At 45.4% G+C, this 120611-nt stretch overlaps 15 protein-coding genes across 41 annotated transcripts; 10 read left to right on the top strand and 5 right to left on the bottom strand.

Moving 5' to 3' along the window:
- The first annotated feature begins 10526 nt into the window (after positions 1 to 10526).
- Positions 10527 to 22111, top strand: rftn2 (raftlin family member 2). Of its 3 annotated transcripts, none has more exons than XM_047047720.1 (9): positions 10527 to 11163; positions 17092 to 17272; positions 18117 to 18225; positions 18376 to 18556; positions 18988 to 19206; positions 19985 to 20091; positions 20205 to 20308; positions 20395 to 20473; positions 20630 to 22111. In XM_047047720.1, the coding sequence occupies exons 1-9, from the start codon at positions 11025 to 11027 to the stop codon at positions 20834 to 20836; spliced, it is 1326 nt and encodes a 441-aa protein (XP_046903676.1). In that variant the 5' UTR covers positions 10527 to 11024; the 3' UTR covers positions 20837 to 22111. The 3 variants fall into 3 exon arrangements, with proteins under 3 accessions (XP_046903676.1, XP_046903677.1, XP_046903678.1); XM_047047721.1 differs by lacking the exon at positions 10527 to 11163 and adding an exon at positions 14241 to 14307; XM_047047722.1 differs by lacking the exon at positions 10527 to 11163 and adding an exon at positions 15209 to 16776.
- A 65-nt stretch (positions 22112 to 22176) lies between these two features.
- LOC124485806 (MOB-like protein phocein) lies at positions 22177 to 28827 on the bottom strand. Of its 3 annotated transcripts, XM_047047634.1 has the most exons (9): positions 28547 to 28827; positions 26701 to 26856; positions 24797 to 24859; positions 24380 to 24480; positions 24233 to 24275; positions 23914 to 24000; positions 23702 to 23781; positions 23395 to 23506; positions 22177 to 23072 (listed from the first exon to the last, which is right to left on the bottom strand). In XM_047047634.1, the coding sequence occupies exons 1-9, from the start codon at positions 28547 to 28549 to the stop codon at positions 22941 to 22943; spliced, it is 777 nt and encodes a 258-aa protein (XP_046903590.1). In that variant the 5' UTR covers positions 28550 to 28827; the 3' UTR covers positions 22177 to 22940. The 3 variants fall into 3 exon arrangements, with proteins under 3 accessions (XP_046903590.1, XP_046903588.1, XP_046903589.1); XM_047047632.1 differs by lacking the exons at positions 26701 to 26856; positions 28547 to 28827 and adding an exon at positions 25574 to 25743; XM_047047633.1 differs by lacking the exons at positions 22177 to 23072; positions 23395 to 23506; positions 23702 to 23781; ... (2 more) ...; positions 24380 to 24480; positions 24797 to 24859 and adding exons at positions 25888 to 26085; positions 26453 to 26542 and having other exon boundaries at positions 28547 to 28801.
- Positions 28828 to 29164: 337 nt separating this feature from the next.
- Positions 29165 to 34659, top strand: hspd1 (heat shock 60 protein 1). The gene is made up of 11 exons (XM_047047500.1): positions 29165 to 29287; positions 30699 to 30874; positions 31081 to 31416; positions 31564 to 31659; positions 31788 to 31881; positions 32001 to 32169; positions 32334 to 32433; positions 32543 to 32788; positions 32960 to 33134; positions 33472 to 33650; positions 33803 to 34659. Exons 2-11 carry the CDS (start codon positions 30701 to 30703, stop codon positions 33971 to 33973), a joined length of 1740 nt encoding a protein of 579 aa, XP_046903456.1. The 5' UTR covers positions 29165 to 29287; positions 30699 to 30700; the 3' UTR covers positions 33974 to 34659.
- Positions 34660 to 36789: 2130 nt separating this feature from the next.
- On the bottom strand, positions 36790 to 40894 carry coq10b (coenzyme Q10B). The gene is made up of 5 exons (XM_047047501.1): positions 40742 to 40894; positions 38668 to 38820; positions 37808 to 38000; positions 37603 to 37704; positions 36790 to 37375 (listed from the first exon to the last, which is right to left on the bottom strand). Exons 1-5 carry the CDS (start codon positions 40840 to 40842, stop codon positions 37208 to 37210), a joined length of 717 nt encoding a protein of 238 aa, XP_046903457.1. The 5' UTR covers positions 40843 to 40894; the 3' UTR covers positions 36790 to 37207.
- A 1100-nt stretch (positions 40895 to 41994) lies between these two features.
- On the top strand, positions 41995 to 52478 carry sf3b1 (splicing factor 3b, subunit 1). Of its 7 annotated transcripts, XM_047047492.1 has the most exons (23): positions 41995 to 42094; positions 42766 to 42938; positions 43158 to 43259; positions 43397 to 43511; positions 45917 to 45996; positions 46174 to 46371; positions 46469 to 46940; positions 47040 to 47161; positions 47273 to 47470; positions 47555 to 47656; positions 47745 to 47924; positions 48011 to 48097; positions 48403 to 48673; positions 48800 to 48945; positions 49076 to 49222; positions 49514 to 49639; positions 49739 to 49960; positions 50104 to 50286; positions 50401 to 50633; positions 50765 to 50896; positions 51012 to 51284; positions 51466 to 51682; positions 51889 to 52478. In XM_047047492.1, the coding sequence occupies exons 1-23, from the start codon at positions 42067 to 42069 to the stop codon at positions 52045 to 52047; spliced, it is 3966 nt and encodes a 1321-aa protein (XP_046903448.1). In that variant the 5' UTR covers positions 41995 to 42066; the 3' UTR covers positions 52048 to 52478. The 7 variants fall into 7 exon arrangements, with proteins under 7 accessions (XP_046903448.1, XP_046903451.1, XP_046903454.1 ...); XM_047047493.1 differs by lacking the exons at positions 41995 to 42094; positions 42766 to 42938; positions 43158 to 43259; positions 43397 to 43511 and adding an exon at positions 45303 to 45570; XM_047047495.1 differs by lacking the exons at positions 46174 to 46371; positions 46469 to 46940; positions 47040 to 47161; ... (13 more) ...; positions 51466 to 51682; positions 51889 to 52478 and adding exons at positions 44844 to 44902; positions 45516 to 45570.
- Positions 52479 to 53749: 1271 nt separating this feature from the next.
- ankrd44 (ankyrin repeat domain 44) lies at positions 53750 to 69294 on the top strand. Of its 3 annotated transcripts, none has more exons than XM_047047751.1 (28): positions 53750 to 54262; positions 56927 to 57010; positions 57470 to 57548; positions 57676 to 57746; positions 58337 to 58537; positions 58839 to 58926; positions 59194 to 59336; positions 59413 to 59625; positions 60277 to 60355; positions 60475 to 60589; positions 60688 to 60770; positions 61855 to 61918; positions 62158 to 62226; positions 62550 to 62690; positions 62929 to 62994; positions 63495 to 63606; positions 63793 to 63864; positions 63938 to 64139; positions 64279 to 64366; positions 64665 to 64782; positions 64914 to 65133; positions 65316 to 65403; positions 65525 to 65608; positions 65820 to 65965; positions 66098 to 66180; positions 66276 to 66358; positions 66473 to 66564; positions 67048 to 69294. In XM_047047751.1, the coding sequence occupies exons 1-28, from the start codon at positions 54236 to 54238 to the stop codon at positions 67287 to 67289; spliced, it is 3153 nt and encodes a 1050-aa protein (XP_046903707.1). In that variant the 5' UTR covers positions 53750 to 54235; the 3' UTR covers positions 67290 to 69294. The 3 variants fall into 3 exon arrangements, with proteins under 3 accessions (XP_046903707.1, XP_046903706.1, XP_046903708.1); XM_047047750.1 differs by having other exon boundaries at positions 61798 to 61918; XM_047047752.1 differs by having other exon boundaries at positions 61798 to 61918; positions 67145 to 67267.
- Positions 69295 to 69445: 151 nt separating this feature from the next.
- On the bottom strand, positions 69446 to 90665 carry pikfyve (phosphoinositide kinase, FYVE finger containing). 13 transcript variants are annotated; one of them, XM_047047737.1, is made up of 45 exons: positions 90535 to 90665; positions 89833 to 89930; positions 88739 to 88923; positions 87890 to 88051; positions 86906 to 86917; positions 86279 to 86388; positions 85886 to 86057; positions 84907 to 85111; positions 84399 to 84425; positions 83308 to 83397; positions 83064 to 83208; positions 82803 to 82960; positions 82556 to 82667; positions 82318 to 82465; positions 81805 to 81972; positions 81565 to 81630; positions 81235 to 81364; positions 80781 to 80961; positions 80623 to 80697; positions 80430 to 80537; positions 80155 to 80295; positions 79920 to 80046; positions 77722 to 78674; positions 77165 to 77551; positions 76800 to 76886; positions 76607 to 76707; positions 76421 to 76492; positions 74470 to 74641; positions 74172 to 74350; positions 73936 to 74049; positions 73704 to 73812; positions 73425 to 73579; positions 73192 to 73282; positions 73007 to 73067; positions 72788 to 72922; positions 72573 to 72693; positions 72352 to 72447; positions 72131 to 72214; positions 71721 to 71812; positions 71469 to 71528; positions 71101 to 71277; positions 70840 to 70943; positions 70292 to 70682; positions 70101 to 70175; positions 69446 to 69993 (listed from the first exon to the last, which is right to left on the bottom strand). In XM_047047737.1, the coding sequence occupies exons 3-45, from the start codon at positions 88911 to 88913 to the stop codon at positions 69878 to 69880; spliced, it is 6444 nt and encodes a 2147-aa protein (XP_046903693.1). In that variant the 5' UTR covers positions 88914 to 88923; positions 89833 to 89930; positions 90535 to 90665; the 3' UTR covers positions 69446 to 69877. The 13 variants fall into 13 exon arrangements, with proteins under 13 accessions (XP_046903693.1, XP_046903691.1, XP_046903697.1 ...); XM_047047735.1 differs by lacking the exon at positions 89833 to 89930; XM_047047741.1 differs by lacking the exon at positions 89833 to 89930 and having other exon boundaries at positions 77722 to 78641.
- A 910-nt stretch (positions 90666 to 91575) lies between these two features.
- On the top strand, positions 91576 to 96131 carry sgo2 (shugoshin 2). Of its 3 annotated transcripts, none has more exons than XM_047046811.1 (9): positions 91576 to 91758; positions 92088 to 92194; positions 92294 to 92469; positions 92555 to 92632; positions 92751 to 92818; positions 93100 to 93248; positions 93381 to 95567; positions 95663 to 95771; positions 95865 to 96131. In XM_047046811.1, the coding sequence occupies exons 2-9, from the start codon at positions 92098 to 92100 to the stop codon at positions 95974 to 95976; spliced, it is 2976 nt and encodes a 991-aa protein (XP_046902767.1). In that variant the 5' UTR covers positions 91576 to 91758; positions 92088 to 92097; the 3' UTR covers positions 95977 to 96131. The 3 variants fall into 3 exon arrangements, with proteins under 3 accessions (XP_046902767.1, XP_046902765.1, XP_046902766.1); XM_047046809.1 differs by having other exon boundaries at positions 95660 to 95771; positions 95865 to 96130; XM_047046810.1 differs by lacking the exon at positions 91576 to 91758 and adding an exon at positions 91765 to 91910 and having other exon boundaries at positions 95660 to 95771.
- A 630-nt stretch (positions 96132 to 96761) lies between these two features.
- Positions 96762 to 98468, top strand: LOC124485708 (uncharacterized protein C2orf80-like). The gene is made up of 8 exons (XM_047047463.1): positions 96762 to 96890; positions 96978 to 97059; positions 97154 to 97236; positions 97341 to 97428; positions 97770 to 97847; positions 97969 to 98056; positions 98155 to 98267; positions 98394 to 98468. Exons 1-8 carry the CDS (start codon positions 96772 to 96774, stop codon positions 98466 to 98468), a joined length of 726 nt encoding a protein of 241 aa, XP_046903419.1. The 5' UTR covers positions 96762 to 96771.
- Positions 98469 to 98916: 448 nt separating this feature from the next.
- Positions 98917 to 99965, top strand: LOC124485575 (gamma-crystallin M2-like). The gene is made up of 3 exons (XM_047047266.1): positions 98917 to 99064; positions 99273 to 99509; positions 99623 to 99965. Exons 1-3 carry the CDS (start codon positions 99056 to 99058, stop codon positions 99893 to 99895), a joined length of 519 nt encoding a protein of 172 aa, XP_046903222.1. The 5' UTR covers positions 98917 to 99055; the 3' UTR covers positions 99896 to 99965.
- A 1263-nt stretch (positions 99966 to 101228) lies between these two features.
- On the top strand, positions 101229 to 102459 carry LOC124485707 (gamma-crystallin S-1-like). The gene is made up of 2 exons (XM_047047461.1): positions 101229 to 101525; positions 101749 to 102459. Exons 1-2 carry the CDS (start codon positions 101229 to 101231, stop codon positions 102019 to 102021), a joined length of 570 nt encoding a protein of 189 aa, XP_046903417.1. The 3' UTR covers positions 102022 to 102459.
- Positions 102460 to 107803: 5344 nt separating this feature from the next.
- On the top strand, positions 107804 to 108826 carry LOC124485568 (gamma-crystallin M2-like). The gene is made up of 3 exons (XM_047047258.1): positions 107804 to 107821; positions 107987 to 108229; positions 108490 to 108826. Exons 1-3 carry the CDS (start codon positions 107813 to 107815, stop codon positions 108760 to 108762), a joined length of 525 nt encoding a protein of 174 aa, XP_046903214.1. The 5' UTR covers positions 107804 to 107812; the 3' UTR covers positions 108763 to 108826.
- A 1397-nt stretch (positions 108827 to 110223) lies between these two features.
- LOC124485437 (gamma-crystallin M1-like) lies at positions 110224 to 111452 on the top strand. The gene is made up of 3 exons (XM_047047053.1): positions 110224 to 110264; positions 110521 to 110772; positions 111107 to 111452. Exons 1-3 carry the CDS (start codon positions 110256 to 110258, stop codon positions 111392 to 111394), a joined length of 549 nt encoding a protein of 182 aa, XP_046903009.1. The 5' UTR covers positions 110224 to 110255; the 3' UTR covers positions 111395 to 111452.
- Positions 111453 to 115902: 4450 nt separating this feature from the next.
- On the bottom strand, positions 115903 to 116831 carry LOC124485383 (gamma-crystallin M3-like). Its single transcript, XM_047046971.1, has 3 exons — positions 116792 to 116831; positions 116410 to 116649; positions 115903 to 116232 (listed from the first exon to the last, which is right to left on the bottom strand). Exons 1-3 carry the CDS (start codon positions 116804 to 116806, stop codon positions 115954 to 115956), a joined length of 534 nt encoding a protein of 177 aa, XP_046902927.1. The 5' UTR covers positions 116807 to 116831; the 3' UTR covers positions 115903 to 115953.
- Positions 116832 to 118869: 2038 nt separating this feature from the next.
- LOC124485500 (gamma-crystallin M3-like) lies at positions 118870 to 119834 on the bottom strand. The gene is made up of 3 exons (XM_047047144.1): positions 119787 to 119834; positions 119298 to 119540; positions 118870 to 119204 (listed from the first exon to the last, which is right to left on the bottom strand). Exons 1-3 carry the CDS (start codon positions 119796 to 119798, stop codon positions 118929 to 118931), a joined length of 531 nt encoding a protein of 176 aa, XP_046903100.1. The 5' UTR covers positions 119799 to 119834; the 3' UTR covers positions 118870 to 118928.
- Positions 119835 to 120611: the final 777 nt, after the last annotated feature.

Here is a 120611-nt window from a genome sequence, read left to right as displayed (position 1 = left end):
TTCTCTGAGCACTGTGGTACCAGTTGCAGCTCGATACTGGTGGACAGAGGCTCAATAGTAATGCCCAGCACACACAGTGAGATCAACACAATGACAGCAGATACTTTGTCATTATTCTTGACCCACAGCCAAAATAACTTTGTAAACAAATCATTGTCTGGTGCTGGGCACTGCAGGGGGAATGAGAACAACGAAAGAGAGAGAGAGAGAGAGAGAGAGAGAGAGAGAGAGAGAGAGAGAGAGAGAGAGAGAGAGAGAGAGAGAGAGAGAGAGAGAGGAGAGAGAGGGAGGGGAGGGGGGGGGGGGGGGGGGGGGGGGGGAGAGGAGCAAAACAGAGGGATGTGGTATAAGGATATAGGACACATGCTACTGTGTCTAAGTCCGGGGCAGAGGAAGTTCAGCAGTCAAAGTCAAATAAAAACAAAAAACAAGTGTGTTTAGCGGGTTGTTAAGACAGGGAAAGACAGCAGCAGGTAAAAGTTGAGGCCTTCACCACCGAGGTAGCAAGCAGCCAGGCGACACACCAGCCTGTCAGCAAGATGTCCAATTCTGGGCTCCCATGGGCCCCATCCCGGAGTCTGTCTGTGTGTGTGTGTGTGTGTGTGTGTGTGTGTGTGTGTGTGTGTGTGTGTGTGTGTGTGTGTGTGTGTGTGTGTGTGGGTCCGTCTGTGCACCATGTGTGTATGTATGGTGTGTGGACCATGTGCCACTCGCTGAAGCCTGACTGGCACATCAACAAAGGAGCAGTCTGCATCTTGGAGCTCTGGGAAACAATTTTGGATTATTACGCGGAATTGTACAACTAATTTCTCTTCATTAGTAAGAATAATTAACATGTTTGGTGTAGTCAAATCAACTGCATTGAGACTAACTTCCTTTGAAATTCCATCTAATAAACTGAGCAACAAAAACATTCTTCATAACCCACCAGAAAAATATTTGTAAGAAAAAAAACACATAGACCTACAGTATTACTACAAATATTTGAATTCTTGGAAAAATGCTAATCCATGATTTGCAGTCAAAATATTTAGATACTTATGTTTTACTTTTTAGAAGAGATTAATGGAATCTAGTGTTGGTATGGGTCAACAGGACAACAGACAGACTGTGCTGCAGCTTCTGGGCCCCCGGCTTTATAAACACAAGACTCTCTGTGCAGGGCTCACTTCAGAGAGCCAGGGACAGGAACATGGGGCATTATCATAATCCCCAGGACCTTGATCCATCAGTCCCAGGACTAACGGATCGATGAGTTCTTATTATCCTCTCCTTGCTTTTGTCCTAAGCTCTCAATTGTATCAAGCCAAACATCTGGTTGTTAGCTGGGGCATCTGACTAAGAGGGCCTGCTTGGTTTCTCCCAGTGAGTCATATTATTCCACCTGTAGCCAATGAATGTATTCAGTAGAATCAACGTAACTTGTTCCATGTTTATGTTGAGCTGCTAACTTGTTTTCTATGTCCAGATGCTTGTGGGAACAGAGTGATCAAGTGGCAGATTGAGACAGGCCAACATGTGTAGTGTGTTTTGACTGAATCTCTGCTGTACTTTAAGTGAAGAGCTTTGACGGCTCTTTCCTTGTTCTCCTATTACATGGTTGATTGTTGTTGTGTCCATTTTAAAGGAATTTGTCAAATAGCATCCTGTCAATACAGGCTGGATATGCGGAGCAATAAGGAAGCATCTATAGGGAAAAGACAGCCTTCCCTTCATTACCAGCGGCTGTGTGCAGGGATTGGCATCCCTAAACAAGCGGTTCTGATAAGTGGGGACAGTTAAAGATTTAAGATCAATGACCAGTGCATATCTGTATCAGGGAAGACCAAGTCACAAGCTCTGTAACTCTGTTTCTTACCCGCACCCTTTCCCTACCCCTCTTTCTCCCTCTTTCTTCTCTTCCTTCCTTCTGTCCTTCTCACTCTCTTCTTCCCCCTCTCTCCACAGTGTAACAGCTGACGGTTCCCATCGCTGACGTCAGTATCTTCCTCCACGTCTCTTTTATCCACATCTCCTCATTTTACGATCACTCCAACTACTCACTGCCCTGAAGACAGACATGGCCTCTGTTCAAACTGGTCTCTTCATACGGCGGTATAGAGTTGCTCTGGATGTTGACACTCCCCTTTGAGTTAGGGTTAGCTCCGCCTTCTCACCTAACCTACGAATCCCTGGGACACCTTCAAATCCTCTCTCACGTCCCCATGACAAAGGGATGAGAAATGCTTTTGGAGAGTGGCCATCCACTTGTCGCTGATCTCATACGGCATGATCCTCCTTAGAGTCAAATTACTTTAATTACCTGCAAAGTAACCTATGTGTGTGTGTGGGGGGGGGGGGGGTGTCTTTCATTCATTAATATACATTGCATTTTAACAACGTATTTGGGGTCCAATTTTAGTGTTGGTCTCATAAAATAAGTCTATAAAATTTGCTATGGTTCCTATCAATTGGGTTGATATGGGTTTTAATAGCGTAAAAATCAGGCATGGCTTTGGCATTTTTTTAAGCTAAAAGTGACAGGCTATTTAGGATTGAATAGACATCACCCGTGCAGTGCGTGCCGTGGAATCCGCTGTATTGTTCAAAGGTGGGTGCGGGCGCGCGTCACGAGTTGTTGACTCCGCTCCAGGGGTGCCACCTTTCATTCTGAGCTGTCCTACGTCAATTGCACATAAACTGTATACATTTCCCCAACATTGTCTAAAACCTACAATCAATTTCCACAACCAAGCAAACAAGTCACTTTAAACTGGCACTTGATTTCACAACTAGATGTTCCCATGCCCTGCATCCCGTGTATGTAAAAAATGAAATCTGAAGCTAAAAGTCTCTAATGTAACCAATATCATGAGGAACTGGATTTAAATAGGCTCCACGATGTCTGCTGAGTTGACAGGTAAAGCCGAGCCACCGTGTTAGTGCCAGGTGTATTGAGTGACTGATTAGGCTATCATTAAGGCTGTTCCAAACCTACCTGCGTAGCACTAGGCTACTGTTGTTTCCGGGAAATGTATGAAATACGAATTCAATGTTTCTACCTTAATGATGCTGCTCCTACGCGGGGCTGCCTTCAACGATTCTAGCAGGATGGTGTCGGTATCCTGGCCAGGGCTGGAGCGCTCCGCCATGGGAAGGATGACACCGCTCCTCCTGCCAGCCCTGGACGCTCTCGGCGGCACGAACTCCTGGGTTCCATCGATGTCTCCGTGACAGTCTCGCTCAGACATTGCAAGGGCTGAGGCTAAAGCTAATAGTTTAAGTTAATCAATTCAACGTTTTGTCTCGTAATAAGTTTCAATTGCTCGTTCTTCTGTATATTCCATTTAGCTACATGAGCATGAGTGGAGTCTGAGCCTTTCCTGAAATATACCGAAACATTAATCGAAAACGCATCTGACCTCTGGCGGTTCCGTTAGAACCGCCCATAGGGTAAATACTAAAAATGTCCTAATTGCACATAAAGTCTATAAAATTAAGTTTCCATCCATTCTACCCAAAGTCGCTTAGGCGCAAGACTACAGTGAAATTAACTGAGCGACCCCAAGATTGGTTATGTTCCTTCTCTCTGACTCTGACATCAAAACATTACCGACACGCACGAACTTGAATCACTATTTGACTTAATAGTAGGTTTTCCCCTCAAATAAAAGGCTCAGTGCAGTCCCGGTGGACGTGTACTCCGCGCAACAAGTCCTCCGTCTCTCCAGGAAAGTAGAAGACTAGCTGCAGTTCTGAATCCTGTCACTTTCAGAGATGCTTACTCAAACTAAATCTGAATTTAGTTAATCGGAATCCTTGAGATAGCTGAATAATAATACATCTATTTTGGTGTGGGTTACCAAATTGGATCCTACTGTAAGAAGTCTATCAACCTTACCAAACGACTTTCACCGACAAGATTAGGTTACCAACGAGCAAAGGTGGAACTTCACGCAATTGCTTTGCTGGATAGTGCCAATGAAATCAGTGTTCCGGACATAAGGCCGCCAGCCGCGTTTACTCGACATAGCAGACGACTCTTGAAACAGACGATTTTTTAAGAGAATGCAGAACGTAACTGACAGTAGCACCGCCTCCAAACCTCCATCCCTCCTGCCTCTACAACCCTGCTCCTCCCTCTTTCTCCTACAAATAATGATTGAAGGGCCAAGCAACCAATGCACTTGGCCAGTAATGCACTTTGACAAAACAAGTTCGTTTGTGGGTGGAGTAAGAGATCTTGGGCTCTGGAATGCCTCGCACAATTGGAAAAATTCCAAGTGTTCGCGCGGTCCATGTTGAGGATGGACGCGCAGTAGTGGTGGATGGATAGGCAGGCTACATCAGACTTGATCATCTACGGTACTTTCATGACAGATGCCTCGAGGCAATAGAAAAGGGAGTTTGGCGAAAGGGAAGCCGCTTTGATATGAAGTTCACTTCATGTTCCCAGGACCTACACGTTCCACGATTTCTAGAAACAAACCCCATCCCCCCAAACCAAAATAAACGAAAGGCAATTATATTGTTGAGGCCTTGCCAGTACCACACGTGTTTTACCTGCAATGGTAAACGCGAGTAATAATAAGAATGATATACATTACACTTTTATAGCGCTTCTTTACATTCTCAAAAGCTTTTCAGAGAGTGAACACATGGTACAATAATATCATAATTACATGAAAGACAAGTTGGTAGTTAAAAGCTAAAGGACTTATGCAAAGGGGAAAAGCAGCCAGCAGAGAGAAGGCAGGTTAGACTACTACATAAAAAATACATAGAGGAGACTACTTTCTCTACAGCCGATAATTGATAGCCTGTCAACGAAATCAAAAGATTGGAACAGGTAGTATTTAGGCTACTTATGTGTGTCATGCATTCACATGACTATCAGATTACAATCTGCTGTATGGTAGGGATCATGTACATAAAAAAATCTAAATATTCAGGTCGACAATGAATACATGTTTACAGTTGCTTGACAGACAATTGTTCACCGGCGATTATTTCCATGAATGTCATGTTCTTGGCTTCTTGCTTCCCTCTGCAGTTTATACAACGCACTACAAACGGTACATTCAGACACTCCATCCAGTATTATTCATCAATCGTTATAACCCACAGTCAACAGTACCACACTTCATAACAATGTTGAGGAGGCTACAAAGCAGGGTAGGCTTGTAAAGCTCAATGTGTCGTGTGGGCCTATGCAGCATATTAATTTTGAGCGATATTTCATGTGTGCCTTTCGTTTAGGTGAAATAGTTTACAGGTAGATGTGAATTCATTGTAAAAAACATTCAGTTTTAGAAAGTATTCGCAACGACACTGCAAAACCTGAGCGGCGCGCCAGGTGAGCTGCATCTCGTGGTTGCACTGTGGAATGTGGATAGGCAGTGTCGAGGGTCATTAGCGCACGAGTCCGACCACTCACACCTCCCCGCTGGTATCCACGCCTTTCAGAGAGGGAACACGCGCAGATTCATGAAAACGTACAGGGTGTTATAACAATTTGCTTTGCTTTCTTGTCATTTAATTTCAGGACAATGTGAATAAGGTTAGGGATTACCCAAGCATGTTTCTGTTACCATGTATGCGACATGATATTGTCAGACATCGGAATAATAGACCTACACAACCATTTACAGACCAAAATTATTTAATGGCAGACATTTGATCTCAAACCATTGTGGAAATGGAAATTAAGTTTGTCAAGAAATTATCCAAGCACCACATCACAAGACAGGTCCCTGGGATGGATGAAATCCAAGACAGGGCCAGAGATTTAACGGCTTCTGAGACATCCTGCTGAAACTGGTGCTGTCCTGTTTACCTGCCATGCTGGTGTTACAGCATAGAGAGAGAGATGAGCAGGGCAGGGTAAATTCCTAAGACAAGGGACATTTCATCCAGAACAAATTCATTTTTTTACCCAATGAATTTAGATGCACATAAACACAGACAAACACACATGCCTGTGACTGGCTTTAATCTATGCACAGTCAACATTTTCCAATTTATTTTTTACAGTTTGTCCTTTTAAACTGTTTACTTTAAAATGTTCTTATTAACAAGTAGTAACATAAGATATTGGCTTCACATCTGCTTAAAAAACAACACAAAACCAACGTAAAAACCTCAAAGAACACAAAAAACGAACTCAGAGAGAGAAATATTGAAGAAACCTTGAAAATAAGCCTTGTCCACCCTTGGAAACCTTTAGTATTTTCATATGTGCCATTTGTCATTTTAGAAGGCTTAAAAGCAAGCATCCAAACATAGCTTTAGCCAAGGACAGTGCTTCAAAAATGTCTTCTTCTGGGTGGCCCTTCATTGTTTGGAGAAAGTGTTGTTGCTGCACGACAACACTATCTCCAAACAATGAAGAAATATTTTCTTCGACAGACACATCAAAGTTTAACACAATAACTCTTGCAGTGCATTCAAAGATGTAGTTTATTATGTTTATACGAATTATGGATGCAGTATTGCTTCTAAAGTTTTAGTTTTGTGGTAAACTATCTAAGCATAATATTCTCTGACAGCCAACAGATATCACAGGCCTAGAACCATTCCAGTCACAGTCCTAGGACCATTCCCTTCTATTGATGCATCTAGAGTCTCTGCAAGGAAGTGCTAGTATGGTGTTACTTTCTAAGTACTGGATCTGTGCAAGACCGAATTTGGATGTGTCATGATATCCCCCCTGCAAAAAAATATACTTTCTTTTCAAACTAACATAACTTTTTAAATGGCCTCCAGAACTGTCTACCCCCACTGCACTCCTCCTTGTGAGTAGATCATAGATTGTGTGTCTGTGTGCATGTGTGTGTGTGTGTGTGTGTGTGTGTGTGTGTGTGTGTGTGTGTGTGTGTGTGTGTGTGTGTGTGTGTGTGTGTGTGTGTGTGTGTGTGTGTGTGAAACACCCTGGGCAGGTGTTTCGAAGGAGAGCAGTTTGTCCAGATGGTTACTGTGGGTGATATGGTTCTGTAGCAACATAACATTTCTGACTCCCTTTGTCCTTATTTAACATGTTTCTTCTTTCTCCCCCTCCTGTGCTAGCTCCTGAGGCCAACACTATCTATGTAGACTGCTGCCTGCTCCACTCAGGACTTTCTACAGACTAATAACGTTACATTTTAGAATGTGACACAAGATTTGAGACACAAACATCTTTATGAACATGATGGGTACCCTGCCTTCTTTAGGTCACAGTAGGGACCTCTGATGATACAAACGTATCACCTTATCTCTACTGTAGCCTATACATTTATTTTTGTATACATACAGCATGCACATGCCAGTCAGCCTTTGACGTCTTCCTCAAACTCTTGACACTAGATGGCGCTATACCCCAATTAATTGAACTACAAAACATGCAGTCTATGTAAAAGACTCAAACCAAGTTATGGTAAGATTTGTCGATGACAATTTCATTTGAAACGTTTAGTGCCTTTATTCCATAATCTCAGTCCTAATGTTTTTTCTGCTCTGTTTGAATTTCCAATATTCTTTCAAAGCAGAAACTGTCCACAGCTCATATAACAGAAGAGAGCTTGTGAATGACTAGTCTGCCACAATGCAACTTTCTGTTCACATGCTGATATGTGCTATGATGCTGACTAGAGATGAGTTGAAAAATGGTATTATGAAAAAAATGCACACATTGAAGATGGTGTACAGAAGCTATGCTCCTATGCTCTGCTGCAGGTGTTTTCCAACAGCTGGTCTAGAGATGACCAGTCCCTCCAACTTCCTCTCTCCACACACAAAGGGATATATATACATCCTATAATTACAGACGTGTTCAAAGACCATTGCAGTTCTTAGCTTTCAACAGTTTTTATAATATTTGCTGCATTTAGCTGCTTCCTTCCTTTACTTCCTTCCATGTTTCCTTCCTTCCTTGTATTTACTTCTACTAAATGAGTGTATGAGAATATAAAAAGTTAAATATTGACTTTAAATACGTGGAAAATTACAGATAGCAAAAATTGCAATTAGGCTATCCCAAATCTTTTGAAACACTCCTTTTTAATTTGGCAGATGGTGCGACTACAGTGCCCTCCAAAAGTATTGGAACAGTGAGGCCAATTCCTTTATTTTTGCTGTAGACTGAAAACATTTGGGCTTGACATCAAACGATGAATGTGAAACCAGAGATCAACGTTTCAGCTTTTATTTCCAGGTATTTACATCAGGATCTGATGCACAAATTAGAAAATATCACCTTTTTGTTCGAACCCACCCATTTGTCACGTGAGCAAAAGTATTGGAACATATGACTGACAGGTGTGTTTTGTTGCCCAGGTGTGTCCTATTACATACATTATTCAATCAATAAATACCACTGAATGTCTACACTCAGGTTCAGATTGGGTAAGATAGGTTTTGTCTATGCAGACTGTATTCAGAGGTGAAAACAACATGAAAACCGGAGCGCTGTCTTTGGGTGAAAAACAAGCAATTGTGAGTCTTAGAGAAGATGGAAAATCAATCAGAGCCATTGCAGAAACATTGGCCATAGCCAGTACAACCATTTGGAATGTCCTGAAGAAGAAGAAAACTACTGGTGTACTAAGTAACAGACGTCGAACAGGTAGACCAAGGAAAACATCAGCAGTTGATGACAGAAACATTGTGAGAGCTGTAAAGAAAGACCCTAAAACAACTGTTAGTGAGATCAGCAACAACCTCCAGATGGCAGGAGTGAAGGTATCACTATCTACTGTTCGCAGAAGACTTCATGAACAAAAGTACAAGGGCTACACCAGAAGATGCAAACCACTCATTAGCAAGAAGAATAGGAAGGCCAGGCTGGAATTTGCCAAAAAGTACAGAGATGAACCTCAAAAATTCTGGGACAAAGTTTTATGGACTGATGAGACAAAGATTAACTTTTACCAAAGTGATGGAAAGGCTAAAGTTTGGAGAAAGAAAGGAACTGCTCATGATCCCAAACACACAAGCTCATCTGTGAAACACGGTGGAGGTAATGTCATGGCTTGGGCTTGCATGGCTTCTTCTAGGACGGGCTCATTAATCTTCATTGAGGATGTAACACATGATGGCAGCAGCAAAATGAACTCGGAAGTCTACAGAAACATTTTGTCTGCCAATTTAAGGAAAGATGCAACCAAACTGATTGGCAGAGCCTTCATCATGCAGCAAGATAACGACCCAAAACACACTGCCAAAACAACAAAGGAGTTCATCAGGGGCAAGAAATGGAAGGTATTAGACTGGCCAAGTCAATCTCCAGACTTAAACCCTATAGAGCATGCATTTTACCTGCTTAAGAGGAGACTGAAGGGAGGAACCCCACAAAACAAACAACAACTGAAAGAGGCTGCAGTGAAAGCCTGGGAAAGCATCAAAAAGGAAGAATGCAAAAGTTTGGTGACGTCAATGGGTCACAGACTTGCTGCAGTTATTGAAAGCAAAGGATTTGCAACTAAATATTAAGTCTTATTCACTTAAATATGTTTTAAGTATATCTGTTCCAATACTTTTGCTCACATGACAAATGGGTGGATTCAAACAAAATGTGATATTTTCTTAGTTGTGCATCAGATCCTGATGTAAATACCTGGAAATAAAAGCTGAAACGTTGATCTCTGGTCTCACGTTCATTATTTGATGTCAAGCCCAAATGTTTTCAGTCTACAGCAAAAATAAAGGAATTCGCCTCACTGTTCCAATACTTTTGGAGGGCACTGTATATAGTGAGAATGATCCCAAAGTATTGAGTGTGGGAGGGCAGAGCACTGTGCAACACAGTTGGCACCTGTCAAGTGTTTGTCCTCTAAGGGCCTGCAGCTGGATTCATAGATGTGCTTCAGCTGCTATGAGAATATTCCAGATTCCAATCCTGTGAATGTGAACATCTCGTTCCCATGTATAAAGAACGAGAGACAGAGAGTTGCGAAATGTGAGAGTGAAATCTAAAGGCTGGATTATGTATTGCCCGAGGTCAGAGTTGGGGGGATCTGGTATACTTCAGATGGTGAACAGACAAGTGAGGGGCTTGTCAGTTGACTGGCCAAGATGCCCTAAGGAGCCCTATATCCACATGGGATCCATTACCTCTCAACACTGGTCTGGGATTGGTGGAGAGGAGTTATGGGCTTGGTGACATATGGCATATTGCCTAAATAATGCCTCCTTCTGTTACAACTCATTGAGACATATAGGTGTTGGGTTTCTAAGATTGCAAATCAGAAAGAGATTTAGTCAACACATCTTTCAATTACCGGTCTCTGCAGGAGTAAATAGAGTTAAAGGTGTCTGGTCATCATTACCATGAAGAAGGACGTTGGAATTTCGTCATTTCACAGATGACGTGAAACATGCTGGAGGTCAGCTGTCGTCTTTATTCATGCATATTCGTAACGGTAACAATACAAAGACTTGTACATGAGCCAATCAAATTCTAAATTATTCTGAATGGTGACAGACTGCATGTGATTTTTTTTATTCACACCTCCTCTCTCCATGCAGCCACCGCTTCCTCTGTCAGATGTTGCTCCCTAAATCAGCTCGCCCACGTTCCTCCCATTTTTTCTGTTTCTAGCGAGAAGCCACGCTCTGCGTGTTTCGGGTCTCACAGAATTGTTCCTTAACATTTTCCGTGGATGATTTCATCGAACAACATAGTGACACGTAGTAATATTTCATTTAAACTATTATTTGCAACAAAGTAACAGCACGCGCCACGGTGGAAAGTGATCATAACTTTCCGCGAGTTTTTTTTCCTTTTCCCTTAGCAGTCAGCTCCACGCTCCACGCTCCACACACTCGGCGGTGGGATCAAGGATCCAATGAAGATAATCTACGCCCTCAGTAGCATAAACTCTCAGACCATCGGATAATTGAGGAATAACGTTTGTAACCTATTGCAGTTTGCAGAGGTTATGTTGGGTCATTCCAAGGGATTAACTATTGAGTTCAGGATGGAGCAATCCCGTTAACTTCATATCAGGAGCGAGGCTGTTCATAGCTCTTCCCGTGATCGAGCTGTGTGAGCTGGACATCCCGCCACAATGGGCTGCGGGCTGCGGAAGCTCGAGGACCCCGAGGACAGCAGCCCAGGGAAAATATATTCCACTTTGAAGAGACCACAAGTTGAAACCAAAACAGATACGGTGTACGAATATGTGTTACTCGACTTCAGTATGGAAGGTAGGCTCTGTCATTATCTTGCATGATTTCAAGATAATGCAAAAACATAACAAAATCACATGGAGGGACCATTGACTGACCCAAATTTAGTCCTAAAACCAATCAGATTTCCATATGTTCCATTGTAGACTACTTTGAGACTCTGTACTTGAACGTTTACTTAAAAACACCAAACTTATTGAAGTTGTGTAGTTGGTTACATAGACTAAACCGTGAATTCAAGACAGTCATTAAATTTAAACTTTTTACAGGTGTACCCTTGGCACAAAGAGGCTGGGGTCTTCTGAATTGTCCCTAGCAAATGTGCTGTCATTTTATTCTATCCAGAAATGGGTCAGGAGAGTTTTCCTATGTCCCCTTCCCATTTGACCCTGCAGTCTGAGTGTGTGTGTGTGAGCGTTTCAGAATGCTTATGCGTGACTACAAAAAATCCCCACTTCCCCACAGAGACACCTGCTGTTTCATAGATATATTTGATAATTTCAATCAGCTATGGCTGTCAAGCGGCAGTGCATTTTCAGGGTAATCCAGCTAACTGGAGGAGTCGGGCTGTTTTGACGAGGAGGACAGTGTGACCCATTTGGAAGGATATGGTGATTAAGTTGTTGAATGGAAGCCCACCATGTAAACAGGCCATGTGGCATAGTTAGGTATTTAACCAACTACCAGTGTTAGACTGGAAGAACTGAACTAATCATGATAGACTCCTGTTTCCAGTGGGCTTGTGTCTTGGACATAGACTAATATAACTTGTTGGGGACAGTAATTGATCTGATTACTGATCACTGATCAGTGATGAGCAGTGCTGTTCATCGATGATCCTGTTTTTCAAGATATGAGCCACAATTGGGGTTTGAAAGGCTGGCCTGGCCTATTTGCCTCCCCAGCCTAGCTCCCCCCTGGTCAGCCACCTCTCTGTGCTGAGTTGGCACCCTGGATGGGCACTGTGATGTGATTGGACATGTCTATCCATTACGTGAGCTGGTTTTAAGCACAGCAGAGCACTGGGTTCTTTTGTTCGTCAACAAACTATGGGCCTGGTTGCTGCTCACTTAGACAAACACCTTGCATAGGTTTCATAATGAATGTGCTTGAGACAATAGAACTCTGCGTTCATTTTGAAGGAGTGATTTTAAGCATAAATAACTGTCAGTGTGTTCCATTCGTGAAGAGCACCTGGACTGCAGATGCCTGAGAGGTAGATAGGAATACTTTAGTTTCTTTCACACAAAGCAAGCCACACACACACACACTCGCTTGCTCTCTCTTTCTCTCTCCCACACACACACTCACACAAACACAAGACTGATATGGTTTCCGTTCCATTAGATCTTTCAGATAACCCCCCACCCCACCCTCCAGAGCCAGATGTTGGACTGTGACGAAGAGGCAAATAGACAGATTATGAAGATTGTCCCTAAACTACAGATTAGTTTCCCTGTTCCCTGCTTTACTTCGACTAACCAGGGGGGTCAGCCATGTCATGTTCCCTTTCACCTTTCCCCAAATAAGGGAACCTTTCTGGGACACACATCTATACCCATCCGTCTCCCCTCCCCCTCCACCCTCTCTGCACAATGCCCCCCTGCCCTGCCCTCTCCTCCATCCTCCCCATCTCCCCTCAGCCTTCGGTAGCAGTGGCCCTGCTTAGTGGCTTGGCCTCCTTTTAAAGCACCATTACTCCTGGCTGCCTGCTGTGGGACGGAAGCCGAGGCCAGAGGCAGCACATCAAAGACTAATGGCTAATGCCTCCCCACACTGATTAGTCCGAGTTGGGCTCTGTGCTGCTGTGTCAGTGAAGGGGGAACCCGGCCAGAGCTGGGCCCTCTGAAGGGGGCTGAGGCCAGACCGGGGCTCTCTGGAGAGTCACAGGGGAGAGTGCAGGTTGGAGGGGAAAAAGAGTTGGGGGGAGGAGGAGGAAGAGGGGCATGGCTGGATGGAGCGCCTATGTTAATGGGCACAGGAATGGATGGATGCGCAGAGAATGATAGATATTTAGAGATGACTGGAGATATGTTTTGTGAATATAAACGGATGAACGGGAGGGATAAAGGGATTGGGGGATGAATGTAAACTCCCTCCTCCCCGCTTCGCTTGGTTAATGTAATTCTCTCCAAGGTTGTTTACCTCTGATGGATGCAACTCCTGATTACTTCTCTGCTGAGTCTTCGACTGATCTACATTCTACTACTGAAAAACAGAGGGCCTCAATCTAGTGTATTCTTTCACCCCGGTAATCTGCAAACACGGGATTGTGTCAGATTATCGTGAGTTTCTATGATTTTTTTTATGGGACAGTACAAGGGCAGACCTGGCCGTGTGGCTTAATACGGTGTGGAGAATCAATCTGGTTGGCCTTAATAACATTTCTGGGGAGTTCAAAGCAGCTTGATTGGCGTGACTGCCTAATGTTGTGCTAATGTAATCTAATGATGTGCTAACAGACAGGGCAACAACCGAACAGACTAAGTGCCTCTATAATCATATTAAAATGATCTGATACAGTGACAGGCTCTAGTACCTCCATCTCAACCTTCTCATGCCCTCCCATTTGTCTAACACTGTATGCCATGTCTTGAACATAGCTCCACCTTCTCTCTTTCTCTGTCAGTCCTTGAATTTTTCTTCCCCTCCCTCCTTCTATTCGACGGTTGCCAGTGGCTCTTACAAGCTCTCCCTTTCACACATGAGCTATCTGGCTCATAAACTCTCTTGTAACCACATTCTCCCCTCCTTCCTTCTTGGTATCTCAATCCTTCTCCCCCTCTTCGTTCTTTAACTTGCTCTGTCTCCACAGCATCCCCGCCCCCCCCTCTCTCTCTTCCTTTGCCTTCCTTTTTTTACACAGCTTCTCCTTTGCACCTCCCCCGCCCCCCCCACCCCCCGATTTGCACCCCTCCTCCTGTCCTCGCCTTTTCTCCCACATAACAACGAACAGAGGGCTCAGTGTGTGCATTAACAGGGCGGGCACTGGGATGGTGAGGGGGGGGGGGGGGGGTTTGGGGGAGCAGGAGAAGGACAAAAGCCTGGACCAGAGACGTGTGTGTGTGTGTGACACTTAAGGCCTGTTTCTGAATTGCCTGGCGTTGTGATCCTCTGGAGAGCTATGGCCTGGAATGTGTCATTATTTTCACACACACTCAGGTGAGAACTCCTTCCAAGGTTGATCTGAAGGATCTTTTGGAGAGGATTGGTTTGAGGCGGCTGTGTTCCTGTGGGACCGTTATCTCAGCTTCTCTCAGTAGCACACAGGATGTGCCGCTTGGGCCCTCTGGTTGGCCTTGCCAGTCTGCCCACAGTCCTCCCTAACCACCCACTGGTCTAGACATCCCAGAGTGACGGATGTGGACCTCGGATTAGAATCCATGTCCGCCAGCCAGCATTCCAGACCTTGAAGCCAAATCAGGCCTTCAAATTCACATGAAGTCCAGGGAAACAATCTGTTTCGGATTTTCCCGGTTGTGAGAATGCGGTGCAGCGGAGTATGATTGTATTTGTAAACATGCAATGTGTACATTCGGTTGTGCTGCAATGGGCTTAGTGTGTGTTGCTGTCCAAGAACAGTGTGCCAGTGTGATGGGGTGTTTGTCCCTTTGAGTTCACACGGCTCCTATTTTGTTGATGTAAACCCATGTGCAGTATGCATGCGTGTTAAGACTACAAATGTTTGTGTTTGACTGTAAAGCGGCTATGTGTGGCCCAGAGCCAGCCCTACAGTGAACAGCCTCTCTGTTAGACTGAAGAAGTAAGGTAATGATGGCATGAGTGGGTTGCCAGATCCGTGTGAAGGAAAAACAACACAACATCAGCCTGTCCACTTCACCGCTAGACACCGAGTCCTGTTTTGTAGATCTGCAGAATAAAAGGATCAATTGTTTCTAAACCAGAGAAGAAAGTGCTGGGGGATTAGATAAGGGGGTGTAGTCTGGACTGTGTTTGTGACTGTTGGAGCAGCCTGCTGGTATAAATAGCCTTGTGGGGATGGTGGTGTATCCCTCTCATTAGGAGCAGCCCTGGGCGGGGTTGAGTGGTTACCCATGAGAAGGAGGCCTCAGCAGCCTGCTGTGCTTGTAGTCCCTGTCTGGCTGGTGTAACGCTGCTGTGCTTGTGGTCTGTGTCTGGCTGGTGTAACGCTGCTGTGCTTGTAGTCCCTGTCTGGCTGGTGTAACGCTGCTGTGCTTGTGGTCCCTGTCTGGCTGGTGTAACGCTGCTGTGCTTGTAGCCCCTGTCTGGCTGGTGTAACGCTGCTGTGCTTGTAGCCCCTGTCTGGCTGGTGTAACGCTGCTGTGCTTGTAGTTCCTGTCTGGTTGGTGTAACGCTGCTGTGCTTGTAGTCCCTGTCTGGCTGGTGTAACGCTGCTGTGCTTGTAGCCCCTGTCTGGCTGGTGTAACGCTGCTGTGCTTGTAGTCACTGTCTGGCTGGTGTAACGCTGCTGTGCTTGTAGTCCCTGTCTGGCTGGTGTAACGCTGCTGTGCTTGTAGTCACTGTCTGGCTGGTGTAACGCTGCTGTGCTTGTAGTCACTGTCTGGCTGGTGTAACGCTGCTGTGCTTGTAGTCACTGTCTGGCTGGTGTAACGCTGCTGTGCTTGTAGTCACTGTCTGGCTGGTGTAACGCTGCTGTGCTTGTAGTCACTGTCTGGCTGGTGTAACGCTGCTGTGCTTGTGGTCCCTGTCTGGCTGGTGTAACGCTGCTGTGCTTGTAGCCCCTGTCTGGCTGGTGTAACGCTGCTGTGCTTGTAGCCCCTGTCTGGCTGGTGTAACGCTGCTGTGCTTGTAGTTCCTGTCTGGTTGGTGTAACGCTGCTGTGCTTGTAGTCCCTGTCTGGCTGGTGTAACGCTGCTGTGCTTGTAGCCCCTGTCTGGCTGGTGTAACGCTGCTGTGCTTGTAGTCACTGTCTGGCTGGTGTAACGCTGCTGTGCTTGTAGTCCCTGTCTGGCTGGTGTAACGCTGCTGTGCTTGTAGTCACTGTCTGGCTGGTGTAACGCTGCTGTGCTTGTAGTCACTGTCTGGCTGGTGTAACGCTGCTGTGCTTGTAGTCACTGTCTGGCTGGTGTAACGCTGCTGTGCTTGTAGTCACTGTCTGGCTGGTGTAACGCTGCTGTGCTTGTAGTCCCTGTCTGGCTGGTGTAACGCCGCTGTGCTTGTGGTCTGTGTCTGGCTGGTGTAACGCTGCTGTGCTTGTAGTCCCTGTCTGGCTGGTGTAACGCTGCTGTGCTTGTGGTCTGTGTCTGGCTGGTGTAACGCTGCTGTGCTTGTAGTCCCTGTCTGGCTGGTGTAACGCTGCTGTGCTTGTAGTCCCTGTCTGGCTGGTGTAACGCTGCTGTGCTTGTGGTCTGTGTCTGGCTGGTGTAACGCTGCTGTGCTTGTAGTCCCTGTCTGGCTGGTGTAACGCTGCTGTGCTTGTAGTCCCTGTCTGGCTGGTGTAACGCTGCTGTGCCGTGTCGCTGTGAGAAGGCCGCTACTCTATCATTCACATTCCTCTGTGACAACCAAAACGTTGTTCTCGTTGTTGTTTGTGTTGTGTGTCTGTGGGATTTCCCCTTTCCCCAGGGGAATAGGGATGGTGAAGTCATTAGAGGACCGACTGAGGAGGAAGGGTGCAAATGGCCCTGTGTAAATATGAGCCTTTTGACATTTTATTCATTTAGCCGATGCTTTTATCCAGGGCGACTAAAAAGCAGGTCATAGATTTTTCCACTGTACTCTAATCCACAATGCAGTGTGCACAAGGCACATTACAGGGATAACACCTTATCTCAGTGAGTCACCCATAACCTAGACCTAATGCATCTCTCTCCCTCCTCCTCTCATCCTCTTCCCCTCCCTCCTTCCTCCTCCTTCTCCCCTTCCTCCCTCCTTCCTCTCTCTTCCCCTCCTTCTTTCCTCCCTCCTCCTCCTCCCTCCCCTCCTCCTCCCTCCCTCCTCCAGGCAGTCGTCCTACCGTGCAGTACGTGTCCTCCCTGTGTGAGCTGCCCCAGGCCCTGCAGCCCTACTACACCCAGGGCTACGTCCTGACAGCCCTGCATCCCATCATCCTCTCCGTCGGACGCACGCGCTCGCTGCCCTTCAGCCTGCTGTATCGGGCCATCCTGGCACGACCTCGGCCCAGGTGATGCCCCCCCCTCCCGTGTCTAACAGACATGAGAGGAAGCCCCAGAAACACACACACACACAGACCTGACACGCTTGCACATGGCTTGGCAACACAACAATCCCCTACAGCGCCATGACCCAGGTGCTGCAGTCAGACACAACAAGAACTCCCACCGCCCTCCTCCACTCCTCTCTGATTGGAGCTCTGCATGTCAGCGGCCCTCCCACTCTAGTAAATAGCTGAATGATTAATAAGAGGAGATGCATATTTAATGCAGGATCAGTAGGAGGTCAGACTGTCAGACGGCTGTGTAAGGAAACGGGGATGGGGGGATTTGGGGAGTCCTAGAGAGGATGTTTTGGTGGGGTCTGCCAATGGGGTGAGACGACGCCTGCCATTGGGTAGAAATGTACCCTGACAACAGGAGTTTTGTTACCTGGGCCAATGGGGCGTCTCTGCCTCCTCTCTCCTGGGTGCCCGCTGTGTGCCCGCTGTGACCTTCAGTATTGTACATTCCACTGGTGAAATGGAAAACATACTCTCTCATAACTATCTTCTCGCTAAACATAATAGAAGAGTCCGCTAATAATCTCTCTTCTTATTGGTGTGGGCCAACATGTTCTAACTGCTAACTGGCTCCCAGCAGAAGAACAGTTCTGTATGTCTACACTCTTACGTATCCTTCTTTATCCTTATGTATGTCATCCTTAGACAGCAGTTGTCCTCTCATGCTGGGCCCATTCAAGTTTCATCATGTTTTCTGTCTGCATACAGCCCAGCTGGATGGACAGGCCTCTGTAGCGTGAGACCAGTCAGTCAGCTAACCCGTGTGTCTGTGTGTCTGTGTGTCTGTGTCCAGTAAGCATGCAGTGTCCATGTGCCACAGTGTCCCAGTGCTGAGAGTGGAGGAGTGGCCTCTCCCAGGAGAGTCTCTGACGGGAGACATTGTGAGGGCGCTTATCGACAGGGTCAGTCCTGCACACCACACTGCAGAACCCCGGAACACGTCATACACTGACTTACCCCTACTGGCACAGACGCCGTCATATAGTTACCGCACTCGTCCAACACAAGCCCCTCCCCCAGCCGCCTCCTGATCTGTGCGTGCGTGTTTGCAGGTCAACAGCAGCGCACGTGGCGGGGTGAGGTTTGTGGGCTCGGTTCTCCAGCAGGCTGGAGGAGGAGGGGGCAGCAACGGCCGGGTGCCCAGTCCCAGGAGGGGCTGCCGTTCCCCCCCGCGCTCCCCTCCGCGCACCCCCCCTGGAGACGGAGACCTGGAGGAGAACACCTACAGCCCTGGTGAGACCTCTTCACTGGTCTAACCCCTTCCCTCTGTTCGTCTCTCCTCCCGGGGATCCCTCTCTCCGTCTCTTCCCTCGGCCTTGTCGGCGTGTTTGGGTTGAAGCCCGTGTGGTGGGGATGAGAGTGAGTGACAAGCTGCCCCGGGGCTCTGCAGCACTACTATCACTCTGCCTGCCTGCTCCTCAACCCAGGCTGACCTAGCCTACATAGAACACTGCACGTCACACACTCAGACACTGTTTACTACCAAACAATATTACTCTTTGAACATTATGAGTTCCTCTTGGATGCTGTTGTTCAGGCCAGTATGGTAGTAACCTTCTTCTCTTTGTTCTATGGCCATCTTTCTTTCCTCTCTCTCCCCTCATGTCCTTCACTCCTTCTCCTTCCCTCCTCTCTTCCCCCTCTCTATCCTTCTCTCCGTCCAGACCTAAGGTTGCTGGTGTTCTTCCATTCCTGGGCACCAGGCTGCGCCCCGCTGGACTCCCTGGCCTGTCAGTACCACCAGGGGGCACTTTCCATGCGCGTCTCCAGGAAGGGCCAGGTGGTCAGCGCGCTGGAGGCTGATTGGCTGGAGCTAACCGCCGCTTACTACCGCAAGGGCTGGTCATTGGTGGACTCTTTTGTTTACTGGGACACACCCAGAGGTACAGCCAGTCAGGTTGATGGACCATATGTTGTCAGAGCTAAGATCCCAGATGTTTTAAGTCTGTGGAAAGTCCTGTACTAATATGAATAGTAGTAATCTCCTTTCAGAACAGTCTGTATAGTCCCACTGCAGCCTACTATGAGAGGTCACAACTATCCTACGGTCACTAGGGTCTACTAGGGTCATAGTTAGAAACACCCTATTACTGATGACAGGATGGGATTAAAGAAGAGAGGAAGGGAGGGAGAAAGAACGAGAGATTAAGAACATTGTTTGTCCTTATCATCGTTCAAATCCACATCTGTTTTTCTCCCACTCTCTTTCTCTAACTCTCCCAGTATATCAATTTTTGTGTTCCCAGAAAATTCTGTTTTACAGTCACTTCCTGTTTGCCTGAGCCCCTCCCCCTCTCTTTCACTGTGGCTATATTTGGAGCTCTCCTTCCAACCTCGTGAACTCACTTCCTCAAGACTGGCAGCTGTAAAAAATCACATCATTTGTAGAGATCTGGAAATGTAGAACACACACATGCACTCGGGCAGGCACACGCATCCTACTACCAAAGGACTGTAACTAGTTCATTGTCATCTCAATGACACACTTTCCATGACACGACCCCCCCCCCCGTGTAGAATCGTTCTCCTCCTCCCATTGTGAAGAAATCTGGTGCTTGGTGTATTTCCATGTTACCTACTACAGATATGCAGAAATGTAGAGGGATATTTTAAAATGTGTGAAATAGACACTTGTTGATTATGCAGTGATGTGTGTGTCAGGTGACCCAGTGCCCAGGTCTCTAGAGGGTCTGTTTGTCTATGAGGAGAGGAGCACTTCACCTCCAGCCAATGACACCATCGTCGTGGAGCAGTGGACTGTGATAGAGGTCAGCAATGTCTGTGTGTGTTTGAATGAGACTGATCTTAAACTGACCTCTTTCCCATTGTGTACCTGGGATGTACCACTAAAGAGACAGATGTCTTACTGCCCAATGTGTAGGGTTCCAATGTGAAGACTGACTATGGACCCCTCCTTCACACTCTCGCTGAGTTTGGCTGGCTTCTTACCTGTGTGCTTCCCACTCCTATCATCCACCATGACAGGTAACACACACACACACATATACACAGAAATGCTAGTACCATACACACTCTGTGACTAACTATGTTTGTTCTTTATGGTTCTTCAGTGATGGTAACCTGGCCACCAAGCAGGTGGTGTTCCTGCAGAGACCCGTCAAGATGCAGGCAGCTTCCCAGAAGGACCAGGTGAGCTGTGGCTGTAAAAGTACTGGAGGACATTACAGTGCTAGAGATCGTAATACTTTTAATTGGGCCACACTGCCACCTGTTGGACATTGGATGAACGACATGGGTGTGTGAAGGGTGACTCTGTTTGAAACGTTTCTTGGGTGTTCCTCACAGGATGCCACAGCCTCCATGCAGCGTGATGTTTCCACGAGATCTGTGAGTCGTGGGGTGGGCAGCCCCGCTCCAGAGGAGCTCTCCCCTACATCAGGGGGTATTGGGGGCTTCCCTGTGTTCGGAGGAGGCTATCCCAGCGCCCTCTCCCACCTGGAAGAGGGGGGCTTTGAACAAGACGATGGCGCAGCAGAGGTTACCTGTATGTGATCAGAGCAGAGAGAGACACCGACAGAAACTGTAAACACACACACACTTACTGTACACCCACATCCTTCTAACCCTTTCCCCATAACCAGGAATATAGAGTAGAGGAAAATAATTGGCACTTTTGTAATGTTTATTCTTTTTATATATTTTTTTTCAAGCCATACAGTATTTATCACATGATTTTAAGACCACATTTTATACAAGTTCTTGGGGAAAAACAAGCAATATGCATTCACTACCATATAGATATTTGACTTCACCTTGTTCGCATTCATGTATGACACTTTAGTAAGGGGATGGTTCTAAAAGAGAATGTCACGCTCATCATGCGTCTTTCACATGACGACAAACACACACACATATGACTGTCACCTCCGCAAAACACGCCGCATGTGACGGGGATCAGAGGAACCAGGAAGAGCTACGCACACTGACGGCCCTCGCTACTTCCTGTCACCCATCAGTCCTCCTCTGAGATGTTTTCATCCGCTTTTCCTGTTGTGTGACCCACCCGCTGCCACTTGCACCTCGGTTCATCCCCTCATCCTTTGTTGGCCTAATACTTCCTGTTAGCTGTATCTCTCCTGTAAACACATGCAGGATATAAACATTTATCAGGGGTAAATATAAACATTTATCATTATTTGTACAATAGGATGAGTTTTGATGTTTTTCTATAGGGTGTGTGAGTTCTCCAAGGCCCCAGGGTGGCTTTGAATTTTATAAACATCCACTTGAACCATGAGATTGAGTTAGTTCAACTTCAGTTCAGGTTGTGTAAAATTGATCATGGGATAAAACATTTGACAAAAAAGCCACATTTTAGACAATTTGTACACTACTGGTGCTGGAGGCCGTTCTCCATACTCACCTGTTAATGATGTAATTATGTTTATTTCATCAGTTGGGTTCAAACTGTGCACATTCTTATGTTATGGAATTATTTGTTCACTTGTTTCACTGTTCAGTGGTATAAGTCTCAAATTATTGACATTTTTTAAGATCTGACTCCAGGACACGAGACAGTTTTTAGTGTAATGGTAATAGAGGGAATGAAGGCTTGACAAGAGATTGTCATGCTGCTGTAAATATCTTTATAGGTTAACAAAAGTATTATTGTTCGTGGGAACCTTTGTAGTTCTACATGTTTTTATTGATCTCCCTCGCCTTGGGATGAGTAAATCAGTGTTATCTACCTTTTGCAGTGTTTTCAGTTTTGGGAAATGTTTTCTTCCTGTACTATTGATATATTAAATAGTTTTACCCTTTTAGCCATTCTGTGTTTGTTTTTACACCTTTCAGCTGACAACCACGCCCCCAGCAAAACACATATAGATGGGTAAAGTATTTTTACATTTTTATTAAGACATCGTGAAATGCATGTCAACAGTAACAAAACATTTGTTCATTAAAAATTAAAAATACAGTGGGGTGGAAAGACATGAATCCTCCCACACAATAACTTAGGATAAAGGAGGATAAAGGTTTACTGAGAGCAACATGGAAAGAACAGAAGCCAGAAAAAAGATAAAGGAAAAGCAAAGCCGAAGCACCAGACAAACATCATAGTCGGTAGATGAAGAGGAAAGCGGGAGGGTGGCAGGGGTTATGTACAGGGAAACCAACCATGTGTTTGCCTCAACGACACATGCTATGGTTACATGGGTTTGCAAATCCAGCTGCTTGAAACATGAAAGCAAGGTCCCCCTACAGAGTAGTGAGAGCCTGTTCCAGTCCAGAAACAACCCACTTGCAGATCTGAAAGGATAGGGAAGGTCTAAACTGGCTTTAAGTCCCAGTACATTGAGCTATATAGGCCTAGCTTGTCAAGCAGCTGCAGCTGAACCACATGGACCTCGGCCTGACGTCCAGTTAGCTTGCCTTAAATCTCTGATTGTCCAATTATCTCAGATCTCCACTGTACTGTAGCTTTGGATCACAGAACAACTTCTATGAGGCATATACCATAATGTGGGTTGATATGACGATAAATGATGCTCAACACCAGTGCAGGGGCAGCACTATCTAGGAGGTTGGTTCTGTTCTGGGCTCATGTCTGTAGTGTGTGTGTGTGTGTGTGTGAGTGCCTCCACCATGGCCACGCTCAGGCTTCGCTCTCTCCCGTGGGGGTGTTCTGGACTTCCTCCTCCAGGATGGGAACGATGAGGTTGTCCTTTGACATCAGGTTATACTTCATCACAAAGCGCGTGAACCGATGGCATAGGAACGTCTCGTTCTGCACAGGGGGAAAGAAGAAGGAGAGATTTTAGAAACACTTTTCATTAAGGATATATTAACTACCACGCAATGATATATAGCAAGAGGGAGAGAAAAAGAGGAGGACACTACAGCAAAAGTCCAATTCAGAAAAAGACTTGGAGAAGTGTGACATGCTCTTCTGTTGCTAACAGTTACTAAAGAACATTTCCAGACTCTAATACATTGCCACAGTTGTGGAAATGGTAACTAAACCTCAGGAAACAATTTTTCCCAATTGCCTTTGTAACAGTGCTCTGGTATCTAAAGTTGGAACTGTTTGTGACAGTGAGACTTCGTACCTCATACTTGTCAAATATCTGGCGGTGGTGGAAGTAGGCATGGGAGAATATCCTGTATATGCGGCGACACACTGAACCCAGCTTGGCCACAGATGACTCTTTGATGCTCACCCTGAAGAGACCAGATTTTCAACCAATGAGAAGGGAGAAGTGGAGCTAAAATGACAATGTGGATCAGCATTGTAAAGCCAGGTTATGATATGCTTCTTCATAATACTCACCGTGGTTGGCTCAAAGGCAGGGTGTGATGCCAGTCCTACAATAGGTTGATAGTTTGTGTGATAGTGTGTTTCATGACAAAACTTACCGGCTAGGAAAATACTTGTTGCTGTTGAGAAGGCAGGCAGCTCCGTCCAGCGTGTGCCTGGTGTAGTCAATCGCAGGACACTGCACAAAAACAGAAAAAAAACAACAACTGTCACTAACTGTCATCCTATAAGACAAGCTTTGAATCCTGTTACAATATGGTTTTACAGCAAATAGCATTGTAGGTAATAGTCTTGATGATTTAATGCCCACCTCTTTGGGGGTCTTGTGGGCAGCACAAAGGAAGATCCACTGTTCTGTGGCTGTCATCTGGGTGCAGGTGTCTGGGTGGCACTCACTCTGTGGACAACACAAACAAATTCCACAGTGTAAGAGTCAGACCTGATCTCAACATTTTCTTTATTTAATCCAGGTGACTTGTATTAATCTCAAATAATAAGATGAACGTGAAATTGATGCCTACTATATTGAACAGCCAGTCGTATCAATTAATATCTCTGCATTTGAATATGGTCATTGGAAAGTGACGACTTAAAATGCTGTTTGGTTGGCTGTGTGGGCAGGTACCCACCTGGAGCTTGACAGCAAGTCCATTGAGCTCTAGGCAGAACTGCCTGTTTTGCAGAGCCAGAAAGGAAGCGGAGAAAGCAAATTGTTAAAAAAATGATTCTATACAACTTTCTCAGAATAGAATGCATACTGCTCCCAGATGGCCTACCTGAGGTGCTCGTACTTCCACACTCCTTCATCCTGTCCCTCTGGTGGCTCCAGGATCTTATCAATGTTGGAACAGTCGGACCGGATGTTCTGCTGAATATACTAAAAGGGAGAGGAGCCTTGAGCCACTGGCAATGAACTAGAATATAACTCGTCAAAACTCGTCAAACCTCCCTTAAGGCCACAGCTTGTTTACATTTTTATATAAAAGCTAGTCAAAATGTCATGCAATATATGAAAGTTTAGGGTTAGGCATTATGTTAAACTTTAGTTTTCTTCAATGTTGTTTGGGATCATTTGCAAGCCAATGTTCGTTTTCTGTGAAGTTTAGACAGGGAGTCCCTGAGGACCAGAGTTGGGAACCACTGGTCTAGATACTCGATCTCATTTTTTCAACAGCCCTGCTAGTACACCCCACCTGTTGTACAGCCAGCGTGCTGTCCATTTCCTCAAACGATTCATCTGGCCAGTTGTAGAAATCCTAAGTATGACAGGACAGTCAAGACGTTACATAGACGTCCAAGTTAAACACATTTTAAACCTTGTCAGTTAGAGGGTTGACTCGATGACAATGACCAATGTAAACAAATAGTTAAATTTAGCTAGCCCCAGCTAGATAATGCCACACTTTAAGTATTCAACATTTGCAAGAAGTTCAGCGACAGAATGTTAATGTAATTGCAAGTTATCAAATAAGCAAGACTAGCTAAGTCAACAGCATACCCCGCTATGAAGCATCATCCTATTATCATTGATATCAAACTAATAATGTTACAGTAGCTCTAGACCTAGCTATATAACGCTAGTAGAAGCTGCTTTCCATTCAGCTAGCTTTCATTAGCATTTAGCAGCCAGTTGCTAGCTAACTAGCTACCTTCCAAGCTAGCATTGAGAACGCACGACTATACGCCGGAACGTAATCATTAGAAATAGTATTGGTTTAAACCAAGTGCTTAGAAAGTACAACTGCATATCTGTGCCAAACTAAAATTTATTTTCACAATTTGACAAGTACAGTATCTAACAGACATTTCAGTCACTGGGCCGATCTTTCCTATGCTGGTTAACTGTCGTATCCAGAAGATAACCACTCTTAATTGAGTTTCCCCTATTAAATCACCACATGGACACAGCTTCTGACCAAACATTGAGCATTTTTTTAATCTATAATTCGTCCCGATTGGTGGAATCCCACCTTTGCTTTGGTTCCAGGCCGATTCCTCCTGAGAACTGCAGTACCCTCCGCCATGACCATCTCGACAGAATACCCGGATGCTTCTCTTGCAGACTCGCTATTATAGCTAAGGCTACTGCTGCAGCAGTGAGTCAGACAGGAGATGTTAAATAAGACCCAATGTGTTACTTGTCCACAGTTGCAAATAGTGTGTCAAATTTATACATCCGAGTACATCAAATTACGTGTAAAAATATGCCATATGGACCACTACACCAGACACTTCTGCAATACTGATGTCTATGTTAAGAACAAAACCAAAAATGAGACACATACAGATTCAGTAGGTAACTTTATTAATGTAACAAAACATGATTAGAATTATTTACAATTGAACAACATAGAAAAGGAAAAAAAAAGGACGTGAGGCCACTTTTAACTTTCATGGGATTGCTATGATTTTACATGTTGAAGATAGGACTTTAGTCTACATATTTTCCCAAGATATCGGCATCACGGAAGAGAAAGTAGTCCTGAAACACAATACATTAATAAATTAGAAGAAGGCAACAATCGTGGATACTTGACTCATCACTCAAAATAAGACAATTCCATGCTTTAGAGTTAAGGGATTTTGTGTCTTTCAACATGTGACCCAACCAAAAATGTATCAGAAGTCAACTTGTGTTTGACCCTGTCACCATAAATACTACACCCTGGCCACTTTATCTAATCTCTTCCGGTCATGTACCTAAACCTATACTGACATTACTATAAAAACGTTAGAATTCCTCTCATCTTTACTACGTTTTACTGTACAGAAATACTGTACATTTCCCATTTTAAAAATCCACTGTATCCCCCATAAAACAAATACCTAAAATGTTGTTCCTGACATACCTTGTCTTCCAGGGATACTTTAGTTCCACCATACTCTGGAAGGAGGACCTTTTCTCCAACTTTGACACATACAGGTTGAAGATCCCCATTCTGGATGAGATAACCAAAACAAAAGCAATAGAAATATATAGTTAGACACAGGTCAGACGTAGCATATATATAGACTTCAAACGATAGTATTGACCTTCTTCCAGAAAACAATTATGGAGTGGTCCCAAGGCCTAGATGAACCAATTTAATTTGGTTACCTTGTTGACAGAGCCGGGTCCCACTGCCAGTACAGTAGCCTGTAGAACCTTGCCCTGGGCCTTCTCTGGAAGCATGATGCCCCCCTTGGTCACAGTCTCAGCGGCCACACGCTCCACAAGCACCCGGTCAAACATGGGGAGGAACCTTCTGAAAGCCTATGGAGACAGAGGAAAAGACAGAATTATAACCATCTTATTAGGATTATTGTCACCGGGGTTGTCAAAGTATAAACAATATTAAATGGCCACAAGGGGGAGTCTTAGAAGAATTATGGAAAAAGTGGAAGGTTTGAGTATCATGAAAAATGACCATTAGATTTTTTCTTTTTCCACAGTACATCTAAACTCAATTTAAACTTAATGAAAAAATGTAAAGGTTCAAAACCTTATTGTGAGGAAAAACTTTGTAACATTTAGTTAAAAATGTGGTACACTTCCTGTAACTCTTTTACCTTAGTTACAGGTATCAGTCGGGAGATTATGAGATGTGTTAACCAACGTTAAGGCAGAACCCCCCCCACACACACACAAGGGTCAACAGACAGGCAGTTTGGAACAGCTGCCTGAACTGCCTGTCTGTTAGCAACAGATGCTTGTGTAACCTTGAGTGAAGGTCATGTGGAGGAAGGGGGTGAATGAGGATTGAAGAGGGGGTGGAGCAGAAGAAAATAAATTGGCTGAAAGACAAAGTATTTCGGTTCCAATCTGTTGACTCTCCGGGGGGTACGGGGGGGGGGGGTTGGGCATGGGGGAGGTTGAGTGCAGACCTTCACTCCCTACGTATCAATGTTTACCATCACTGTGAAGGCCAACAAATAATAACTGATTCAAACAGGGATTTCTTAGTACATTTAAGAATAAATCAACTGGTGCGCCGTCACAGTGCTTTCCATTACCTCCTCCTGTGGCAAGCCTTGTGCTGGGTCTGACAGCCTCAAAGACATTAAGAGATATCATTCAAGGTCTTCTTCAATGACTTGACTAGGCTTTTATAATTGTACTCACATTTTTGAAATTTTTCAGATGCGTTTCAAAAATGGTTTTATTGGGATAAACTAGATATGGTTGGGGTTATTGTAATTTTACGTTTTCAACATAATTGTTAAATCGCTGTGCCAAATATGCATCACAAAAATGATTTTATAACACTTTAGTCTTAGTCTGACGTAAACTGGACGTGACGACAACGGAACCCGGAAGAGGTGCATGAATCGCCGGTAATTCATTTCACGTTGTGCAAGGACACAGTGCAATGAATTTGTTAACACTCAATGGGTCAAAACATTTGTAAATGTATATTTTATTAATAAAAAGTTACACGGCTACTAACACGGGAATAAAATTCAAACATGCACCAACTTCAACGTGACTATGACCAGTATATTCAATGGTTCATTAATAAGGGTATTTAGGACATCGGGGATATTGAGACAAAAAAGACTAACTACTTCAGTGATCTTGATACACACAATTAGCGTTATGGGTGTGAAATGCAAAATAATGTAGCAATATCTGCGTAATTTCTTCTGTTGACCGTTCGGTCTGTTTGGAACGTCTGTCCATCTCATGCAAAACCGGATTACTCGTTGGCTAGTTTAGACTTTGTTGAGGCGTAGCCTATTTTGTTGACAGCAACATAATACACCTGACCTTGTATAGTTCGATACAGAAATTAGCAATAGCTAGCAACCTTGGTTGGTTAGCCATTTACTAGCAAACAGTTCTATGAACAGGCTAGCTATCAAGTAGCTAATAATATGGATTAAGAGATTGCATATGTATTTTTCATTCCATGCACATCGACACCGTCCATTTGTGTGTCACATGTAGAAGTACAAATGCTTACCATTGTTGTATGTGCAAAGTCTCTGAGTCCTTGTGATGTTAAGCCCCGTTTTCTTAGCCTAGAAAGAAAGAGCGTGGATCTGAGATCTGACACTGAAGGGGAATGGTACCACGTGAAGAAATCAGTGTAGGAGTTTGCGCATGCGTGTCTTCAGGTGCCCCCTTAATTTTGCGATTCTAGAATGTTCTATAAACTATTATGCAATGTAAATCTCTCAGTTTGCTACATGGACGAATAAAACAACTAATATACGGTATTATTATGTCAACTGCAATGTAAACGCTGCTAATTTGAAGTGCGTACATGTGATATTAAGTAGCACCGAAGTTGCACAATGTCAACTTTGACCTCTCTTTTTTTCTCCAATGGCACACACGAAAATTCTGGAACTCCGCACCCGGGAACGAGCATGCATTTGTTAAAGCACTGACAGTATAACATTATAAAGCATCCTATAAATAAGTTGACTAACATATTAGGTATATGTAAGTATTCCACAATCCATTTCACAAGAAATACTATTCTAGTATTCGCAAAATTCTAGAATAGCAACATTTATTCTTTTATACATGGTCAGGGGTTTACCGGTAAATTACCCGGATGCGATGTACCATGTGCAGTTCTGTCTCTGAACTGAAGCACGGTTGCACCATCACTGCCCTCTCTTCACCACATTATATCATTCCGTGTCCAACCGACGAGTAATTCGTGCAGTCTTCAAACAATTCAACAAGGAAGGAAGTAAGTGCCTTTTGTACGATATTTGTTTGTCTTTATGGAGGTAAGGATAATGTATACGGACATATGCAATGAACTGAACTGTCATTCTTTTGTAGCCAGTATTTTTGGGGTGAAATGGTTTAGCCACAAACGGTAAAGCTAGCTAGCAGTAGCTATGGTAATCTTTCCTCACCCAAGGACAGTAACAACTATAAGTTACTGTTTCATTATGCACTAATGCTTAATATTAAGCAATGAAGAGGGTCTATTGAAATCAGCTCCCGTAACGTCTAATGGCAAACCTCAACACTATTTTTACGCTAATCGTCCTTACATTTTTTATTTCGTAACAATATCTGAATGGTGCGTCGTCATGTGCTTGCATAAATCCTCAATCAACGATTGTAGGAGTTACTTAAATTGTACATCCTTAATCCAACCACGGGTTATTGTTCAAACTAGCGGCAGTCAATGGCAAAAACTAGCTAACTAGTTTAATCTGGCAGACTGCTCATCTGTCACTAATTTGTCATGGTAATGTAGACTTCAGTTTAGAGCACAGAATAGTCAAGGTACCGTTAAATTCCTAAATGGAGGTTCAATTAGTTACTTGGAAACCACAGGGGGCATCCTTCTCATTCATTTGGCAATTCAGGGGGAGTCATTTCCGCGCATGCTGTGTGCGATTTTGACCTTGTGACGCGTGACCTGAACACTGTCCATGGAACACACGTGGGTGCTGTAGTGAAGTGGAGATTCCGTGTCATTGTATTACTCTTCATTGATTAACAATTAGTGAATAATTCAGAGGCGTATTATTTTATTTCTGTACAACCTTGTGTGGATAACCCATCGTCAGTACTACTACCAGGACCTTGAAACAAGAAAATAATGCCTGTAGGCTTCTCCTGAGAATTTGTACTGCTGAGTTCAAACCTAAAATTCCTAAAATCATGAACAGGTGATAGACAGATTGGCTATCCAGCTCCGTTGTAGTTGCACATAATATAATACCAGGCTAGTATGTATTCTAAATGTTAAAGCTATTTATTGTGTGTTATGATGACTTATCATTACATCGTATTTAATCTGCTCGGAAATTGAAGTCACCCCTTCCCCAATACTCTTGCGTTACATTAAATGGCCACTAGGGTTGTAGTGTCCCAAAATGACTGTCCTTGCATGACTTCTGGGGGAGGGGATGTCTTGGGAACATGATGGTCATGTGCAACAGGTTAACTTCAGTCGTTTCGTGTTTTCACTTCAACATTTCCCAAGTGCCAGTGTATGTACAATAGGAACAATTAAAGCCAGGACTATTACGAAATTGTACTTATTAACTCACATATTTGAGTTGGCAGAGTAATTGTTATCTGTAATCTGTTTCTCACGTTTCCTTCTATCTCTCTCTCTCGTTTCTTCTCCTCCACAGCAATGCTGCGTCTATCAACAGTGCTGAAACAGATGAGGCCGGTGTCCAGGGCACTGGCCCCCCACCTCACACGCTCCTACGCCAAGGACGTGAAGTTTGGAGCTGATGCCCGGGCTCTCATGCTGCAAGGAGTGGACCTGCTGACAGATGCTGTCGCCGTCACTATGGGACCCAAGGTATCCAAGACATTTATTAGCCATCTAAAGCTAAGTAGTGGAGAACAGATTTATGTCTGGGGTAACAGGTTTCAAGGTGATCATAAAATAACGACCCCCTTCTGATCTTTCTTTTAAAATGTACTTTCTGATTTGCACAAAGTTATTTTTGTGCTTCCTTCCTACCAATCTAACCCCCCCTCCCCCCCACCACTCGTCACTTACAGGGTCGAACTGTCATCATTGAGCAGAGTTGGGGCAGCCCCAAGGTTACTAAGGATGGTGTGACTGTTGCCAAGAGCATTGAGCTGAAGAACAAGTTCCAGAACATTGGTGCAAGGCTGGTGCAGGATGTAGCCAACAACACTAATGAGGAGGCTGGAGACGGCACCACCACTGCCACTGTTCTGGCCCGTGCCATCGCCAAGGAGGGCTTTGATACCATCAGCAAGGGGGCCAACCCCGTGGAGATCCGCCGTGGCGTCATGCTTGCCGTTGAAACGGTCATCAATGAGTTGAAGAGGCTGTCGAAGCCCGTCACAACTCCAGAGGAGATTGCACAGGTACGTACTGGGTTTGGGACTCAACAAGTTTAAAAGAAAAAGCTAAGTTAGCCAAGCTTTCCAAATATTTATCAAGAATTTATTTATATATACATCAAGAAGGCGCTCATAGGACTTAATGACTGAAATATTTACTGGATTCCCCAGGTTGCTACAATCTCTGCCAATGGAGATGTAGAGATTGGTACCATAATCTCCAACGCCATGAAGAAAGTGGGCCGCAAGGGTGTTATTACTGTCAAGGTACGCCATTACCAATCAGTCCAAATCATCCAATTGTACAACCACAATATCCCTTTTCTGTACTCTTCTCTTCAGCATTAAATGGTGTGTATTTCCCCTCCCCCCCCCCCCCCCCCCCCCCCCCCCAGGATGGCAAAACTCTTCATGATGAGCTGGAGATCATTGAGGGGATGAAGTTTGATCGTGGGTACATCTCCCCCTACTTCATCAACACAGCTAAAGGTAACACCTCTCCCTCTTTAGTTCACCTCTAAACACCTCTTCCACCCAATTCCCACAGAGGTCATTTTCCATTCTTGACCCCCCCACAGCCTGACTTCATTCCCTCTGCCTCTCCTCAGGTCAGAAGTGTGAGTTCCAGGATGCTTACCTGCTGCTGAGTGAGAAGAAGATCTCCAGTGTCCAGAGCATTGTGCCAGCCCTGGAGATTGCCAACCAGCACCGCAAACCTCTGGTCATTGTGGCTGAGGATGTGGACGGAGAGGCGCTCAGCACCCTAGTCCTCAACAGGTATGTCTGTCCACTAACCACTCCTCCAGCCTGATCCACTCTTAACATGTCACAATGACTGGTTGTACTTTCATTTATTAATGCCCAGAGTGGAATAATCAACCCTTAGACCAGACTCTGAGATGTTATGATTATTAAGCTGTACTCTTTGTGTCTTTGCTCAGACTGAAGGTAGGGCTCCAGGTGGTAGCAGTGAAGGCCCCAGGTTTTGGAGACAACAGGAAGAACCAACTGCATGACATGGCTATTGCCACCGGTGGCACTGTAAGTACATTTGGAACTAAGCACTGACTTGGTCAGAGTAGAAAGGTGTGTTCATATTATGGTGAGTAGAGAGACCCATGATCCAACATCCACTCTTGCTGTTCCTCAGGTGTTCGGGGATGAGGCGGTGGGCGTGGCCCTGGAGGACATCCAGGCTCACGACTTTGGACAGGTTGGCGAGGTCTTGGTTACCAAGGACGACACCATGCTTCTGAAGGGCAAGGGGGATGTGGCACTCATCGAGAAGCGCTCTCAAGAGATCGCCGAGCTGCTGGAGAGCAGCACCAGCGACTACGAGAAGGAGAAGCTCAACGAGCGTCTGGCCAAGCTGTCCGACGGGGTGGCGGTTCTTAAGGTGAGTCGTGCACAGGCAGGGAAGGAGGACGGTGTTACGTAAGAGCAGCAAAGGGCACGTGTTCCTTGTGGAAACAAGTCATAGCATAAGAGTCTACCTGCTCTACGGACAACAGAAACACCCCTGTCTCCTTGACAAATTCGAGTTTCTGACTGGGCTGTTTCATTTCAGATCGGAGGAACAAGTGATGTGGAGGTGAACGAGAAGAAGGACCGTGTGACGGACGCCCTCAACGCCACGAGGGCAGCAGTCGAGGAGGGCATCGTGCCCGGGGGCGGCTGCGCACTGCTGCGCTGCATCCCTGCCCTGGACAGCATCAAGCCTGCCAACGAAGACCAGAAGATTGGTAAGTCTGGAGACGGACATGAGCGCACAAGTTCAGTTCCTATATTGTCCCACTGCAGGAAATTCGGTTTGCAGCAGAGCACAGAAACGGTACACAGCAGTACAGCACTTTGCCACTAGTCACTACTTGTGCAGCATTCTCTATATGGACAAACTGAGATATACACAGTAACACTACTAAGAATTTTTCCTCCACTCCTTTTCATTATTGGGAGATGTGAATCAATTTATTCTATTATCTCCTTTATTTAGAAAATCAAAACGGATTTGATCTTCGCCAGACAAAAGTTGATGATGACAAATAATAAATTCTAACAAACCATTCTGTCTTTTCCCAGGTTTGGAGATCATCAGGAGAGCACTGCGTATCCCAGCCATGACTATTGCCAAGAACGCTGGTGTAGAAGGTTCGCTTGTGGTGGAAAAGATCCTGCAGGGAGGACCTGAGCTGGGCTACGATGCTCTCATTGGAGAATATGTCAACATGGTGGAAAAGGGCATCATTGACCCCACTAAGGTATGCTTTCCCCACAAACAGTTGTTACTTGACTACGTTCATGCTTTTGACCGACTGAAATGGACTCCCTCGCACTCCCTCTGCTGGTACAAGTTATTATCGCCTCAAAGGTAACTGGTCTCTCTGCCCCCCCCCCCCCCCCCCCCCTGCAGGTGGTTAGGACCGCACTAATGGATGCTGCCGGTGTTGCCTCTCTTCTCTCCACTGCTGAGGCTGTGGTCACAGAGCTGCCCAAGGAGGAGAAGGAGATGCCAGGCGGCGGCGGCATGGGCGGCATGGGCGGCATGGGAGGCATGGGAGGCATGGGTGGCGGCATGTTCTAAGTGCCCTGGCCACAGACGTGCTATACAGACTAATGAGCAGATTGAAGAGGCCGGGAGGTTGACCGCTGTCCCTCCGACCTCATCAAACCTGCTCAAACTGACTGGCCATGAGTTTGTTGGAGCTGCAAATGGATGAAGAACCCCCACTACTACAATTCAGTCTACCCCCCCTCTCCTCTGGAGGGCAGCCTGGGCTTTCCCAGCCCCTCTCCGTCCCTCCATCTCTGACCGTGGCCTGGACTTCAACAAGCCCTGATGAGGCCACCGCCCCCCTCCCCTCGTTTACATCTCAACCTCATAGCTGTCCAATACATCATTAACATTCGCACATAGCTGCCACCTGCTCTGGTGTAGTTAATGGTTGAAATGCTTATCTGTGAGAATAATGTAATGCTGGTACAAATAACATTTAGGCATTTCTGTGTAATATTAAATCATGAAGCCTGTCTTGCACTACTGACACTTCATTGAGGACCTGCAGAGAAACACTTAACTTGGCAAATATTCTATATCGTTAATAGAGGGGTGGGTTCCACTGATTTTGGCCAGGAATGTCACTCGATAATTTCTTTTCTTGTAATGTTTTGTTAATTTCAGTCGTGTCCTTTTTTATATCTGTACTGGTTCTCCCATACTTCAGACTTCTGGGAAACCTTTTCTGTCAATTAAACAGATTTTCTTGCCGAGCATTTGTCATTTTGTCAATTTTAGTATGACTCACGCTGTATAGTATGATTCACGCTGTATAGTATGACTCATGCTGTATAGTATGACTCATGCTGTAAATGGTAACTGAAAGACCTACTCCCTCAATTATATCATTTGACATATTGGAAAAGAGTGCCTCATTTACAAGTCTGTGTCATCAGTCCAATTTGACTAAATAATTAGTATATATATAATAACAAATATCTAAATCAGAGTATTGCTCAATGCACCCTGCTCTACCGGGGAGACGGGAGAGAAACAGTTTGGGTGGTTGAGTTGGGCTCCGTTAACAAAGCAGATTCAAGTCTCGGCCACAGTTGTAGTTTTTTGGGGTTACTGTATGTGAAGGCTGTAGGTGTCCTCATGAGGTCGAGTTTTGTTGGCATTGTTTTTGTGTTTAAGAAGCTTCATCAGTTTCTGGGACATGTCAGTGTGGTCTCAGCACATAGACACCCTGCAGGCATGCTACAGTGATCATTCAAATTCTGTATTGTACCATGTGTTTATTGATAATTATTGATTTTTTTTTTTAAAGTAAAATCCATTATTCTTAAATACATTTGCTTCTTGCATTATTGCATAGACTCATACCCAGGGGCCATTTGACTCCTCCAGACTGTCAGCCACAGTGGGTGTCCTGCTGCTGTGTGCACATGAGGATTTGTCCAGCAGGAGTCATGGTTAACTGGCATAACTTAGTGGCAGCTCTATTCTGGTCTTCACATGATTCCTCTATTTCTGGCCAACCACGAGACTGGGAATCAGTCCAAACCAGATGTTGACAAACACAACCTACACTTAACACAGAAAACAAACACTTGTTTTATAAAAATAGTTTATAAACCATGCAGTTGATTAATTGACCCATTAAACACCATTTACATTATAAAACCACAACCCCTAAAACAAGGAAATTAAATTTGTGTCTAGCTTGTCAGCAGTGCCAACCATGTCCTCCCATTCATATTTACATGTGTCCTTAATATCCAGCTTAATAAATATAATACATGACAACATTATTTTAGAATGGAGATATGCTGCCATGTTGTTTAAAAGGCACAGCGTAGTTACAGAGTTGGAATTGAAAGAACATCTGAATGTAGGCCCCTAAGTCTGAAACCTATGTTCTAATGGAGAGGTAGACCTGAGATGATTTGACAAGGGTAAGCCGTGTGAAATCACCTCAACTCTTACCTAATAAATGCACAGGGTGTTGGACCAGGGTGCTGGTCTGGGACTAGGTACCACAGGGGGTTGGAGCGAGGGGCTGGTCTGGGACTAGGTACCACAGGGGGTTGGAGCGAGGGGCAGGTCTGGGAGTAGGTACCACAGTGTTGGAGCTAGGGGCTGGTCTGGGAGTAGGTACCACAGAGTGTTGGAGCTAGGGGCTGGTCTGGGAGTAGGTACCACAGAGTGTTGAAGCTAGGGGCTGGTCTGGGAGTAGGTACCACAGGGGATTGGAGCGAGGGGCTGGTCTGGGACTAGGTACCACAAGGGGTTGGAGCGAGGGGCTGGTCTGGGACTAGGTACCACAGGGGGTTGGAGCTAGGGGCTGGTCTGGGAGTAGGTACCACAGTGTTGGAGCTAGGGGCTGGTCTGGGAGTAGGTACCACAGGGGGTTGGACCTGGGGGCTGTTCTGGGACGAGGTACCACAGGGTGCAGGGTGGTGAATGGTACTTCAGTGTAACAGCAATCTGACTGAGCCTCTGCCAAGCCAGTTTGGGCCCTTGTAGAAAGTCCTTGTCTAACAAAAAGTAGCTGCATTTAAAACACGTTCCGATATTGCACACTATTAGACTTAAGTCTGAAACACAACACTGATGTTCCAAGACTTGCCCTTGAAGCAAAGCACACAGTAGATACTTCCCTAGAGAATATGTACGCGAAAAGCAGCACCTCTCAAACAATTTTGTTTATGTTGGAAAGACATGGCCGTACGTGCACTATTCTTATAATAGATACCCCCACACAGCTTCTCTGGCTCAATGAAAAGCCTGTCCGTCCATTTTTGAATCCAAATGAGCTGATCCTCGTACAGTTCTGTTTGTTATCTGCCTACCTCACAGTTATCTTATATGGTATCAAGTGGTTGAGAACAATAATATGGCATCGATCCGTCCAGCACACCTCTTTGTCGGACGAGCCTTTTAGAACCCTCAACCTTCCTGTGCTCACATAGGAGGAGGGGGGAATGGAATTAGTTGTAGGGTGGTTGTCTGGTGAATTGTTTTATAGACTTAACCACAGTGTCTAGGCCCTGTTCTGTACCTAGCAAGCATCCATTGTACTGCGCTCTGAGTGTCTGGGTGTGTGTGTGCATAGATTATCAGGATGGAGGGGATTATCAAGAACGAGGTTCAGCGACAAGCTGAATGAAATGGTGCTTTTCTAACCAGGCACTGCAGTGTTCAGTTCATAGTCTTTCCTCCCTCGCTCCCATGTGCTAAATGTGTCTCCTTCCCTTGTATTTGGCTCTCCCTAGCATGGCTTAGTCCATGTATTTGTGTCTGGGTTGAGGTGGCACACTACGTGTGGTGGACTTCGTGGAACATGAGCTCGCGGGGGATCCTCGTCTCAGCGCCGTACTGCTTGCAGGCCTCGCGCTCAAACGCAGACACCATCTGCTTCACAACCTCGTCAAAGAAGACGGTGGCCAGCTGAGAGTGGAGGAGGGAGCGGAACTCAAAGGAGATCTGCAGACGAGAAGGAAGAGGGAGGGGGGATTTAAAACACGAGGGAAATGTGAGATGGGGGAGGGGGGGGGGTGTGCGAGGCGAGTATGTGCACGTCACAAGACGAAAATGTTACCAAGAGGAGAGACACACTATACCCACAAATCCACTGATACGTGTTTTGGCAGAACATGACTCTCTCGCTCGCACAAGTACCCAAACAACCGCATGTGCTGCCCTGTACTTACAGCAAAGTCGAGGGTGCAGGTGCGAGGGTAGCCAGGGAGGCCTGGGCTGAAGCGCCAGACTGTCTCTAGATGGTTAAACAGGCTACCGTCTGAACAGGCTGCCTGTGGGGGAAAGACAATAATAATGACCACAGTAGTCAGAGAACAATGCACCTTTCTATGCGTCTACAGAGATACTGCAAGTAGAGCTTGTGCCTGGCTTCACCTTGACCAGATGAGGGCGTACGGTGGTGACCAGGGAGGTGTAGTTCTCTACCACCGGGGGAAAGCCTACACTCAGCTTGGCCTTGCAGAAGCCAGAGCGACGGAAGACCACGTCAGACTTCTTACACCAAGGGACAAAGTGGAGGTAGTTCTCGACGCCAGCCACCACGTCATACATCTCTTGCATTGAGAACCTGAGATACAGAGAGACAGGAGGATGGAGGAATGGGAAAGAAAGAAACCATCATTCATTTGAAGGAAATTAGTCGTAAACTACTAAGGGACTTCATGTACTTTTCCACCCTCCCTACTTTATATTAGGTGGCGAGGTGAGGTAATATACCGCCAAAGTAGTTTGTCCATTGTGACTGCAGTCACGTGAGTAAATGAGATAGGACAAGTTATATATGGTATAGTGACCATGGAGGCCTGGTAGACCACAGCTGATTCCCACCCATGTGTTGCGTAACTGCTAGCTTGCACCGGGACATACTTGCTTCTATTTATAGTAAATGTACTGATAGTGACCTTTCCTTAGAGTACGGGAAAGTACGTCACAGACTGAAATGGGTTTCCATCTACCTATGATATATGACCTATATTCACTCAGGAATATAGGTCAAATATTTCATTGAGATCTACGCATGTAGGGGTAAGTATCTGTTCCATTGTAAATTTATAAATCTCCAACCAGCACCAGTGCATGATTAGTAGTCATGCACAAGGGTCTAAGATAATGACCAAACCCAGAGCCCAAAGGGACCCAAAAACCCTGCCCAGACAAACGCTATGCTACAGTTTGTACGCGGAGAATCTAGCTATCAGCTACAAATGGTGGCACAGCGCTTTTTTTAGACTGACCCTATGATGCGTCTCTCAGAGTACTCCTTCCTCTTGTTGAAGGTGCCTGCCAGGCTGAAGAAGCTACGGGCAGGCACCTGCATGGAGCGGCTGGGCATCGCCACCAGGAGAGGGGGCAGCCGTGTCATCAGGATCCCACATGAAGACAGGTACCTGGAGCCCAAAAGAAAGCAACATGTTATTCTGAGAAATATTGGCCGAGAAAACAGGGTGACCTAAGAAAATGGGAACAGGACATTTACTGCTACATGTAAATGTGATCCATATTTCACACCATAAAGGATATGTGGGTTGTTGAACACATTTTGGATCTCTGACTTCATTCTTCTAAAGAATGTGGCCTTTTTCAAAGCAACTTCTCGCACCTGTGATGAGCAATAGCTCAGGACTTTCCACCTGACAACAATCTGTCACTCAAATTGAGCAGCTTATTATAAGCAGAGTGGAGAGAGAGCGATGCAAGTGGAATAAGGTCAAGGGCTCTAACTTTATTACAACCCTTTGTATATGTGGTACACACAGGGGTGAAATACTAAAAGGGCTGGCTACATTTCAACCATTTTCCATCCACACAGAATAGTAGCAGGAAATGATTACACAATTATACACTCAACAACATATCCAAGGTCTTGAAAAGCTCCATAAGGACTTTTTGAATAGCTTAGGCCAAAGCATATTGCTTCCCAGAGACATAAAGGTTTTGTAACTGGTGAAATTATGAAAATGGTCTCACTGTGTCCCCAGGCATATACAACAATAGCCTACTGTTTGTAAGTTTTCAAAACCTTTATTTGCCCTTGGCCTGTAAGCTACTGCAGATTCAATGCCAGAGCAGGTACTTTAAACCTCACACTAGACTAATTGTAACCAACCCATGGCTGCAGAGTTAATGGTAAAACCCCTCTAATCATAATACATGAAAGAAAGCATTCCAGACAGCAAATGTATTTATATGTATTTATCCATTGAGGAGAGGGTGTTTAGAGACATTATGGCTACCAGTCAGCATCCTTGTCCAATGTATGTTGCTGCCTACCATCCAACAGCTGCTATGTCCCTGGCATTGGAAACAGACCATCAGTCATAATGTAGGTAATGCCAACTGGTTTTGATTTCAATACCATTGTTAGGATATCATTACAATCCGTACAGGATTATTTTCTCCCACAAGTCTATTATCTGAATTCTAACATTTACACCTTATTACACTTGCTCCACAGGTGGTTGAAGTCTGGGGAAGTATGAAGTCTCTCAACTATCACAGGGGTGGATTATTGGGGGCTGTAGTCTCAGAAAGTGAAATTCCAGCACACAAGACCAATCTCTGCCGGTGGTCTGGTATGCACGATCCGGTATACACAATAAGAGATTACGTTAAACAGGTATCTGGAAGCGGTGACTCATCCAGATTTACTTCGAGTTACGCGTGGCTAACCGGTTTAGCCCTAACTAATGCATGTGCCTGGCTGCAATTCTCAGTCCCCCCGATGTTAGCCAACCACTTCAGTATCAGTGAAACCAGGGCGTATCAGGTTGCCAGTATCCACACAACGCAATACTACAATGTCACATAGCTAGTTACCTATAGCCTATATGATATAGTATATCATGAAGATAATTGTATTTATTAGAGCAGGAGTAAGTTTATTTCAGTATTGTTCGATTTTGTGCTAGGAATCTCCTTCCGATCCCTGTGACCGACCACTGACAGTACAGTACGATACGGTACGGTATACAGTACAGTGGTTAGAGCTAGCTTAGTTAGCTTCACCTCAATAATGCGGGTTACTGTATTGGCTAGGTCCTTAGTTAGCAAAAGTTGTAACTAGATCTGTCTAGTTGTGAAACTAACCATATGCTTGGTCATGACATGCTTCTTGATAGTTAGATAGCTAGGGCTAGTTACGGTAGTGTTAGTTATAGTCGTTACAGTTTGAAGCTAGCTACTGTAGTAGCTAAAGTAGCAATCAAACACATTAGCTAGTCGGTCGTAACGACCTAGGCTACCTAGTAGGAGTACAGCAGTCTATCTTAACTGTTGTATAACTAAACTTATAGCTATATCAGAAGTTACCTCACGCCATTCCTTGATGGTGTCTTCCGGCTGGACGTGGACGGTAACTGTTTAATACACTCTGCTACCACCCTCCTCAGGCTCCCGCTACCTCTTGCCATCTTCGCACAAAGTTGATTTTTTTCGGTTGTCTCCTCGCTTGACAGAAAACTGCACTCGTCTACAGTGCCCGCCTCTCCTGGGGCTGCACCCTGAATCTTGGTCTATGATTGGTCTATAAGGATTTTTAAATCGTTTTCATTTGTCGCTCTTTATAGCTATCAAAAAGTCAACTATTGACGTATGTTTTTGCATAGCGTGCGCACAAATGTCACAAGATGTGATATTGAGTTACTTTGACTTAATTGACTTACAATGTTCATGACACCATACGTGCTAAACAAAACGAAACAAATCCCTAATAACAATGTGACAAGCAATGTAACAACAATGTAACATCAATGCGTTCGCATTTGCTAAAAACTAATTAAGGAAGTGTTTTCCAAATCCTTCCCAATTGCTGATTACGTAGCGTAGATGGCTCTAACCTTATCGTGACCATTGACATACCAACAGTCTATGATTAATGAAAGAGTTCCCTCGCTCTAGCCTTTGTCTCTTACACTCTCTCAAGATGCATGAAAGGTACCTTGACACCTTTTTAAATATATAAAAAATAGATGGATCACTATTTAGCTTTTAGATTATTTTGCTTTTAATACAAATGATTATTTAAATCAGTATTATTGAAGTACTGGTAAACTATACTCTCGGCTAATCCTTTGATGTGACAGCAGTCCAAGTTATTTTTGTCTTTGAAAAAAACATCTGCGATGTCAATCAGAGAACAGACGGATCCTATCACCTACCCATCAAACTAAACATCAGGGGTCATGTCATGGGTCATTTCAGGGTGCATGTAACAAATGCAAAGAGGCATGAGTTTGATACAGATGAACAAGCCCTATCAGTGGTGCAAGGTAAATTGTAAAAAAAGTTGACGCTTCATGTTTCAGGTGTAGCCTGTCTCTCTCTCTCGCGAGACCTAATCACGATAAATTAAAACAATCAACAATGTAAATTACGTGCAAAATTACAAATGTTAAATAGGTTTTATATGATTTTATATTATTACTATTATTGACGTGGGGGGTTTAAATGTAGCCTCTATTAATAGCAAAGAGTATATAAGTTATTTGTTAATAGTCAGTGTACCTTCACCTGTAGTAGAAAGGAGAGTGTTCACTGGGATGAAAAAATTGTGCCTGGCTGGATATTCACTCCCTCTTGCAGAGCGGAAACGCTCAATTGCAGCTTTCCGGTTCCAGTTTCTCCAAACCACCAAAATGGCGAAGATCGCCAAAACACACGAAGGTAACAGAATTTTACTAAAAATGCTCATTTATTTAGAATGCAACACTATGTTTTATTTTCCCATGTATACTATAGCATTATATTGACATGGTATTTAATAATTGGTCCGTGCATACACGTTTTATGCCGTTTTTCCTCGTGTCAACGAAGTCAGTGACAACGAGGATGGATAATAGATAATGGCGCCCGGCTAACAGCTAGCTAGCTAATATACCTTTACAAACAAATGTACAATAACAAATAAACAAGTTAATATATTGCTTAGCGTATTAGTTTTTTTTGTGCTCCCGACATGGTATTCTACGATGTTACTTGACATGCATACTTAAATACAAATGTGAAGGTTTGGTGTCTTTTGTGAACGGCGTCACAGCTTCGTTGTGTATGCCTTTCTAGCCAAGCCAAGTTGGCTAGCTAGCACGGTAGCATCAAAATGGCGTTGTTGGATGAAATCAAATTGTCTTTCCGTCTTGTTTAGCTTAACTATCACTGTCGGACATAACGACACGGTGCAGGATATTTATTATATAGTGTATAACATGTTGGTTTATTTATGTTTTAAGTTGGCTACAGATTTATTTATTTTTTACACCTCCCCCCGCTTTAGCTTTAATACAAGTTGTATTGTGTGATCATTTAATTAACTCTGATGTTGGTTTCTTTTCTTGCAGACATTGAGGCCCAGATCCTTGAGATCCAGGGCATGAAGGCGGCCCTGTTAGAGGAGGGGGACCAGGGTGTGGGCCTGGACTCAACAGGGTACTACGATCAGGAGATCTATGGCGGCAGCGACAGCCGCTTTGCTGGATATGTCACTTCTATTGCGGCAAACGAACAGGAGGATGTAAGTGTTGCACACTCTGTTATGAAGCAGACATCACCAGCATCCTACTAATCTGCCCAGTAGTCAGACTTTATGCTGACCTTCCTGGTTCCACAGCTATTTTATATGGAGTTTGACTGCTCCACTATGTTGTGCTTGTCTGTTTTGGAGTGTGAGCTAGAAAAGCTTGCCATCATGCAAGGCTTGACTAGACTCTTGTCTGTCTCTGTTTTCTTCTAGGACGAGGAGGAGGATTCATCTACAAGCTTACTGGGACAGAAGAAACCAGGGTATCATGCTCCAGTAGCGATACTCAATGCAATACCACAGTCAGATGAACAGGTTGGTGCACATGCCTTTGACGCAACCCTTTGACAGAAATTAACTTCAGTCAAGCATAGAAATGAATCAGTTAGGCTACACATGGAAAGTGATGTTTTATCATTTTTATTTAACATAACTGTTGTTACCCCCTCCAGTATGACCCCTTTGCTGAGCATCGGCCCCAGAAGATTGCTGAGCGAGAGGATGAATACAAGGCCAGGCGGAGACAGATGATCATCTCCCCGGAGCGGCTCGACCCCTTTGCAGATGGTAAATTTCACCCCTCCGTTTTCCCTCCATAGTGCTCCTCCCTCCCTCTCATTGTGCACCATTGCTCCCTGACACCATGGCTGTCTTTCAAGGGTTCTAACCCTCCTTTTATTGTTAACCCTTCAAGCACAGGCAGCTTCCTTCTCCCCAGACTTGGCCTTCCTTGTGGTAACTCTTCCGTGTTGAAGGGTGGTTTGTGTTATGGTACCTGATCGTTCCAGAACAACATTTCTCATTCCAAGTTTTTTTATTGAATTAAAGGGAACCCATATGCAAGGTCTGCATTCTTCAAGTTGATTTCTAGAAAAGCACAATGTTTTGTGTTTGTTTCTTTGGCAAAACAAGCAAAATTTGACTTTTCTGGTGTTTGAAAGGATAGGTTGTTGGGCATGGTCTTGTTTAAGGGCTAATGCACGCAACAATACATGGGTTGCAGTAAGGTTGTCTGTGTCTCGAAGGGTTAAGAGAACAATGTGACTTTCCTATAAACGTATTGTGTAAATCCGAGCATCATAAGGGTTGGTCATTTGTAAGTACCACAATAAGAACTGATCTCTAAGATACGCTGTGCTCTGTAAATGAGAACAGGGGGACCGTGAGTGTCACATTTATGGAAGTTGTTCCCTACTAGCTGGTTTTATTCACCCCCCTTCACAGATCTTGAGGCAACTTGATACTTTATACCTGGTGGTTTACACTTATTCTATCTTCCCGGAGCTGTGGAGGGAAGTGAATTAAGGCAGGAGGGAAATAATGCAGCAGGATCTTCTGTCCACATTCAGACACACTCAGAGAATCACCAACAGGAGTCAGGACACAGAAATGCTTTGGCTCTCTGGAGTTCAGCTCAGTTCAGGCTCCTAGTTAATTGCTCACCTGGGTCACAGTGTTCAGACTTCAAAGTATTTCAGTATAGTACATTCATAAAGTGCTCAGCTCAGGGTCGTCCTAAATAGCACGACACTAGAAAGTGCGCAGTTGCATACTCTCGTGATCTCAACTGTGGTACATTTGTTGTTGGATAAAGTAATTTGATTAACTAGGTTACCATAGTTGGTTTTAAAACCCAACAAATATATATTTTTAACCAGTATATAGGCATACTATGACTGGATCCTTAGATGTGTTCACCAAAAATGATATAAGGCCTTAGGTTTAGACTGGGTTAGGGCTGTACCAAGCCTGCATGTAGACAGATTTGTGTACAAGGATGTTGTGTAAATATATTTCCATTTTACACATTTCATGTGTAAAATACAAATATAAATCAAGAAATCTGTGTGCCTCAATACCACAGGCCCATACTAACTGTCCTTAATTTCTCTCCTACAGCAGTACTGCTTTGCCAGTCCTGTCTGCACTCTCTTAAGGGTTGCAGCAACTCATCCTGTGTAGGTTATGGTGAACACAAACAGAAGTGTGCGCTTGTCAGTTTGGTCAGGGTCCACTGGCTGGTTTTCTGGGGCCCAGTTGCAACAAACCTCTTGAGGCTTAGGACAATATTTGATTTTTTTAAAGATTCAAGCCCTAACCTTATTTTTTTTAATTTAACATTTGCTTTGTACTCATTTTTGGAGTATATCAGTATTTTTAGAGAGTCAAGATCTACATTTATAACAAATGAATAGTGACACACCACTCTGAAAACATAGGTGCTTGGTAGATGGCAGATGGCTTAAACCAATCCCATCTGAATTGTGATGCAATTGATTTATGGCCAGAATCCTTTATCAGTTTAAGACTCGTCCCTATGATGGTTCATTATGAATTTCAAAGAGGATTCCTAAATTGACATACACCTAGATTTTTTTGTTTATGTATTAGAGATCACACATGTCAAAACTGGAGAAGATTCTATTCTTTTTTTTTAATATATATTTGAGGTTGAGGTCCCTGGAGGATTTTTTTGAATGACATGAGACATGCAACACAGGTGGTATGCTTATATATGTGAGTTCCAACCCTTTTCCAAAGTGTTACTAATGGTAAAGAGACATTTTCTAGGCTTCTTTTCTGCCGGTTGAAGTCTGACTGCAGAAGGACCCTTGGCACTGAAAGTGTACGTATTCTGGAAAGCACAGCCCAGGACCCCTGCATCAGTGATGGCTTTATCCTCTCCTTATCTCCTTAAAAGAAAGACATGAACCACTGCTCTTTTCTCAATGTATCTGCTTGTTGTTTTTTTGTTTTGTTTTTTAGACAGTAATGTCTATGTAAGAGAGGACTGTATGTGTAAGTAGGGTTTGTCTTGTGAATCAACTGTAACAAAGGAACTAAAGCAGTGAACAGTTTGTAAAGTCAGGGTTAGCTGGCTGTGTCGTTGTGCTTACTGAGTGTCATGAACGCCGGCCCCTGGGATGTGTCCTAATGTGTGTCCTGTGTCTTGTTGGTGCTCTTTCGCGCAGGGGGCAAAACGCCGGATCCCAAGATGCAGGTCAGGTCATACATGGACGTCATGAGAGAACAGCACCTGACCAAAGAGGAGGTAAGATCTACTTCCTGGTTTTGGGAGTACTTTCATTGACACGTTTATATGGAGAGAGAGTACATTTTCTCCCATCCAGTGATACTGGATGCAGTCTAGGGTACATGGATTTAGTCATAAAAGTGCATATTGTTTGGCTTCCGCTCAGTGAATTGTTCTTGATCTTTGTCCTGGCAGAAAGAGATCCGGCAGCAGATGGCAGAGAAGGCAAAAACGGGGGACCTGAAGCCCGTGAACGGTTCTGCTGCGTCCCAGGCTGCCGCCGCAGCCAAGCGCAAGCGCCGATGGGACCAGACGGCCGACCAAAACCAGACTCCGACCAACACCACGCCCAAGAAGATGTCCAGCTGGGACCAGGCAGACGCTTCCGTGGAGGTGAGCAGTTAACCCACAATGTGTCGCCTTCTCCCATAGTGTCCAATAGCCTCGGCTTCAGTGTGATAACTTTGTTTATAAACTGTGTTTTTAAAAGGGCCAGACTCCAGGACACACCCCTGCACACACACCCTCCAACAGCAGGTGGGATGAGACCCCAGGCAGGAACAAGGGCAGCGAGACCCCCGGGGCGACACCCAGCACTCGCATGTGGGACCCCACCCCCAGCCACACCCCGGCTGGAGCTGCCACCCCAGGGAGAGGGGACACCCCGGGACACGCCACCCCCGGCCACGGGGGTGCCACAGGGAGTGTCCGCAAGAACCGCTGGGACGAAACCCCAAAGACGGAGAGAGAAACCCCCGGCCACGGCAGCGGGTGGGCGGAGACGCCACGAACAGACAGAGGCGAAGAGTCTGTGGGAGAGACCCCCACTCCTGGGGCGAGCAAGCGGAAGTCTCGTTGGGACGAGACCCCTGCCAGTCAGATGGGCTCCTCCACCCCCCTGCTCACACCTGGCAAGACCCCCATAGGAACGCCAGCCATGAACATGGCCACCCCCACACCAGGTACCTAGAGACCTCTCCTCCTAGGACTAGAATCAGATTATGTACATTGTTTCTATTTATCCTACAGTGCTTAACAGCCGTGTTTGTTTGTTTCTCCAGGTCATCTGATGAGCATGACCCCGGAGCAGCTGCAGGCCTGGCGTTGGGAGAGGGAGATAGACGAGAGGAACCGCCCCCTCACAGATGATGAGCTGGACGCCATGTTTCCCGAGGGCTACAAGGTACTTTCATGCCGCCCTCCAGAACCACTGGGAACCGACTGTCTATTCTTCATGTTTTAGGCTGATTACCATTAGTGGCTCTAACGATGCCACCCTTTCCCCCCGCTGTAGGTCCTGCCTCCCCCCGCAGGCTATGTGCCCATCCGCACCCCTGCTCGTAAGCTGTCGGCCACTCCAACTCCCATCGGAGGCATGACGGGCTTCCACATGCAGCAGGAGGACCGCTCCATGAAGCAGATTAATGACCAGCCTTCTGGAAACCTCCCCTTCCTCAAGCCTGATGACATCCAGTACTTTGACAAACTGCTGGTAAGAACTTGACATTCACTCACTCTGATTGTGCACATGTTGCCAGTGACTTGATTGATGATGTGTGGATGACTTTCTCTCCAGGTGGAAGTGGACGAGTCCACTCTGAGTCCTGAGGAGCAGAAGGAACGCAAGATCATGAAGCTTCTGCTGAAAATCAAGAATGGAACACCTCCCATGAGAAAGGTGAGGCTTTTGATCCACTATTCCAACCACCTTTACATCACGAATGCCCCCCCCAACCCAAGTCTGACCCCATGATGTCTCTCCTCAGGCCGCTCTCCGCCAGATCACAGACAAGGCACGGGAGTTTGGGGCAGGGCCCTTGTTCAACCAGATCCTGCCCCTGCTCATGTCCCCTACACTGGAGGACCAGGAGCGCCACCTGCTGGTCAAAGTCATCGACCGGATCCTCTACAAGCTCGACGACCTGGTCCGCCCCTACGTCCACAAGGTTGGTCAACAGCACAGTTTTAGTGTGTTGTCTTTTTTTAAGTGGGATGTGGACTGGTTAATGAGAACTGTTTCCTTCACCTACAGATCCTGGTGGTTATTGAGCCCTTGCTTATTGATGAAGACTACTATGCCAGAGTGGAGGGCAGAGAGATCATCTCTAATCTGGCCAAGGTAAAAGTCTAACCTTGTATTCTGATGTATCCAGCCATACCTCATGCACACAAACACACACACTGCCTGCGAATCATTCTCGCCTGTTCGACCTGTCCATGGTCAGATCAGGGCTAGTACTTCGCTAGATGGACGTCACCAACACGAGAACTAGCAGGTCTGACATCCATGTTGACTCTGTTCTCACCCTGCACCCGTTGGTTACATTTACGACACGTTGGATTGATGCACCAAATGCGTTTCTTGTGTGGTTGTCTTGTCGCTGTAACCCTAACCCATGTCTGTATCTCTCTCTCTTTCTGTAGGCTGCCGGCCTGGCCACCATGATCTCCACCATGAGGCCCGACATCGACAACATGGACGAGTACGTGAGGAACACGACGGCGCGAGCGTTTGCCGTGGTGGCGTCTGCGCTGGGCATCCCGTCCCTGCTGCCCTTCCTCAAAGCTGTGTGCAAGAGCAAGAAGTCCTGGCAGGCTCGCCACACGGGCATCAAGATCGTCCAGCAGATCGCCATCCTCATGGGCTGTGCCATCCTGCCCCACCTGCGCAGTCTGGTGGAGATCATCGAGCACGGTCAGTAGGGGCGCCACGCACACCACATGAAGGGAGGGAAAGAAATGGTAGATGCCTTAGTTTAAAGGACTGTTCTTTTGGCATGTCCTTGCTGCGGTCGTGAGCTTTGTGTGTGTTTCTCCTCAGGTCTGGTTGATGAGCAGCAGAAGGTAAGGACCATCAGTGCCCTGGCCATTGCTGCCCTGGCTGAGGCGGCCACGCCCTACGGCATTGAGTCCTTCGACTCAGTCCTGAAGCCCCTCTGGAAGGGTATCAGACAGCACAGAGGAAAGGTGAGGACACACAATCTCTTCTTCACCCACTTGCTCAGTGACAGTTATTACTGTGGGGTTAATCTGTATAGATTCTGCGGTGGGTTGAATATACCCAATAGCAAAGTTGTAACGCTCTCTCTGTGTCCAGGGTCTGGCTGCGTTCCTCAAAGCCATTGGCTACCTTATTCCCCTGATGGACGCCGAGTACGCCAACTACTACACCAGAGAGGTGATGCTCATCCTTATCAGAGAGTTCCAGTCCCCCGACGAGGAGATGAAGAAGATTGTGCTCAAGGTTTGTTTGGGTGCTTGTGTGTGTGTGTGTGTGTACGCAAGCCTGCGAATCATTCTCGCCTGTTCGACCTGTCCATGGTCAGATCAGGGCTAGTACTTCGCTAGATGGACGTCACCAACACGAGAACTAGCAGGTCTGACATCCATGTTGACTCTGTTCTCACCCTGCACCCGTTGGTTACAGTTCCTCAAAACAAAAACAAAAGTCATGTAACTTAAGTGTTGATTGTATTGGAATAAAGTAGATTTTGATCATTCCTTCACTGATCCAACTTCCCCTGTCCTCTCCTAGGTGGTGAAGCAGTGCTGTGGAACTGACGGTGTGGAGGCCAACTACATCAAGACCGAGATCCTCCCTCCTTTCTTCAAGCACTTCTGGCAGCACAGGATGGCCCTCGACAGACGCAACTACAGACAGGTACACACACACACACAGATCGGTGTTGCTGCTTTCAAGCCTTGCCAGCGAGTGTCCAGAACGTTGCTTCACGATAAACACCTGCTTGTTTCCCTGTAGCTGGTAGACACCACGGTGGAGCTGGCTAACAAGGTGGGAGCCGCTGAGATCATCTCTCGCATCGTGGACGACCTGAAGGACGAGGCGGAGCAGTACAGGAAGATGGTGATGGAGACCATTGAGAAGATCATGGGCAACCTGGGGGCCGCAGACATCGACCACAAGCTGGAGGAGCAGCTCATTGATGGCATCCTGTACGCCTTCCAGGAGCAGACCACTGAGGTGAGCCCACCTGACCTGACACCCCTGCTACAAGTCTGCTCAGTCTCTCATGGACTGTTTGGTTTTGCATGGTGCAGAGAAGAATCTGAAACCCAGATGTGGACACTGAACCTTTCTTCCTGTTGTTTTTTTCCCCACCCCAGGACTCGGTGATGTTGAACGGTTTTGGCACGGTGGTGAACGCTCTGGGCAAGAGGGTGAAGCCCTACCTGCCTCAGATCTGCGGTACTGTTCTCTGGCGTCTCAACAACAAGTCTGCCAAGGTCCGCCAGCAGGCTGCCGACCTCATCTCTCGTACTGCCGTGGTCATGAAGACCTGCCAGGAGGTGGGATTCTGTCACACACACACACACACACTTTGTCTTACCATACCATTTCAGGTACAGTAATGCTGCCCTGGTCCTGCCTAACATCCTCCCTGTCTCTGTCCCTCATCACAGGAGAAGCTGATGGGTCATCTTGGGGTGGTGCTCTACGAGTACCTGGGAGAGGAGTACCCCGAGGTGCTGGGCAGCATCCTGGGAGCCCTCAAGGCCATCGTCAACGTCATCGGCATGCACAAGATGACTCCCCCAATCAAAGACTTGCTTCCCCGCCTCACGCCAATCCTGAAGAACAGACACGAGAAGGTGCAGGAGAACTGCATTGACCTGGTGGGCAGGATCGCTGACAGGTCAGTCGAGAACAGATTTGGATGTGTGGGATTTGATAAACACAGAAGACTTAAATCCACCCGCGACTACTTTGTGGAGTCGCTCATGCTGTAGTTTGAGCCGCTGTGTAACGTTGTCTTGTCTGCCGCAGGGGTGCCGAGTACGTGTCTGCGAGGGAGTGGATGAGGATCTGCTTTGAGCTGCTGGAGCTGCTCAAGGCCCACAAGAAGGCCATCCGGCGAGCTACCGTCAACACCTTTGGATACATTGCTAAGGCCATTGGGTAAGTGCCACCCACCATCATCCACAGAGCAGATGCCACCCGAACAAGGTACATGAACGATATCACACCCGGGAGTTTCTGCTGATCTGTCCCACGTTGTGTGGTCCTCCCTCAGCCCCCATGACGTGCTGGCTACCCTGCTGAACAACCTGAAGGTGCAGGAGCGCCAGAACCGTGTGTGCACCACCGTGGCCATCGCCATCGTGGCCGAGACCTGCTCCCCCTTCACCGTGCTGCCGGCCCTCATGAACGAGTACCGCGTGCCCGAGCTCAACGTGCAGAACGGCGTGCTCAAGTCCCTGTCCTTCCTGTTTGAGTACATCGGGGAGATGGGGAAGGACTACATCTACGCTGTGACGCCTCTTCTGGAGGACGCGCTCATGGACAGGTGAGGACGCGGGTGGAAGAGAAGGGCTGCTGTTGGAAGGGAAAGGAGGGAGGGGGGTTCATTTAAATATAATTGACACTGATTTCCATTATGCTACTTGGTATGCCATTGGATGAACGGTTGCATTGAATAAAAATAAAAAGATGATTGACTGTTTTGTGTCCCACTCTCTTCCCTGCAGAGACCTGGTCCACAGGCAGACAGCTAGTGCCGTGGTTCAGCACATGTCCCTGGGGGTCTATGGCTTTGGCTGTGAGGACTCCCTTAACCACCTTCTCAACTACGTGTGGCCCAATGTGTTTGAGACTTCGCCCCACGTCATCCAGGCAGTCATGGGGGCCCTGGAGGGGCTCCGTGTTGCCATCGGCCCCTGCCGCATGCTGCAGTACTGCCTGCAGGTAAACCACTCACTGGCTACATCAGTTGGATATCAGACTAGATCTTGATAACACGATAAGGTTGATACTGGTTGAAAGAGATTTTGTCTTTGATGTTTTTCTCACCAACATAAAAAAAACCCACTACAATTCAGACTTATGTAGTGCATGTTCTACAAATCTACAGTAATGTGATTAGCTAACACTGTTTTCTCTCCTGTTGCTAGGGTCTGTTCCACCCTGCCAGGAAGGTGAGGGATGTCTACTGGAAGATCTACAATTCCATCTACATTGGCTCGCAGGATGCTCTTATTGCTCACTATCCGCACGTCCACAATGATGAGAAAAATGGCTACATCCGCTCCGAGTTGGAGTACGTCTTGTGAAACGGCTAACCTGCTCTCTTCTTTCTCACTTTTACCACCCCTTTATCCATTCTCTCTCAATCCCATCTCTACAGATAAAATAACTCTGTCCATTTTTTTATTATTACAGTCTTGTAGTGTGTGTCAAACTGTCTAGGAACACAGCTGCCACACATTCAGTTTTATCAAAGTTTAAGTGATTAGGGGAAATTGGAAAAATTTAGAACTTGTATGTATTGTTTTATTCTCCTGTTATTAAAAAAAAAAAGCAAGTGTAAGTCAGTCGTGCTATAGAATGAGAAGCAGTCAGTGAAATTAAAAAATGATATTGTTTCTGTGTATGGCCTCTGTACCGGCCACTCCTTCACAATGCTCTGCCATCCATCTGTGAACATCCCTCTGGTCTTATCAGAATGTTGCTTTATTTGACTAAATAAACGTTTGTGTATAAATGTGTGTACGTTTGTATCACAAGCACCAAGGTCATGTCTTTGGCAGCCAGTGTCCAAGTGAACTGTCAATGAGTTCCTTTGTCACCTGATCTGCCTTGCCATCCTGCTGAGACACCATGGGAATGAGAGGGGCTGCAGGCTGGACAGGGCGTGTGGTGTGTTATGCCTTAAGTGTTCTCTGATGTGGGTTGCTTTGGTATTTGGTCCAATCTGAGGTGGGGGGTTTGGTCGCTAAACACTGGTATACTGCTGATGCAATATTCCTGAGGTTCAAAGAGACATGCAGACAGTGATGCAAATCTTTGCAAGATTTTCAAAGCAATCTAGAAATACATACCTTGGGTCTTCTTTTAGCTCTGTTATCACTGATAAGTAGAGGTCACAGCCATATTGTCAAAGGCAGACATTCAGTCTCTTCTAATTGCACCACAGCTAAAGAAGTCTGTTGCCTCAGGCCCTTTCTTCCCCTTCCTCCGTGATCCTAACCCTCCCCCACCTCACTTCAATTCGCCCAGCCCCCCAACAGCTCTGTATGTAGCCCCTTGCTCTCTGACCCAGATCTCCCAGGCAGCCTCCATCCATGCTCGACTGACTCCCTGCTAGGCAGACATGAACTGGATGTGTGACCTCGGCTCCTAGTGAGTCAGGCTCAGATACGTGTCTACCTTCTCTCTATAAGGACCACCACCTCTATACCAGAAAAAGTATCTAAACTATGTAAGCCTTTTGAAATGTGTGCACTACATATTTGGCATTAATGGATCCTATGAGATGACATACCACCACTGATTGGATCATTACTTAATGAAATGCTGCCTGAAGGCTTCGGGCTGAACTGATGGTTGTTTGGGGTGAAGTTTCCCGTCATCTGATTTGGCTTATATAATGAAATTAGTTAATTGCTCTCATGGTCAAAATGAAAGTCTTTAAGAGGGTGATGCAATCCACATGGATGGCTAACTAATCCTTGTGCTCACATCACAGGGCTGAGGAGAAGAGAAACCCAAGGAGCAGACAGACATTTTTATATGTAGTCATTTATTCTCCGAGGGGACACAGGAATTAAGCAATGTTGCCTATTCTGTGCACCAAGAATATAATAAACTTTGGAATGCATCTTCATGTGCTTAGAATACGTATAAACACGGATGTGTGGGTGTGTGTGGGGCGGGGGTGTGTGCAAAAAGCCATAAAATAAAAGCTTGCATTTTGCCATTTTAAAGCGCTGTTAAATGTTGCAACCACTGGAGGGAGGCAGCGAGGGAATCTGCAGCGAGTTGGTGCTGCTGTGGATGATTCTGCATCTGAGTGGAGGAGAGGGAGAGTGACTTGAACTTCCTGTGCAATCTCTTCTCTTCACCCGTTTACAGATACAAAGCGGGGAGAATTTTCTGAGCGGCGAGAGTGGAGTGTTCAGCTTTCAGAAAAGTGCCCCGTGCAGTAGCTGTAAATACGTATTGTTAACATCGAGAGAAGAAGCCTATATCCTCCCACCTCCCTCGGCGATCAGCTCACTGGAACAGCGGCTGACTCGACTCTCCATCGCCTCAGGAAGCGTCTGTGGAACTGGTCATGGTCTGTGGTATAGCACGGGCCTTGAAGATCTGCGTTACATCAGAAAAACAACTATCATTGTGGGATTTAGGTGCTTGAGTTCTAGAAAACCGACAAACGGTTTTTGTGGCGCACTATTTCACGAAATTTGCTTGATCTGATCTCCAGAGGAGAGTGGATGTGCCATCCAAGCTGACCGAGATATGGCTGTTCTAAAACTCGTCGATCAGGTACGGTGGTGCTAGTGAACTGTAACATAACAGTCACAGAAATATTCTGCTTTTATACTATCCATCTTGTTCTAGATAGGAGGGGCTCTTTGTTTACTGATATCATTGAGAGGTCATGGACCAGTGGGATGTTTTGTGTCAGTTATACATGTGTATAAGTCTCATGCAAATGCAAGGAAGATTAAACAGTTTTTCTGATGCCCAAGGCCAGAACAGCAACATACCGCTATTTGCGTTAGGTGCATAGAACTGGGCATCGCTCTCTGCACACCGGTGATCTGGGAACGCTCTCATTTTCATAATAAGAGTTAAGATACATGCTGTCGCAATTGTTATGTGCTGTTTAACTAACAGATGGGCTTCCTGGTATCTAGTTAGCAAGAGATTTGGTGGAGCTGAAGACTTTAGTCTCTAAGATAGCTAGCTAACGTTAGCTAGCTAATTGACAGCTCCCCTGCTGTGCCTGTTCTCTTATCCAGCGAGATAGTTTAGCTAGCTTCAAAGTTGGTATGCTATTTTGTCACTTCATAATTATTCTCTCTTGCAGGAGGTATGTTTGCTTCCCCTGTTTCTCATATTTCTTCTAGCTAAATGTTGGTGTGCCAAGAAAAAAGTTGCTTAACACCGGTACTTCCTGTGTTGTGTTGGTTCAAGCCTCACCAGCCCTGAAAACGCATTAGTCATCAATTACCCTGTACGAAGTTGTTGTCAAAACAGTTATTTGACAGGCATAGGGCTCTTTTTGTTGTTGCTGGGGTAAAGACAAGGCCAAGGGTACAGTGACATAATGACCCAGAGGTAGAAAAAATACTTGTTTATTGTAGAAAAGGAAATGCTTGCATATTTTTGCTGCTGTGTTTTTGTCTGGACACTAAGTGAAGTAGTGTCTTTCCTGTTTTTTCATTTGATTGTGCAGGGCTTCCTGTACTGAGATAAGAGCAAGCTAATAGACAGGTGTATAATTGCACACTCCCTATTTTATATTTTTTAATCACTGACATTGTGTGGTTAAATTATTTTCTGTCTGTCACACCAAGAGTAAGGTATGAAAACATGGTCATGCGCAGATTTACATCTGCAATTCCTTTTTGCTGAAACATCAAGCAGCTTCTCATTTTGGGCCTGTGGGCGTAGAGATATGCAGATGTCTTCCTCCGGGCATTAACTGCAAGGCGTCTCAGATTCTTCGACATCCTATTGAGAGAGAAACATTGTAAACTTCTATTTGTGTCATTGAGGTATACATCAGGAGTATGTGTGTTTGCAGTTTGTGGAATGATAACAGCATTTATCTGTGAAGGATGTTTGTGTAGAATGAAATGGACGGGGGGAGAGAAAGGGACTTATTGGGGTGGACCAGGTTTTTTTTTTGTCAAAGTGAAGGACCCTGTTCCTCTGGGACACTCTGGTACAGGAGTGGATGATTTAATAGGCTGATCTTAATGGTGTTACTGCGTTTTCCATTGGATGCAGTAGGAGTTCTGGGACCATTCATTGGGCTATGGGGGTGGGACTGTGAGCATACTGCTGTGAGGCAACAATGGGCTCAGTGTTTAGGGTTTTTTGGTGAGCCTGGAGGGGTGGTGTGGTGTGGGTTCGAGTAATGTCCTAAATCTGGACAAGTTTCTTCACCCCACCCTTTCTTCTCTCCTACACCCCACAGGGCCACATGCTTGGATATGTCATAGATCAGCTTCCTGTGTAATCAGTATACACCTTTTCTCTTTAGCTCAGCATCTTGGAATGTCCTTAGAGCATACAGAGACTGATAGGCCTAAAGGTAGGTGAATTCCATTACGGGCGAGGGAGTGCGAGAGAAGGTGGAGAAGAGTCTGCAACTGAAAACACTCTGAGATTGCTTTCAATATAAAGTGCGATACAAATCAAATGTACTATTATTATGATTATTATTATTAAAACGTTGTGGATCAGTCCTTATGGAGCTTCCCATGGCACCCTCCCTGTCTTAACAGGATGGCTGCCAGCTGGTGTTGTGTGGGCCTAGATCTCCCTGGGAGAGCCTGGGTGTGGGTGGGGGGGGGGGGGGGGGGCTCTAGCCTCCACCTGCTCCAAGTCAAGCCAATGCTGAAAGAGTCAGCTGCTCTGGAACTTCACATGTGTGAGGTAGTTTCCTGCGCAGGGTGATGTGACAACATTCAGGGTGTGTGGGTATGTGTGTACTCTGTCTATGGTTGTGTCGCTTCAAAGCAGAACCGAAACGGCAGAGGTTCCTGCCTGTCAATTCCGAGAAGGCGACGAGAGGAACAGGAAGTGAGGCGAGGAGGTACAGGAAGTTGGGATTCTGAAGTAGTTCTGCTCAGGGCTCTGACTCGTCACTGGCTACCATAGGGGGGGGGGGGGGGGGGGGGGGGGGGGGGCACCATATCAGCTTTTGCATTTTCAAACCTAGCTCAACACGGACGCTATTCTGTTCTCATGTCCCAAACAAGCAGCCTTATCTGTCAGGGATTCCAGAAAGCTGACGTTTGCTGCTGATCTGTTGAAAGAGACAATGATAGGGCCTGCTTGCATACTGGTGGTGTGTCACTGGTCTTCAGTGTAGCTAGACTTGTCGGACAGGACCAGATAGTATACCTGGTCTACGTTTCCCAGAAAATAAGCAATATAGACTTTTTTCCCATGCTTTTCTTCTCCATTCCCTAGCCTCCACTCATCCAGGCAATCTTCAATGGAGACCCTGAAGAGATTCGTATGCTCATCTACAAATCGGAGGATATCAACGCTCTGGTAAGACATGCCCCTCCCTCATCCACACAAGGGGGTTAGAAGATTCATTTCAGCAACCTTTGGCTTCCACCCACTGCACTTCCTGTTCTGGCCTTGGGGTCAGAGGTCAATCTGCCAAAGGCCAACAAGGATTTTGTTTACCTTAGAGCAGAGATATATTTAGTCACTAATATCCCCATATGCTGGGGCTGGGGTTGCGGTTCGGCCTGTGGTCCCATTGTCTTTCCTGGGTGTTTAGTCTCCTGTCCGGCCCTTGGCTGTGCTCTCAGAGCTACGACCAGAGCTCTGTCATTGTTATGTTCAGATGCAATTCTGTCCTCAGTGGTCTGGACAATGGACGTGTTGACACTTTAGCAACCGTAGGAGTGCTCTATTGAGCTCATGGCGATACTTGGTCATGCCTGTCTGTCCACTGCTCTCTGACCGTTCCTGCCTCTCCCTCTCGGGCCTCGCTTTCAGGATGCCGAGAAACGCACCCCACTTCACGCCGCAGCCTTTCTAGGAGACGCCGAGATCACCGAGCTCCTCATCCTCTCAGGTGAGGGACGACCCGTCTCCCTCCAGGCTGTGTCCCCTCTCTCCTCTCTGTTCCCCTCCCCTGTCCGCACCCCCCACGCTAATATCTCTTGCTACCTCTCCCCCTTTCTCCCTCTCACCCCCTGTAGGGGCGCGGGTCAACGCCAAAGACAACATGTGGCTCACGCCTCTCCACCGCGCCGTGGCTTCCCGTAGCGAGGTGGGTAGCAGGCACGCTCCAGTCACACCGCCGTCCTTGATCTCTGTTGCACGGCGAGCAGCACGGCGGCCCATTCTTAAGGACACACGCTGTGACACAGGTGGTTGGGAACTAAGCAGCTCAGTGTGACATAGATTAGGATCACTCACACTCACACTCACACTCACACGCACGCAGTGAACGAGGCCCGTCAGGAATGGTGTGCAGTAGCATGTGTGTTTAGTGGAGGAACCAGTGCAATCCATCGTCAACACAGGATGCCTAATAGACAGACGCAAACTGGTAATTCAACATGGCTGGGCCAACTGGACTGACTGACTCGGTAGCTGTGTGTATCTCTGTGTGTGGCTGTTGTTCAGTTGATTATAGATGAATGAGAGGATATGGCTGTTTGTAAGTGTGAGTCTGTGTTTAGGACTTTATGACTGTAAATGGATAAAGATGACTGTCTTTACAAGTCCTTTGGCTTTTCTTTGCTTGTTTTAAAATACGCAAACACACACGCACACACTCAAACCGAAACACCCATTCACACGCCCACCGAAACACACCAACACACGCCCACTCACACGCTCCCCTCCGGCCCACAGGAGGCGGTCCGCGTGTTGATCCGTCACTCTGCGGACGTGAACGCCCGGGATAAGAACTGGCAGACGCCGCTGCACGTGGCGGCCGCCAACAACGGCCTGCGCTGCGCCGAGGTCATCATCCCGCTGCTGAGCAGCGTGAACGTGTCGGACCGCGGCGGGCGCACCGCCCTGCACCACGCCGCCCTCAACGGACACACGGAGGTAGCGGAGGGGAGCGCCGTCCTCTCCCCCCCAAACCCCCCCCCCCCCCCCGGCCTTCCCCAGGCGTTTGTATCTGTTCGCTGCTGATAAACCCCCCCCCCTGCTCCCATCTGCTCTGCTGTATTTTAGGCTGTTATATAAAGAAGCTCGCCCACACCCTGCTTCACAGAGCGAGAGACAGACACACACACACCTGACTCACCACCAGCTTCCTGTTGCGACTGACACTGTCGTCACGCTTTCTAATCCCCCCTGTTTTCCTGTGTTTCTTTCTCTCTTCCTCCCCTCTGCGTCGTCTCAGATGGTCAGTCTCCTCCTGGATAAGGGAGCCAACATCAACGCCTTCGATAAGAAAGATGGCAGAGCTCTCCACTGGGCTGCGTTCATGGGTGGGTCTAAATGAAATAGGATCTAGAGCAAATGGACGTGGATAGGGCCCTATTTCATCCATCTCCGTTACACGGTTGACTTTACTGTGTAGTGTCCTGCGTGTGTTCTGCACTCATCTACTCGAGCTCTATGTGGTGTTTAACACAGTTTTATCCTATACTTTGCCAGACAGTCAAATAGATCGAGGTTGTCAGTTAGTTCACATCGTCTGTGTATATAACCTCCGGGGTTATTAAAGAGGGGTTTCTGCACTCTGCCCCTGCCAGGCCACCTGGATGTAGTGTCGCTGCTGGTCAACCAAGGGGCAGAGATCAGCTGTAAGGACAAGCGGGGCTACACCCCTCTCCATACGGCCGCTTCCAGCGGGCAGATCGCCGTGGTCAAACACCTGCTCAATCTGGCTGTTGAGGTAGGGAATCACACGCGCACGCAAACTCGCGGTTCGTCTTGATATCGGCTTGACTTTGCGTCTCGCTGCCGCCCAGATCGACGAGGCCAACGCGTTTGGGAACACGGCGCTCCACGTGGCGTGTTTCAACGGCCAGGACGCGGTCGTGAGCGAGCTGATCGACTACGGCGCCAACGTGAGCCAGCCCAACAACAAAGGGTTCACCCCGCTGCACTTTGCGGCAGCCTCCACACATGGAGCCCTCTGTCTGGAGTTCCTGGTTAACAACGGAGCGGACGTCAACGTGCAGGTCAGTCGGTCTGAGGACCCGGACACCTGACCCTTAGTCCAGAGAGCTCAGTCTGAGGTACCTGGACACCTGACCCTTAGTGCAGAGAGCTCAGTCTGAGGTACCTGGACACCTGACCCCTTAGTGCAGAGAGCTCAGTCTGAGGTACCTGGACACCTGACCCTTAGTGCAGAGAGCTCAGTCTGAGGTACCTGGACACCTGACCCTTAGTGCAGAGAGCTCAGTCTGAGGTACCTGGACACCTGACCCTTAGTGCAGAGAGCTCAGTCTGAGGTACCTGGACACCTGACCCCTTAGTGCAGAGAGCTCAGTCTGAGGTACCTGGACACCTGACCCCTTAGTGCAGAGAGCTCAGTCTGAGGTACCTGGACACCTGACCCCTTAGTGCAGAGAGCTCAGTCTGAGGTACCTGGACACCTGACCCTTAGTGCAGAGAGCTCAGTCTGAGGTACCTGGACACCTGACCCTTAGTGCAGAGAGCTCAGTCTGAGGTACCTGGACACCTGACCCTTAGTGCAGAGAGCTCAGTCTGAGGTACCTGGACACCTGACCCTAGAAAGCGTCCCCGCGCCACTCCTCCTTTTGGTTTTTCACACATTTGTATCTTTCTTTATATCTCTTTTTTCTTTCCGTTCTCTCTTTCTTCATTAGAGTCGGGACGGGAAGAGCCCGCTCCACATGACGGCGGTCCATGGACGCTTCACCCGTTCCCAAACGCTCATTCAGAACGGTGAGAAGCTCCCTGTGTTCTGCATGGCCAGCAGTAGACTTGTGTTTCTTGGCCTTGACTGTGTCTATTCCTTTGCCATGTGTTTTCCGCACGCCGGTGACTGTGCTTTGGTGCTGCAGGCGGAGAGATTGACTGTGTGGACAAGGATGGGAACACACCCCTCCACATCGCTGCCCGCTACGGTCATGAACTCCTCATCAACACACTCATCACCAGCGGCGCAGACTGTACAAGGTGTGTGTGTGTCATCAAATTGTATTTGTTCTGTAGAATTTCAGTTGTGAGTTTATGACTGAGTGTATTCTCCTCATTCTACGTTTCGGTCTCTGCAGGCGAGGAGTCCATGGCATGTTCCCTCTGCACCTGGCTGCCCTGAATGCACACGCCGACTGCTGCCGCAAACTGCTCTCCTCAGGTAAACTGCATTACCCATGAGCACTCCAGAAATATGTCAGGGGCGGGCCGGAATGAGATCCTGGGCCAGGGAATGTCTGAGAAGTGCTTCTTTCTTCCCTGTCCTAAATTCCTCTACAGGGGTCTGCTGTTCAGTCTTGCTCTGATAGGAGTCACATGGCTTCTCAAGCAGTCCCACAAGGTTAAGGCCCTGTATGTGGAGACAAAGCCCCAGCCTTAATCTAGCCGTGGAACTCAATGCTAACTATCTCCCTGCGCACAAGAATCTACTGCAGCCAGCGTCTAAAATGTGAGAGCAGATCGTTTAGTTAGTAGATACTGGCAAACATGCAGGCCCCATCCTGGCTCTGTCTGCCTCGCAGTTTCTCCGGATGTGTGGTCAGAACCATGAGCCAGGGAGAAAGTGAGCTCAGTGCGTGGCTCTGAGGCCCCACTGTAAGAAGACGACAAAGGGAGATCTTTGATTCAGGGGGATAGACATGAACTGGGGCTCTGTATGGCTCTGCGCTGAGCGCTGCAGTTTTCTTAAGAGCTGAGAAGAAAGCACCAACTACTCGGGGTAAGATGCGTAGTGATCACATCTCTGAAGTCCTTAGCACCCCTATTAGGACTGGAATGGTTTCGCCCAGTGGACTGGAATTCTAGGCAGAGTACCAGAGCGTGCTAACTTGATGAGGTTCCTAATGGCGTCCGTGCCAAGCTCCACAGCATGTGCTCCCTGATCCTCAGCCTCTTCCTTGGGGTCTGTCTGCATAACCACAGTAATGAGAACCTAACATCACTGTGTTGAGGTGCATGCAGAGGATATGCCTGTCTCTCCCCTTACCTGTGCTTGCACTCCTGTCTGTTTTCCCCCGTGCACGAACACCAGTCTCTCTATCCACTTCCATTCCCTCCCATGTTTCTCCCTCCTTCCCTCCCTCCCTTTCTCCCTGCTCCTGGGGTTCATCTGTGGCCACTGTTTGTTGTCGCTTCCGTCCCTCCACCCCCCCCCCCCCCCCCACTCCCCCCACTCCCCCTCCCCCCAGGTCGGAGGTATAGCGTAATGTGCCCCCACCTCAGTAACGACTCGGTCCTGTGTGCAGGCTTCCAGATCGACACCCCTGACACCCTGGGCAGGACCTGCCTGCACGCTGCCGCCGCTGGAGGGTGGGTGTGTGTGTGTGTGTGTGTGTGTGTGTGTGTGTGTGTGTGTCATATATCCTCATGGCAAATACACCACCTGACATTACAACCCCATTCTTGCAACCCACTTCCCCACCTCTCTCTCTCTCTCTCTCTCTCTATGTCTCTCTCTCTCTCTCTCTCTGTCTCTCTCTATGTCTCTCTCTCTCTGTCTCTCTCTGTCTCTCTCTATGTCTATGTCTCTCTCTCTCTCTCTCTCTCAGGAATGTGGAGTGTGTGAAGTTGCTCCTGAGTAGCGGTGGAGATCACAACAGGAGGGATAAGTGGGGCAGGTGAGTGGCCCTCGGTGACACGGCTCAGATTAGCCTTCCGACTGATTCTAAATGACAGTCCGAATGGGGATTTGGAGGATACGAAATGCATGTTTGTGAGGTCTAGTGGGGCCTCGTGGGGAACGGCTTTGGACTGTTCATCAGTTCCTCCCCCCAGTTCCTGTGTAGGTGTGTTCCTGTGTTTTGTGGTCAGAGCATTTTACCCGTAGCGACGTGACTCAGCAATTCAGTCCACCAGCTTTAGCTCTGTCAAGAGTCTTATTTAATGCGTCGGCATATAACAGAGTGAGTGTGGATCCAATACGTGTTCTCTGCCTGGACAGGACCCCTCTTCACTATGCTGCAGCCAGTCGTCACTATCAGTGCCTGGAGACTCTGGTGTCGTGTGGAACCTGCATTAATGCCACCGACCAGTGGGGGCGCTCTGCTCTGCACTACGCTGCTGCGTCTGACCTCGACAGGAGGTGAGCTTGGCCCTGCGGAAGTGAACGAAGGCCTCTCAGCACAACAACTGCGTGTAAAACCCCAAACCTGCCAGGGTGGTGCCACAGGGGATTTGAATGTTTTCGAATCAAATTGGCCGTGTGCTAACACTGGGGCCGTGCCAACAGGATAGGAAGAATCTCATCACTCTTTTTTCTCACTCTCTCTCTCTCTGTCTCTCTGTCTCTGTCTCTGTCTCTCTCTCTGTCCCTTTGTAAGGCGTCGTGTTGCTCTGGAGCCAGAGAGTGATGGAGTCCAGGCAGAGAAGGAGAAGGAGGCAGCCTTGTGAGTTCTGCCTCTATCCACCTCTCTGCATCCCACTGCTGCCTAGCTTAGCTTCCCTTATACACGTAGCCAATGTTTTAGACCGGGATCTGTTGTGCTCCGTGTATCGGTACGTTTAACGGCACGATCGGATCCTGAACGAGCGGCGTGAGCAGCGTAGTGGATGCTTCGCAGGAGCACGCGGAGTCGAACCGTGTTCCGGTTCTCTCGACGCGGTCTCTCACCACTTGGCTTCGTGTAAATACAAGCCGTCTAAAGCTTTTCCCCCTGGCTGTTTACGTACGGGCACATCCCCAAAAAAACGGAACAATGTGGTCTCTTTAACTTTCAGTCTCTTTGTGTCCTGTTTGAATACACTTTGCATACATCTGGTACATGACATGGCTCTCTCCACCTCTCTTCCTCACACGACCTGATTTGTTTGTATGTCAAACCTGCTTGGCCGCGCATGCAGAGTGAATGTTCATTCGTTGCCGATGCAATATCCTCCGTCACCACAGGTGTTTGGAGTTCCTGTTACTAAGTGGCGCGACTGCTTCCTTAAAAGACAAGCAGGGATACAGCCCTGTTCACTATGCTGCAGCCTATGGCCATAGGCACTGCCTGGAACTGGTGAGTGTACACACACACACACACACACACAGGCTATGCATTATTCTCTATTAAGTTCTCTTTGCAGAGGAAACGACATATTCCGGAAATAGCTCTGTGTTGCCCTCGAGCACTGTGTGAATTTCCCGCTCTTGCCCCCTCTGCTGGTCAACATGTGTGGCTCAACGGAACACTTGTCTGTTGTAGCTGTTGGATCGAGACGAGAGTCACCAGGAAGACGCTGACTCCAGCAGTGCCAGGAGTCCTCTCCACTTAGCTGTGAGTCACCCACACACACACACACACTCCATATGAATCCCTGCTGATTCAGCCTTTTCTCCCTGCCCTCCAGGCTTACCACGGCCACGCCCAGGCGCTGGAGGTGCTGCTGCAGGGGGAGAGGGAGGTGGACCAGGGGGACGAGGCCGGCAGGACCCCCCTGGCCCTGGCAGCTCTCAGGGGCCACACGGACTGCGTCCACACTCTGCTCAGCCAGGGGGCGTCGCCAAGGAGCACGGACAGTAACCACGGGCGCACCGCCGTGCATCTGGCAGGTAACCCGTCACGGCCTAGCTATCTGGGGATGTTTGTGGGAATCCACCGTCCCTGTGTACAGGGGTTTGTAGGTGTACGTTTGAAAATGCCCTCCGGTTCTCTTCTTCTTCTTCTTCTTGGTCCTCTTCCCTCTGTAAGTGATGAATGGACACACGTCGTGTGTACGCCTCCTGCTGGACGACTCGGACAGCGCAGACCTGGTGGAGGCAGCTGACTCTCAGGGACAGTGAGTGTCCGCCTTCCTTCCGTCTCTCTCTCTCTCTGTCTCTGTCTCTCTCTCTCTCTCTCTCTCTCTCTCTCTCTCTCTCTCTCTCTCTCTCTCTCTCTCTCTCTGTCTCTCTTTCTCTGTCTCTCTTTTTCTCTCTCTCTCTCTCCTTCTCTCTCTCTAGCTCTGTCTCTCTGTCCCCATCTTTGTCCCTTTCTCAGGCTGCTGTTCTGCTGTTGCGCCCCTCTGTGTGTCTTTGCTGCTCCTATGACTCAGATGTTCTGTGTGCTGTGTGTCTCCATCCTCCTGTGGCTGGCAGGACTCCCCTGATGCTGGCTGTCGCCGGGGGTCATGTGGATGCTGTGTCCCTGCTGCTGGAGAGAGAGGCCAGCGTGGACACGGCCAACAGCCACGGCCTGACTGCCCTGCACCTAGGGGTAAAAGATGCGTGTTTGGGAGGGGGGGGGCTGAGTGTAAACATGCAAAACGTCTCGTCACACCTGTGGGATTGGGGCTTGGTCGTTGTCTTGATTCCGTGGCTAACCCCCCCCCCCCCCCCCCTCACCAGTTGCTCTGCGGCCAGGAAGAATGCGTCCAGTGTCTGTTGGAGCAGGAAGCTTCCGTGTTGCTCGGCGACGCCCGGGGCCGCACGTCGATCCACCTGGCGGCGGCTCGGGGCTACGCCTCGTGGCTGAGCGAGCTGCTGAGCATCGCCTGCTCCGAGCCCCCCCTGCCCCCCCTCCGGGACCTCCAGGGCTACACGCCTCTGCACTGGGCCTGCTACTACGGTGAGTCGACCCCAGACACAGCCACAGCCGCGGCTGGAATATCAGCCAGCCTTTAACGGCTTGTTTGGTCAAGCCCCACACGGCAGGCTTATTGGGATTCTTCCAAACGGATTTTGAGATCCTACAGTGTGTGTGTGTGTGTGTGTGTATGCGCGTTAACGTTAGCCGGTTTGTGTTCCCAGGTCACGAGGGCTGCGTCGAGGTACTGCTGGAACAGAAAGGCTGTCGCTGTATAGATGGAAACCCCTTCACCCCCCTGCACTGTGCTGTGTGAGTTGAGAGTTTGTTAAACGGGCTCAGAGGGGGGTTTGCCGTGAATCGTGCCCCTTGAATGCATGAAGCCGAGGTCCTCAGTGCTGACGTTCTGTGTGTTTGCGGGTCGACTCTCCAGAATGAACGACCACGAGCCGTGCGCCTCTCTGCTCCTGGAGGCCATGGGCTCGGACATCGTCAGCTGTAAGGATGCCAAAGACAGGTAGGACCTGTGTGTGTGTGTGTGTGTGTGTGTGTGTGTGTGTGTGTGTGTGTGTGTGTGTGTGTGTGTGTGTGTGTGTGTGTGTGCTACATGCTAACGAAGCCCTCTGTGTCTTATTTCACCAAGCTTGTCCTGACGTGCTGCTCTCTCCCTCCTCCCGTGTCTCTGCCCCCCCCTCCCCCCCCCCCCCCCCCCCCCTCTCCTCTGACAGGACACCTCTCCACGCTGCAGCCTTCTCTGGCCATGTGGACTGTGTCCAGCTCCTCCTGTCCCACGATGCACCTGTAGATACCGTTGACCGGTCAGGGCGCACTGCCTTGATGATGGCTGCCGAGAAGGGCGGAGTTGGGGCAGTCGGTATGAGTCCCATTTATTGACTGTCTGTCTGTGTGTCTGTCCGCGTGTTTGTGTGTGTGTGACACACTCGAAGGATGTCATGTCTAGTGGTCATTCCTACAGCCAAGTCTGTCGTGTGTGTGTGTCCTCCAGAGCTGCTGTGGACCAGTGCCAAGGCCAATCTGAGTCTGACAGACCACGATGGTAACACGGCCCTCCACCTGGCCTGCAGTGCAGTAAGTTCACCTGTCAGCCACTCTCCAGCTGTTTTAAAGGACATCCCCCTAGATGGGAGAAGTGGAACCGTAACCACCTCTCTCCTCTCCCCCAGGGGAAGGAGGACTGTGCGTTGTTCATCCTGGAGAAACTGACCGACTCCGCCCTCATAAGTGCCACAAACGCAGCGTTGCAGACGTGAGTTCCCCCCCCGCGACGCCAGAGCGCGTTGTCCGTAACGATACGTTTTCTCGCGGGTTTCGAAGAGACTCATTGGAAAGCCTTCCCTTCTTGTGCTTGCCTCCCTCTCAGTCCCCTCCACCTGGCGGCCCGGAGCGGACTGAAGCAGGCCGTTCAGGAGCTGCTGTCCCGGGGCGCCAGCGTCCAGATGCTGGATGAGAACGGTAGGTGTGCCCCCCCGGAGCCCGCCGTGCAAGGCGCCTTGCCGCATGCCTGCCTGCCTGCCTACCTGTGTGTCTGTCTCTGACAGCACGGCATGACAGCCTCCTGCTGCTGTGCTCTATGTACCGCGCTCAGAGGGGAAACGGAAGAGACTGCGTGTGTGTGTCCCGCGGTGTGATGGGTTTGTATCGCAGCTCCCTGTCCCCGTGTTCCCTACCTGGCGAGTCCTGTTCTCAGGTTCTGGAAGAGAGCGCGGTGGTTGTTTGCCTGTATTCAGTGTGTCTTGTGGTCTATGTCATGTCTGTGCTGGCTGTCTACTAATGGAATGCTGCTTTCTCTGGTGTCTTCCTCATTCCCCCGTCCCTCCCTCTGCCTCGCCCCTGCTTCCTGTCCATTTGGTCTGTTCTTCCTCCCTCCATCTCCCCCGTTTCTCCTCCCCCTTTCCGTCCTCCACCTCCCTGTCTGTCTCTCTTTCTCTCTCTTAGGTCTGACTCCTGCTCTGGCTTGCGCCCCTAGCAGGGAGGTGGCTGACTGTCTGGCTCTCATTCTGGCTACCATGATGCCTTTCTGCTCCCCTTGCAGCTCTGGAGCCCCCTCCCCAGGCTCCCTGCTGAGACAGCTCCCCCGTGCGGGGAAGTCGTCCCGGGGGCCACGCAGCCCCAAGAACCCCTCGGGACCCTCCAGCGAGGGCACCACCGAGAACGACTCGGACTCTGAAACATTTTGACCGCCAGCTGACGGACTTCCTTGTCGGCACCCTCACTCTCTACCCCCCCACCCCCCTGCCCTAAGTAGACACTTGTTCACCTCATGGATTGTATGCCAGGTTTCAAAGATTACAGTGTGAACCCAACTCCTCATTGGTCATACATAACCCAGTGTTTTTATTGTGTGTTGTGTGAGTGCAGACTTCAGGGAGCGGGGTAGAGAATGAAGGATGCAGTCTGAGGGCCTTAGCTCTGCACATTCCCTCCCCCCTCCCAACGTCCCCCTGTTCGGCCTTTCTCCTCAGTGCTCACTCCTCCACAGGGGGAGCCTGCATAAAGGACCTGTCTCTACAGAAGGATGACTCTACTTGTGGGGTATTGTCCAGACCCACCTCGGTACTATGTCTCAGCATGACTAAGATGGCATCTGAGACTTTTCTTAAAGCCATTTTTTACTGTTTGTACAAAAAGAGGACCAGGAGGAAGAACAATAGAGTTTAACCTTGTTTTATTTTGAAAGATTTTGGTTGACGTAACCAAAAATATTACTTAACATATGTTATGTCCATTCCTGTTGCTGGGTGTTCTTTCAAAGGTACATAGGCCAAAGCTAAAAGCTGCCTGGTGACAAACTGAAGCATAGATCAGGAAGTATCTATACTATCTCCAGAAACTGAGTTACAAAACAAAAAACACTTTTCCATGAGTAAGAATGGTTGTATGGGTATCTCTCTGTCTCTACGGGACAGATACATCTGATGTATTTCAAATGTGAAGTTCTTGAGGTGAGCTTGATTTCATTTCCTTGCATGCTTAGTTTGCACACGTAAGACTTTCAATGTGGCTCCACTGCCTAACAAAATCAAGCTCACCCTAACCGTATCATGTTTGAATTGGTTAGCTGTTTTTACCCCAGTCTGCTGCCTGTTTTCACCTGTCCTGATACAACAAAAAAAACAACTATTATGATGTCTAATATTACCTGAGTTTCCACATGATTATACAAGGTCATAAGAATGCCTAAGTAAGGGGCTTAGGAACTCTGTCAGTTGTATGGTATTTACTGAGATGGTACAAATACTGCCAGCACCTATAATGTAAAGTTAACACAGGGCCTTGACCACTCCCTTTCTCCTGATCTCCCCTGCCCACGTCCCCCTACCGTTTGTCTACCTACCAACGATGTGCCAGTCTCTCAAACTTGTCCAGTGCCTTGTTACATGTCTTTGTATTCACGAGTCATCTGTTTTGTACATTTACTTGGAAAAAAGTTGGAAATATTTCCTCTGTGCAAGGAAACAAACTTCCCTGTTTGTGTATGTGTGTGAAGTGAGTGTTATGGGGTTGATTGGAGATCAGAGTTGGTTCTTGTACACTGGGAGACTGTTCTGCTGTCTTATCAAATGTCGTACCGTATATCCCTGAGGAGAAAAACCTCACACCAATCTGATCTCTCTAGCGACAGTCATAAAGCTGTGTGTGTGTTAAGGGGTGTTTGTGAGAGAATGGGTCTAATATGTCTAATGAAGTGAAGTTTTAAAATCAGCTTTTGTACATATGGTTTTAGCAAAGCACAACGTTGTCTAATAATCTATTACACAGAAAACCCAGAGCACCTCGCTTGGAGTCAACTCAATCCTTTCAGGAAGCAAACGGAGGAAAGGCCTTTCTTTTTCTAGGATTTGCAGTTATTTAATGGCAAATAAAAGATATATTATTAAAAAAAAATATTCAAGCCTTTCTTAGACTGAAATTGAGCTGGCCCCAACCATGCTACGCACACACACCTATGAAAAAAGCAGTGTTAGCTTGCCTGTAATATTTTCTGAATTAAAGTTCATGAGATGCGTGAGACCAGATCTGTCAGTATTACTAAACCACCAGAGCACCACCAGTTGTGACAATCTGTATCGATGTGTCAAATGCTCAGACCAGTTCTTGATGCAGTATGTACAGCTGAGGGCTGTCAGCAACCCTTTGTTTTATATGAATTGTACAATTCTAGAATAAAACAGTTTAATTTAACAGTGTTGGTTTGCATACACACATTAAACTATTGCTATGATCAAGTCTTGGGGATCGTTCTCATGTAAATCTGGTGTATTGTACCACCCTTGTCATCTGATTGCAAAATTAGGAGTCAAAGAATCTGTCACCGTTCCAAACCGTGACCAAGCAGTGTTATTTCTCTTTAATTACATAATCTCTGTACATTTACAAACTTTTACATTACATTGATTATTTGTTCACCAAACTAGGTCCAGTTAAGATTCTCCTTTTTTCCCCCAGTATTTGCTTTCTTTCACTGTCCTTTGAAAAGATGTTCCAGAATACTGAAGAGAGCCTGGGTAATAGGTTAACCAGCGCTGTCAGAAGGGTACAGTTACTGACGAGTGAGTCTGAGACAAAGGATACTTTCCTTGCTTTCATTACTCAATAATCAAACAACTCATTGTTCAGTGAGCTTCTGAGGATCCCCCCCGCTGGGCCAAGGATTCTCCAGCAGGGGACTGGGAAGTGAATCTGAGGGAGTGTCTGTGATTAAGTGTCAGGGTGTGGGAAAGGAAAAGACACATATTTATAGTGTATGAGAGCAGATCCAGGGTTCTCAGCAGTTGACCCCAAGGCCAGTCCAGTGGTCAGGCACCATGAGGAAATACTTGTCCATAGCCTCACAGAAGCGAGCTCGGTACAGTTCAGGTGACACCACCGTGGGCATCTTCCCTGTGGACACAGACAGGCACGCGCATCAGCCGACACGTCACACGTTTAATACGTGCACACGTGAAAATAGGCAATAGCTAGCGACAACACTGGGTATTCTCAGTTACCTTGTCCCCCAAGGATCCCAGTGGATTTGACCACCATCTCCAGTTTCTTGTCCCACGTGAAAGTGCGGATGTAATCTGAATTAATATAGGGAAGAGATTTAGCGCAGTATCCAACGCTATCAGAAAGACAAGGAAAGGGGAGCACTTAAAGCAGAAATCCATTTGCCTGTGGCCGTATTATCATCCCTCACCTATGATGCCCACCACCAGCTGGTCGGTAGCGTCGTCGCGCCCCACTAGCAAGGAGTAGTCGATAATCAGGTGGCTGGACAGGAAGTAGGCGTCGCTGTGGATGGCGGCCCTCAGGATAGCCTTGCAGTGGGCCCGGATGTACAGAGGGTTGTCGTGGACCAGCTTCAGAAGGTTCTCATCCAGCAGGACCACCTCACAGCTTTCCTTCCCCGAGTCGGTCTTCACGTTGCGGTTCCTCAGGGAACCTTTCAAGTCAAACACCTGGGCCATCTTGCGGCCATAGAACAGGTTCTCCATGACCAGGAGATCCAGCTTCTTCTCAGTGTTGTTCTGGGAGTTCTTGTAGCCGATTCGGTACACACCCAGGATCTTGGCTAAGGCCGTCGGACGCTTGGGGGGGGAAATAGGGTGAAACGTGGTTTAACAAACCATTTCCGGGTCAAGTTCACATTGTCTAAGCAACCACCACATTAGTTCATTAGTTCCTCTACTAAGCCACACAAGCGAATTAGAGAGCGTCAACACCAGATGCTAATAAGGAGTTAACCTTCTGCTGCACAGCTCCAGTGATGTAAGTGAAGTAATGAGGAGCAAAGTCCAGGAAGGACTGGACCTCCAGCCTGGGCATCTGCTTCAGGATGAAGCGGTCGTCTGAGGACAGAGAGGCAAAGCAGGCTAGCAACGCAGGCTGGAGACCACAGGGCTGGACCTTTGTAGATCTCGATCACAGAGGATGGAATGAACATATGATAGAAAAGAAAGGAGTCAAATGGCTTGTATACAGTCGGGTGTGTGCGTGTGCAGTTACCTTCCGTTGCGTAGAAGACTGCCCCGGACTTGCCCCCCCGGGCCTGCCAGTTGATGCAGTGGGACAGCGAGCGGACAAAGTCGTCCTCCGAGCTCTCCATGATCTCCTCGCGCATCTTGTGGAACTCCTCAGCGTAGTAAATCCGACAGTAGAACTTGGCGTTGGCGTCAGAGAACTCTGTGAAACGAGCGGGGTGATCGATGCAGGTCGTCACACAGCCCAAGTAGTATCGGTAAGGCTGAATTATGGAGAGCTAAGGGTCGATCTTTGAGGTCATGTTTCATTGCCAACAGATCGGTCAAACACTGAAGACAGGGGCACGGAAGTGCGGGAGTGATCGACAGGGGGACAGAAGGAGTGAGACTCACGTAGCTCAATGTGTGGGTTCCCAGCCTGTTTCTTGTGCTTGTCTCCTCCATCAGAATCCTCTGCAATACAGAGATATACGCTTGTTAGCTCCAGAACATCATCTAGCATTTTTTTTTTTTTCTTACAGGCATCTTAGATGAAGTCTAGAAGGTGGGGGTATTCATTTGTATGACTGATTAGTTCAGGTCAGGTCTCCCCATCTACTGCCCAGGTTAGGACTTTGACCTTCGACCCTGGAGAGGGGCACTCACTGAGTGGGTCAGGATCCAAGCTGCTGCGGCCAGTCTGGGAGGAGGTGGTCTCGTTGGGCTTGGCAGGGCTGTTCTTCACCCGGCCGTCAGAGCTGCAGCGGCCGCACACGGACAGAACCGGAAACAGGCCAGTCAGCATCATCACATGCAACTCTTTCTAAACCGAGGAATGCAGTCAACTGTGTGTGATTTAATCTATGTAACAATGTAACCAACCTAGATTTTGTTGGAGTTAAACTACATATTGTCATGGATTCATGTAACAGTCATTTAGCAGACGCTTTTATCCAAAGCGACGTACAGAACAGAGGGGAATTTGACCCTGCAATCTCTTGATCTGCAGCCAAATGCTCTAACCACTGAGCTATCCCCTCTATGTGTGTGCAGTTCAAGAGGAGGAGGTTCATTACGTGATGTTCTGGGTGCTCTCCTCTCCTCCCGCTTTCCCGGGCGTCTTCGACAGCTCATCCAAAGACGTCTTGTACTCCTTACAGCTGGAGGATTAGCAGATTAGGATTAACACAACGTTAGGCCAATGTCCTTCCACTGTTCCCAAGAGACGGTTAGCAGAGGACAGACCAGGACCTGTCTTGGTTGAGGCTGTAACCGAGAGGGGAGGAGAGGTCCTTACCTGAGAGCGAAGGCGATGATGGAGCTGGGTTCTCTCTCGCACACGGCAATGGGGACCCTCTCGTGTTCGTACATCAGATAATGCTTGTCTGGATCGCTGATCAACACACGTCACCACACAATCAGAAAAAAACGCCCAATGCTTTCACAGTCTACAAAGAGTGAGCGCGGTCCCGGACTGAAATGTTGTTCAATGGAAACGCTTGACAAGCTTAGACTCACAAGGGGAAGGGAATGCCGTTGTAGCTGTTGCCCGGCAACAGGTTGGCAAGGATGGCCTTCATGGTAGACTTCTCCTTCACTTGACTGTCAGCGGAGCCCAACAGGTGTCCATCAAACACGTCTGAGACAGGCATGGAGAAAGTCAGAGCTACGTATATGTAGTGTGTGTTATGTGTGCCGAGTCAGTTTGTGCATGTGTGTGTGTGTGAGGATACCCTCTGGGATGCTGACAGAGTCCAGTTCAGGGAAGGAGGGTCCAGAGGTGAGTGGCTCCGAGCCTGGTTCCCCTGGTGACGGCAGCAAGGAGGAGGAGCTAGACAGTGACGGGAGTGTGTTCAGGTGACGGTCCTCTGTCAATCAAACACATAGACACGCCCATCAGCCTCGCACGCCTCAGCAAATGACGGAACCTAAAGCAGGGCCAAGCCACTCACCTTTATCACCATTCTGAACCACAGGAGAGGGGTTCCGGGGAGAAGACTCCAGGGCACTTGTCTGTCAATCAAAACGCAGACCGGAGTCAACACAACATACAGCACACTCTAAGAGAAGACAAAACGTTGGTTGGATCTGGGGGGGAGCTGATCCGGAAACGTCAGTGTATCCACAGAGCACCGACCTTGCTTTCCTCTGTCTGTCTGTGTCTCCCGGGGCTGGGCGGGACAGACAGACGCTTCCTGCCCTTCTCCTGCTGGAACAGATCCTGCAGCCTACAGCAGGGGGAGGGGGGAGGACGGTCAGTAGGAGTCAAGGGGTGTGGAGGAGCCCCGCCACGCACTGCCGTAACCCCGACGAAGCAGCCGTTAGAAAGAGACAGGCTGCCGGTGAGGGGGGTGGGGGGGAGTGGATCACCTGGTGTTCCAGGACTGCAGGGTCTCACACAGGCTCTGCTTCTTCAGCACCACCGACTCCAGGACGGTCTGCAGGTGCTGGGGGGAGTCCACGCTGCAGGCCTGCAGGCGGGCCTGCAGCTTCTCTATCCAGGCCCGGAGCTCCGCATCCTCCATCTGCGCACGCACACACACACACAGCTCACCAACGCTGAACTGGAGTTGTGGGCCAACGTGCAAAAGAGACTTAAGTGTTCCGCGTGGCGTTCAGAAAGGTTCACTGTCTCGACGGGGAGCGTACATCTTTCTGGGCAAACAGGTCCTCCATCTTCTCCTCTCTTGACTTGCTGAAGGTGTCGGTCTTGAGGGAGGTAAGGCGGTCGTCTATGGCGAGGTACACCTGGGTCACTCTGCCAATGTAGCAAGGTAGAAACAGAAAAAGGACAGGGTTTGTAGTAACATGGAAGCCCCAACTTGATACGATGGGGTCAATAAATCGTATTTCTGTATGCGGACGTGAAAGGTCGCCTTACTTTTGCGTGAAGTCCTTGAGGTCCAGTTGCATGTTGGCTTTGGAGGGCCCCTGGTTCCTGATGAAGATCTTGGGAGGAGGAAGGCAGATTTCCAGCAGCCTCACTGAGATGTAGCTGAGGTGAACACAAAAACACATATTCGTTGTAAACATACGGCTCCCACATCATCTTCCACCTCGGTCTCCTCCACGGGTTGGCTTAGAGCCCGACGAGCAGAGTGCCGTGGCTGCACTGACCTGAAGGAGGCCACCATCTGATTGTAGGAGAAGTACTGGTGGTAGTCTTTGTGGATGAAGTGGCCACAGGGCTCGGCGTTGGCCCGCCGCATGTACTGGTGGCCATAGAAACGCAGCTCCAAGTACTTGGCGAAGGACATGCACCACGAGTCATTGGACAGAGGCACCACGGGAGTCACCTACAGTGCCGGCGAGGGGTGACAGGGAGAGAGGACGTGAGCAGAGACGTAGGACAGACCAGAGACATGTGTTGGTACCATGCAGGCTGCGCGCGGGAGGGCCTCGTCCTCAGTTTGACCTGTTTGCAGATGCGGCACCAGGAGTAGTTGAGGATGGTGTGCTGGTAGCCAGGGACCGGAGAGTCCAGCTCCTTCAGGACAATCTGGACACAGCCGCTGCCGTGGACAAAGCGTCGGACGTGGTGCACCATGGGAGTTTCACAGAACATGCTGGGGCACTGGTAGGATGGCCTGCACCACACAGACCCGACAGAAATCGTTTGATTGAAAAAGGTACAGTGCCCTCCAAAAGTATTGGAACAGTGAGGCGAATTCCTTTATTTTTGCTGTAGACTGAAAACATTTGGGCTTGACATCAAATAATGAACGTGAGACCAGAGATCAACGTTTCAGCTTTTATTTCCAGGTATTTACATCAGGATCTGATGCACAACTAAGAAAATATCACATTTTGTTTGAATCCACCCATTTGTCATGTGAGCAAAAGTATTGGAACAGATATACTTAAAACATATTTAAGTGAATAAGACTTAATATTTAGTTGCAAATCCTTTGCTTTCAATAACTGCAGCAAGTCTGTGACCCATTGACGTCACCAAACTTTTGCATTCTTCCTTTTTGATGCTTTCCCAGGCTTTCACTGCAGCCTCTTTCAGTTGTTGTTTGTTTTGTGGGGTTCCTCCCTTCAGTCTCCTCTTAAGCAGGTAAAATGCATGCTCTATAGGGTTTAAGTCTGGAGATTGACTTGGCCAGTCTAATACCTTCCATTTCTTGCCCCTGATGAACTCCTTTGTTGTTTTGGCAGTGTGTTTTGGGTCGTTATCTTGCTGCATGATGAAGGCTCTGCCAATCAGTTTGGTTGCATCTTTCCTTAAATTGGCAGACAAAATGTTTCTGTAGACTTCCGAGTTCATTTTGCTGCTGCCATCATGTGTTACATCCTCAATGAAGATTAATGAGCCCGTCCTAGAAGAAGCCATGCAAGCCCAAGCCATGACATTACCTCCACCGTGTTTCACAGATGAGCTTGTGTGTTTGGGATCATGAGCAGTTCCTTTCTTTCTCCAAACTTTAGCCTTTCCATCACTTTGGTAAAAGTTAATCTTTGTCTCATCAGTCCATAAAACTTTGTCCCAGAATTTTTGAGGTTCATCTCTGTACTTTTTGGCAAATTCCAGCCTGGCCTTCCTATTCTTCTTGCTAATGAGTGGTTTGCATCTTCTGGTATAGCCCTTGTACTTTTGTTCATGAAGTCTTCTGCGAACAGTAGATAGTGATACCTTCACTCCTGCCATCTGGAGGTTGTTGCTGATCTCACTAACAGTTGTTTTAGGGTCTTTCTTTACAGCTCTCACAATGTTTCTGTCATCAACTGCTGATGTTTTCCTTGGTCTACCTGTTCGACGTCTGTTACTTAGTACACCAGTAGTTTTCTTCTTCTTCAGGACATTCCAAATGGTTGTACTGGCTATGGCCAATGTTTCTGCAATGGCTCTGATTGATTTTCCATCTTCTCTAAGACTCACAATTGCTTGTTTTTCACCCAAAGACAGCGCTCCGGTTTTCATGTTGTTTTCACCTCTGAATACAGTCTGCATAGACAAAACCTATCTTACCCAATCTGAACCTGAGTGTAGACATTCAGTGGTATTTATTGATTGAATAATGTATGTAATAGGACACACCTGGGCAACAAAACACACCTGTCAGTCATATGTTCCAATACTTTTGCTCACGTGACAAATGGGTGGGTTCGAACAAAAAGGTGATATTTTCTAATTTGTGCATCAGATCCTGATGTAAATACCTGGAAATAAAAGCTGAAACGTTGATCTCTGGTTTCACATTCATCGTTTGATGTCAAGCCCAAATGTTTTCAGTCTACAGCAAAAATAAAGGAATTGGCCTCACTGTTCCAATACTTTTGGAGGGCACTGTATATCATTGCAATGTATTAGCAAAAGTTGTTGATGTTGGTACAACATGGTATGGTTGAAGAGCATGCTTCACCTGAAACAGTATCTTTCCAGAAATATGCCAAGAGTGAGGTCATTCTTTCCATAGAACTCCATAGTCACGATCCTGTGTGAGGGGAACAGAACATGCTTGAGAACAGGGTTGGAACCTTCTAGAGCTGTCAGCAGGCCTGTCTGATGGGTCACCAAGGGCGGTCAGGAGGAGATAGGAGGGGTTTACCAGGGGCTGACGCAGGGGTTTGGGGCATTGTTGGACTGGGCTGAAGAGCTGCTGAAGAGGACACAGAGCCGCTGGTGGTTCACCGGGTTCAGACAGTCCAGCTGAAGACAAAAGCAAACACAACAACAACAAAGCTCAACAAGCCGTCAAGGGTCAAATGGTGCTATTCAGAAGAGCACACCAGTGCACTCACAGTCTCCCCAATAGATCTCAGGTCAGGGATGAGGTGGTGGGCTCCACTCGTCATCAATAGACCACACTGGTCTGAGACCAGCATTGGCTGAATGAGACGAGGGGACAGGTAAGATGGGCTGTTTCTGAGTCACAACTCTCTTATCAACTCGTTTCCCTGAGTTCTAAAAGGCAATTCAGCATGGACCGAGTATTGAATGTGATGACATTGGCACCAGACACAGCTTCACAACAACACAATCACCCATCCAATCATCCTCCAATCAACATACAGAGAGGAGCCTAGGAGGAGCAGTACAGTACAGGACTGAGAGGGACTCCACAACATCCTGCGGTACGCTGTCTTGATCAGGAGCTCGGTATCACCTTAGAGGCCCACGTCACGTCATTCTGTCCCGCCGGCTTCTCGTCCTCGCTGTCGGCCTTGACGGGTGCCTTGATGGAGGGCTCACGAGAAGGTGGACGACTGAAGGTGGACGACACGAAGGGGTCGACCTCTGCCCGCTGGCGGATGCGCCCGCCCTGGGCGCGGTAGTCGGCCAGCATCTTGGCCAGGTCCTGGCTGCTGCCCAGGTGCTCTGCGATGCGGGCACTGGTGAGCCGGTGGGAGGGCCGAACCTCCACGGGCCGTGGCGGAGGGCCGCCGTTGGCCACGCCCCCGAACGACGACGGGGCGGAGTCCTTGAGCAGCTGCCTCTTCCTGCGGCAGTCCAGTTCCTTGAAGTCCTTGTTGAGCAGTGGAGAGAGGTAGACCTACGGGGGAGGGGGGGGGGGGGGGGGGGGGGGAACACGTTATAACTCCAGTGCCATGGATCAGGAATGGACTGGAGACACTTAGACCTATTGATCATTGCCATGGCTTGGAGGGAAGTGGAGACAAAATTGAAAAGGAATACTTCAAGTTGTACAGCCAAACCACTTACTTGCTCGGGGAAATAGTCCCTGCTGGGGCAGCGAAGGCCGGCAGGAGTGAGGAGGAAGGGCTCCCTGAAGGTGATGAAAGGAGAGATGCAGAGGATGATGTCCTTCAGCTCCTGCTTGAAGGCCGACGAGATGGACTTGAGGCGGTCGTCCGTCGAGGCCACCTGCTCGGTGACAAACAGCCCGGTGTCATCCTGCAGCGGGTCCCTGAAGAGCCGGGGAACCGTCTCGGAGCACGAGCTCTCCTCCCCGGACTCCCCCCTTGAGAGGCCTGCCGACCCCTCCACCTCCGTCTTTCCTCCCAGCTCCTGCGGCTCCGGGTCCAGGTCCAGGTCATCGATGAGGTAGGGTGGAGACACGGGAGGTAGAGGGGCCAAGGGGTTGAACAAGGGTGTGGAGTTCATTACTGCGGAGCCCAACCCCTCAGCCCCATGGGAGGACAAGGGGGACAAAGCCTGCTTCTTGTTGCCATTAGGGCTCTCGCTGTCCTTGACATGGGACTCGGAGACACAAGGCAGCCTGCCAGAGGGAGGCTTCTCCTCCAGCTGCCCAGGGGGACCTCCCATGGGGACGGTATTTCCGTTGACCCCCTTTCCCTGGATCTCCACTCCAAGTGCTCCTCCTGTTCCTTTCTCTCCTCCTCCTCCTCCTCCTCCCTGTCCCTCCTCCTCCTCCTCCTCCTCCTCCGCAGTGGTGCTCTCCAGCAGACAGGGGAAAGAGCTGCTTTTGCCCAGGCTTGGCGGCATGGCAAACTCGTCCATCAGGAAGGAGATCTCCAGTTGGGAGTGGTAGGCCACACACACCATCAGCACGATGATGTCCTTCACCCGGGCCAGCTCGTACTCTGAAGCCCCGCGCAGCTTGATGGTGCAGCCCAGCTGAGGAGGACAGCCCTCGAAGAACATCAGCGTCTTCACGTTGTCTGAATGGTGGGAGGAAGGGAAGGAGGAAAAACCTATCAAGATAAACAAAAACAAATATACATTTGTTGTGGCCGAAAACTGTGTGAAACTACTAGCTAAACTGTCTGACTTAGCTTAGATGAACTATCACTGACTAAGGACTGAATGGTTACTTTAGATCGAGGATACTCAATAGGCGGACCGCAGTTTGGATCCGGACCCAGACGCAATAGAGTTTGGACCGAAGCCAAAATCAACATTTTAATTTAGTCATGATCCAAGAGTTTTTATTTGTGTGTGGTTTCACACTTTTATTGTTTTCCTATGTGGTTTCTATCTTCTGTGTTGAATCCAAAGATCCAATCAGGAGCTGTAATAGTAATCGCCATGACAACTCACTCACTCAATGTTGGCCGCATTCTCTTTGGGTCACGCAGGTTGTGTGTGTCATTCACAACAACGCAGGCTAATCGATTTGCTAACGGTAAGCTACCTGTTTCGACTTTAACAAAAATCATAGCGTGACAAAACCCACCAAAGAATGAAAAGTTGATTTTTCCAATTTCAGACAGAAGGGACTGACAAGTATGCATTGTGTTGCCGGCGGGGAGCACAAAACCAATGTGTTTAATCTGCAATGAGACGGTTGCCCTGTGGTATAGCTAACGTGAAACATCACTATGACACAAAGCATAGACACAACAAAATTACCCCCAGAACTCTGAGCTAAGGGCCAGAAAATAAACCATCACTATTCCGGACCCTGGACTGAATGGACATTTTGTGAGTGGACCGTTTGAGTTTCTAATTGAGTACCCTTGCCTTAGATGAACTGTCACTGACAAAGGTTAATCAGGAGACATTAAGATAGGAAAGACCTGACCTAAGACAGACCCAGTATGACCATGGAAAAGAACAAGACGCAGTTTAATGTTGGACCTTTAGACTGAGAGATGCACTTTGGATACAAGTGCTGACATTAGGAAAAGCAAGAGATAGCCAGAGCAGGATGTTGTTCTGCATTCCCATGTTTAGGTAAAGGGAGGGCCTTTGTTGGAGTATCAAAATGACTGATGCTTAAGCTTGTGTAGGCTTTCACCGCGGAAAGTCCCCTGTCTGTATCTATGGTGAGATCAAATCAAGTACTTGCATATTGAACGAGAGGAAAAACCCACCTCCCGTTTCCTCCTTGAAAAGCAACCTTTCTGAAACAGCCCGCAACACATTCTATATACAGTACTGTACATTCAGAATGGGATTCAAAGGGAAAAATTATGCAGGTTAGTCATCTTGCTCACCATTGGCCAGCTGGAAGGACTGCAGATAGAACTTGTGGCAGGTGCCCAGGCGAGGCTTGGTCAGCAGCTGGTCCATGGACATGACCAGGTCTCCCTGGGTCATTCGACTCACCCGGTCCAACACTTGCTACACACATCCACAAGAAGCAAAAGTGAGCCTCGCAGAGCCACACAAGCAAACACCCAACAGTTGCCCAACTGACTTGGAAGGTTGAAGGCGAGGTTAGGTACTGACGGGTTTGACGTTGACGACCAGCGTAATGCCGTGCTCCAGCAGGATTTCCTGGGCGATGCGAGACACCGTCTTCTCCACCAGCACCAGGTTGGGACGCACATCCGCTATACGCTGCACATAGTTCTTCAGAAACTCCCGTTCCTGGGGAAACAAACAGATGAGCGGGGAGGTCAAGCGGAGGGGATCTCCATAGTATCCCGCGTCACTTGGTGCAGTTCCATGTAGAACATGCACGTCACAAGACGACGGCCCCTAGTACTGGGAGACAGACTGACCTGCAGCACTATGGGGTCAATGCAGGTGAACTTGGTCTCTTCCCGGTAGAGGTACTCTATAGAGCACTTCAGCAGCAGGATCTTGGGGTTCTTGATGTAGGAGTTCATCTGCGCAGGGAGCAGGGAGGTCAGGCAGTTTCTTTGGGGAGAGGTGGAGAAGGGGGGCTATCACAGGAAAGGCCACTATGCCTACCTTTTTGTGGGCAATGTTCTTGGTGCATGCAAAGCCATTGACAACGGCAGAGTCAAACTTCTTCCCTCCGGGAATCTAGAATACAAAGAATGAACTGCTGAAACCGTCGCACACGCCCAATCTGGGATTGACAATAAAGTTGTGACAGTCATTCTGACCTTCTTGATGTGGACCAGCTGGCGGATGTCCATGTCGTCGTCACAGCTGCGTACGTCAGGCCGCACAGTCTGGACCACCTGCCTGACCACGGGCACGATGATGTCACGCCAGGACAGGGACAGGGACTCGCTGTAGAGCAGCTGCTGCAACAGTGCCATCATGTGGCTATGGTTGGCAGAGCTGTGAAGGGAAGAGATCGTTACCGTGGCTTGCTTTTCAGGAACTACCTCTAACTACCAACACCTCGGTGCAGACCAGAGTACAACTGAAAGTTCCTTCTTGAACTGTTGTCAAAGATAATTCCAGAAGCAGGTCTAACCTAACTGGTTCAACAAGGGCAAAAGTGTCCTTAATTCACAGCAAATTCTCTAACAGACAAGTCAATGTAAACAGCAGTACAACACGGTGCACTCAGCACACGTCCATTGTCAAGCTGCTTGGTTTGCTCCTCACAGCAGTCTCTCCATAGCCTTCTTCTCTCCGTTCTCCTCGCGAAGCTGGTCCAGGGAGCTGTGGTGCCAGCCTAGAGGGGTGAACAGCATCTCCTTGGCCTTCTCCTCCACACGGCGGTTGAACAGAGACTCTGAGGGGAGCATAGGCAAAGAGAGGGAGGAAGTGACGAGGGAAGACAGCTGGGGGTGTGTGTGGTGCTCAAACCTACCAATGACCTTTTTTTTCTAGCCCTGTTGACACCAGGCCGGCTGAAGGGGGATTGGTTCCTCTTTTGGCGTTGTGCACACGTGCACAGTGTAGAACAAAGAATGAAAAGCAGGAAGTTTTTACCTTTGATGAAGGCATCGCTGATTAAGATGTTCTGTCCTCCGTCCTCTGAGATCAGGTACTCTGATGCTGGCAAAAGGTGAATACGTTTTAGTTTTCTTAAGGTAAAAATATATTATTATCACACTACAGATCAATATACGATCAACGATCTAAACTATTCCAAAAACGTGTTACCTCTAGTACCTCTAGCTAATCAAAGTTTGTGTAAAGCGACTAATTGTGCTGCCTTGTTACACTCACCTTTCTGCTCAGCAGGGTGGGGGGGTACGTGGGGGTACTTGGACTGCTTCTTGATGTGAAAGTTGACATTGTCCTGCTCCATGTTGAGGTTAATGGATGCAGCTGAGTCACTGTCCACTGCTGACTGGAAGCTACTGACTGAAGTCCTCTTACTGGGGCTGGCAGAGTCTAACACAGGGATGTATGCAATAGAGCTCTTTTGGTAACGCAAAATCATGACTGCACTAGTTAGGCCAATCGTATCTGGACACCTGCTTGTTGAGCCCATCATTCCCCAAATCAACAATGCTCCCATGCCCAAAGGGAGGGCGATAGCATTAATATAGATCAATGGGTGTGTGCGTGGGGGGCATATTAAGGCCCATGGTTTTGGAATGAGATGTCCAACCAGCTCATATACTGTAGGTGTGATGGTGAGGTGTCCACATTCTATTGGTCACGTAGTGTACATGGCATAAAGTTGATCTCCTGTTGATCTCCCTCAAGTGGCGTGGTCAGGGAAGGGGTACGTACTCTGCATCGTGTAATCACTCTCATCAGCCAGCTGCTCGGTGTCGCTGTCATCAAACTTGATGTCTTTGAACCAGGAAGGCTCAGAGTGTCCCTCGAGGGAGTTGACGCTGTCACTGTCGGGTGACGGCGTCTCAGAGAACTCGGTGTTCTGGAGAGGAGGAGAGACGACGCTGGGAATGAGTACGTGTTCAGGAGTATCCGTAGTCCTTCTCTCTCACCTCACATGCCCGCTACTCACCTGGAGGGCGCGATAGAGGGCGTACTCGTCTCTGAACAGCTGGTCATGATGAGTGACACAGTCCAGCCAGCGCCCATCCACCAGAGCTTGGCCTATGGCTATAGCCTGGGCCCTGACAGAGACATACAGAGGGGGTGGAGAGAGAGAGAGTCCAGAAGACAAACAAGAGATAAAATTCACTAAACGTCAGTTTATACTAGTGAGTTGTACCATGAAATACTCCCTTCAGGGTCATGAGAACATTTACCTGGTAGAAATGGTACCATTCCTCAGCAGCCAATTGACCAGCTCCTTTCCCACAATGCAGTTGGGGTATGTCCTCAGCCAGTACCTGTGGTCCTGGAACTCCATCCCGGTGTTGTTGTGACAGATCTTCTTCCACAGGTCCTTCAGCTGGGATGAGTCCTACATGATGGCAGCGCAACAGCACAAATCATTCACACATTTAGACTCAACCAGCACCAGAGAGAACATATTGTAAAATGGGGAAACAGAAAGAGAGATTAACCAGTAGGATCTTCCTCTCCTCCTCGCCGTGGTCACCCTTGAGCCCAGGCATGGCCCGGCTGGCCTGGGGGCTTACTGAGCTGTCATAGGAGGGCACCATGGAAGAGCTGGAGCGGTCCAGGGACAGGTTGGTCACACTGGCGGACCTAGACACACACACACACACACAAATAAGTGTGAAAGATATAAAAAATATAATCCCTGAAATACTTTTTTCGACTGCGAGCTGAAATTAATGTCTCAACCTTTTCCTGGCTGGTGACTTGCCCACATCCTCTTGGAGTGCATTTAGTCTGGAGTTAAGACCACTGTTCTGAGACTCCTGGTGAATTAAACTGACACACATATATTGCAAAACATGAATGCTATTCTCAATACACCTCAAAACAATCTAAATGTATGTGTTCACTAGGCATGGGTCGGTGTCAGATTTTGATGGTATGATAACCTCACGGTATTTTTTTATTTATTAAAAAAGATCAATACATAACTATTGTTTTAATTTAATTTATACACACAGGCGGTGGAAGACTTACATAAAAGTATATAAGTGACCCCCAGCTAAATGTAGGACCTAATTTTGGTACAAATAGCAGAAGTAGTAGCAGGGCTCTCAAGTTTTATCAAAAGTTTGGCGTGAGATTACCATACCGTGTTTCTTTTTGTCTGGTTTTTAACAAACTATATAACTCGAGACAACGATCAACTCCGCAGAAATCTGCGCTTCTCAGCGTGAGAAATGGTTGAAGATAGTCGCACAACAACTGCGTGAGATTGGAGAGACCTGTAATAGCCTAATCTACGACGGTGGCGAGTGAAGAAAAAAATCACAAATTTGCGAGAAAAAAGTCGGACATTCTCTAAAATACGTCTTACAAATTGTATTTCCTTCATCCGTGGCCGTCCGAATGTTTTCGGTACACGAAAGATTCCCATACAGCAGGGAATAATTCCAGTGGTGCACGTCCTTCGGCTATTAGCTCATCTGATGGTGACTGATTGTTGCTCGCACCAACCGGAGGGTTACTTTCTCCGCTGCGTAAAACCTGAGGTATTCCTATACTTTCCGTCTTTAACGAGACACTTAAAAAAGACAGCTCATACCGCAGCAACGATATAACGGAAAATTTGAGAGGTATTGAAACCGTGACTTTTTCAAACCGCGCTTTACCTTGAAACCGGTAATTGGCCCATGCCTAGTGTTCACCATGCAAGACAAACTCGTTTCAGAGAAGCATGCAAACGTCTTCTTGGTAGAGCTAAAGTGTAAGGAAGAACTCATAGAAGAATGAACAGATCTTTGAAAGGCAAATGAAAGAATGACAGCCAGACTCACTTCTTCCTCATCCCAATAGGAGTTTTTCTATGCCAGGAGAGAGGAAAAGATTTTCTTAAAGAAAGGTCCACAGAGAAACAAGGAGGAGGCGAACAGTTATCAGATCAAAGATTGTCACAGGATTTGATGACAACAAATTGATTATCACAAGCACAGGCTTAGAATCCAGAACTTATTATAGATTAGAAATTGACCTGGGAAATTCCCCAAGAGAAATTGATTAGATGGTTTTTGCTCAAGAATCAAAGAGCACAGAGTATGCTCCAGAGACATGCACCGATCACTCAATCATGTAGTGGTTTAGGCTCCTCTATCTTTAAAAAACACAGACAACTGATTGGTTAGGAAAATGAATGTACCAGCATAAATGAGGCAGGGGTATAGAATGAAGGATGGGGCGTGGAAAGAGGCAGGGGTGTAAAATGAGGCAGAGTTAAGGGCAGGGTTAAAGGATAAGGCATCAAACATCCCTCTCTGATTGCATGTCTGTCTGCATGTCTGTGTTCACCTTTGCCAGGCCAGGTCTTCCTCCAGGAAGATGTTGCGGCTGGCCTTGCGTCCGCCCACGGGCGTGCGGGGCTCGCTGGGCTCCACGCACACAGAGCAGGGCGAGTCGGACAGGGCGCTCAGGTCCTCACCGATGCAGCCAGAGTCTGCAGAGTGGGCGTAGCTCATGGCGATCTTCCGGCAGTAGGTACAGGCACGCAGGTCTCCTACACGGGTGCGTGGTGAGAGTGAGGGGTAAGAAAGAGAGAGGAAAAAGAGTAAGGTTAGGTTTTCATGATCTGCACCTTAGAGGTCTAGTCAGATAGTTTGTGTTGGGATTAGTTCAGGGAAGCAACCAAAGAAAGCTAATGATTAATCAACCTCGGCGTTAACCATTCACGCTGAATGCAAATCCTCAGCATTATTTCTGGAACTTCAAGTACACCTCAAACACAGGATAACCCTGTGGACTAGCCATTCAGTGAAAGTGGTTGCTTGGAGAAAACACCAGAACAAACAGAAGGCAACCACTGAACAACACATCACTGCTATGGTTAATTCCATCAGCCTCACCGCATCAAAAACAACCAAACATGCTTGGTAAGTTGAGTTAAAGTTTTTCAATTCACTCAAAAGAGTGTGCGCTCATGCGGTAACACGCTATTAGCCAGCTGGTCAACTTACCACAGCCCAGGTCAAATCGAGAACCAATAACAATCCAGGCCCAAACAACACCCACGACTGCAGAAAATACAGTCTCATGTCTGTTTCACACACACATACCATGCTCCTGTCACCCAAAGGATTCTGTACATACTCATAGATCATCCAGCTGTATCAGCCACGGGCCTCTTCCTTGCCGTAACCTCTTTCCTTTGCTGACCCCCCCCTCCCACCCCCTTTCTCTCTTTTATGTGTCATGATGGTTCAGTATGAGGGAGGGCGAGTCACGGAGGCCTCCCACTCGTCCATCGTGTGTCCCCCACCCCATAGGCACTCACCCGTGTAGCCCATGAACTTGCCCGGGATCTCCTGGTTGCAGCAGCGACTGCAGAAGATCTGGCCACACAAGCGACAGTGGTGGCGCCGTCGGAAGGTGGTGAACTTCTCGTTGCAGTCGTAACACTCCTTGCACTGGCTGTCGGGCATCCAGTACTGCTTCAGGTCGCTGTCCTGAAAAGTCATGGAGTCATGAAGCTCTGGTTGAAAACAAGAGCAGCTGTTCTCTGTCTATCTTGATGGCTCGAGTTAATGGAATATACAATGTGTATTTGCTTTGATATCAGACTCCAAACCTGCTGCACCACACCCAGTTTAGTTTTGAAAAGTCCAATTCTAAATGTCACAGGTAGGATGTGACAGTGGTTTACTGTTCAGTTGTATGACATATGTACCTGGCTCTTTCCCTCCATGATCTCTTTCAGTCTCTTCAGAGCGGTCCGCAGCTGAACAGCTGTACGAGGGTCATGAGTGCCAAGGGACGCTTCCGATTTCCTGTGGCCATCTAGAGAGCAAACACACGCACACACACGTAACTAAGTTGAGCACAATATGGACACAACCTAACCATTCTACAGTATACAGTCACATGCATAGAATATATAACGGCCAAACTTCTGTAAACTCTGGCAAGGTGGTTATTAACTGTGAATGTGCAGAAAGGCAGTTAGTAATTCAAGACATCAAATGCAGGGAAACATAAAATAGTAGTAGTATGGTGGTTCAGAATGATGGTGTTAGCTTTAATACTGTAGTGTCACTAATATGTACTTTTCAATGTCAGTTATAGCCATCAAAACACTCATATCATAAGAGACCTATATCCAACAAGCAATAATGCAAAATTGGCTTAGCTAATTAATAACGTTTACTTCAAACAAATACACACACCCATCACTCATGGATATTTGTTAGGCCACTTCTTCTTCACATAGTGGTTAGAATTGCACACAAAAAAAGCACAAAACTGTTATTTTTTTTGCAAGTGTTTTAGCAAGGCACACAGTGCAGAAGAGCCTCACCTGGCCAATCCACTGGAAACAGAGAAGACATAAGAAAAGGCTTTTTGAATGGATGGTACTCACACAGATCATCCATTTCTCTCCCTTTAAATGATGCATTCAAGGGTTTGTATGAGCACGAGTAAGATTGTCATGACACTATACACCCTTTGTGCTTCATAAACCTCTTCATCTCAACTAAATGTACTAAACTACTTGAAGGGTTTCCCGCAGAAAATGTATTAGTTAAGGTGGTAGGGTGGGGTTTGCCATGGGGGGGGGGGCTAAACAGGTTTTTTAAACTACGTAGTTAAGGCGGCAGGCGTGTGATGCTTAGGCGACCACCTTAACTGAAAAGTGCTGCGGGAAACCCTTTGAAAACCCCTCATAACATATTATTGCAATGCAAACTGAAATGTGTTCTTCACAGTACAACATTGAAATGTGGAACCAAGCTTGAGACCTAGAGAGTGTACTGGTACTGGCAGCACACAGGAGGTTTGAACTGTGTTCACCTTATCTGGCACCATCTACTTTTCCTTGAAGAGATCTGATTGGGTCAAACTCACCAGTAAAAGCAGAATTAAAATAAGGAAACTGACACAAAGGAGTGTTATTGTAGGAGGAACATTTTCCTGTTTTCTTAGAGAACCAATGCAGGCAAAGTTCCTTATTACACCATCCCTAACATCATGACACATTTCTAATGGGAATGTACACAGTCACACCAGAGGCAGTTGTGTTTTTTTTGTTGATAAGAGAAGAGAAATTCCTGATAAGGTCTCAAGAAAGGAACCATCTCTTATAACTCCATTATTACTGATTACATGTACACGATGAGCATGAAAGAGAGACTTCCAGCATCATTATTGAAGTCTGAGGTAGATGTTAAAATCACTGGGAACATATTGAATGTTTCCAACTGTTCCATCCATCCAGTTATCAATCCAGTAAGGAGATATGAATGCATGTGGATATGTGTGGGTGTGTGTGTGTGTGTGTTACCAGAGGCTGTGGAAGTGCGGCGTAGTCCATCTGGGTGCTGCTTCCTGTGTGTTCCGGAACCATGGACAGAGTGGGCGGGGCTGCTGGACCAGCTCCTCCTCTCTCCCTGTGGCGACGGAGTGGACACCTCTGACTTCTCTACCGATGGGGGGCGGCCCTCTTCTGTGCACGCACATCAATGAGAGAAGAACCATTGGGCAGACATATCACGTATCGAGAACCCTTACACCATTTTGTAAACACCACATCAATAATGCGGTCCACTTTCTAAACGTCTTTGTAACCTAGCTTCCATGTTACTTCATTGTCTGTTCATGTTACTTTTACTCAACTGCACCTGCTCCAGAATAACATCATCATAACGTGTATATTTATTTTATAACACCCCAATGAAACTTACATTAAAATATAACATTTGTTGCTGTGAATATACTCTAATCTCAAAGTATCACTTTCTGAGCAGTCAGGAGCATGAGGGATCCTCTGCTGTTGCCTTGGTGATCGGTCTTCCGTAATTGGGGGAGTGGACTAGAAACGCATGTGACGTTTGACTCCTGGCACCTTTCCAAATGCTAACTCTCTATCACATGACCTCATGAGACACTGGCTCCACACTAATCTCTGCTAAAGCATCTTCATTTGAAAAGAAGACAAATAAAGGCAACGTGGCAAAACAAACAAATCCATCAATGGAGTTCCACATACTGTAGATAAGCAGCAAGAGAGACGTGATTGAACTCACTAAACTAACCACCCAAAGCTGTTAGCCTCACAACAGTCTCTGAAATGCAAGATACCATAACCATTCCGAGTAATTTGGTGTACGTCTGTGTGTGTATGTTGTATGACCTTTGTTAAAACGAAACAGGTTGACGAAGGAGCTGTAGGCCGAGCGGAGTGGTGGCTCATCCTGCTCTGGTGTCAGGGGCTTGAAGTGTGTCAGGTGGGACGTGCTGGGAGCCGACAGTGGCGGTTCTGTGCTCCAATCCAGGGTTGAGGAGGAGGATTTGTCATCAGCAGCCATGTCACTGATTCTGGTTAAAAGAAGCCCAGAGTGTGTTGCTACAATTTAACTCTAAGACACCGTTATAGCCTTCCTTTCAACAGATATATCAATAAATGTATAAATAAACACAGGCCGTGCCCTAAATAACCATATACCATATAGGCCACCTATGTCTCCACTTTTAAAAAGTAGCCTAACACAACTTGGCACAACTACAAATTCTTAAAAGAAAAACATTCTTATCTGGTTGGCCTGATTTATCAACCATCATGCTCATGTCAGCCGCTGAGCTACTGAGTTTCTGTCACTCCCCTTAAGCCCTACCTGATCAGTAACCACCATGACCATTTTGTGAATCCAAGTTCATAAACTGTTCATTAAATACAAATCATGGTGAAACAGCAATCCTTTTTAATGACAAATCACATATTGAAACAATAGGCGTGGTTATTATATATTCCCTATATATATTCAAAATATCTATTTTGTAACTGGACCCACTGGCACATAGTTCACAGGCTTACTGTTAATGGAGGCACATGATTCTACTCACTGTAACCCTGCTCAGTACTAGAGAAATGTGCAACCCAGCATCAATTGCTAAAGGGATATGCCCACACTTAAAGGAAACCACAATGATTGCTAATTAAATAATAGGAAACTGAGAAAACTGTGCTGAGTGTGCTCTTTCAGTCGCTGCATTAATGTTTCCTGAACCTCACATTCTTAAATTGAAAGTTGAGTTGTTTTGAAAAAAATAATAAAAGCAGACAATTTTGCAAGTCTTGTAATAATACTGTCAACTGTTTACAACTAAACCTGTCAAGGCACAAAACCCACAGCTGGCTTAAACATGCAGTGTCAATTCAGACAGCAAGCAAGACAGTCTAAAAGGTCGAAGCACATAGCAAGCTAAATTGAGTCAGGAAAAACTTACCATTTGATATGTATTAATGGCACTTCATATAGTTTCTGCTGCACTGCATGTCACAACTCCAGTTTCTAAGCTTCTTACTCTTAGTTCTAATAATTATACTGTCGCGGTAGAGGAAAATGACAACATCAGTTGCAGCATCACTACTCTGACTATCATGTGACACCGCAGGCCCTGTAACTTGTGATAGACACCCCTACAAGTACAAAATGTCTCAAACGAATTGTACTTCTAAATGGCTCCTTCAAATATGCGTTTGTTAGCTAGCTATGCCGGAAAACAAATCAATGTGTAGTCACTGTACTTGGACCATGAACAGCTAAACATGCTAGTTAGAGCTTGAGCTGTCTAGCTAAAAAAAATTACAAGTTTGATGCGTGAAAGGGTAGCATTGGCTTCGAGCGTTTTAGATACTTGCTAGAAGTTGATAGTAATTTATTTCTCCAACATTATTTGATAAGAGCAATATATTACCCGCCCTCGCTGTCAGACCAACTGTCAACAACTAGACAGCTATAGGCTAGTATAGTTGCTAACTCTTCACACTAGCCACAGTACTTGCTATTGTAGAGTCAACAGAAGCTGATTGGCTAGTATGGCGTTAGCTTGCAAGTTAGCTAGCTAGCTAGCTAATAACAACAGCAGGCCTGTTGCAACTGAGTACACGTAATTGAAATGAACTTGTCACTGAAATTGATCATTCACCTGTATTATTCTCTTCTTAGTCATCACAGTATGAATCACTTTGATAAAACAGATCCGGAGTCGGCTGTTTGCACGAAATAGCAAGCTGCATTGGTGCCAAATGAAGCAGGCAGACGAAATAAGCAGAGAGCAGGTCAATCGAACTGTTCTGTTGCGATCACATGATGAGGCAGCAACCATCAACTACCTAAATATCTATCATTATCGACGAGTTCAAGACATGTAGAGAAATATTGTTGATTTAAAGGAAGTTTGACAGCATAGTTGTATGTTCTGAAACGCACCAGTTATTCCAGTTTCTGGTATTAATATAGATGTGTTTATTTTATCGTTTCGTTGGTTGTAAATGTATCATACCATTCGTGTATGTTTTAGATGTAGGCTACTGTACCTGGATGTTCTGTTGTGGGTCAGCACCCATGAGCGCAAAGAAGAGTCCATACATATAGTAAATAGCGAAAAAATGGCTCAAAATCAACCTGTCATGAGTCACCTGATTATGATCGAGCATGTGAAAGTACACACATACTAATATCCTGTTTTTACATTTTTATTGGAGTCAAAGTTTCAAGAACGCATATCTGACAGTTGTGAGTGTATGACATGTTTTATGTTTGTGCACTTTACTGCACAAACATAGTATAATATAATGCATAATTTAGGGTGATAAAAGACTGAAGATCAGGGCCGCATCCGTCAAATTACTCTTGAAACCAAACCGAATACTATCACCCATCCTGTAATCCGGTAATCTACATCAGATATTTAAATGTATTTGGTTGGCTAGTCAAAATACTGTAGGCCTACGCCCCAAATCCCATGGATTACTTTCTACCTCCAATAGTATTTAGCATCATGCAAGCCAGCTTCATGCACACATGTAGTTATTTTTTTGAGAGAAATTATTTATGAATAATAAATACATTTCATTAAACATCATTTGGAATTAATTATTAGAACAGAATTAGACCTTTGCCCTCGGCACAGACCGCTCCACGGTAATTGGCTATCATGTTGCTCAGGTACGCCTCCAAATTTTAACAGGAAACGGCGGGTGATTCTGTTTTTGTTTGAGTTGAAGCACGGATTTAAAACATACAATAGATGGCAAATTGATCTCATCCTTTAGTACGACTGCTGTAACATTTTGGCATTATAATCAGGGTGTTTTACGAATTTAATTTTAATACAAGCTTTTGGTAGAAAGCCATAATTGTTACAACGGTAAGAAACTTGGCAGTTACTAGCTAGTTTCTAGCTAGCCTAGCCAGATGCATATTATTGGTAGAGCTAGGCCAGCTAGCGACCGTAGTACCACTGTCTGCACCGACTGTACAAATATCGTTGGCTAGTAGCTAGCTAGCTACGCAATTTAGGTAAGATGAGCTACTGTAGTGTAGTTTGCTTAATTTAGAGACTATTCACTCCAGACTATAATTCACATAAGAGTTAGCTATATCTAGCTGTACAATATATATATATAATGTATCATATATTATTTAAAGGAGAAGAAGCACTGATGATGAACATTTGATAAATTATCGAAATTCCAGGTTCTCAAACATGGACGGCGTGGCGGTACCGGGAAAGAAACTGATGTCCCTTAAAACATCAAAACAGACCTCGACAGTAGCATCCAAGATCAAGAATAAGATACTCAGTAAGATAAAGTTGGTTTATAATTGAGAATGTATATCAGTTCATGTTTATGACATGTTGCATGCATGATGTTTCATGGGCTGTATGCTTTCATCTTCAGATACCTCCTCATTCTTCAAGGTCTCTTTGAAAACCAATAACAAAGCCCTGGCCCTGGCCTTGGTGGCTCAAAAAGAGAAGAGCAGACAAATGGAAGTGGAGAATGTGCATCTACAAAAACAAATTGAAGCTCTCTACTTTGATCTAGCAGTAAGGAGGCACAAGCACAAGAAACTGGTGGGTTACACTTACCAAGTCACACCATTTTTACATTGAGCTCAGTCAAACATTGACCTAGTTATTGCATTTGCTCTTTTTACAGGTCCTTATCTTGAAAGATTTACACCGCAGCACTCTGGATAACCTGGAAAAGGCCCTCGACCTTTTTTCTGATTATGATGTAAGATTTTTGTTTTGTCGAATGTCGTTTATCATTGCATTAGAAAAAGTCAGCTCATATTGTCACTTGACATAATAATATTTAAAATAAATATGTAATTTGAATTTTCCTCCCTTAGGCTGTCCCCGAACCATCTAATGACCTTATTACCCCTGAGGCTGAAGATGACGATCATCAGTTTCAGAGGTACTTATAGTTGGCAATGTACCGTATTTAGGAACAAAATAGCCTTATTTACATTTAGTCATTTAGCAGACGCTCTTATCCAGAGCGACTTACAGCACCCTCCACCCCACCACCTTATTGAGTATTGAAGATTTTCTTTGTTTTTTCCCTGCAGTTATTTAGATTTTTTGACCTTTGAGCAAGCTGACAGAATGTGTTATAAACAGAATACTGTTTGCTATCTTTTACGATGCAATGTTTTAGTATGGGTCTTAAGTGCTTTCCCCTTCAAATCTCTTCAGGGAAGCAGCTCAGATTTCTCTCAAACCGGAGCAGCTGATTTCACCCTTAAAACAGACAAGCATAAACCAAAAGCCTATTGTCAAGGAGAATGCCACATTTGTAAACCTCACTGAGACACAAAGCAAACCCACAGAGTTAAAGGTCAAAGGTAAGCTGAGTGGAGTTTTGACTCTACTTGCCATGAAGATGTGAGCTGATCCCAGAACACTTATTTGTCATTGTTGGGTTGGTTATACTGTCACTGGTTGAATACTGTTTATCTTTCTGTTGGTTCTCATAGGCAAAGTATCTGAGACTGAAAGCCAGGCGGACAAGAGTTTATCAACTCAGGGAGGAATGCTGCACAAGTCCAGTAGCTTCAGGACAGAGGTAGAGAGGTGGTCACAGATCCTCTCAAACCCCGGACTAGACTCAAACCCAACCGTGTGCCTTGACAACCAAATGCCCTCAGTTGTGCGTACATCTGACAAACCACAGCCTCTTTCCATAATGGAGACATCAACACCTGGGTATATGCCTGGCACAATAAAGGAGCCCACATTAGAGCCTGCTAACATAGAAGTGAAGATCCCCCTTGACACGGAGATGGAAATGACTTTGGCTGACAGCATGGTTGAAATAGTCACTGTAGAGACCAAACCCAAGAAAGCATGGACAGATGGTGGAATCAAGCCCAGGAAGAAGATGAAAAAACTATTATCAAAAGATTCTGAAGAAGTAGAGAAAATTGGAGTAAAAAAAAGTGAATCCGCGTACATAAAAGACAGTCTTGAGATGGGGACCTGTTTTAGTTCAGAGCTACCTCAGTCGTGTTCTGAGACCCTGTTGACTTTTGACAACATATCAATCCGAGATGAGGAAGAACAGCAACAAGCAGTAACTAAAGTCTCAGCCGATGAGACTCAAACACTTGCTTCTCGCAGGAAAACTCACTTCACCTCCCGTATCCCTAAGCACGGTCGACTTGCTCGTGATACTCAGAAAGCAACGCAGGAGGAGTCAAAACCGTTTGACCCCAGGAAAACGTTTGTAGTTTCTGTCCAAAGTAAGTCCCAAAACACTGTCTCACCAAACCCATTTGAAGATGCTTTCTTTATGGACGGATCCTCTGAAAACAAAGACAGCGCAAAATGTGTAGACAAAGAAACACAACATAAAGCATCAAAAGGTAAATGCCGAAAGACGTTTGAGGTGAAATCTCAGACTGACAACTGTTTGAAAAAGAAAACTTTCTCAGTTTCCAATGAGGTGCCATATCAGAGAAGCAAGAAAACACAGATCTTACCTTTAGAAGTGGTCCATGATAAGCAAATGGTAAAGGATACGTGTGTAGATTTGGACCTACCGAGTGCCTGTGTGGACAACAATGATTCTCAGCCTGAATCCAAGGACACACATCATTCTTCCTGTTTAAATGGCATTATTTCACACAGCACCAGACAGAAGAGCAAGAGACCTACCAACTCTGGCCAGACCAACAAGGGAAGATCAAGAGAGACATGTGTGATCTCAGTGCCTGGCGATAACTCATTGCAAAATACTTGTTCTGATAAGCAGATGGGCACTCCTGGTACAAGATATTGTTTTGCGGGTAATGAGTCTTACACGGCCAGCGATCCAAGCATAGAGGAGAATCTTCCTGTTACTGACCTAGACCTAAACCACTGTCGAGTCACTGGACATGAAAACAAACAGTGTCCAGGTGGAGAAACGCAGTCTTCTTATAAACGTCCATTTAGGGCTACCGAGGAACCAGCTGAGGGGCTGGACAGCCAGCAAATGGATGCAATTCCTCCTTGTGAACCAGCTTCTGCCATTGTGCAAAATCCTAAGAAAGCCAGGAAAGAGAAGACTGGAAAATCTAAAATGAAGGTGTTTTTAGAGGGGATCTCGGTTAAGGAGAAGAAAAAGAAGGAAAGAAGCAGCACTTGTGGACCTTCATCCAGCCAGAATCAAGAGAACAAAGGCATGGCATGTATAGAGTTTGCAGTACCTCATGCGGATACACTCGAATGCATGCCTGCAATGGAAAAATCCGATATTTTGCTTGTAAAATCACACAAAGAAACTATGAAAAGTGATCAAATGGAGGAGTTGTTTTCAGTTAGTGCCCAGAGTCTGAAGACGAAAGGGGATATGCAGTGTAGCTCAAAGTCTCAAATCAACACAATGCACAAACCAAGATGCAGGGGCACGTATGTCATACCGTTCAGTAATATGGATTCCACTCCAAACGTTAACTCCAGGAGCCAAGCAGAAGATGACGGGCTCTGTGTCAGTGAGGATGCGGTTCATGAGAGCCTGATGGATCTGCTGGTGGATACACGCCCCCCGTGGGAAACTAATGACACTATAACAACTGAGTATGAGCTGGACTGCCTTGACTCCAGCCCCTTAAAGACGGCCTCTCGCAGAGTTACTGTGTATGAAGAAGAGACTGCCAAAATCATTACGGAGCCATCTCCAGGTAGTATTTCTGCGCTGTTAATATAAATTTGTGTTTCATTCAAGGAAAATATATAATGATTAGATGATATACTGTATATTTTTTATTTCTAGCAGGACGTGCCCTTAAGTCTGTGACCAATACCAACTGGATGGAAAATGAAAACACAGGAAGAACGAGGCGACGGGGAGCTGCTGTCAGTTACAAAGATCCTCCCATCAACTGGTGAGGACTGCTCTGCACATGCTCAAATCGCACACCTAGAGAGAAAGATAATGCCTGATTCGATTTTTGATTGATGTTTTCTGTCTTCTACAGCAAAATGAGGCGCGGAGATAAGTTTACAGACACAAAGTTCCTGAATTCTCCGATATTCAAAAACAAGAAGAAAAGGAAACAGAAGAAAATTGAATGTGCTCCAGTTAATTAACTTTCTTTGGATTTTTTTACTCTCGGTTTTTATGCAGGTGTAAAATGCTAAATTATTTTACTCTCGGTTTTATGCAGGTGTAAAATGCTTTTTTTTAAATATGTATATATATCCAGTGAATACTTTTTATTGTCTGAAATATTAATAAATTGGTTGAAACCTAAAATCACAATGTGATTTCTTTGTTATGGACACACATGCATTAAACAAGCTCTCCTAAGAGGAATAGAAATATACTTTTTACCATTTACAGGTCTTACTCAACTCAAGGATAGGCTGTGTACTTCAGCCAGTCTGCTAGGTAATTTTCAGTCTAGTAAATAATTCAGTTTACATGCTCATCTGTACTTCTACCTCCAGACACACATACACACAGAGCCTTACCAGGGGTTACCAGGAGCAGATTATCCTCTTTATTTGGGGAATTTGGAGTTTCATAATCTTGCCTTATCTTTTGCGGTGAGTACAGATGATATATTCATTCTATGCAGACTGTAAGTGGTGCAGTTTAAATGTGTTACTAGTCAAAATTGCATATTGTACGCTTCAACTATGTTATTTACAGTTGTCAGTAAATTCCAGCATTACTGCAAACCATTTTACTATGGCTTTGGCAAACTTGAAAGCAATTTGACATTAATTCTTAGTGTAGTCTTAACTTGAACATGGTACTGTGCTGCAGTTACATAACTGGATCGCATTTCCTGGACTCTGAGTAGGGCTAGGAAAGTGTCAGGTTCAGGCCTGCACTCTGGTTTCCTTGGAAATGTATCCTGGCTACTATCAACAGATGTTATGATTCTATATAAAAGGGCTGTTGTATCTCCAGGAGGAGGACTCCTCTCCCTACATGTAAAGCTTCTCCACCCTAAGATGGAGAAGAGGCAACTGAGAAAAGACATTGCAGCTCTTTTGTAAGTCTAATTTAATCTAAAATGATACCCAACTGCCTGTGCGGGGACACACAAACACCTCAGAGCTACTTAAATGTGTTTCTATAGGGGTGGATACATTGGCCAAAAACTCAGAGAGAAGGGCTTTGATCCCAAGGGGAAAGGATCATCCACCATGCTAGATGACCTGGTAACAGTTTACCGCCATCCTGTTGGTTGTTTGATAACTCAAATCACCTTGTAATTGTCTGCCATAATCTTTATGTGACTGCTTTGTCATCCAGGCCCATTATGACTTGGCTATAAGTGTTGCCCTTTGGTGGTTGGACAGAGAGGAGGGGACAGATTTAATGGATAGGGACATCATGTGAGTAATTCCTTTTATTCTTTCTGTCTGGGCAATCAGCTTTATGAATCTCATTTCTAACAGAAGTTTAAAGACCTTTAGGGGACTTTTGTGGTTCTCTACAGTGGAACGAGCAGCTCAGGACATGACCCATACCCCAACCATCTGGAGAGAGAAGCCATGATCCTCTCCTCCTTTGCTGGCATGATCTTAGTAAGTGTAACCAAGTTGAATTGGTTAAACTCACTCAGTATAAACCTACCTGCGCAGTATAAATATGCCCATCTTTGCAGCATGGCTCTCTCAAAAACTTCCACAACAGAGGCTTAGCAGGCCAAAGCAGTGTTTATGAAAGGTAGTAACTGTGTCAGAGGACGCAAGATTGAACCCTCGAGTGGTCGAGTGAGGGATGACACGAAGCAATACTGATGACCTGACATAATTAGGCTGCCGAGTCAAAAGGCCAGTGTGGGACAGGTGGTGCTTTATAACCTCTGTGATGTAATGCTGAAAGTACTTTCCCACTGACTTTCACTCTTTCTGCACTGCTCCAGGATAGCCTGCCCGTGAGGGACATTCTAGCCATGTACAGCTGCAAACCGTCTGCCTCTTACCCCCATCAGCATTCTAAGGTAGACTGTGAGACAATGCACATGACCCCTTACACTTGTATATTGTACATAGAAAAATACAACTGATTTTAAACTACATTGTTGACCATCATCTCAAGTCTGTGTTGCTCTTTCTTTACAGAGCTCCATTGTTCACCCTTTCACCTTGTCCTACCATCCATTTGCCATGTTGGGCTCCTACAAGGCCATAGATCATTCCAGAAAACACAGTAAGTTGGTTTCTGTCTGTGTTCCTACACTCTGACAGGCTGTACTTTGTCACAGCTGTGCTTCTCTTCCTCACTTTCCCTCTACCATTCTTATTTAGCCCAAAAGTTGAAGCGGTGGCTTTCTGAGAAGACTAAAGCAAGAGTTGCTACTGGGAGGAGGGCCTCTTTGCCATCTTCTTCTTCCTCATCCACATCCCATTCCTTCTTCAGTGTGAGTGACAATACACCCATAGATGCTGGTTTATACACTCCATAAAAAAGTGACAGTGGATAGATCTCATCTATGTAATTTTCTTTCTCTATCCTTACGATCAATGATCTCTATCTATCTCTACAGGACAGCAGTGACTCTCTCAAAGGACAAACAGAGCATTATGATGGATCCAAAGAGTCCCTGACCCTGCCTGACTGAAGACTGTGGTTCACTATATTACTTCACCTGTATGATGGGGGGGGGGGGGGGTGTAAATATTATTGACTTTTCATTGGAAACCACAAATAAAGTAATTATGCCCTTCCCTGCTACCAAGTTGTCCTGATTGCTATGTGATGACCTCCAACATTCCATTTGATAAATATTTATACATTTTTGCAATACAAAGCATTTTTTCAACGCTTTAAAAACTATTGGGGTCTTCAAGGATTCATAACTATAGCCTAAAAGGAACAATTATTTCTGAATCCATGGGAAAAGAAACATCAAAACATCCAATTGTTTGCGAACGATAAATGTGATACTGGCTCCAGGGGTATTCCTGAATGTTCCAGTGCCCATCAATACTGTGGCACTTGCTGGAAGCTAAAATGTGACCAATGTAGCTGCCCTAGTGGAAATGAAAACAAGGACTGCAAGACACTTGTGGACTTTCTGCTGACTCCACCATGCATGCTGATTTAAATAACAACGCAGAGTGTTAGCTCTGTCCCTGGGGAAATGCATATAAAGATAAATGCTCATCGTTGATTATAGCACAGCAAACAGATCGTCAAACGACAAACATGGGCAAGGTTGGTGTTTTTAAGACATTTTATTTCTAATGCAATGCATGCAATATGAATTACAACCAACTTCACAAATACTTTTTGGTTTTATGTTCTGTTGATCACCCGTATGACACAAAATGCATATCACTGTCAAATGTAAAGGCTGTTCAGATCTCACATGTGATTTATGGATGCATATATCCTAAATCCCAAACTGTCATTATTTGATCAGATTATCTTCTACGAGGATAGGAACTTTGGTGGCCGTCACCATGAATGCATGAGTGACTGTGCCGACTTGCACTCCATGTTCAACCAATGCAAGTCGATCAGGGTGGAGAGTGGCATGTTCATGATCTACGATGGCCCCAACTACGAGGGAAACCAGTACTTCATGAGGAGGGGCGAGTACCCTGACTACATGCGCATTATGGGAATGAACATTAGGTCCTGCCGTATGATTCCCATGGTGAGGATGTAAATATAATAACTTTCTTCTTGAGGTATTTTCTCCTCACATACTTGCCTCACAAACTTTTGGAACCCATAAGTAACTTTCAGATTCATTCTCTGTCTCCACAGCACCGTGGCAACTACAAGATGAGGCTGTATGATCGCTCTGATATGGGAGGTCAGATGATGGAGCTGAGCGACGACTGCCCCAATGTCCAGGACCGTTTCCGCATGTCCGACATCAACTCCTGCAACGTGATGGACGGCCACTGGCTGATGTACGACCAGCCCAACTACAAGGGCAGGCAATACTACCTGAGGCCCGGAGAGTACAGGAAGTACAACGACTGGGGAGGAGTGAGCTCCAGGGTTGGCTCCCTCAGACGCATCATGGATCTCTAAAAACAGAATGGTCCTCGTGAATTTTCTATTCTTTGCTTTCTTTCACACGCTGAATAAAATGATGTCGGTGCTCAGGTGTTTTCTGTTTTTTTCTTGCTCTCTCTGTTTAGAGGCCATGTTGTCAGGTGTGGATGTGAGGCCTGACTCCCTTACACTACTTAGAGGGCTAAATAAAGCTATGGTAGCATTGAGACTGACCAGACAGGACTCCAGTGTTATCTATTATTCAGCTGGGTCCACTTGACTCCATATTCTCTCTTACACCATTCACTGTTTCCCTTCTCACCTTGTTTATGATTGAACAATGTGTGCAGTTCAAAGCAAAGATTAAGGTTTGTGAGGCCAGGCTTTCAGGATCTCTCTTCTACCACCAGAGGGCAGGACAACTCAAAGGGTGAATACTGTATGAAAAGAGTCTTCAGGGGCTTACTGAAAAACAAAATGGCAAAATAGGGGTAACAATTGACAGCTTTGAGACAGCACATACATTCTTAAATTTGGCTTAACTGCACCGATACTTTAAATTCCCTATGAGATGAAACCATAGAGTGATGATTATAATTGAGATAAATCCAGAATGCAGAAAGGGTTGGTATGTGTAGTCTGATATTGATCCCAATATCAGAGTATTTACATGTTTTCAAAATAAATAGCATTTCAACAGAGACAAATGTACATGTATGTTTTTTTCTCTTAAGTACACATTTCCATATTTAGTTTTTGTTTGAGTTTTCTACCAAATACTGAAAGCTATATGGAGCTACAAACTTAAAACCACTGCCAGCAACCAAGCACCTCGCACATGTTCTCAGTTCCTCTCAAACCTTAACTCAAGCACTTCAGGATGGCACAATAACACAAGCACAAACGACCACTGGGTATTACAATATGAATGGCATGTGCAGAGTCTGCACTTCAAGTCCTCTATATATGTGACAGGCATTGTCTTCAAAGAGCTGGACACACCATACAGGCACGGCAAGGCATGATGCATTCAACTAAAGGAAAGGTAAACATTAGCACCACAGCTAAATGGGAGGCCAACTTAGGTTGGGGCCAATGGGCACATTTCCAAAGGTCATACTTTCTATTATGTTGCCCTTATACCTGTGTAGTCATTTATATTGTACAGACATATAAGGGGGACCAGGTACAAGATAAGGAACTGTTTAAATTAAGACTTCCTGTGTTACATAATTCCTTCATACAATATGAAGTAAACGAGCCATTATTAGCAATCTCTGTTCCAATAACCGTGTAGGGAAGGAGTTATTCTGTGTCGGGCTAGTCACTAAAGTGAGTTACAGGGTTAGACAAGGCATTCCAGTTAGTCATGTTCATAGAAATATCATATTACTACTGGAACTCCATTATCCAGATCACCTTTTACGAGGAGAGGAACTTCAAGGGACGTCATTTTGAATGCAGCAAGGACTGTGAGGACTTGCTTAGCCACTTCAACTGCTGCAATTCTATCAGGGTGGACAGCGGGTGTTTAATGGTGTACGAGAATCCCAACTTCTCAGGCCACCAGTACTTCCTGAGTCGAGGCGAATACACTGACTTCCATTGCTGGATGGCCGTAAATGACTGTATCAGCTCATGCCGCATCATCCCCATGATGAGCTCTGCTTCGAATGAAAAGCTTTGTGAGACATTCGTACTATGCGTAGAGACTAGGTAAAACATTTGTTAATTCCAGTCCATGCTTCCCAATGGTCCTGCAAATATTTGACGTCGGTCACACTTTTACAACAAGTGTGGCAACAAAGGATGGACACTCAAAGGTCAGTCCGACGAAATACATTTTCATTGGTTTGCATCAATTACCATAGCTTTCCTCTCTCTCACAGGATTCTGGGTCATTTAACGTGCGTCTTTACGAGCGATTAGAGTTTGGAGGTCAGATGATGGACCTCCTGGACGACTGTCCCAGTGTAATGGACCGTTTCCACATAAATGACATCTTCTCCTGCAAAGTTACCAAAGGAAATTGGCTGTTCTATGAGCACCCCGACTACAGAGGCAGGATGTACCTCATTAGGCCTGGGGAGTACAAGAGGTTCAGTGAATGGGGGGGCATAAGTGCCAGAGTGGGTTCCATTTGCCGCATCACGGACTTCTAAAGCTAAGGAGAGCTTCTATGGTATAAGACAAACAGTGGGACTGTAACTATTTGAGCATCAATCACCATTCTGTACATTACAGTTAATCTCTATGATACTGTACATGAGATACTCTCAGAAAGGTTAGAATATACAATGCTCGGGTTTTCAATCCATTTTAGACAAAGACATACTTTTTTGTTGATCAGACATTTTGGACGTTTTTTTGAAAAGATCAGTCATTCTACAATCTCATTCTTGAATGTGATCTGAGAGAAAAAAAACTTTGGTGACACCTGTTTTCATCTCGTACTTGATGTTATATCGATCGATGAGATGTAATATACATGTCTTCCATGGACTCCTGTGGTTCCGCCAGTCCCCACCGAGAGAGGAGTTCCAGGCCTACATACCATACCAAGGTTCAAGACAGCACCATTTTTCTTAAATTAAATTGTGTTTAATGAAACCATCTTTCCAGCCTATTACTTGATGATTAAGCCAAATTGCAATTTTTATTCTATTTAAAGGGCATGCATTTCAACTACCTCATGGTAAACAGACATGGTAAAAAGCAGTCCATAGATGGATTTTTGTTAAGAAAAGCAACATTGTTACAGTATTGTTAAAATAAAGTGTGACCTGAGTACTTACTAATATTAACACTATTTAGATTCAATATTTCTATGGAAGATTCAAGACATTTATTTTATTATATGATCATTCTGTTGTGAATTTGTCTTTCACTTTATTGTAATATATAACATTGTTTCATTTACTGTTTTACAGCATATATTGTATGGTGAAGTCTATGGCCCATTGGGAGTCTATGTGTGGCTACTGTAATGAGCATAGTGTTGATACCAATTTTTGCTTATGCCAGGCTATGTGTTGTGTCAGTCTTGTGTACAGTAGCATTTTCAAGGGAATTGTGATGAACATGGGGAGAGAACAATTAGTCATTACACACTACTGTCCATCTTTTTACATCCAGCCCCCCACCTCTGAATCATCATCACTATGCGAGGGATATATTTGAATGACAATACTTCATGCTGCACAATCACACAGCTGCTCGTTCTGTCTTAAAAATAAGGACAGTGGCTTGGCTGGTAAAACAGCATTGAGCAGTTATCCATCCTGATGCCAACATGACCATTGGGAAGGTAAGGTATCAAGCATTTGCATTCGCCTTACACTTTTTTACACATTTAACTACGCCATAGCATTGGACACCTTTATCAAGGCAAGCATTTGGCATAGATTAAAAAAAATCATTATCAGCTTGCAGTTCTGGAGGCTGACAGTATTTGAGAGACTATGTTCTGTGTTCCTGTGCGGATGATTGGCATCAACGACTGCATCAGATCCTCTCACATGATCCCCATGGTAAGGCAGTAGGATCGTGAATGATAGAGGTTTAGATAAAGCTGAGTAAATTCAGTAATGTAATTGTTTATTGGTGAATAATTTGTGCATGTGGCAAGACATGCAGTATGCAATCATTGAGCACTGTACAGTAGAATTCTTAGGAATGAAGGCAAGAGGCATCAACTGCTGCATTTGCTATGTAGGCCTATGTCATGTCCCCGGCCTAGTCCAGGCCGGGTTCTAGTCTGTTCCGTCTGTTTATTCCAGGTCATCCATTCCGTTACATCCATTCCGTTCCTCCCGATAACTAAACCCACCTGTGTCTCAATACCTTATCAACACCACAGATCTTAAACCCCATATTGTCATTCGCTACTCGCCAGTTTGTTGAATCGCCGACCCTGCGTCTGTATTCCTGGCTTTCTGTGTTTGATTCGTCTACACCTTTTTTTGTGCTAACGCTTGTTCCTATCTACCACCATATCACCGCTTCCAATCCTCCATTCCTCCTACCGGTACCCCGCTAGGGGGCAGCTTTGAATACAAAGAAAAGTTGTGGCTCATCGAACATTTGCGAGAACGAATTTCTAATATCCGACTGCAAGCGAATGCAGCACTAGACGACTCCAACCACCCTCCCCACTGCGCAGAGACTGAGGTGAAAGCAGTTTCATATTCGAGTTCAACAAACATTCATATTAGTACCTCTGTTCAGGCTCCGTGTCATATTTAGGGACCGGGGTAAAAGAGTAGAGAGCCTGAATGCCGAAAAACCTAGCAGACATTTCAATACACACAATTTTCAGTGTTTCTTCAAACCATACAAACTTCAAACTTGTTGCACATTATTCTATACTACTAGCTGACCAAGTTGTCCAACCTTCGGTTTGGTAATACAGTTTATTATTGAGTAACCAATAGCCAATAAATCAATGAAAACACTTTTGAAACAATATTTCAGTGTTTCCTCAATATATTTAATTTAAGTGCCATAATAATGTAGCCTAATGTTTTTGACATAAAATGTCTTACTTTGGGGGCATTTCAAATAAACATTGATTCCAAATAAACATGTGCCACCCCTCAAAATCTCCTGCCAGCCTCTTCCTCCCTGTCTCTCAAATAAAGTTCAGTGCACATCTAAACCAACGTGTGTGTGTGTTGTGCGTTTGGGTCCTCAGTATAGCTGTGTCAATGTATTAGCCAGCTAATTAGCCATGACAGCATTATCTATCTATCATACAATCTCAAGATGTACAATATCTGTAACAATTTTTTATTATGCTACTGAAAATGTTAAATCTGGAAAGTTAGTAACAGTGACTCTGCCTGTGTTCAGCACTGTGGCAACTACAACATGAGGCTGTATGATCGCTCTGATATGGGAGGTCAGATGATGGAGCGACGACTGCAACGTGATGGACGGCCACTGGCTGATGTACGACCAGCCCAACTACAAGGGCAGGCAATACTACCTGAGGCCTGGAGAGTACAGGAAGTACAGCGACTGGGGAGGAGTGAGCAGAACAATCACTGACTTCAACTAGGGTCTAGTTTTTCATCAACTGTCACTCTGTCCAAAATAAACCTTGATTGATAAACCAAATGTTATCTGGTTAGCGTTGGACTCATTCCTACTGTATTTTTTCGTATTTCATTTAGCAGACGCTCTTATCCAGAGCGACTTACAGTAAGTAAAGGGACATTCCCCCCGAGGCAAGTAGGGTGAAGTGCCTAGCCCAAGAACACAAGGTCATTTTGGCATGGCGACCTCGATCCGGCAACCTTCTGATTACTAGCCCGACTCCCTCACCGCTCAGCCATCTGACTCCCTGAATAGAAGTACAACAACCACGCTAGTGTAGCTGATTACTCCCTCTACAGGGATATCATGGAGACACCTTTTAGATTGAGTATTCAGAGTATTGGTAAATCATTTGGTCTGATAGGATTGACTTTGCTCCATTTGTAAATATTTTGGTCAACATATCACAGACTACATTTCCAAGTTGAGTAATTATCTTCAATCATGATCAAACGTCATCTTAAGTTTCAGTTTTTCCAGAGAGCCAGGCGCAGAGATATTAAAACTGTTAAATTACACTGTATTTACGCCTGTCACAGGCAATTTGCCTGTATTGCTCATAGTTAGTTCTCTTACAGTCTAGCTATTCTTCCTAAACACTGCTTTGGCCTATCAAGCAAACAAAACAAGGGTTGATATCCCCTGTTCAGTGCCCCAGTGGGATAAGCCTATGGTATTGAATTTATCCATACCATGATTGTCAAATAAACAGACAGCCTGCAATACTGCTGTGCTGGTTGGAGAATGGGATCTGTTTCAGGTCATGTTCACAATAATTTGAACTAATTTTCCATATTGTATCACGGTATCTGTACAACCTACAGTGCCATATGTACAATATATACTGTCTTTTTTCTGCATAGATGGTCACACTAGCTCTCTTTACATTAATGTGGGATTCTCAGAACTTCCACCACACATGTTAACTGGCTCAAAGTACCAAGCACAAAACATGTTGCAAGGCTGATGAACAAATAATATTTAATTGAAATTACTTTTATCTTCCATTCGGCATGATTTTATATGCTCACTTCAATTGTACAGGTAAGGGTCATGCAGAAAAGTCCACTGTGAGAGTAAGTGAATTTCCAACAATTTGGTGGATTATGTTGATTATGATGTGGATTATGGTGTAACCAATTGTTCTAATTAAATTATTAATAGGGGTCTCATTGTCCATACTGTAAATGACACGATGATTTCATATATATACTTTACAGTCCTACTGAGATGCTATGGAAGCTTGGAGGGCCGGCTTTGCTTGGACACTTTGACCCTGTCCGAATGATCCAGTGGATCTTTAGGCCTATAGAAAATGGAGATGAATGATCTCACACACTGAATAGGCGGTGATAACAACAATATGGAATACTCTAATAGTCAAACACAACATCTGGCACTACAGACATACAGAAGCTATTTAACAGCAACATTCATTTGAATTTTTTAAGACCAACAGATTTGTATTGAATTTAATCTGGTAATGTAAGGATATTCATGGATGATCATTATAAATATAAGACCAAACTTCACTTCAGAGTTTGCAGGATGCTTTTTTGGGGTGGGGCCTGAGGACCCTGACTTGGGGTGGCAGAAGGAAGTTGTTGGGTGGCCTCCTGGAAGCGAATCAAACCCAAAGTAGGGGAGTACAGTACTGCCTATGGTAAATGATTAGGCTAGAACATTGTAGTTTAAATTAAACAGTAACATTAATATTATCTATTGAAATGTTCTGTAATGTACAAATAATATTTTTCCATGGGAAGATTGAGGTTCATGTTGTTGAATTGTAACTTGTTTCGCTACCTGCTCTTACAGTTCTTCCCTTTGGGACTGTTTTTTTCACAATGTATGCTTCATGTTTTGGCTACCCGCAATGTTTGGGGCTATATCGTTGTTATGATCAGAGACCTATGCACTTTTGTAAAGCTCTCTCTTGGAAGTCACTTTGGATAAAAGCGTCTGCTAAATGCATTAAAAATAAAAAACAAAAATTGGGGTGGCAGTATTTTTTATTGGGGTGGCAGCTGCCACCCCTTGCCACCCCTTAGATCTGCCACTGATAGTTGGACCATGAGGACTGTGGATAACAGCAAAGCCCAAATCTCCGACGTCCTCACTAACATGCCCACACATTTCATGATATGGCCTAGAGAGCCTATCACCTATTCAAAACTCTGAATAATCAAGATGTATAAAACGGCCAAAGTCCAATTTATTTAGTTGAGTCTCAAGGACTCATTTATATAAGTTTACTTTCTGAAGAGCTGCATGTTGTTTAGGGATGGAAGCCAGAGGTAGGATTTAGGAACTCTCCTGGGAGCATTATGAAAATATTAAAGCGATAGTGTCAGCAGCTATAGCGTAAATATCTCATGCGGTTTATTGCTGTATGTTGCGATATATGCCACTTAGATTCACATGCCATGTAAATATCATATGGAACTACATCTGTCCACTGCAGTGTACAGCTTTTCTGACTGACCTTATTTGCATACAGTGGGTAGCTAATTTGGACAGGTGGGCAGGATGAATGGCTAGCTCCTCTGTTACACAACATATTTAATGCTAAAGGGATGTTCCATATTGTTCTGTTCCTATTGTACATTGGACGTGTGGATACCATACTAGTCTTTTCCTTTGTGTATGCCTGTCAAAACACCAAACCAGTAATTATTTATCCCTTTCTCAAATACAAATCCATATTTCTAACCCAATGTTGTGCTCTGACAAAAAGGTAAACATGTGCCACTACCCTCATTTATAACTATGTGAGCATTTGAATAACAATACTTTGTTTGTCAAGAGGTAGTATAAAAAGCTCTGAAAACATGTGGAATCTCTCCAACGGAGACCATGGGCAAGGTAGGACATTTTTTCCTCTCTAGTAAAATGAACGGTTAAATCTGCCTCCATAATGTTTGTACTTTCAATCCTATTTCATCTGATGTTTGTTCAGCGTTACGCCCCAATTTAAAGTGAAAGTTTAAAGTGGAACAATTGGGGACTCATTCTGGCTTTTCTTGATAGATTACATTTTACGAGGACAGAAACTTTCAAGGTCGCAGTTATGAGTGCGGTAACGACTGCACAGACCTCCACTCCTACTTCAACCGCTGCAACTCCATCAGGGTGGAGAGTGGCTGCTTCATGATCTACGAGCGCCCTAACTACATGGGCCACCAGTACTTCATGAGGAGGGGCGAGTACCCTGACTACCAGAGATGGATGGGGTTCAGCAGCTGCATCAGGTCTTGTCGTATGATACCAATGGTGAGCCCTCATCTTGAATCAAGTTTCAATAGACACAAATGTATATCAGTTGTTTTATAAATATCTGATACACCAGAAGTGTCACCAAACAAAAAGAAAGTTACACCATGTAGAATATGAATTTGACACAAAAACCCCAGTGTGAAATCTTAACACTATCCTTGATTTGGGATTTTGTTACAAAATGTTCTTGTGTCTACAGTGTCTACTGTAAGGAACTCTGGACACATTTTGACTGATCCTCTTGATTGGTTTCACAGTATCGGGGTTCTTATAGGATGCGAATCTATGAGAAGGCTGACTTCAGTGGTCACATGATGGAGTTCATGGATGACTGCCCCTGTGTGTCTGATCGTTTCCACCACCGCCATGTCTACTCCTGTAATATCATGAACGGCCACTGGATCTTCTATGAGTATCCCAACTACAGAGGCAGACAGTACTTCCTGAGGGCTGGAGAGTACAGAAGATACCGAGAGTGGTGTGCCACCTGTGCCATAGTTGGCTCCTTCAGAAGGGTCACAGATTTTTAACCATTCTGCTCATATTTTCTGTAAATACCTGCTATGTAATGATTAAAGATATTTAATTTTTAAACATTTGTTTGGTATTGATTTTCTATTGACTGAATTGAAGATGAATTTAAATGATTTTAAATAAAGATTGAAAAAATGGTTGTAACATGCTTGATTTTCATTGAGGACATAAACTTGATCAGTTATCACAACTGATAACCAATAATGCTAGCTCTGGATGTAGTGGTGTAGTCTTGAACAACACTTACTAGATCATTGATGATATCTTTAAATCTCAATGTTTTGCTATGGCAACGGCCAACTGAAAAGACGACAAAGCACTCATTATATAATATTTAAAGCCTTCTGTCTCAGGAATCTTCAGACACATGAACCCATAGAATACAATATTAGATGAAAAAAGGTTAAAAAGTGAGAGGCACGAAAGGTGGAAATCATTGTTTGATGCTTTGTAACTCACGTCGTCAAAGATGCTGAAATTGTTGTTCATTAGATGATAACTCTGGTGTTGAGAGAATTTCCTCTCCGGGAAATTATTTCCTCAAGAAGAAGTAGCTAGTTATCATTCATCTAATAAAAAATCTCAAGTAATAATACATTTTATTGAGATGAGATTTCAAGAGGAGACTTTGAATTAAACCCAATTGTGGTGTCAAAAAATGTGATTAGTTCACACTTCACAATTAACCCAAAATAATACACTACCAAAACAAAAAAGAACAAAAAAACTATCTCTTTGACACTACGAAATACTATGGAAAGCAAAAATATGATAAAATCAAGATGTTTGAGCTTTCCAGAAAAAGCACTGAGGCAAGTATTAATAGTATATTTTCAATTCAATGAACAAAGAAGATTTTTCTAGACCACATTACACAGTTAATACAGCAGGGGGAATTTATTAGAATTAACTTTAAAGATTCACAGTACACACAAAACACTTTTTTTGTTTGTTAAGTGTTGACTGTCTGTTGTTCACTGTGTATGCAATATGTAATTGCATTATATAAATCGTTTTAGTTAAAGTTGGTTAGCACATTTATAAATCAGCATTTACTGAAAGGGTAACCAAGTTAAGAAATTAAAATTTTACTAAATCTGCGACTGACATACTGCTTCTATTAATCTGGTATATTTCTCAGAAGCTCGTATGTGTTCTCAACATAACTTTTGAGTGTGCAGATTGGTTTCTTCTCACACCCTCTCAATCTGTGACTGCTAGACCATATGCAAAGAACATTCTAACAGATTAAAGTATACAAAGGTAATGCTTGTAATTTAACAGACAAAACATGTCATTGCTGCCAGAAATGTATGGATGCAAACCATTGTTACAGTTTTTAGACCACGTTCAGCAAAAGCCACACTGCAAATTCATCAACTTTGGACATTAGAATAACAACACAACAGGGCCCCAGTTTTTTGTATAAAATGACCCCAGAATGATTGATTGGAGAGCAAGCAAGCTGAACCACCACCAAACTACCATCATGGGAAAGGTAATGGCATTTGACTTACATGAATAACATTTATACTTACTGTATGCTTACTGTATAACATATTATGTTATGTTATACATAAATAAGGTAAATTAATTTGTAAAGGTTCGCAAGATACATGATAAATAAAGACTAGAAGTTGTGTCACATTTACAAGCAAAGTCTAAAGAACAACAGTCACACCTTTGTATATGACTGCTGGTTGGTTTAAAAAGCCTGATAACATTCCGAAATGTCTGTCCTTTTCACCGTATAGATTGTCTTCTACGAGGATCGTAACTTCCAGGGTCGCTCCTATGAGTGCATGAGCGACTGTTCCGACATGTCCTCCTACATCAACCACTGCCAGTCCTGCAGGGTGGACAGTGGCTGCTTCATGGTGTACGAGCGCCCCAACTACATGGGTCAGCAGTTCTTTATGAGGAGGGGAGAATACAGCGACATGCAGCGCATGATGAGCATGGGCATGATGTTTGACAACATCCGCTCCTGCAGGATGATCTCCCATGTAAGACACTCTTTTTTTCGTTATTTTTTCGTTTTTCTTTGTCCAAGAAAAGCCACATAATACAGCCATAGTTCAATGCATAGACTTTTAAACCTCAGTAGGAATTGAATAAAACACTTTGGTGTTGCTTAGGTCCTGCTCCAGTTACTGAGCCAAACAAGACAGCCTAAAGCAAGCATCGTGAAAGGAAATGTTGTTTTATTTAAATGTGGATATTTTTTTAATCTTATTACAGCATAGAGGATCCTACGGAATGTAGGAAATGTGTCTTTTTCCCCTTTGGACCAGAGGAACTTGAGGAAATTAAGAATTATGTTTCAATTCTATCTAACAGCACAGAGGCTCATTCAGGATGAGGATCTACGAGAGGGAGAACTTCGGAGGCCAGATGCACGAGCTGATGGACGACTGTGACTCCATCATGGATCGTCACCGCATGTCTGACTGCCAGTCCTGCAATGTCATGGATGGCCACTGGCTGATGTATGAGCAGCCCCACTTCAGAGGCAGGATGATGTACATGAGGCCTGGAGAGTACAAGAGCTTCAGAGAGATGGGCATGGGCATGGGAATGGGAGGCATGAGGTTCATGAGCATGAGGCGTATCACTGATATGTGCTAAATTTTTGATTAATTGAAATAAAATCTCATTTATAATTAAAATATTGAAATCCTCAAAATGATTGCTTCCTGATTTTTCAACGGAACAACATTTTCAAAATGTTAACACGTCAACCTCTTTTCAGCTGCTGGATACCTTGTAGACACACAGTCTGGAGCAGAGGCAGTCAACATCTGGTCCACATAAACTGAATTTACTAACTAGTCCAGGCAGCGGAAAGCATGACCATGCATGTCTTTTAGGTAGTGTTGCAGCATAAACTAATATCAATGAAATACCTCTATAAATGTTCCCCCTTCTTTCCCTTTGTCCTTCATAGGCACTGATGAAGAAATGGTTTTGTCCGTCCCTTTATTAATGGAGTGACTAAGTACACAGGGAATCCCATTTTCTTCCACAGCATCAATCAAACCAGTGGTCAGAATCAGGCGATCAGGCTGCACTTCTGTTTTTCATCTTCTTTTACTTCTTATTTTGACAACCACTGTTAGTTTGAAAAAGGATTTTGATAGAGACACCCCAAATTAGTTTTCATAATGTTCATCTCAAGACAAGTGCTTAAGAGATATTGCGAGTTAATTGTGTGTTGAGGTGATAGGATCTCCCATAAATACAGAGTGATTATTCAATGCAATTAATTCAAAGTAAACTCCAAGTAGAACAATAACATTTTTAAGCTTTATTTATTGATCGGAAAGTTAGAGTGTCAGGAAAGCAGGGAAGCCATGCAGGAAATGGCTTTTCAGATTCAAATGAGGCATTAGGCTTAAACGTTACAACTTGGTTTGTGGGACTGAACTACGTCTACTTACATAAAACAACAAACATTCTGATTAAAAAAGTCAGTAAAACACCCTGCAAGGTTCCAACAAGCACATACTGTATTCAAACATACAGTGCCCTCCAAAAGTATTGGAACAGTGAGGCGAATTCCTTTATTTTTGCTGTAGACTGAAAACATTTGGGCTTGACATCAAATAATGAACGTGAGACCAGAGATCAACGTTTCAGCTTTTATTTCCAGGTATTTACATCAGGATCTGATGCACAACTAAGAAAATATCACATTTTGTTTGAATCCACCCATTTGTCATGTGATCAAAAGTATTGGAACAGATATACTTAAAACATATTTAAGTGAATAAGACTTAATATTTAGTTGCAAATCCTTTGCTTTCAATAACTGCAGCAAGTCTGTGACCCATTGACGTCACCAAACTTTTGCATTCTTCCTTTTTGATGCTTTCCCAGGCTTTCACTGCAGCCTCTTTCAGTTGTTGTTTGTTTTGTGGGGTTCCTCCCTTCAGTCTCCTCTTAAGCAGGTAAAATGCATGCTCTATAGGGTTTAAGTCTGGAGATTGACTTGGCCAGTCTAATACCTTCCATTTCTTGCCCCTGATGAACTCCTTTGTTGTTTTGGCAGTGTGTTTTGGGTCGTTATCTTGCTGCATGATGAAGGCTCTGCCAATCAGTTTGGTTGCATCTTTCCTTAAATTGGCAGACAAAATGTTTCTGTAGACTTCCGAGTTCATTTTGCTGCTGCCATCATGTGTTACATCCTCAATGAAGATTAATGAGCCCGTCCCAGAAGAAGCCATGCAAGCCCAAGCCATGACATTACCTCCACCGTGTTTCACAGATGAGCTTGTGTGTTTGGGATCATGAGCAGTTCCTTTCTTTCTCCAAACTTTAGCCTTTCCATCACTTTGGTAAAAGTTAATCTTTGTCTCATCAGTCCATAAAACTTTGTCCCAGAATTTTTGAGGTTCATCTCTGTACTTTTTGGCAAATTCCAGCCTGGCCTTCCTATTCTTCTTGCTAATGAGTGGTTTGCATCTTCTGGTGTAGCCCTTGTACTTTTGTTCATGAAGTCTTCTGCGAACAGTAGATAGTGATACCTTCACTCCTGCCATCTGGAGGTTGTTGCTGATCTCACTAACAGTTGTTTTAGGGTCTTTCTTTACAGCTCTCACAATGTTTCTGTCATCAACTGCTGATGTTTTCCTTGGTCTACCTGTTCGACGTCTGTTACTTAGTACACCAGTAGTTTTCTTCTTCTTCAGGACATTCCAAATGGTTGTACTGGCTATGGCCAATGTTTCTGCAATGGCTCTGATTGATTTTCCATCTTCTCTAAGACTCACAATTGCTTGTTTTTCACCCAAAGACAGCGCTCTGGTTTTCATGTTGTTTTCACCTCTGAATACAGTCTGCATAGACAAAACCTATCTTACCCAATCTGAACCTGAGTGTAGACATTCAGTGGTATTTATTGATTGAATAATGTATGTAATAGGACACACCTGGGCAACAAAACACACCTGTCAGTCACATGTTCCAATACTTTTGCTCACGTGACAAATGGGTGGGTTCGAACAAAAAGGTGATATTTTCTAATTTGTGCATCAGATCCTGATGTAAATACCTGGAAATAAAAGCTGAAACGTTGATCTCTGGTTTCACATTCATCGTTTGATGTCAAGCCCAAATGTTTTCAGTCTACAGCAAAAATAAAGGAATTGGCCTCACTGTTCCAATACTTTTGGAGGGCACTGTATGTTTGATATCGTCTTTTTCTAATCAACCCTTATTTTAAAATATTATAGTATAACACAGGACAAAGTATTGTTTTCTTTTATATCTACAACCTGGAACTCTGATCCTTCTTCCACAGGGATGCTGCCGATGCTCAATATGTGTCAGTATCTGTCCTGTTAGCTTGCTTTGCGGTAGCCTATTCTTAAGTGGACTGCAGGGATGGATTCTATATTACCCCTAAAACTTTTGAAGCAATCTGCCTAAGTCATGCCAGTTTGGACTTTGTCGGATTGAGGATTGAAGCCTGCAACACATATTGATGCAGTATGTGCAGAGATTTACTTTTGATGCTCTTTGTTTTCAGGCAGCCCTGTGTGTGATGAAGCATTTAATTGTGTTGTATACAGAGGGGAAATGATGTTCCTAAACGGAAGCTTACGGAGAGATTAAAATGAACAGGTTCATTTGTTGGCTCGAACAGCTGTGATTGTCCCAGTAAATAACAGCATACTGATGTTCAGTCCCATTCAGTTTGCACAGTTCATAAACTCAGACATCCATGTGTTCCTCTCGCAGGTGCTATTGTTCTTTCAATCAGACTACATAAAATAATGTGTGGCATGACAAAAGATCCCTCCAGCAAAACAAAATGCCTCACCTTCCCCATTGTGTTAGCTAAATGTTGTCACACTGCAACCCTCACAGGCTAGCCTGGCTAGCCAGGCTGCCCTTTTATATCCACCAGCAAAACAAACATTGTCATGTTAATCAATTGATTTTGGATGTCAGCCTTTTTGAAAAGAAAGCTTGGCTGCCAAATTACAAAAGATATGTTTCCAATGTCAACAGACAGATTAGCCAATTTGTCTCTTATCCAAAAGCTCCAAAGATTAACTCCTGGCATTCTGTACACATTTTTTTCAAAGTAAACCCAACATCTAAGGTAATAGATTGACCTGCTTTTATGACCATACCATAGGAGTGGTTCTGTCTCATCCTCAGAAGATAATTCATGATAGTAACAGTGGATTGACACATCAGCATGACAGTTAGTCAGAACATGCACAATTATAATCAGTTATTTTCTCAAATGCACATTGCTTTGCATTGCTTGATTGAAATCAAAGAAAATAACAAATCAACGAAAACAATAACTACAGTTTCGACTCCTCTGCTTCATGCTTTCCATATTGCTTCAGTGGTCAGGATTTGGAACAGATCCAGTCAACCCATGCCAGCTGTTCATCTGACTCAATTGATCCTAAAAGCCACCACGATGCTACTGGTCGATCTTTCTTCCTTGTCATGTGATAGACTTTTGTTGTTATTTTTCTGCCCTCTTCAGGTCATTGAAGAAGTAGCCCTTCTATTTAATGGGACAAAAAAGAAGTAACACCTAGCTCTAATCAACTTTATGAATATTGCTCACACCTTGATGGTTTTTTTGAGTAAAGTTGATCTTCATCAACTATTAGTGTTGCGAGAAACATGTCAGTTGCTAAAGAGGCAGACATAAAAAGTTTTATAAAAAAAGTTATAAATCTTATTTGAAGCTACATTTTAGATCATTATGCAGGTAAAAATAGCACAAACTTGTCTACTTCCTATTGTCATGATTAGCATATTTATATGAAAAACTAAACCAAGTGCTAGATCAGTAAAGTGGAACTAGCTTAAATTATTTATAAGAAAGTAATTTTATAATATTTGCAGAGTAGACTTCACATAATTATTTTACATCCTCTACTTGTCCCTAAACTCAAGATCAATTCAAACTTAAGTGATGCTGCCCCCACCTGGTTTGATTTGCAGTGACTTGCAAGCAGAAATGAGTCTCTGGTGACTGTCAAATGGTTTTACAAATTGAATTTCAAAACCACCGCTCTGCTTGTAAATCTTTACAGGTTTGTGTTAATTGCCACACCTGCATTTCTCACAACCTCAGATGAAAAAACAAAGATACCTTTAGATGATATGTGATTATTTATTTATTACAACTCTCATGTTCAGACATTGGAGCTCTAATAAGAGGAATCCATGATACGCCTCATGCTCTGGAACTTCATGTTGTTCATGCCCATCTCTCTGAAGCTCTTGTACTCTCCAGGCCTCATGTACATCTGCCTGCCTCTGTAGTGGGGCTGCTCATACATCAACCAGTGGCCATCCATGACGTTGCAGGACTGGCAGTCAGACATGCGGTAACGATCCATCATGTTGTCACAGTCGTCCATCAGCTCGTGCATCTGGCCTCCAAAGTTCTCCCTCTCGTAGATCCTCATCCTGTAGTTTCCTCTATGCTGTAAAATGGATGAAGGAGAGATGCCCAGAATGGTTAACCATACTTTCCAAAGTTATGTCAATCAGTAACTTTAACACTTTACTACCTAAATAAAACTGCTCACAATAGTAATTTGATAACTGTGAAATATTGCTGGAGCCTTTGGATTGAAAATGATCAAGTAAGATTTATTTACCATGGGAATCATACGGCTGGACCTGATGCAATCGCTCATGCCCATACGCTGATAGTCAGAGTACTCTCCCCTCCTTACAAAGTACTGGTTTCCCATGTAGTTGGGGCGGTCATAGACCATGAAGGAACCACTCTCCACCCTGCAGGAGTGGCAGCGACTCAGGTAGGAGGACATGTCAGGGCAGTCGTTGCTGGCCTCATAGGAACGACCCTGGAAGTTCTTGTCCTCGTAGAAGATGATCTAAAAACATAAACACATTTAAATTAATTTACCCCAACAGACCGTTGCAATTACAATATGGTACAGTTCATTGTTTGTTTTCAACCCATGTCTGCTAATGCAGGCTTAAGTGGCATTAAATAATGCATGATGAGGTACACACCTTGCCCATGGTCATTGTTACTGTCAATTTGGTCTCAGGGTTGTACAGTTTTCTGTATGTCCACCAGTCTCTTTTATACCTGAGCCAACATCCAACGAATACATGTCCCTATTGTTGAAACTCCTGACAGAGCAACATAGCACAGAGGCCCCACTGTACTGTACATTCAAAGTCACATTTAATGGGAGATTTTTTGCGCCTGTTTGCATTTGAGAGGAGGGGCCCATCTCTTTATTGTTTTAGTTTTAGAATAACGATATGTTGGCATCTAGACTTTTCAGACAAATCAATAAAGTTGAATTTCCGGTTCTGGTTATCGATATTTCTTTATCAAAAAAAGAAGAATTGAAAGTGCTATTTTATTGTAAGGGATACATTACCAAGGAGATTGTATAATGTTCAAGGTTGATTTATAATGACTATGAGCAGTCACCATCTTACAGTTAGAAATTGCTAAAACTGTAACTGTTTCGAATATTCTTAAAAATCTAAATGATTAAAAACAAACGTAAGGACAAATGCTTAAGAAACCTAACCCCAAAAATACTTTCCAGGAGTCAATGACAAAAATCAGATTTTCCTATTTGATTACATAATGTGAAAGATGGATAAAAATAAGGTTTATCTGAGATGCAAATGTATGCATAACACCCCCCAAATGAATGCATAATCCTCGCCTGCTAGAGGGCAGTAGCTGTCCAGAATGACTTCCTGTGTGTATGTGAACTTCCTGTCCGGCATGTTTCATTCTCTCCATTGGGACCAATGAAGTGTGTTTGACTGCGGAGAACAAAATGTCACACTTTCTCTTTGCTCAGGGCTCAATTCCATCCACCCTGGTGATGACAGGCGGCTGTGCAGAGAAGAACACACCACACCCAGCTGCTTCCCCAGCTTGCGTTCACAGGTGACATCAAATCTGAACATAGGATCACCCTCTCTACAATCATCTGCCCAATTATCCTTAACGCTACTCTACTCAACACTTTTCTATTCTAACATGACTAGACCTGAACAATGAGATGATCAGACTACAGTGCAGCGATGTAACCAAGTGGATACAGACTGCTATCCATGTACCCAGTAGGGGCATCTCACTTGCCTGGTTCGGCCGCACACGAGACAGAGGACACCCGGTATTCTGGAGGGAAAACCCTAGTCTCGGAATTGATGGATGCTTATGCAATCCATTGTATTGGAAATGTACTGGGTTTCATTGGAAATTACATAGGATTTCCATTACAATTAAATGTAATGGAAATTACTTTTATTATTATTTAAAAAAATTATTAACGAATAACTCACTTCAAGGTGTTTTTTTCCCCTACACAACCCTAACCCTGTCAACTCAAACAAAACATGCAGTTCTTAGAAATCTCCTCAGCAATTGTTATGACTGAAAAATGGGTTAGGGTTACGTTTCTTTCCATTTAAGAAATTCCCCAAAAACATGGACACAAAACTGAATAACTGAAATGGATTAACTTTACACAACGGCTGTAGGATTGACTTGAAGATAGTGTGGAAAAAACGTACAATTATTTGTATATTTTGTCACAAGTTGATTACTACTCTGTATGTCAGGATGTATATTTATTTTATTTCATCAACCTTCATTTTATCAGGAAGGGCTTCCTGGCTTCTCTGAAAATCTCTTTTTCAAAAGTGTTTTGGCCAAGATAGGAAACACCAAGTCAGTACCTGTATTACTGATTGCGATTTTTCATTCAAGAAAGTTGCGTCTGCAGCTCATTTGTTTTCATATATTTAATATAAATACCTGTTCAGGTTCAAAGCCATAGTATTCGTTTGACTAACTCTGGACAGATTTTAAACCATGATTTAGGAGGTATGCATAAGTAGCTGAGCAAAGTCTAGTTTTGTCAGAATTGAATGTTTGATGTTCTCTTTTTCGGGGAATCGCATATTCATAAGTTTGCCCCCCATATGTATTGGATATGTTACCTGGTTGTACTGTATTTAGTGTATACGGTATTATTGTGGGTGAAAGAGTACATCATCAACCCCAAGCACACCATTTATATCCCAGTGGTGCAAAATTATGAAGACCTCATGTTGAATAAGAAAAAAAGTGGTACATTTTTTTTATTAACAAAAATCAATTGAGCCTTCGGATTTAGCAGGCATCTGTGATTCTTCTGATGGAGCTGAACCTTAATCCACTGTATCCTATCTCCTTGAGGTTCCTGTACTCTCCAGGCCTCAGGTACATCATCTTGCCTCTGTAGTGGGGCTGCCCGTACATCAGCCAGTGACCATCTATCACGTTGCAGGACTGACAGTCCTGCATACGGTAATGGTCTTGAATGGAGCCACAGTCGTCCATCAGCTCTGCCATCTGGCCTCCAAAGTTCTCCTTTTCATAGATCCTCATCCTGTAGGATCCCTGATGCTGTTGACAGAAAAGTGCACATAGCCTTCTTACGTTAGGATACGTTAAAGATATTATATATAATATCGTGCGAGGTGTCCCTATAATTCTTACCATTGGGATGGTACGGCTGGATCTGATGCAGTCGTGGAATCCCATCGTACGCATGTAGTCAGAGTACTTTCCCCTCCTCACAAAGTACTGGTTTCCCATGTAGTTGGGGCGGTCGTAGACCATGAAGGAACCACTCTCCACCCTGCAGGAGTGGCAGCGACTCAGGTAGGAGGACATGTCAGGGCAGTCGCTGCTGGTCTCATAGGAGCGACCCTGGAAGTTCTTGTCCTCGTAGAAGATGATCTGAGAAAAATTCTTTATCAGCCAATGCTAAGTGGAGTGCATGCCAGGAAAATTGTCTTCACACAATGCATTTCAATCTGTTTCAGGAGGTTACAGTGCCCAAAACAAAAGGTTTTAAAACCAGTAGTTTTCAGGCATTCCTAGACAACATTACTGAAAGTCTGCATTATTGAACAAAATATGCTTATTATCAGATCATAACACTTTTTTACAGTATATTCTGCTAATACAATTTTAAAAACGTACCTTTCCTTGCATGGTTAAAGTGAATTGAACAATGCAATAGATTCTGTATGCTGGTCCGCAGCCTATTTTATACCTGATGTGATCCTGACACAATGGATCTAAAGAATAGATCCATTGTGGGACTGTCATGAGTCAGCTGCATGCGATGTTTGATCCCGCTTTTTGTCAGTGCAGATGGGAAAGGGTTATTATGTACTGTTTCACGAGGGAAGATATGAGAATGATCTGCCATAGAGAAAAGTTCAATGTTTCTAAAACATCCTTGCCAAAATAGTGAGTTCTATGTTATTTTATGAGCATATAGTACAGGCATTTTTGTTATGATAGTTGTTACAGTATTTTGTTGTATTAACATATTTAACCAGAATGAAAATACACATGTCATAATGATGTATCTGATATGTATGAATAAACATGTACTTTGTATGAATGAACATGTATTTAACATTTTCATTAAATGTTAGCAAGGGTATTGAGTTTTGAATCTTATTTGGTATTATTCTTCCACTGACGTCCCAATCCTAAAATACTTTCCATACTATCGGATGTTTTATCAGTTTTGTCAATTTGAAGCCCAGTTAACAAAGGCTTAATACTTTCAGATTTATATGATAGAGTAAGCAAAATGTAGCATTATCAATTATCAACCTATCTACAACAATGTAATTTACATTGTTGAAGATAGCAGTTATTTTTGCAATTATAAAACAGTTACATGAATTACACATAAAGGTTTTTCCAAAAACGTGCTCATGTAAAATAAGTCCTGCTAGCCTTTTGTAATTATTTGGTGTTATTAGGAAGATTGACAGTAATTACTTTGGG

Source organism: Hypomesus transpacificus, chromosome 23 (assembly GCF_021917145.1).
Source record: "Hypomesus transpacificus isolate Combined female chromosome 23, fHypTra1, whole genome shotgun sequence".
Classification (NCBI taxonomy): Eukaryota; Metazoa; Chordata; class Actinopteri; order Osmeriformes; family Osmeridae; genus Hypomesus; species Hypomesus transpacificus.
The sequence above is the reverse complement of the archived record's forward strand: the minus strand, read 5'-3'. Positions and strand labels throughout refer to the sequence as shown.

Bases quoted from the DNA above. Each gene is read 5' to 3' on its own strand.
- rftn2 (XM_047047720.1), top strand. From the start codon at position 11,025: ATGGGCTGCGGGCTGCGGAAGCTCGAGGACCCCGAGGACAGCAGCCCA. The intron at 18,226-18,375 runs GTCAGTCCTGCA...GCGTGTTTGCAG, and splicing joins TGAGGGCGCTTATCGACAGG to GTCAACAGCAGCGCACGTGG. The intron at 20,092-20,204 runs GTCAGCAATGTC...CCCAATGTGTAG, and splicing joins AGCAGTGGACTGTGATAGAG to GGTTCCAATGTGAAGACTGA.
- LOC124485806 (XM_047047634.1), bottom strand. The intron at 24,860-26,700 runs GTAACCAAATTA...TGTCATACTTAG, and splicing joins GACCCGGCTCTGTCAACAAG to GATTTCTACAACTGGCCAGA. The intron at 23,073-23,394 runs GTACGAAGTCTC...CCCCCTGTGCAG, and splicing joins AGATATTTGACAAGTATGAG to AACGAGACGTTCCTATGCCA.
- hspd1 (XM_047047500.1), top strand. From the start codon at position 30,701: ATGCTGCGTCTATCAACAGTGCTGAAACAGATGAGGCCGGTGTCCAGG. The intron at 31,660-31,787 runs GTACGCCATTAC...CCCCCCCCCCAG, and splicing joins AGGGTGTTATTACTGTCAAG to GATGGCAAAACTCTTCATGA. The intron at 32,434-32,542 runs GTAAGTACATTT...GCTGTTCCTCAG, and splicing joins CTATTGCCACCGGTGGCACT to GTGTTCGGGGATGAGGCGGT.
- coq10b (XM_047047501.1), bottom strand. From the start codon at position 40,842: ATGGCAAGAGGTAGCGGGAGCCTGAGGAGGGTGGTAGCAGAGTGTATT. The intron at 38,001-38,667 runs GTCAGTCTAAAA...TCTGTATCTCAG, and splicing joins TCTGAGAGACGCATCATAGG to GTTCTCAATGCAAGAGATGT. The intron at 37,705-37,807 runs GTGAAGCCAGGC...TTTCCCCCACAG, and splicing joins TACGCCCTCATCTGGTCAAG to GCAGCCTGTTCAGACGGTAG.
- sf3b1 (XM_047047492.1), top strand. From the start codon at position 42,067: ATGGCGAAGATCGCCAAAACACACGAAG. The intron at 46,372-46,468 runs GTGAGCAGTTAA...TGTTTTTAAAAG, and splicing joins AGGCAGACGCTTCCGTGGAG to GGCCAGACTCCAGGACACAC. The intron at 49,223-49,513 runs GTTTGTTTGGGT...GTCCTCTCCTAG, and splicing joins TGAAGAAGATTGTGCTCAAG to GTGGTGAAGCAGTGCTGTGG.
- ankrd44 (XM_047047750.1), top strand. From the start codon at position 54,236: ATGGCTGTTCTAAAACTCGTCGATCAG. The intron at 58,927-59,193 runs GTGGGTCTAAAT...TGCCCCTGCCAG, and splicing joins CCACTGGGCTGCGTTCATGG to GCCACCTGGATGTAGTGTCG. The intron at 64,367-64,664 runs GTGAGTGTCCGC...TGTGGCTGGCAG, and splicing joins GCAGCTGACTCTCAGGGACA to GACTCCCCTGATGCTGGCTG.
- pikfyve (XM_047047737.1), bottom strand. From the start codon at position 88,913: ATGGCTGCTGATGACAAATCCTCCTCCTCAACCCTGGATTGGAGCACA. The intron at 73,580-73,703 runs GTACGCTCCCCG...GTGCGTGCGCAG, and splicing joins ACCTGTTTGCCCAGAAAGAT to ATGGAGGATGCGGAGCTCCG. The intron at 69,994-70,100 runs GTAACTGAGAAT...CTGTGTCCACAG, and splicing joins TGGGATCCTTGGGGGACAAG to GGAAGATGCCCACGGTGGTG.
- sgo2 (XM_047046810.1), top strand. From the start codon at position 92,098: ATGGACGGCGTGGCGGTACCGGGAAAGAAACTGATGTCCCTTAAAACA. The intron at 92,633-92,750 runs GTAAGATTTTTG...TTCCTCCCTTAG, and splicing joins ACCTTTTTTCTGATTATGAT to GCTGTCCCCGAACCATCTAA. The intron at 93,249-93,380 runs GTAAGCTGAGTG...TGGTTCTCATAG, and splicing joins CACAGAGTTAAAGGTCAAAG to GCAAAGTATCTGAGACTGAA.
- LOC124485708 (XM_047047463.1), top strand. From the start codon at position 96,772: ATGATTCTATATAAAAGGGCTGTTGTATCTCCAGGAGGAGGACTCCTC. The intron at 97,429-97,769 runs GTAAGTGTAACC...GCACTGCTCCAG, and splicing joins CCTTTGCTGGCATGATCTTA to GATAGCCTGCCCGTGAGGGA. The intron at 97,848-97,968 runs GTAGACTGTGAG...CTTTCTTTACAG, and splicing joins ACCCCCATCAGCATTCTAAG to AGCTCCATTGTTCACCCTTT.
- LOC124485575 (XM_047047266.1), top strand. The intron at 99,510-99,622 runs GTGAGGATGTAA...CTGTCTCCACAG, and splicing joins CCTGCCGTATGATTCCCATG to CACCGTGGCAACTACAAGAT.
- LOC124485707 (XM_047047461.1), top strand. From the start codon at position 101,229: ATGTTCATAGAAATATCATATTACTACTGGAACTCCATTATCCAGATC. The intron at 101,526-101,748 runs GCTTCGAATGAA...TCTCTCTCACAG, and splicing joins TCATCCCCATGATGAGCTCT to GATTCTGGGTCATTTAACGT.
- LOC124485568 (XM_047047258.1), top strand. The intron at 108,230-108,489 runs GTGAGCCCTCAT...TTGGTTTCACAG, and splicing joins CTTGTCGTATGATACCAATG to TATCGGGGTTCTTATAGGAT.
- LOC124485437 (XM_047047053.1), top strand. The intron at 110,773-111,106 runs GTAAGACACTCT...TCTATCTAACAG, and splicing joins CCTGCAGGATGATCTCCCAT to CACAGAGGCTCATTCAGGAT.
- LOC124485383 (XM_047046971.1), bottom strand. The intron at 116,233-116,409 runs GTAAATAAATCT...TCCATTTTACAG, and splicing joins CCAGCCGTATGATTCCCATG to CATAGAGGAAACTACAGGAT.
- LOC124485500 (XM_047047144.1), bottom strand. The intron at 119,205-119,297 runs GTAAGAATTATA...TTCTGTCAACAG, and splicing joins CCAGCCGTACCATCCCAATG to CATCAGGGATCCTACAGGAT.